Consider the following 141817-nt stretch of genomic DNA (forward strand, 5'->3'; position numbering starts at 1 on the left):
ATCGTTATAACGACGATAGAATTTGCGAAATGCTGACTTTACATCAACTTATTTGTCAGTAGCCTGCCTCAATTTAACAAGAGTACCGTAAACAGTACATAATACGCCCGTGAATGACCATAGCTTTTTTGTTTTTTGTTAAAATCTTTTGAAACGTTGGTTATACATCTGTAAAGTCCAAATTACTTTCTGGCATGTGCCAGGTGTGCTGAATTCTGATTGGACGGTATTTAAATTGCCATAACTTTATTATAAATGATGGAAACAAAACAATTAAATTCATACTGTAAGTATATCTATCAAATGTTTATTGAATGGCATCAACAGTGATATTGAATAATATTCATGTGCGCATTTATGCACGTGCAATGCTTTTCTTTCATTTTGCGAATACCAAAATGGCCATAACTTTTGAAGATTAAAATGAATTGAAATTTTTGCTGTACATTTATGTTATTGTTGCCTACTGAATGCTGTCAACAAAAATTCCTTAATCGAATTTGCGTGAGCGTGAATGTGCGTGCTTATTAATTTTTTACGTCTAAATCTAAGCATTTGTCTATAACAGATTCAAATTCGAATGAATAGTTTTGAAATTTACGTTGCAGATATCTTTTGGGACTCTCTACCCATTGTTATTATCATCATCAATTCCCCCCGCACGCGCATGTACGCGGGCTAAATTCCGATTGGACGATTTTGAAATCATAATTTTTTTTATAAATGAAGAAATCGATATGAAATTCATAGAGAAAGTATATCTACAAATGTCTATTGAGTAGCATCACCAAAAAATGCTGTGTCATACTCACGTGTGCGTGTATGCACGTGAATTGATTTTGGCCTTTTTACCTTGGAGTCGCTGTTAATTCCTCATTTTTCACTGAAATGTTTTGAAAGGAATAGACCCACGAAGAGTCAAAATCGGCCCTGTAAAATGGCCAAAATTAAATTGAAGTTTTGACAAATTATTTTCTGCATCAAAGATCGTTTATTTATGATAGTTTATCAGTGTTGTAAATTTTATGGAGTTTTGCATTGGTGTATCTGAGATCTACTGCCCCAAAGATCATGCAATACAAGAATTTGCTTAAAATTACCACAATTTTGTAATAAAATGCTTAAATCTAATATAAAGCACAGTCATGGACCGAGTTCATTATGACATCAATTTTATAATATCACCACCTATAAGCAATACAAAATAGAGAGTTGGACACACCAGAGGTGGGATCAGATACCCCGGATGAGTAAGCATCCCCTGCTGAGCGGTCACACCCACCGTGAGCCCTATATCTTGATCAGGTAAACGGAGTTATCCGTAGTGAAAATATGCGTGCGAAGAACGGCCTAACAATCGGTATCTTCACTGTGACCGGTCGACAGTGGATGCTTACTCCTCCTAGGCACCTGATCCCACCTCTGGTGTGTCCAGGGGCCCGTGTTTGTCCAACTATCTATTTTGTATTACTTATGGGAGTTATGAGATTGATCACTGTTCGTTATCTTCACCTTTCATATGGCTTTGCCAATCATGTGAACTTTTTTATAGCAATTATATTACCTGGGGTTCCAAGAACAATATAGGTGGTTTGAATTCACCTGTTCAATTTTGTCATTGAGATTTGATCAGCTTAAAAACACACGCATTGCCCTTTGAAAGAAAGAGACAGAAAAGAGAGAGAGAGAGAGAGAGAGAGAGAGAGAGAGAGAGAGAGAGAGAGAGAGAGAGAGAGAGAGAGAGAGAGAGAGAGAGTTTGAGAGAGAGAGAGTTTGCAAACCACAGTCTATACTGGTCTGAGATTTGTACAGATTAAGCTTGAATTTCACCTACTAAAATACAGCGAGTTTGATCAGCTTATATAAAGACAAACTGCCGAGAGAGAGAGAGAGAGAGAGAGAGAGAGAGAGAGAGAGAGAGAGAGAGAGTATATACATAATAAAAAATTGGCTCAGGTATCAAATAAACTTAAGCAATATTGTAATAATATCATGCTAAAACAAATCTCATGGTCCTGGATCGTAATTGAAAGTAATTGTAATTGAAAGTAATTGAATTACAGGGTGTTTTCCTCAGGTAATGAATTAAAATACAATTACTTGTAATTAAAAATCTTCAATTACAAATTCATTCCAATTACTTCAAAAAATGTAATTACTTGCAATTAATTACAATTACTTTTTCAATTACCCCAACCGTGGTTGGGAGGATGTCAAAATGATTTATATGTTTCAAATGAATAGGAGTTATGTGGATACTTTGAAATATCAGAAACATGTACACAAAGGACTCCATATTGAGACTTTCATGATCCTCCTTGTATGGGTTATGATACTCAGGTGACTGTTAAGGCCGAGCCTCTTGATTAGAATCCACATTTGATTTACATCACTTCTGGTATATGTTGTGGTACAATACGTCGGAAGGTTCTCCTTGAAAGCAGTTAATACTTCTGTGATGAGCAAAGATATGAGCTTGGTAGAATATTTAGTGTATCCATGTCTGTAAGGGTTTTTGTGAAGTTTAGGAATTAGGAATCCTGTATAGGAACGGTAACTCATATCTAATCTTCCCATTGACTGGGATTGTCTTTATAGGAACGGTAACTCATATCTAATCTTCCCATTGACTGGGGTTTTAAATGTGTTTGAAACTGAAGCATGGTTTTGAAGCATTTCGTCGTTTGAAAGGGAACTTGCATTATAAGTTGGATTACCAAATGTGGAATTTAAGCCAAGCTCATTTAGAATACAGTTCTAACAATGAGCCTTACAAACAAACAGATTGATGTTATAAGCTTTGTCAGGTCTCTACAGCCCAGTAGCTAAGTACTTCGTTACTAGCTTGAAAATACGGATGTATATTTAATTGCTGGGATAAAATTTAGAAATTCATTTCAAAATTAAGGATGATATCTCCCTCATGCATAGCTCTGATCCTTGGACGAATTTGGCTCCAGTTTTTTGGCACTCTAGTTTTCCTTTTAGCTGTTACAAGTTTTATGTCATTTCGAAATTCCAAAATTTCGGCTTGAGCATCACTGAAGAGACATTATTGTCGAAATGCGCATCTGGTGCATCAAAATTGGTACCGTATAAGTTTGACATATTCCTCATAAATCATATCTAATTTCTTCATCACTTCCAGGTTTACCAAACATAGAAGGAAGTATGGTGCGCACTTTTGTTTTACGTGTTTTATACAAGATTTTAACTTTCTTCTTTTACTTTTTATCCAGACTTAGACGTTCTTCTTTTTCATATTTGCCCATCGTCTGGCATAATCTTCAACAAAATTCATTATAGAGATGAAGTTTTGTCGCCAATTGAAAGATTGGGAATCTCGAGCTCTAGATTTCGGAAGTAAGTGACTTTACGGCATCATTTTCAATTATATCGACATCACCAGTAATGACATGTCCAGTTTGACTATAGTTGAAAGAAGAACATGTACAATGCAGAAGGATTCTGTATAAGATGGTCTACATGTGTGTCTGGGAACTGAAAAGTTTGTTAGTAATGTAAAGGTTTGGATGAAATAGTAGAAGTATATTTGTAAAAAAAAAAAATATTATTTAACATTTGGTTGCAGCAGCAATATTTCTCTTCTTTATAAAATTCATAATTAATTTCTTCATTCGTTTCTTAGAATTAAATAATAGGAAATGAAAGCAAAAAAGTCACGTGACGTACATATGAGAGGACGTGAATCTTGCCTGCTCCGTATTTTGACAAATATGTCTTTTCTGAGACGACTTTGTAAATATTTTTGTGTGTGTTGGATTTATAATTTATTATTCGTTCAATCTGTGAATTAACAGCCAAACTTGTTGTAAATATGTGCTTATTGCGATGACTTCTTTATTTCTTTGTTTATATGGATTTTAAACCCACATTGTTACAAGTTATTGGGATCCACCGTGATTTGTGTTCATCTAACAACGATTATACTACGGTGATACAACAGCACTTCTGAAATGGCAAGTGAAAATGAAACTGGTAAGGAACTTCCACTAACAATGAACAAACCTGTTTATATCAAGAATACGGAAATCCAATTGGATAAAACAAATCAAATGGGTGATTTTGAAAAAAAACCCAACAGCAGCAAGTGCTTAGAAACAACTACAGCCAACACACAAAACAAATCTTCATTCTTTGTGGACACCATAATCAAATGGAACCAGCTTGAAGACAATATATTGTCGAGGCATTCAAAACCGCCCTCGACAGCCTGTGTCAATAAGATCGACACAAGCTCTCTTACCGTCGTAGAAAAGCCAGAATTGGTAGCTTCAACGTACACATACAGATGAATCTATACAAAAAGAAGTTGGTGACGATATACTTTGTATACAACTGGAGCGCGATCTTTGGAGAGTGCATCTAAAGTCCAACGATAATAGATCGGCGTTATTAGTACACGGTTTTGAGATCAGAAATATTACCGCCCAAGTTTACGATTCGAATCCTTATTCAACTGGTGCCACAAATCCTCGTGATAAAGTACTTAAAGTCACAATTCCAAATCCCGATGACAGCTATTGTAAAGAATTAGATAAACTATTCTTTTCTTTCTTGTGGAGCCATTCTCAACATAGAATTAAAAAAGAGGTAATCGTAAAGGAATATGAGGATGGTGGGTTAAAAATATCAGTGAAAAGGCTTTTATAGCCTCTTTAAAATTGTTTTGGATGAGACAACTCCTTTTTTCAGATAGGGGTTTGCATAATTTCATACCAAATTTAGATCTTAATAAAGTTACTACATGTGGAATAGAATACATAAAAAAAATAAAGACATCGCTGAAACACAGATTTTGGGTTGATGTATTTGATTTTTGGATTGAGCTACAGCATAAACAAAATCCATTTACAGTAACAGTAAATACTCCAATATTTTACAATTCTAACTTTCTTGTGAGTAGGAAAGCATTTCTTAATAAATCCATGTTTCACAATAATATTAAATACCTTAATGACCTTATTGATGAAGAGGGTTTGTTCCTGACTTATGAATCTTTCTGTAACATTTATCCAAAAGTGAAAATTAATTTTTTTAGAATATATGAGTGTCATAAATACTATTAAAGCATGGATGAAAAAAGTCAAGTTTGATAAAAAGTTAATTAAATGAACAAACCCTCTGATTATGTCGAGTATATATACTCTTCTACGATGCAAAAAATCAAGACAATTTTATACTCTTCTCAATCAAAACTGCACAGAACCTACTGGTAAAAGAAAGTGGAATGAAATATTTGAATTAAATGACACAGAATGGAAAATGATTTTCAGATTGTCCTTTAAAGTTACAAGTAATTGTAAACTGCAATGGTTTCAATAAAGAATTCTGAACAAAATTTTAGCTTCAAACTCATACTTGTTCAAAATAAAAATTAGAGATGATAAGAATTGTACATTCTGTCAGATAGAAGAAGAAACAATTGAACATTTTTGGGGGGAATGTGATAGTGTTCAGCATTTCTTAAGAGAATTTGAAGTTTGTTTTGAACACAAGACCAACCTTCAAATATCAATAGCAAAAAATAATTTTATTTTTGGATGAAAAAAAAACAAACAAAATAATGACTACATTTTATGAAACTCAAAGACATATTGCATATAAAAATGGTGAAAAAGATTTCTTTGACACCTGCTGGAATCAATTGTTTCATTGAGTGTTTGTGGGTTTTTTTCTTTAAAAAAATAGATTTCAATATATATGTACCTTTAATATTTTAGTAATGACTGTATGCATCTCTCTCTCTCTCTCTCTCTCTCTCTCTCTCTCTCTCTCTCAGAAAAGAATATATACATATACCTTTGGTAGCTTCTCATAAACATTTTGTACAAGTTTCTTTGCAGAATGTATGTATAAATATATATACTGTATGTATGTTTAAAAAATATATATATATATATATAAAAAAGTCACAATCTGTTGGTTTCCTTTGTCTGTTGATGACAGTGCAGTTTTTGAAATGTTACATTTGTTCGATGTAACGATAAAGTGTCTTAAATACGAAAACATAAGACAACCTGTTACCCACCGCATGACAAATGTGCTAAATGAAAGTAGGTTCATATACATAGCCCCTCCCCCTTCCAAACAATAAATATCTTCCCAGGTTACAATATGTGCAAAATTAAAATGCCAGATATATCACCATTATCAAGTGGCAGCGAATCCGAAAGCGAAGTGCTTCAACTGCTGGGGAAAACGGACATCATAAATTATAACAACAATGTAAAAACGTGAGAGTATGCAGACTGTGTGAGGAGCCCGGTCATTCTCCTGGTTCCCAAGAGTGTCAACACTATGAGGAATCCTCCGAAGATGTGGTAGTATTTCACGGCAAAGGAAATCCGCTTTCAAAATTTTTCCCCTGCGACATTTACGTTTTTGGAGAGCATCATAAATCAGCGGAACATGCCTACCAACTTGAAAAAAGCCATTCACTCCAGCGATCTCAGTGCTGCACAGAAGGTGAGGGAGGCGGAAATAGCCCTTGATGCTAAGAGAATCGGCCATACTGTTACTGATCCTTCTGGATGGAGTGGGGACAAAGAGATTGTAAAGGAGGAGATTGTTACAGAGAAAGTTGATCAAAATAGCTGAAGTCAGGGCCATGTTGGAGAATAGGAAATGAAAGCAATTTCTACCCATTTAATATGGTGTACAGTAAGTATTACGGACAGAACAATAGGTAGAAGTTACTTTCAAGCCTTTTACCCTTGTAAAATACACCTTGGACGATTTTTTTTAAAGGATCAAGTAGTTAAATTATTGTTTGATAATACATTGAAAAAGAATGGATGTTGAAATACAATTATGTTTTGGACGACATTTCTGCCTTCGGCTCATCTGTGAATATCTTTGAAAACCTTCGATGTCCTTTCTACAATGTATAAAAGGTGAAGATAAAGTACAATGATCAATCTCATAACTCCTATAAGCAATACAAAATAGATAGTTGGGCAAACACGGACCCCTGGACACATCAGAGGTGGGATCAGGTGCCTAGGAGGAATAAGCATCCCCAGTCGATCGGTTATAAAACACCTACAGACACCTCAGCTCAGTATTTATGGTAATTATAAGCACTTATCGCGATGATTTGAAGGACAATTTGTCAATTATGCGGTACATTTTTTCCTATAGCTAAAATAACATTCAGAATTGATTAACAAACATATTTTTAAAAATGAGTAATAATAATGATAAACACAACCAGATAGCTTCTATCACATCCTCTAAGTATGCACACTAAAATGTATTGTTTCTCATGAATGTCACACAATGAGTTCATACTGCAATTTTAGGCAGAACACCTGTTTGTTTTGCTTCTGAATTCAATGGACTTGGGTATCTTAGAAATTATCTGGGGAAGCAAGTCCAAATCGCTTTCGAAGTTTACAATGTTTTGGCTGACACATAAGGTTTACAAGATGAACCTTCTCTCTGTTCAAAAAAACATGCGCTTTTCAGTTCATTCTCTCCTCTTAGTGGTATTGTTTTAGCTCACCTGAGGAGCTTTTCTGATCACCTTTTGTATGTAGTTCGACTGTCCATCAACTTTCACATTTTCATCTTCTCCAAAACCACTGGGCCAATTTCAATCATACTTGGCACAAATTATCCTTGGGTGACGGAAATTCAAGTTTATTCAAATGAACGGTATTGCCCCTTTTAAAGCGGAGATAATCACAAACAGTAAAACTAGGGTGTTAAAAAATCTCAAGAACCATCAGGCCAGAAAAGCTGGAATTTATATGAAAGCTTCACAACATACGGATGTAGTGCAGCTTCAAGTTTGTTAATGCTGGCCTCGGGGATATGATGGGGCCACGATAGGGGATCAAAGTTTTTAAGGTAAAGCTTTGAAATTATAATAGCAAGACCTTTTATTTCATACAATGACCTTGGAGCCTGACCTACTTTTTAACAATCTGACTTAATCGATATCTTCTGTTTAAGGTAGAACTTTCATAATTTGTATATAGATTTCTTAAGACAAGATATTTCGTTTCATATCATGAACGATTACATTGTGATCTTTGTCTTATCCAAAGCAGCAAAGTCACATAGGTATTTAGGCATATCCATGTTATATGAATTCATTTACAATCATATCGTGACCCACTGGGGCCATGATATGGAATCCAAAATATTCATTGGAATAAAGATTGAAAAAAAAAAAATCTTTTACGAATCACAAAAGCTAAATAACGGAAGGGTGAAGGTGGCTCGGATGAGCGATGTAGCCATGGGCCTCTTGCAAAAGAAATAGTGAAAATAATGATCAATCTCATAAACACCTAAACACAGGGGCTAAGCCCGTTTTGGGCCCGAACTCTGTGATACCATAAATATAGAAAGGGGTCTAACTCTGACACAGATAAAAAACTAACCACTCGCTTCAAATGTCTAAAAAAAAGTCTTAAACTAGGTAAGCTATGCGTAATTTGTCGTTTTCCTTGCATAGATTAATGTTTTAACTACTTGCATGCTAAATTTCAAGTCACTGGTTCTTAAAATAACAAAAATATACGTCATCGTTCTCTCGGCAGCTGGTTGTCAAGGGGGTGTGTCCCCATACCAAACCAGGTTATACAAAAATAACCTGCGTTTCTCAATTGGAATTTGACCAATCAGATACAAGGATACAATAAGAACAAGAGGTACTGTGAGCAATGCTCACTAAGAATACCCCCCGCTTACCCCAATCTCCCAAAGGGTGTTGGTAATAGGTATAAACTACCTCTTTTTTGAGTGTAAAAAACAAATGGCATGACAAACCGAACCATATTGCTACTTCGATGTCCAGTGCACTTGACCTTTGACCTTTTGACCCCAAAATCGATAGGGAACATTTTCATCGCATGGGTAGTCCATATGTATGATATGGTGACTATAGGTGGAAAGGATAACGCTTTAGAGCCCGGAAACCATATTGCTACTTCGATGTCCAGTGTGCTTGACCTTTGACCTTTTGACCCCAAAATCAATAGGGATCATCTTCATCCCATGGGTAGTCCATATGTATGATATGGTGACTGTAAGTGGAAAGTATAACGCTTTAGAGCCCGGAAACCATATTGCTACTTCGATGTCCAGTGCGCTTGACCTTTGACCTTTTGACCCCAAAATCGATAGGGAACATTTTCATCCCATGGGTAGTCCATATGTATGATATGGTGACTGTAGGTGGAAAGGATAACGCTTTAGAGCCCGGAAACCATATTGCTACTTCGATGTCCAGTGCGCTTCACCTTTGACCTTTTGACCCCAAAATCGATAGGGAACATCTTCATCCCATGGGTAATCCATATATATGATATGGTGACGGTAGGTGGAAAGGATAATGCTTTAGAGTCCGGAAACCATTGCGTCTACAGACGGACGGACGGACGGACAGACGGACGGACAGACAGACGGACAACCCGATTCCAGTATACCCCCCCACAACTTGTTGCGGGGGGTATAATTAAATCATTTGGATTTGAATTTGAATTTAGTTCTACACCTGGTATAATACGCATCTATGTATCTTATGAAATTCTAAAGTGAACGAGTCCATTGTGTATAAAAGGTTAGCCTCATCTGGAGTGAAGTTATGTGAAAGTTCGTACATTTACCGATATCCTGCGGATTAGTGTCGAACCAGAAGAGATACAGCGGGAAAGAAATAATGAAACAGAACCAATGAAAACTAAGGTGAAGTTTACGATCCATAGTAGGAGGAATTAACAGATTTATTTCTTAAAATATGAAATAGCTTTTTCGGTTAACAGAGAATTTGTGCTTGAATGGAATTATGAGGTCATCTTATTAATCTGTTTAGTTTAGAAATAAACTGCCAGAAGCCCTCCCTATTTAGGTACGGAGTGCTGTGGTCACTAAGTCTCTGTTAGTTAAGAAATAATAATCAAACACCAGATGTTTGATTTGCTGAATTAATAAGATCATGAATTGTCGTTGTTATATGCACACCACATTAACTGTGGTAAGTATACACATACACGGTATTATTCAGGGGCGGATCCAGGAATTGCAGTTACGGGGGACGCCACTTTATGAGGCAGGGGGCTGGGGGCCGCCTTGAGGTGAAGCCCTGGTGGGGGCCCAGGGGGTGAAGCCCCCGGAAGCTCCTGGATTTTACAGATTTTATAGGGCTTGAAATATGTCTCCTATTAGTCATTTGTACCATTTTCTATCATTTTTATAAGGTGAAATTAATAAAATAAAGCAAATTTTAAGGGTTTTTCGAAAACATTAAGTTTTCCCAATAAAGTAATGCAAGAAATCAGAAGATTTTGTCATTTATTTCTCCGGGGGTGGAAGAAATTATTGCTTCTTTCATCGTTTAGTACATTTTTCTAAACAAGATACCACAATTTACCTTAAATTTGAAAAAAAAAATTTGGGGGGGGGGGGACGCCGGCTGCGCCCCCCTTTAAATCCGCCACTGTTATTTGTAAATCTACATACAGTATGTAAATGTGCGTTAAAGACGTGTTGCCACTGGAAGGGGTGTATATAAACCACGTGTGTTCTTTCCATTATCTACCAATAGGTGTCAGTGCTCGCCAACACCTTCGCTTAATCATTTTATGATGCAGAATTTTAAGATAAGATTCATTTGTTTTAACGCTTGTAAACAAATTCCTATAATTTTAATTTTAATCATAATAAAGTATTTTTTCCAGATGTTTGGTATTATCTTAGCTACATTAATCATTCTAATTCTTAAATTCCGTTCCGTCCCTCGTTTTAGCAACACCCCTGTTGACCGTCACACCCGCCCTGTGCTCTAGAGCTTAATCAGGTATACGAGGTAGTCCGTAGTTATAATCAGTAGGTAAAAAAGGGCCTTACAATTGGTATGATAGACGACAAACAACATTCAGACTAATGTCAAGTTGTATTTTCTAATTTTACGTCGTCGATGTATACAAAGGTCGAATTGAAGGTCACAGTAAGATCAGGCTTATATAGGCTCAGCTTGCTGCCTAATCACATCAAAATAATGTTTAACCTATACAGCAAGATATTGTTTTCTTCTCACTCTTTTGAACAAATTCCCCCTCATAAGGATACAAAAACAAGTCAGCTAATAAAGGGGCACAATTCATGCCTATAAAGGGATGAACAGTTATCAACGATGAGTTCAGATTGTATATCTGTAAAATTAGGTGGATAGGTAGGTGAAAGAAAGGTGAAGATAACGAACAGTGATTAATCTCATAACTTCTACAAGCAATACAAAGTAGAGAGTTGGGCAAACACGGACCTCTGGGTGACCAGGTGCCCAAGTAAGGAGTGAGCTTCCCCTGTCAACCGGTCACACCCGCCGTGAGCCCTATTTCTTGATCAGGTAAACGGAGTTATCCGTAGTCAAAAATCAGTGTGCCATTACTGATCAGGTGAATTACCATGTCTAAACAGTTTAGTGGCGATTAGTTTACATGCCTTTTTCTCTCGATTGATTGATTATTATGCCGTTTTCAGTCACATACAACAATTTTTCAGTTATCTGGTGGTGCCCAGTTTTTATTGGTTGAAGAGAGAACCATATACAATGTACATGGGACGAGACCACCAACCTTTCGAAAGTAAACTGGGAAACTTTCTCACTTACCAGCGCGATCGGGATTCGATTCCACGCCGACCAGAGGTGAGAGGCCGTGTGATTTTGAGCGCGATGCACTAACCACTAGGCCACAGAGGGCCCTTTTGGAGTATCCATAATAATCATTGTTTATGTGTCAAGGTAGTCACATACCACTTGGAATATATCAAAATGAAATTGACCAACGTCATTCTTTCACCCAATATCAAATGTAAAGATAGACAAGAAAATGTCTACTGAACAGTTGTTATTTTAATGCCTTTGTCTCGATTCTCATTGTACATTTTAACCGCAAAGTATAATTTGTCTCCATTAACTTTATACGGTATAAAATGAATAGAAATTACTTTTATTCTTTATACTTGATAAGTAAAAGAAAAGTGATGGAATCTGGTGAATAATTCTAAAGAAGATAGGAATTTTACATGACGCAAAGCAATATTGCAGTAGAAATAAATTGGAAACAGAGGAGTCAAAATATATTGTGACATTATTCTTAGGACATCATATGGCGCGATTTAATAGCATAAAAATAATGAGAAAGTCATACTCCTCCTAGGCACCTGATCCCACCTCTGGTGTGTCCAGGGGTCCGTGTTTGCCCAACTATCTATTTTGTATTGCTTATAGGAGTTATGAGATTGATCACTGTTCGTTATCTTCACCTAGCATGAATAAATGAGATGTCTTTTGAAACGGGAGATTTTGACACTGAGGAGAGTTTCAATTTACTTCATTTCATGATCTGTAGTGCGCATTTTAAGAAAACAGGCGGCATGAAGAGAAAGATTTTATTAGAAATATAGCAATTACAGATATAATTTACTATCTATAACAATTACAATCATATTCCACAAAGTTAAAATGTCCTGTTGTAATGCACGGTGGATCATGAATTACATCTATTGATATGGAAGGCTTTGAAGAACAGTAGCAAATTTAGTGGATCTTCAACTCATGCTGCTTATTACCATGATGCAACACCTGCAATAAAAGGATCTATGTCATTTTTGTTGTAAGCTTTAAACATGTACATAGTGATGTTTTTAAAATGTTTCTTTTTGCAGCAACATTTTCTACCGTTATACTTGTATACATGTATTATACAAATATAAATGTACAAATGTATATGTTGATTCCAACACACACACACATATATATATATATATATATATATATATATATATATATAATATAGCAGAAGTCTTGATGAAAGTCAGGTTCATTCTCAGCAGTGTGCTGTGATGACGTCATACAAGTACGACCAGTATACAAAGTCTACTTCACTGGGCATTCTCGCCATGTTTTGAAACGCATGGTACATGTAAGTTTTGTTTATTTCAGTCATCCAACTACTTTTAATTATATCCGAAGAATTCTAGTGAAGCTTGCTGTACAATCACATCTTTACCTAGTGACCGCGTCTGCCACGTAAACAAAATTGGGACCCACATGGATCATCAATAAAAAAGAATTATACAATAAACCCCTTTGGATTTGAAAGATATGAATGGATTGTTTCTGTTTCACTGACAAAATTCAATTCATCTTATTTCCGCGCCGTAACTTGAAATTTGAGTTCCATACTATTCACTGTATGCTGTTGGGTTTCAAATTTATTTCACTTTCTTCTTGTGAAAATAACCCTTGCCATTTAGAGCTCGGTTTTTAATTTCCAAAACTGCACGTTTCTGAATCAATGAAGAAGTGAAAATAACTTTGGTATGTTAATTGAACAGGAAATTATAGTGTTTTCATATGGAAAAGACAAATATACAGTTCTAGAAATGTGATTACTTACCACAATCCCCAGTGACGACCTTGATATCATCAATAGCAATATCTCCCTTTGATCCATCTCCACACATACCCACAAACTGAATCTAAAGCCAACAAAATATCACTGGTAGAGTCACATAGGGTGAACCTATGCTATTACTATACATAGTATCTACAAATTGCATTTATCGCTGACCTACGTTCATGACCAAATGTCAATATTGCTGACTGTGAAATAAGCATATAAAATAATTTATAGATATGATAAAAGTGAACAGTGATCAATCTGAGCTCATAACTCCTATAAACAATACACAATAGAGAGTTGGGCAAACACGGACCCCTAGATATAGGTGGGATCAGGTGCCTGGGGTAGTAAGCATCCCCTAGCTTGGGGAGTAATCATCCCCTGTCGACCAGTCACACCCGCCGTCAGCCCTGTATATTGACGACCTAACAATTGGTATGAAACATGTTAGACAGCATTTGACTCAATGATAGGTTGTATTGATAAACTAGATCGTTATAAGACCATAAAATTTACGAAATGCTGACTTTAAACGAGACTGTTGAATCCTTTCATCATCAACTTGTTTGTCAGTGGCCCGCCTCGATTTAAAAACTGATCATACGCAGAACAAGCTCTGGTGTATCTAATCAGTTGAGATATATACACACCATATGCATGTGATAATGGAATATTGCTACATTTTCTTTTTAAGTAAATTATGAGTTTTAAGGTATTTAAATGCTCAGAGTGATATATGTATAGAGAATTTAGTATTTTAGTAAATAGTTGAAAATGACTTTACCTTTATTTCGGAAGCTCTAGCTCAGTTACATACATGTAAACTGGTATGTGCCTGGTGTGTGTGTGTATATATATGTGTAAAACTTATACGGTACCAATTTTGATGCACCAGATGTGCATTTCGACAAATAATGTCTCTTCAGTAATGCTCAACCGAAATGTTGGAAATCCGAAATAACAATGAAGTTTTAGAGCTTTATATAGCCAAAAACAGCGTGCCCAAAAAAAAAGGTGGAGTCAAATTCGTGTAAGGATAAGAGGTATGATGAGGGAGATAATCCTTAATTTTGAAATGAGGTGAGAGGCCGTGTGATTTTGAGCGCGATGCTCTAACCACTTGGCCACGGAGGCCCCTATTCATTATGACGTCATACATGTAGCTCATGAATAATAATCTTATGGTTATCTATGGATCTGATTGCTATTGGCAGACTTTTGAGCTTGATGCATACATACAATTTGGTAGAAACAACAGTCAACGTTATGATACACATTTACTAACAAGGAAGATAGTTTTTTCTGAAATCAAATGTAAAAATGTGCTAGTACTACTGCTATGCAATAAGAGGACAAAACCAGGAGACAGTATTTGTATCAATCATTCAATGTAAAATTGTCTGTGCAAGATACATTGTAGAATCATTAATCTTTAATGTAATCGAGAATTGAAAATAAAAAAGCACATTCATGGATACAATACACATTTTATTCGTTGTCATAACAACTGTTTTGAGCAAACGAAAGTTAAATTAAATTATGACAAAGTTTATAAGGTATGTTTAACAAGATGTACTGTGAGCAATGCTCACTAAGAATACCCCCGCTTACCCCAATCTCCCAAATGGTGTTGTTAATAGGTATAAATTACCTCTTTCCTGAGTGTCAAAATATGGGGTGCCTTTGTAGAAGAAAATGGAAGATATAGTCTGAACACAAATCCATGGCATAAACCTATGATTTTGACCTTGAGATCAAAGGTCAAGGTCATAAAGAGGTCATGAATGTACATGACACATAGTCTCATGGTGATACACCCATGTCTTATGGTATGACTATGTCAAAACCCTATAATCAATTTTGACCTTGAGGTCAAAGTTCAAGGTCATATAGCGGTCATGAAGGTACTTGACACATCGTCTCATGGTGATACACTCATGTGTCAAATATGATATGCCTATGTTAAAGAACAAAGAAGTCATGGCCCTGACACAAATCCATTGTAAAAACCTTTAATTTTGACCTTGAGGTCAAGGTCATATGGATGTCATGAAAGTATATGACACATCATCTCATGGTGATACACTCATGTGTCAAATATGGTATGCCTATGTCAAAGAACAAAGAAGTTATGGCCCGGACACGAATCCATTGTAAAAAAAAAAAAAAAAAAAAAACAACTTTAATTTTGATCTTGAGATCAAGGGTCAATGTCATGAAGGTACTCGACACATCGAACAAAGAAGTTATGGTCCGGACACGAATCTGCACAGACAGACAGACGGACAGGGTTATTCCTATATACCCCCCACTTCGTTCGGGGGTATAATAAGAAGCTAATCAAAGTTAAAAGCTAGTTTTAGATCTATGTGTAGCACATTTTTATGTGTATCAATGTTGGGGGTTTTGCCAAAATTGTATTCTGACTTACAGCCATTTGACATATTGTAAACACACAAGTTCAAAAATATTTCGTTGTTTATACTTGAATACATCGGGAAATCGTTAAATACTATTTTGTGTATTCCCTCGAAATTACAGGAAACCAGACGATGTCATGCATATCTCGATCTTCCTTTTTATAATTGGAAATAAACGTGTTTATATTGAGAATGTGGCACATCTTGTATAATAACCAATGTTTCTGTGTTTATCTTGTATTATTGATATACTTTCTTGTATATGTATTGCTCTATATAACATGTAAATATTGTAATAGTGACCTAGTTACCTAGTTGTTTACATCCGGGTCTTGGAAAAACATGTTATGTATAAATATAAGTCCGTTGGCATTTGAAGGAGTTGTAAGTTAAATAGTTGTAAACTGAGCAGTTGTAAATTAGGAAGCTAGTTGAGAAGAAGTGGCCAATTGATGTCGATAGAAATCGAGGTCAAAACAAGAGGTAACTGAGTCACGGATGCTAATAATTTGTTATTATTGATTTATTACAATTATAATATTTAAAATTATAGATTTGTTAATTTCTAAAACTTATTCTTTATTAATTTAATTCATAACATACTTCTTTATGGCAATAAAGGACTTTCCCAAATTTTCGTAAGTAAGTGGATGAAGCGATTAAGTGGGGAAAGGGAGACGGGTAAATGATGTTCGTTCTGGGAATCCAGTGAACGTTAGTACGGAAAGTGTCTCAGGTTCAACAGTGTAACGAACGATCAGCGAGTCACTATCAGAGACAGCTGATCTTGTCTTATGGAACTGTTCAGGCTATTTTGACCAGAAAACTTGGAATGCGGCAAGTTTGTGCAGGGTGGCTCCCTTACTGTCTTCTACTGGAGCAAATGAACATGCGGGTATGTCTGCCAGTTTTACATGTACGTCAATAGATACACAGAAGAAGAAAATTTGTTCATGAATAGATTATGACATTTGACGAAACATGGGTACATTCCTATCAACCTGAAAGTAGACAACAAAGTTCAATTTGGAAGCATTCATCCTCTCCGACGCCATTGAAACCACGTGTAACGAAGTATGTGGGAAAGGTTATGCTAAATGTTTTCTGCGACATTATTCTTTATATTGTACCTCCTTAGACTACTATGCACGTGTTATCAAGAGAGCCGTAAAGAGAAAGCGCCTAGATTAGATTCAAACCGGGTTCATTCTGCACCCGAACAACGCACCTGGTTATATGTATAAGAGTCGGGTTGTGGTGAACACCATAAAAACATTGGGTATAGAAATCCTAATCCACTCATCCAACCCCCACACACCATTTACAGGTTTGGAAAGTTGTGGCTTCGGGCTACTTTAAAAAAATATGAATGTTGTGAACAGTGAGCTTAGAAGCATGTCACGTGACTGCTTGGATCACGTGTTTCGGGCATGGGTAGATCGATGGCAGAAGTGCATCAAAAAGGAGGGGCTACTTTAAATAGGAATAAACTCGGAAACTCATTTTGATGTGTTCAACGTGTTCGCAAACATTTTGATCACACCTCGTACGTATAGAGGCAAGTTTACATGTATTTCTATTGCTATATGCTGGTAGTTTATTTCCGTTGTTATAATGGTAAGTTTTTTAGTGGAGCGAGCAGTTTATCTATGGTGCTTATACATATCTTAACAATTTTCATTGCTATTTCGTTGAATTTTTCATCCTTGCTGTATTAATCAGTTTATTTCTGTTCATACACTGTTTAGTTTATTTTGGTTGCTAGATACCATTAACTGTAATATACACCTTAAACTAGAGCAAAGCTCGTTGCAAAGCAACGAGAGGTCTTCCATCGGAGCTGTGTGACATAAAAACCTTGAACTTGACCATATGTCATAAGACAATGATTACCGTACATGAGTATGTGTGTGTGGGATCTAACTTTCGCCTTCTTTCCCTCTTGATATATTATACGTAACATCACCCCGGGAAAAATTATTTGAAATACTTATCCAGTGATTTTACAAAAGACGAATACAAGTTTTAAGTTAATAAAGGTTTTTGAAAAGAAAATGATCAACTGTGACAGGAAGATAAGTACTGTAACGATATAAGTAGTTTGGCTACGCTGGCGATTCTGACTTCTCGTATGTAATTATGAAATAGTTTGAGAATTTAATATATATCATTGAAATGAAGCTATAAAGGTGTACTATAAATTTTTATCGTAAGGTGTTTAATAAATTTATACTACTCAAGTACATGCGTGTATGATCTCATTCCACGAATCAGTCTTTTGAGGCGCGCGTGTATGTGGGATTAAATTCTTTGAGCATTTAACTTTTCAGTCCCAATAATGAAGAAAAAATTACTATTTAAATTTATGAAATTTATGGCTCAGGACATACAATAAAGGTTTATAGCTGTTACCAATATTTTATCATACAACAAAATTATGATAGCATAATATTCAGACTGAAGAGAATAATTCATCGAGTTTGAATTATTTATATATACAAATCAAATAAATTGCTCTCAAATCTTGAATACTAGTATTTTATTATAAGTGCGCACATAAGTCGCGTATGAATTTCACGCCAGGGGCACGTGCCGAAGTTACATAATTTGGACCAGGAGCTCTGAATCAATGTTTAATCAAAGTCATTGTTTTTAAACAATAAAACAACAAATCATTTGAAATGAGACTGGTCGGCCATGGGTTTCGGATATTGTATACCCATGTTAGATTTGGTTTAATCATGATTATAAACTATTGATTTCAAAACATGTTCAGAAATAATTCGTTATGTTTGTAAAATGTATCCAATTTCTTTTTTACAACGAAGAATTTGAGTAAAGCTTGTATGTTCAGTTAAAGTAGTGTGAAATCACAGATCGCTAGTCCAGCAGCGATGAATCTCCGATATTAAACACATATTCAATTAGACATGATTGAGAAACGAACTGTATATTAAATTGCAGATTTTAAAATTGATGCCTGACTCAATGCTCTAGAGTTTTGAATTTAAAACAAATCAAACGTAAGACCAGGGACGTATAAACAAGTATATACATCCCCCGGAAAGACTGAATTATTCGAAAAATCCAATATGATCAAAAACATAACATTCTGTGTTATATTTAGGGTGACAATGTTTACTTTGTGTACATGCCCTGGTTCACACGCAATGGTTCCTCGAGGCGGTTACGTAATTGTAAACAAAAACATACCCCGCGGTGTATGTAAGATGCGTGTAGTTACTGACTGAGTTATTCTATGCTTGAAGGTTTGTTTCTGCAATTAAATATATCGTTGTTTTAATAACAAACGTAGAAGAGATAACCTCATGAAGTCAGATTTATCAATTAAAGCAAGTTTATTTAAGTTATACGCATATACCCCCTCCCCCCTTTCACCTACCTAATGATACGGTTACCTGTTTGCGGGTCAAGCTTTTCACTCATATATAACACAATACTCGAGCAAAATATTATGTTTATGAGATCAATATAAGATGTTAAAGAACAACTTTTCCAGCAAAAGCCATATCGAAATATTTACCGTTTTTCAGTTATAAAGCGAAAACTTTGAAGATCCCCAGATCCCTAATTTAAGGGACCAGCCCCTTTTTAGGGATATCAAAAGAAAGCTCTTAACATTTTGCACAACTTTTGTTCTACACGTCTTAACAAAATATTTTTAGTTTAAAAAAAACAAAGGAAAATATGTGTAATTTTTTGCTCCTTTAGGCGTCCTAATTGTTGAACCCTGTCGACCACCATTTCGAACGCTGTAATCAAAAAACAAAAACCGATGTGCAAAACTACAATGCTCCTACTTTTCATTTTCAATGCATTTTTTGCTCAAGCTTATACAGTTTCGGAGCCTTTGTCTGGAAACCAAAGCCCCTAAAATTTCATTCAAAGGGGAATAACTCGTGAAGAGAAGGGGGTTTCTGAAATGTAGTACATGATTTCAAAATTGTACTGTAAGGTTAATAAACCCTGAAAATTTGAGCAAAATCCATGCAGAAATGAGCGAGATATGAAGCTTCAAAGTTAGCGTCTAGGAAAAAAAAAAGAATAATAAGAATAATCTTAACCAGCACAATCAGTAGAAGGTCTTCCGTTGTTACGGAAGACCTTAATTAAGTGTGTTTCTTTTAATTTTTCGGTTTGGTCATTTTACGGCAAATATTTTCACCATATCAATTGCTCGCTAAAATTTATCTCGTGTATACATTGAGAATCTGAAATACAAGTCCACAATCAGATCAAATACCATTTCTTATTGATACTGATAATACCCATACCGATGAGGCTGAAGATTCAGGTGCTGCAAGATCAATTTTTGCCTGTTTCCACTGGTTTCCTTTGTTGTCATACTCGTAAAAGTAGGTCGCATTATCGAAGATCACGTCAAGAGAGCCGATGTTGCTGCCGTACATGTGATATGCGAAAGAGAGACACATAACTGGATCGCCTGAAAACAAAAGAATACATATTGTACAAGAATTGTATTGCAAGAACATCCCCCACCCGATTTGTAACTCCCCAAAATTCAATAGTAGATTCATTGATTAAATTCACATGAATTCAATTATACGAAATAAACTAAACTCGGTGTGTATGAAAAGCCAATGGACATTGAGACCTACTATTGGACAGATGCAAACAAAGAAGCGTGGTGCAATACCTGTTTGGATTGGTTGGATTGGTGAACTTTCTAACACAGCAGTATCACCAGATCCTCTTCCAGATGCTTCAATGTAAGCGTAATTGGTTCCTTCAAATGCTTTACTGGGTCCTGTCTCGTTTGAGGGTGTCTCACCCTGTATTAAAGAACATAACAAACAAATCAAGACGCACAGCCATTTGCCGAGAGAGAACCCTTATTTTGAATAATTCCGAGATTCCTTATTGGTTGAGGTTCAACAGACTAGAAAAACGGAACGTAATTTTCGCATCCATTATATCTTCAAGGTGAATATAACATTTGAGTTTTTCAACATCAGGTCAAAAATAAATTTGGAATTTCTAAATTGATAACGCTCGTTTATTGATAACTTGCGTATCTCATCAATTTAAATGGGTCTTACAATTTGGATGGAAAGAATGCCGTTGGGATCCGTGTGGTTAGAATAGCTCATCAGTACCCCTTGGTTGTCGTAAGAGGCGACTAAATGGGGCGGTCCTTCGGATGAGACCGTAAAAACCGAGGTCCCGTGTCACAGCAGGTGTGGCACGATAAAGATCCCTCCCTGCTCAATGGCCATAAGCGCCGAGCATAGGCCTAAATTTTGCAGCCCTTCAACGGCAGTGGTGACGCCTCCATATGAGTGAAATATTCTCGAGAGGGACATTAAACAATATTTAATCAATCAATCAATCTGGATGGAAAGAAAGATAACCCAATAGGTATTGTTTGGCAGCCGATTTCGATGTTTTAAATTATTCAGCCATGATAAAAAAAAATGATCCGTGTCTCTAATCACTTTGAATTAAGTCTCGCATTCTAACGGTAAACAAATATCCCGACGAGGAGGACTCAATAAATATTGTATTTTCAAGATAGCTAAAGTTAAGATAAGGTAACGGTCTCAAATATGTCACTAACTGCAAAAATACCAGTTTACATATGTTCAGACTTTTGAAGCTAATGTTTCCTTATTGAATGCAACATTTTCATAAGTTACTCAGAAATTTCAAACTTACACTTCCTATAGACCAGTTAAATTCGTCTTTCGAGGTGATGTCTTGCAGAAAACATGTGGTACCACTCTCAAAAGTACAACTAAATAGGACAGTTGGTTTAGGTGTTGTTGGTTGTGGAGTAGTTTTTGGTTGTTGTGTTGATTTTCCACTTACTGGTGCCCGTGTCGTTGCTGCTTTTGTTGAATAATAATAATAATATCCTTTATTTATACAGGATTGCACAATTAGTTATATAAACTAGTTTACATTGTGGTCCTGTCTATAACATACATACATGTACATATCGAGAACATATATCACAAAGCATGGAAAATATCACAATTTATATACATATAGATAAGAACTAAATGAAAAGAGACAATAAACAATACTTAGTAGTTTCATGATATACCGAATATATGAATGGTCAACATAAGGGAAATCTTCAGAGAAAGCCATATACTTAATTGTTTTTCAAGGTTTCTTGGTTTAAAAAAAAAACCTGCATTAAATTTATCATTTACTTTCCTGAAATATAATATCAGTGAACACATTGAGTGGAGTATAACTAGTGTTAAGCTCTATTATATATTTAATGCATTTTCTTAAATCTACCTGCGTCTGCAGGTGTCACTTTTAGAGAAAAGCCTTTTCCAGCGGTTGCTTTCTTGGCAAACGCGCTATCAAATTTCAGTAGCATCATGGATGGGTCCCCATTATCTGATGTCACGTATGTCTCTTGGGATAATTTTCCACAGCGTCTGAAACATTTTATTTTCAATGACCAGCTACTGTTGTATACATATTTGGTAGATAAAAAAGACAAAGTATATACAAATACATGATTGCTTTTATCTACATGTATATATTCTAAATAACGCATAGGTTTGGACAGATTTAAAGGTTTGTATAAATCAGCCTGAAATTTCATATTTAATTCCCAAAGAATATAATTAATGTTATCTTAAAGTAAAATTATTGCTGTATGTATATGTGGAGTTTTCAAGTAGGCAGGTTTGGAAAACTGTTGGCAATTCAACCTTTAACATATCTTTCTCACAATGGAGGTAAAAAAAACCCACAGCTCACCTTGGACCTGTTTGGCCAATCAAATTGTACTGTATTTCCAGCCAGTGATCACATGCTCCATAATTTGTTGTTAAATCCATTTCATTTATCGTCATTGAAACCTTCTTTCCTTTGGGAGCCTGAGCGTTTAACAATGCAGGTTTTCCGTTAAAAAGGGCGTTTAACATTTTTGAAATAGATGAGAGAAATACAAGATGTATAAGTACAATTTCTGCGATATAATTCATATTGTGGTATAAATGTTACATTGTAATTAATATTCCTTATGTTGCGACATAACGGAATATTGCTGGACAATGACCCCCACTTACCTTTACTAACCAAACACATTTCTTCCCGGTAGGATATGGTCCTCCGTTATTGAAATTAGGTGAAGTTATTGTTTTTGTTTCCCCTTCGGCTAAAGTAATGATGCCCGGGCCACACTCTGCAACACAAATCAACGCTGTTACGTACTGATTTTCAAGAATATCATATGTTTCCACTGGTTGTCAATATTTCAAAAATGGGGATACTGAATCACATTACTCCGAATGACCAGAAGACTTGACAAGCACATTATTGTATGGGTATCATATTTATCATATAAAAGAAATGCCTTTATTTTTCGAGAAATAAAGAAATTGTATAGTTAGATTAGATCGGGTTTGGTGTATCGAATTCCCTTTGACCCCGGAATCAGCCTCGTTTCTGTTGCTGACCTCTTCTAATGCAGTCAAAGAAATAACTGGGAAAAGTATCATTGCTTTAATTAACTCTATTATTTCATCTGTCCGAAACTTCAAACCATATTATAAATATTTAATGCTACGTGATATTGTATTTCAGGTACTTGTTCCTTATGTTGGGATCCAGGATAGTACAATGGTTGCTGTTAATTTTGCTGTGGCGTTTCTTTTGTGAAGTAGGTATTTGTGCACACCAAATCAAATGACTATATTGTTGTATTGACTGTGAACTTGAACCTACATGTATTCTATGCAATTAAACTGTGACTGTCAATTTTATGAACTGCCACTGTTAGTAAATTGATTACACTTATCATAATTCATTGTGTAAGTGAGCAAACTATTGAGTTAATTTAACATACTCTAATATAATAACCATTAATTGGCAGTTACCCGAGGTGGTCAATTTTGAGCATCTTGATTTGTGTGGGTTTGCAGAGCTATATTGTTATTTGCATCTTCCATTTTTATTTTTGTATGCAACGGCCACTACTCGCCAAATAAAGTTTAAAAATATGTTTTGCTGGTTTTTTCTTCTTCTTTGTATGAATGTAAAACTTATACGGTACCAATTCCGAACAGTGATTAGGAAACATTTCTGGTTCATATTTAAACACTCTCTGACAATTTGTGTACATAATCGTTTAGTTTGTCCCTAATTATGCGCCATAACCTGTATGCGAGAGTAACTACACTGTAAATCTAGGCGAGAGCGAGATCACATGTTTTGTTAAACCAGTTTCTACAGTAGTCGTCAGTTCAAAGGTATATCCTTCAGTGAGCGCTGAAGTCATGTGTGTGGATCTGCGTGATCATATCAGTGATATATGTGGCCATAGAACTGTCCTGTGTGGTGGTACCGTTCTGGGTGTTGGTGGTGCCATTTTTATTTCTGTGTGAAATCCTGTGTGGAGTGACAGTAAGTGTCAGTAGCCTGTCTCGGTTTTAAAAACTGATCATACACAGAACAAACTCATTTGAGAGACATAAACACCATATGCAGGTGATAATGGAATATTGCTACATAGATATGGGGAATTGACGATGGGGAAGCTGAAATCATCTCGTTTGTCATAAAGATGAGTTGTTAGTTTGCTGTTGATATTCATTTTCAATAAAATATTTAAGTACGAAGCAGATTTGGAGGACTCTGTGGTATCTTTTATCTTGAGTACACAGGGATATATCGAATCGACATACGAATGAAAATGATTATTGTTAATAGATAAAACGTCGTCGAGTTGAGGATTTGATTTTAGTTTTCTCATGTAGAAGATTTTGAATAAACTCTGTTTCATAAGAACTTCAAATATGGCTTAATGGTGGTCATCCCGACTATTCACAATATTGGACCATTTTTGCAAAGGAGTATGGATGTCTCTAAGAGTTTAACCAAACTAGTATACAATTACAATTTATATATATATGTAAACTCTTTCAATAACGGTTTTTAAATTTTAAAAAATCCTGAGGATTCATAGTAGACCTTACATACTTTTGACCTACTGATTGATTGATTGAATATTGTTTAACGTCCCTCTCAAAAATATTTCACTCATATGGAGACGTCACCACTGCTTAAGAATCGATTCGAAAAAGTTAAGAGAACAAAAATATGGATTACAGAGATGATTGATTGATTGATTGTATGTGTTTATCATCCCTCTCGAGAATATTTATGACCTTTGAACAGGGAGGGATCTTTATCGTGCCACACCTGCTGTATCACGGGACCTCGATTTTAGCGGATCTCACCCGAAGGACCGTCCCATTTAGTCGCCTCTTACGACAAGCAAGGGGTACTGAGGGCCTATTCTAACCCGGATCCCCACGGGAAGAAAACAATGAATAGAGAATTAATAATCAAAGTAGTTTGTACCTGCATCAGTTATAGCGGTCTCACACAGGGTGCCAGTAAGACCACCTGGACAGTGACAGTTACAGGTATGGATGACGAAGCCTCCGTTTTGACACTGCTTCAGGGGAGTATCACCTTTGGGACCCTTGCAGGGTTCTGAAAATATGAAAAGATTACATGTATCATTGACAAGTGAAATTTTGTCATTACTGGTTACTACAGTGCATTACATTTTCTTATCCATATATATCATCATGAGCTCGTTCTCTCGCTTTAGATTGACTTCAGAGAGCATATGGTACATGCACAAATGTATCAAATACGACTCACACCCTAAGTTCAACGTATCGGGTAATTATTCGATATCCAACACTAGAATGTATCGAATTAAGAAATTTTCCCTCATTTCCCTATACAACTTGAAGACAACGGGCTTGCTACTTCGAAAATATTCCAAATTTTCTTACTGGTACAATCGTATGCATCATTGACATCCTGAATGTCATAGAACATAAGTCCAGTGGCAGAATCGGCAAGGAATTCCAGTCGGCGGTCACGAAACTTCATCGTTGGTTCGCCATTTGAAGAAAACGACTGTTGATGAATGGGGGAAAATGTTACCAACAGAAAGTTGTAAATCATATTCATAATTTGCACTGTAATTGTATTCTAAAATTCAGTATTCTGATATCCTAATTCAGAGAGTCTGACTAAGATATTTGTTCATAGAATAACATATGATTGGAGTTGTTTCTAACGCTCAAGATATAATGTCCTTCAAGCAAATGTCATTAGTCTAATGTCTACATTTTATGGGAATATCGTATAAAATGAGTAGAAATGAGTAAACTTTCATTCTTTAAACAAAAGCAAGAAACGTGTAATTGGTATTTTATATTTATCGAAATCCAGTAGCGGTAGCATGTATCTAGAAATTAAGGAACTGACCGTTAAACTGTACTGGAGAACTGACTCATAATCATAAGGATTGTAATCGTGTGTGATGCTCTTTGCCATGTTTGGGTTACGTTCTGCACCATTGGTGTTGGCCCACAACATAGTAACGTAATTATCACGATCACTGCGAGATTGTTCATGCTCTTGTCCAATTGCATGGGCCATTTCATGTATAGTGGTGGAGACCTGGAAAATGCATCATGATAAATAAATGATCAAGATAAATCTCAATGCTCTATGCATTTTTCATAATAAACGTTATGTAGAAATATTAACATTTCTTGTCTCAAATTTTAAAAAGTTGGATGATCCAAATTTCGACATTTTTTTTTACCTTTTGAAAACGCTGTTAAATCATCCCACATACGTATTTGCTTTGTGTATGAGGCTGTACATGTACCACGTGTCATACATTATTTCATATGTTTTAACTTAATTATTCGACTTTAAATCGGTATTTACAAACAACTGTAACGCGGCCATTTCTATTGCACGAATCAAGTGAAAGTCACGTGACCGGTTCAGACTTTCGGAGATCATCGGTGGTTTTATCTGTTTAAATCTTTGTATTATGTTACTATAGTACAGTGTCTTACATTAAAAAATAATGAAAATATCAGACGTAAATTTAGACAGTTGTGTCCAAGTCATGTACATCATGTTGGGATCCCCGTGATGCACGTGGGGCTATTATAGACGCCTAATAAACTTTACGAGCGGCAAATGTAATTTACACGTACCCCCTATATTTACTTTTTGTACGCCCGTCTTTAGACGGAACGTATAATGGTACAGCGATGTCCGTTCGTTGGGAAGGGGGGATTCTGTTTCTAATTTCATTTCTATGTCACTTATCAAGCTGAAACTTGCTCTTTTGCTTCTTTGTGGATCACTCTAGATCATGTTGCAATTTTGATCCAATTCGACCTCTCTTGTTGGTTTTTTGCCCCTTTTTTGAAAGTTATTGTTATATGGAGGGTACATAATTTGTCCGGCAAACGATTGCCCAATTTTCAAGTGGAAACCATCTTGTTAAACAGTGTTTGTATGGATATTGAAGATGTGCATGTAGGTAGGATTGAAGTTATCAGTTTTGAGGAATTATTACATAGAGAGTACATGATTTGTCTGTTTTTCCTTCCACAGTTTTCAAGTGAGGAACTTCTTATTTTACTGAGTATTTACATGGGTATGGAAGATGTGCATGTGGCAAGGATTTTGATTTTCTTCAATTTTTAAGAAAATTACAATTTGTTGAACTTAGTCCACTTTGAGGAAATATTATATCAAAATAAATTATGGACATGGTTTGTTCCTATACTTCCTCTCACAGTTTAGAAACTAGTGTATTTGTGAATAACTGCATAATGCAAGGGTTCTCAACAAATTTTCATTTTCATTGACATATTGAATATTTACAGGTTGTTGGAAATTGGTCGAATATGGGGAAATATTTTGCACACAGAGCTCTTGGTTTGTCTATCTACCTCTTATCACAGCTTTAAGCTACAGTGGAAGAACATTTATTCATATGATGCAAGGAAAGTATGTCACAGCTTGGTGATGGCGGATACTACCTGAAGCAAAGTTCTACAAAGTATGGCTTAAGATAAACACCCTATGTAAGCATTATCAGGGGCATATTACAAGTATGTACCCTTAACTAGCTTTGTGGTGCTTTTGTTTAATAATCTTTTCACCGTTTTCTTTTACCTGCAAATGGTTTCAAGTATGTACAATGTAAGTAGGGGGAAATTTATAACTTTGATAACCAATTAATCCGCTTTAAAGTAATTTTGTAAAAAAAAAAAAAAAAAAAAAAAAAAAAAAAAAAGAAGAAGAAAAATAAGAAAGAAAGAAAGTAGATGTACATTGACTATACAGATTTACTTTATGAAATATATTACCGGTATTATACATTGCAACCATATCATTTACAGCCTGTGGTTATTTGGTTGTTGTCACGTGATTTTGTCATCAAACGCTTATAAATCTTATACTAAAAATAGAATATATTTAAATCAAGACAGTAAATAAATCTATTTTAGTAAGATGGAGTTTATAAATACTCTCTTTGCAGTAAATTATGTTACATAAACATCTAAGTTAGACGGTGTCTACATATGTACATGTAGTTTATAAACATATGAGAATAGATTTATTGCCTTGTACTTTTGAAGTGTTGGCTGGATTAAATATGAAAAAAAAAGGTATCGGTGAAAACATATTTTATCGACCTTTCGAGACGATATTGAGCAAAGACGTCTACTATCATCATACAAAAAATAAATAAGAATAACATACAATAAAAAAAACCATGCAATAAAAAAGATGCAAAATGTTGGTGGTGGAAATCCAATTGTCATTGGATTTTATGGCAAAATGTTAAGGTGCCACCTTATTTTTCTAATTTATTATGTTTGTATTTAACAGGATTTATAAAAATTAGGGATATCCCAATGTCATTCTGTCATTCTTTAGGTTGTCTGAGTTGTAGTTTTGATGCTCGGGGATCTCCCTATTATAGGCCAGGGGTTGTAAATAAGTTTTCAACTTCTTCAATTGTCATTAATAAATGACAATTTTCAACCAACAATATGTATTCTATTGTTAATTGCCAAGAAAAATAACAAAGCTGCGGGACATGAGAAAACCTGTTTCTTCGAATAGTATTTTATATTCTTATAAAAATGGAGAGCATAATTATATATAATTACTGTAACACAACCGGGATCCTGCAGACTTATTTGTTGTTTACCGTCATTAACTCGTCCGACATACGACCAGCATCCACTACAAAATATAAATAAACTCGCGTGCAGAACAAATAAGTGAACATCACAGACTATGATCACTCTATTGAAAAAAGTATTAACATGATTTATTCCATATTCATTTTTTGGCAGATCTTGCAAAGCAAGTTAAAAAAAGATAACCATGTTATCATATACCTTTCTGAAAAGAACTCGATGTATGAAGAATACGAGGCCTTTTTGGCTTCTTCGGAACCATACGGGACCCACTTCAAGCACGTGTAGTCCGTAAACTGTTTTATTGATTTATTAATGACATCTACGTTGCTCTGTTTAGCGGCTGTAAAAAGGGAAAAAAAAACTTAAAAAGAATTTAAATACATGCAAAAGAAACTCTTATAATCTGTTACCCGCGTTGAATTTCGATGTTAATATCACCGCTCGTCATATATACATGTACATGTATCTTTGTAATGTAATTCACGCTCGATTCTACCATTGATTACGATATACATGTATTTCAATTTAGTCGTAATTTCGCGACATGTATATCTGTATATCGCGAATTTTAACTTGTTATCAGTGTAGTTAAATTAATTATCTACAGTGTTTAATACAAGAGAGTGGTTAAATATTCCTGTACGTAAGATCGCGTTTTCAAAAACACTTAATAAAACATAGGACTTACATAAACTGCTCGCAATTGTATAGGGAATGATTTTATCTGTCCAAAGCGTAGCTGATTTCATAAAATTCCTTCTTCCTTTTCCAGTGCCCTGTGAATATTAGTCAAATGATTAAACTTAATAATATCACACGAAGGTTTAAAAATTCAACCATGAACTAAAAGATATTTCAATATGAATTTGATCTAATAACGTTTTGGTAGTAATAGATTTTAATGATCAGCGTGATTGTACAATTAGCTTAATGTCTAAGTATTTTAATGATCAGCGTGATTGTACAATTAGCTTAATGTCTAAGTGAAGAAGTAGTAATAGATTTTAATGATCAGCGTGATTGTACAATTAGCTTAATGTCTAAGTGAAGAAGTAGTAATAGATTTTAATGATCAGCGTGATTGTACAATTAGCTTAATGTCTAAGTGAAGAAGTAGTAATAGATTTTAATGATCAGCGTGATTGTACAATTAGCTTAATGTCTAAGTGAAGAAGTAGTAATAGATTTTAATGATCAGCGTGATTGTACAATTAGCTTAATGTCTAAGTGAAGAAGTAGTAATAGATTTTAATGATCAGCGTGATTGTACAATTAGCTTAATGTCTAAGTGAAGAAGTAGTAATAGATTTTAATGATCAGCGTGATTGTACAATTAGCTTAATGTCTAAGTGAAGAAGTAGTAATATATTTTAATGATCAGCGTGATTGTACAATTAGCTTAATGTCTAAGTGAAGAAGTAGTAATAGATTTTAATGATCAGCGTGATTGTACAATTAGCTTAATGTCTAAGTATTTTAATGATCAGCGTGATTGTACAATTAGCTTAATGTCTAAGTATTTTAATGATCAGCGTGATTGTACAATTAGCTTAATGTCTAAGTATTTTAATGATCAGCGTGATTGTACAATTAGCTTAATGTCTAAGTATTTTAATGATCAGCGTGATTGTACAATTAGCTTAATGTCTAAGTATTTTAATGATCAGCGTGATTGTACAATTAGCTTAATGTCTAAGTATTTTAATGATCAGCGTGATTGTACAATTAGCTTAATGTCTAAGTATTTTAATGATCAGCGTGATTGTACAATTAGCTTAATGTCTAAGTATTTTAATGATCAGCGTGATTGTACAATTAGCTTAATGTCTAAGTATTTTAATGATCAGCGTGATTGTACAATTAGCTTAATGTCTAAGTATTTTAATGATCAGCGTGATTGTACAATTAGCTTAATGTCTAAGTATTTTAATGATCAGCGTGATTGTACAATTAGCTTAATGTCTAAGTATTTTAATGATCAGCGTGATTGTACAATTAGCTTAATGTCTAAGTATTTTAATGATCAGCGTGATTGTACAATTAGCTTAATGTCTAAGTATTTTAATGATCAGCGTGATTGTACAATTAGCTTAATGTCTAAGTATTTTAATGATCAGCGTGATTGTACAATTAGCTTAATGTCTAAGTATTTTAATGATCAGCGTGATTGTACAATTAGCTTAATGTCTAAGTATTTTAATGATCAGCGTGATTGTACAATTAGCTTAATGTCTGAGTATTTTAATGATCAGCGTGATTGTACAATTAGCTTAATGTCTAAGTATTTTAATGATCAGCGTGATTGTACAATTAGCTTAATGTCTAAGTGAAGAAAAGGATTCCCTGTAATGAAACGAAAGTGTAAAAGCGGATTAAGTACAGAGGCCTCGATAAATAGCAATAAAGCGGATTAAGTACAGAGGCCTCGATAAATAGCAATAAAGCGGATTAAGTACAGAGGCCTCGATAAATAGCAATAAAGCGGATTAAGTACAGAGGCCTCGATAAATAGCAATAAAGCGGATTAAGTACAGAGGCCTCGATAAATAGCAATAAAGCGGATTAAGTACAGAGGCCTCGATAAATAGCAATAAAGCGGATTAAGTACAGAGGCCTCGATAAATAGCAATAAAGCGGATTAAGTACAGAGGCCTCGATAAATAGCAATAAAGCGGATTAAGTACAGAGGCCTCGATAAATAGCAATAAAGCGGATTAAGTACAGAGGCCTCGATAAATAGCAATAAAGCGGATTAAGTACAGAGGCCTCGATAAATAGCAGTAAAGCTAGAAATGTCTTAACAGGCTCAATACTCCCCGCAGGTTACATTGGATGGTGGAGAATAGTGAAGATGTGCTCATTGAAGATAAAACATCGTTTTGACAAAAAGAACTATGTTGTAGGGGTATAAATTTTCAGGGAAACACCAACCATTCTATTAGAACCTTTGCCCCTTATAGACTCCACAGAGTGACACCTTTTTCTTATTCGGGGCGACGTGTCAGCCAGTATTGTATCGTTATTGTCTATATTCATGGAAGAGTATCTATCAAGTGACAAGCATCCTCAAGGACAGAGTGTCCACCAGCAGAGATACGTGCTTGTCCACGAAGGATAATCCGAAGGACAATAACCATTCTGTTAGACCCTTTCTAATGACAAAGTCTATAAAGTTAAGAAAGGAAATAAACACTTGTGAAATGAAAATAAACATATTACATAACTTCCTTGATTGTTGAGAATCTCAATAAACAAGAGATGTTTGTAAAACACATATGCCCCCCATGGTGCAAAATTCTTCTGAAGATGTATCAGTGCACCAAGTTTGATGTCTGTCAAGAAAAGGGTTCTCAAGATACTGAGCAGACAGTATATTCCCATGTCTAGTTTGACCTTTGACCATGTGACCTCAAAATCAATAGGAGTCATCTTCTTCTGAAGATATACCAGTGTACTAAGTCTGATGTTTGCCAAGCAAAGGGTTCTCAAGATATTGAGCGGACAGTATAATCTTATGTCCAGAGTAGATTGACCCTTGACCTTTAACTTTTTGACCTGAAAAACAATAGGGGTCCTTTTCTTTTCATAATCAACCCACATATGAAATATCATTACGATCAAGAGAATGGTTCTCAAGATATTGAGCGGACAACATGTGGTCTACCGACCGACCGACAGATGCAAACAAATATGCCCCTCTTCTTTGAAGGGGGGCATAAAAATACGGGTACACAACTTCGTTATATACATAATATATTCACAAAGTTTGCAATAAACATGCTAACTGGTTTTCAAGATATACTCTGGACAATGACAACACCCCTATAATATACCCTTAATTTCCTTAAATGTTAAAAACCTCAAATCAAAATAGCAGATGCACAACTTCATCGTTCATATAAGATATACATAAAGTTGTAATCAAATCTTTTCATTAATATTAAAAATATACTTTGGACAAATTATGTGGACGGACGGAGAGTCTGATTCCTGTATACCCCTGTATAATAAAACCTGTCAATGAATTACCGACCTTCGTTCCATTTCATGACTTACACTGATTTGAAGATCCTTCATTTGTTCTGGTGTTAGTTTAAGCTTGTCGTGAGTATCGCCAAACACTTTCCCTTTCCCCGAAGCAATCTTGGCAATTCCAGCAGGCTAAAAGTAACCAGTTCAAAATTATTTTAGTTTTATCATTTGTCGATTTTTCATTTAAAATTCAGGCTGTTTACAGCAGTCTATGGAATACAATTATCATCAATATATCACCATCAATTTACTGTGAATGGATGAAGAATTCAAACAGTTGTGAGGTGTTTGTACTTACATGCTCATTATGCTCATTTCCGTCATCCACAACCATACTCTCCAGCAGATTGACGACATCAGAGTTGGGATCAACTTTGCCCTGTAATATATAACGATGTACAACCCGTACATAATCGAGTTAATTGAAATCATGGAATAGTTTTCTCTCTCCTTATTTCGAGTCCATATTGCAATCTTGGGTAAACCAGCAGGCAACACTAGGCTTGGAGTCAAACCACGGTCCGGGTGAGCCATGTGTCAACAACCGAAGCACTTGAAAACAACAGATGTCAATAATTCTTGGCCTAAAGTATTTTTCGTATTAACGAAAAATATCAACAACTGACTGTAAATCTAATATAAATCTTGGTGAATCATTGCATGATCTCAGAAATTCCAAACTTTGAATTTTATCATAAATAAGAAATTCATGAGGCCATCTGTCCGATTAATTTGCTGTTCCACTTTACGAAACATGTTGTAAATGTGTATTTTATAGACCTAAAATGCGTTCAACTATCATTTATTCAACAATAAAATTATTTAGTGTTGGTGTAAATATAAATAATGAAATTGTAATTTGTCATTCTTTTCTAGGATGGGGGTGGGGGTGAGGTTCGCCAACCACGTAGGAAAATTGGCATCAATGCGTCTTTCCATTTTCCTACAATGCTCATGATCTTCAAACTCAAATTATGAAAAAACGAAATTTCTCCAGGATGAACATTGATTTATTATTATTATACAGTTATTATTATTATACAGTTATTTCAACACTTTAAACCGGTAGCGGTAGCGTTCGCTTCGTAACCGGGAGGTCATGAGTTTGAGTCCGGGAGGTCGTGAGTTTGAGTCCGGGAGGTTGTGAGTTTGAGTCCGGGAGGTCGTGAGTTTGAGTCCGGGAGGTCGTGAGTTTGAGCCCCGCTCGTATCATCGCTGCATCAAGTCTAAGACGTAAATATATGTAGAGACTACGTTCGGCGCTTTAAGGTATAGCTCACTACACTAAAGCTTATACTCTGTGTGACACCACGATTGGCGATTTGAATGTTTTGTGAAATTATTTGTATCGATTTTATTTGTCTATCATCGTAACTCAGTGGTTAAAGCATTGGGCTGGTGATCTGTAGATCTCGAGTTCAAATCCCCCAGAGTCTTTTGTTCAAATGTGTTGAAATGATTTTTTTGAAAATCATGTTTTTATCGAAATTTGTATATTTTTTGCCTTTCTGGCATAAGTATTTATTGTATATCATCATATCTTTCATCGTCGACTGACCTATTTCGGTGACTGACCAGAATCGGTGACCTTTTGTTTACGTGTGCGCGTTGTCGTTTCCGGGTGTAGATTGCATCATCAATTTCGCCGTAGTGTTTGCCAACATTATAGAGTACGTCTTCAATTTTCCCCCGAAAATGAACCACTTGAAGGAGAGTATGGAAAAAATCAACACAAGCATCCCCAAAATAAGCCCATTTACTTATTACTTTTTCAAGCAAACATTCAAATTAATATAAAGTATACCAAAAGTCTAGAATTCTACACTACGTTATTTTATTCATTGACGTCTAGAATTCTACACTACGTGATTTTATTCATTGACGTCTAGTTGCACATTCCTCCTGTTTTAACGGTTACATACTTTTGGCAAACCCGAACTAGGTGACGTCACCGTTTTAGGACCACAAAGTGACAGGTTTTTTGTTATGGAAATACATTCAATTAACGTACCAATGAATTTGGAAGTTTTGGTTGAAAGTAAAGGAATTTAATTATTTTGAAGGTAGGTGTGTTATTTATTTATTTAATCCAAGTGATTAATGAGAAAATCGCGGTTTATCACTAAGGTCACCGAAACTGGTCAGTCGACGATATAATTAAATCAATTCGTACTGATTTGAGAAACTATTTTTGGGTGTAGTGAGCCACCTTAAAGTGAGAATCACGGGTCTTTCGGATATGACGTAGAAACAAAGGTCGCGGTAAGTGTTGGCATGTTAAAGCAAGAGGCCCACAGGCCTTAACGGTCACCTGAGTACTAATGTAAAGTATCGCTACTCCCACAGGCCTTAACGGTCACCTGAATACTAGTGAAAAGCATCACCACTCCCACAGGCCTTAACGGTCACCTGAGTACTAGTGAAAAGTATCACTACTCCCATGGACTATGAAATCTAGAAAATATTTCCTGTTTTGAATATCTAAGCTAAATTCTAATGTTCAGCAACAGTATAAAAATGACGTGTTCTTAAAACTCCAATGCCTTCAAAAGTGCATACATTGACGAAAGGTTTTACAAAATATAATAGGTGAATTAACATTAAAAGATATTACTAATTTGGACTCATCCTAGAGTCAAAACCCTGGGTTGTGATATTCACCAATTTTTGTACATCCTTTTCTACTATTTCTAAGTTTGCATTTAGATTTTATACAGTATCAGCAAACTTAAATAAGTCCTTCAAATCATTATAATTTTGACACCACCCTGAAACCAAACCCTTACCCCTAGGATCATGGAATTTACTATTTTGGTAAAGGACTATCTAATCCTTCTAAATGTACATTTAGTTTAAATTTAGTAACAATAGAACTAAAGAAGATCATTAGTTATTTAAATGTTTTACACATAAACACTATATACCAAGTTTGGTCCCACCCTGGGGTAAGAACCCTTAGCCCGGGGATCATAAACTTTATCATTTTGTTGGAGGCCTTCCTGCTCTACATCGCTATGCGTTTAATTTTTCGTATACATGTGCGGTTCTAGACAAGACGATTTTTGAAAATTGGTTAATTTTGGGCAGTTTTTGCCCCGCCCTTAGGGCCCCAGGGGTGCAGGAATCCTGAAATTTACAATTTATGCCCCCCTTGTTCCAAAGATGCTTTACATCAAATTTGAAAAGAATTGGAATGGTAGTTATTAAGAAGTTAAAAATGTTTATTGTTCACACATTTAATAACTGAAGAATTTGGTCCCATCCTGATACCAAACCCCTACCACTGGGATCATCATATTTACAATTTTGGCGGAGGACAACCTGCTCTTTCTAAATATCCATTTAGTGTCAATTTAGTATAAATAGCACTTAAGATGTTATTCAAAACCACTATATTCTAAGTTTGGTCCCGTCCTGGGGTCAGAACCCCTACCCCGGGGATCATGAAATTTGCAATTTTGGTGGAGGTCGTCCTGCTCTATATCACTATGCATTTAGTTTTTCTTACACGTGCGGTTGTAGAGATTTTTTGGAAATTGGTCAATTTTGGGCAGTTTTTGCCTCGTGCTTAGGACCCCAGGAGTTCTGAAATTTACAATTTATGTCCCACTTGTTCTTCATACCAAATTTGAAAAGAATTGGAATGATAGTTATGAAAAAGGAGTTAAAAATGTTGAATTGTTACTGCACGACGACGGACAACACCAATTGCAATAGGTAAACTCAGGTGACCTTAAAAAATCACTGCTATGGCCTTGAGCGTTAAGTATAGGTCTAAATTTGTTATGCTTCACCTACAGCTGGTGACGTCTCAATATGTGTGGTAAATTCTTGACGGGACGTAAAACAAACATCTAGGCCTAATTACACAACACTTAAAAAGGTTATATTACAAGGGCTGATCCCGAGAGTCCGCCCACCCCTTTGCGGACCAAAATATTATTTATGAGAGTTTATAAACAAATTACTGAATGGAAAGTCTAAAGGCTGAAAGTTGACTAAGATTTATTGTACTCAGTGCGAGGTAACGAATCAATAACCCGTGACTTGTGAAGATGACTAAGAGTTTGATTAGTGAAGGGGTTCACCGGGGAAAATCAGCATCATACGTGAAAAGGTGAAGATAACGGTGATCAATCCCATAGCTCCTACAAGGAATATATGACAGAGAGTTGGGAAAACACGGACCCCTGTATATACCAGAGGTGGGATCAGTTATCTAGGAGGAGTAAACATCCCATGTCGACCGGTCACACCTGCTCTGAGCCGTATCTCTTGATCAGGTAAACGGAGTATTCCGTAGTCAGAATCAGAGAGCTAAGAAGGCTAGTTGTATTTGGCGCGCCCGCGCGTCACAATTTTTCTGAAGAAAATTTATCGCTTGTTTTTAATCGTACGTTTCGGGCTCAGTATTTCACCAGAAGTCGCCCATGGTGGGGTCACATAAAATCACTTACATTAGGGGTAGTTTAATATATACACAGGCACTTTGGGGCATGGATCATGCAGCACGCATTAGTAAACAAGTTTTCTGATAAGGTGATCCTTACTTATAGGTAACAGAGACGAAAATAACATATTTGATAATTTACAAAACATAGGTAAAACGAAAATAAATGTGTTGATCTCAGATCAGAGATCCATATTCCAAGGCCTGTGGTTTAGCATGGATCATTTATTCCAAAGAACTGCACGTCGATATATGATTTAAATCCATTCTCTAATAGTAAAAACTGACCAGTTTATCTCAAATTTTATTGCAACCTTCCGAATATATCAAGTACCAGCTTAAGTGGGTCCACGCAATCGAAAAAAGACAAGCATATTATATTAGACATTAAATGAATCAAACTGAAGAGTTAACCAACAAATACGAGTCAAGCGATAGACACGTGCATGTTTCGGCCTTGGGTTTTGACCTTGAGATTTCAAATTGTACCATTATTGTATTTTGTTCAAAATTCTTTCACGTAAATTTGTCTTCCAAAACAGTGTTTAGAACAGGTACCTGTAAAATGCGAAACGAAATGAAATCTGCCGAAACGAAACGAAACCCAAAGAAACAGATTGTACATATGTATAACCGGCCTATGTGATCAAGATAATAAAATTGGTATCTCCGGTCCTTGTGAAAGTTACCACATATAAATTAAACTGGCTTCCATGTTGATGTGGTTTATCGGGTTGACTGATACATTAATGAGCGGTCTATCGGTTAGCATCAAACATTGTTTAAAGAAGCTGGTGTCTGAGACAGTTGAAAGCAGGAAGACGTTTAACCTCTTATTTGATCTCTAACTGCTTTTGCATGTAGGTGCGAGTACTTTCAATAATGGAAAAAATATATAGTACCATATTATACGAATAAAATTCGGTAAGATATATATTATTAGAATTATTATTGATATGCAGTAAGTCTAAAGATAACTCTGTTGCTAAAATGGGGGATTGAAAACGGCATTCTGAGCAAAGGAAGCAGAAATTACAAAGAGAACGGGAAGACATACTCAGAATCCATCGTTTGATATACTTCATACAAATACACAATATCCATATGTATACATAGATTTGTCTTTAGAGCAAAAAATACTGAAACAACGCCGGCGACCCCCTCCCCTCCCTCCCTCCCCCCTCGTTTAGTGTGTTTCCCGAGACATCCGACCTGCGAGACTGTAACCCTCCAATCTGAAATTTCTTGATCCGAAACTAATTGTACATGGTATGATTTAATTAACTTCGGATATGTACGTTGTGATTGCTCATCCCCCTTTCCAACTTTAAAACTTTGTATCAGTCAACTCGAATACCTACATCAAAGGGGAGTATGTGGTAACTTTCACAGGGCCCTGAGATTACGAATTTTAATTACTATAATCGGGCGTATCCAGGAATTCTGGTTACGGGGGGCGCTACTTTATGAGGCAGTGGGGCTTGAGGCTCCCAGTGGATCGAGGGCAAAGCCCTGGTAGGGGACCGGGGGCGAAGCATGGATTTTACAGATTTCATAGGGCTTGAAATATGTCTCCTATTTAATCATTTGCACTATTTTCTATCATTTTTAAGAAGGTGAAATTAATAAAATGACGCAAATTTTAAGGGTTTTTGGAAAAAATTAAGTTCTCCCAATAAAATAATTCAAGAAATCAAAAGATTTTGTCATTTATTTCTCCGGGAGTGGAAGAAATTCTTGCTTCTTTTATCGTGTTGTACACTTTCCTAAACAAGACACGATTTATATTAAATTTGAAAATTTAAATCCGCCACTGATAATCAAAGGTGTTCGGTTATGCAATCTGTTTCGTTTCGGTAGCTTTCGTTTCGCATTTTACAGGTGCCCGTTTAGAACAACGTGTAACTTGGTCGGCCTTGTGTATGGAGCTGGTGTTCCTAAATCGTACCATTATGATATCTTTTCATACTTCTGATTCTAGGCTTCTCGCACAACTTAACGTAGTTCCATCCTCCTATTACGTCATAAGATTTCACAAAGTCAATGATTTAATAAGATTTATGCATGACAGGAACATTAATTTTGTTGGAATCTTTTTCAATAGTTATTGTAAAAAATCTTGTCAACCATAAAATATTTCGAAAGTCTAAGTTATATATCAATAATCAATTATATGTTTCAAAGCATTTAATCCAAGGGCAATAACTCTAACTAAATTATTTATCAAGTCCAATATGCAATAGATTTCCTTTATTTTTCAAAAAAAAAATTGTATATTTTTAAAAATACATTTCTGTGCAGAATTTGAAAAATGTACGATTGAAACTCTTTGAGTTATTGCGTCACAACAAAACTGTTGACGGGTGGATGGACAGACGGACAATGTAAGCATTATAGGGATTCATGCGGAACCTTAATAAAAAAAAAAAAGCAAAACTTACTTGATTCAGTTGACGTCTTATAAATACAATTTACATGCTTTGGTTTTGGAATTGTTTGTAATTTTCAATTAACAATTATATACATGTATTGTCACAAATACTCAGCTACAATGTATCGCCCTACTCTTACGACATGAAAATGAAAACATTCAGAATAATATGTTTCATATAAGTAAGACAATCGATCGACCAGTGAATTTCAGTTTCATGTAACATAGCAAAATGTATGGACTAGTACTTGCTTTATTTTGTTTTCTTACCTCAAGAGTCTCTTTGATGAGCTCGTCTCCGTCTTCTTTTTGTCCAGCATCCGTTTTCTCATCCTTGTTTAAAGCCCGATGTGCCAACTTGTTAACATTTGCCTCCTCGTGTCGTAAATCGGAAAATGACTTCTGGATAAAAATCATGCTGATGAATATTGTGGATAAATATTCACGTATTCTTAGAATTTCATTGAGACTAGATAGATATGTAAGAAATGCGACGCTTCGCGCCGGCATACTTCTTGAGCGCGTTAGCTCTTCGTGAAAAGTATGCTGGCGTGAAACGCAGCAATTCGTTCCTTCATCTATTTTCAAAACTGAAAATTCATTTCTTATATTTACATTCTACATGTACTTTTATTTCTGTCGGAATTCCAAACCGTTAAAATCGACAGATTTCTCATATTTACCAACATTTATACGTGCATCATTCACAAATTAAATGCAGTGCATTTATGAGGAAATGGCTATTATTACAATTTGTAAAGATATCAAAGACAATACATTGGAAATGAAGATATGCATAAATGTACAATGCGTAACCGGTCGCGGTAGCTCATTGGTTACACCGTATTGACGAACTAGATCGTTATAACGACCATGTCATTTACGAAATGCTTACTTTAATCAAGACTTTTGAAACCCATGTACCATCAACTTGTTTGTCATTAGCTTACCTCGATTTAAAAACTGACCATACGCAAAACAAGCCCTTGCGTATCGAATCATTTGAGAGATATAAACACCATATGCAGGTGATAATGGGATATTCCTACATAAATATGGGAAGTTGACGATGAAGAAGCTGAAATAATCCCGTTTGTCATACAGCTGGTGAGTTGTTAGTTTGCCGTTAATGTCTAAAATCAGAGTGCCAAGAACGGTCTAAAAATTGGTATGAAACACATCAGACAGTGCAATTGCACTGCATTGAAATTGAGAAATTGCAGCATTGGGAAGTGCAGCATGCAATTGAAAATTGATGAAATTCAATTTTCTTTACAAGATGAATGAAGAATTGTGAGAAATGAACGACAAATAATTGTGATCTGGGGTTATTACAGATGTTTTGTATAAATATATAATGAAATGGTAGAGGAAAAATTACCAGGTGTATCACTCCCACATTTTGAACCCACTCAGCTACAGCGCTTAGCGTATAAGTCTTCTGTGACCGAATTAAATTCAAATTACAAAAGTGAACAGATAAGAGTCAATAGTTAAATAATGATTAACAAGGGTTGAAGAGGTGGGTGGGGGGGGGGGGTGGGGGGGGGGGAGGCGATGGATGGGAGGAAAAAGGAGCAGGCTTACCTTGTATACGTGTGCAGTATGTCTTCTCCGCAGTTCATTCAGAATACGTCTCGACTCCAATTTCCCAATTGCTTTGAATAAAAAAGACGAGTACGGATATCAGCGTAATACATTTGATATATGTTCATTATGTAACGTTTATAACTGTACACAACGGGTAGAGGGGGTATATGTATATCAGCCATACCATATTACCACACCTACGTCAGTTGGAAACGCGAAATAACGTGACAGGTAGAGAAAGTCTAGAGTTTAACGAGGTGTTTAATACTCCCCAGCTTTCTTTTTTCTTCGACACGGACAGTCAGCTACATATATACAAGACTGGCCTTTCCGTATTTTAAAGAATCCAGTTAATTGGGCATCAAATAAAAATTTAGGTAAATGTACCCTGACCTTTTTGCTTAATGTATAACTCGGTTTGGCTGGGCAGTGGGGTACACACTAACCTATATACAAATCGAAAAATGAATTTTAATTCTAAAATTACAAAAGTACATCAGTACATCTATAGATATCTGATCATCTAATTTCAAAGAAAAAAGGTCTGACGATTGAAGCTTTAAAATAAGAATAAACTGAGCAAAAATGATTGTTAATTTAGAATTGACGCGTACAGTTACTGAGAATCCAGCTGTATTCGAACACACATAAATACATTGTACATGTACAATATATGTACAGTATATTACCATAACTGAGTCATTTCATTTTTTTTTTCACTATACATTTCTTTTTTTAAAAAAAACAACTAACTGCAACTAACGTAATTTGTAGCTCATGTTTTATATGTATTACAACACACAATGTAAAATGCAAAGTTGTTTGTAGTTTTCTCGTGAAATGCATTTCAAAATAGTTCTATATGATATCACACGTCAAATGCAAAATTGTTTTACAGCACAAATTTGGTGAGAAGTTGTAGTATTTTTGTTGTTGTTAGAATTTTACCTTGATGATGTCATAGATTTTTTTTCCACAAAGATCAATGCATCACAATTTGTTCAACATCTTCGGAAAAGAATTCATTTGCATGTTAAGTAAAGTAATATATGCACGGAAATTGGATTGAAGTGACCTCACAATAAACTTTTATAAGAATTGGTTTTCCAAAATCGTATGTTGTTATTAATTTAGATTTACGCGTGAAATGAATGAATATACTCCATTTGTATACAAGGATCTATGGGGCTTCGTTATCAATCAATCGTTTATTATCTTTCTTACGGACATTTTGATTGGCTTATAGGGCTTCATTATCAATCGATCTTTGTCGCCCTTCTCACAGACATTTTAATTGACTCATAATGTTACACAATAATTGACGGGAGTGTGTTGTGTTAAGCAAAGGATAAAATAGTTAAAATCTTTTCAATAATTTATCATTCGATGGTTTCTACATGTATCAATAAATACAAAGTGGATGAAATTTATCCACTGAGTATACAAAAATGTAGCTATCGAGCTATCAATTTTCAACACGCAAGGTTTTTTTCTTCATAAAAAGACAAGGTACTATATAAAACACACTTTTAAGCGTATCAGGGCCCCTGTCATGCAATCTGCACTATAAATCCACTCAACATCAAGTTACATTCAACCTATCAGTTGGGTCTTCGCGATACAATGCCGATTTCTCTACACGTAAGATACCAAGCATTAAAATTTCATGTACGTGCATTTGAATTTACATATAACAAATTTTCTTGGAAAACATTAAAAGGGTTTAAAAGCGAAACCATATTGATGAGTAATTTTTTTATGTTCTCGTACAGGAATACAGAAAGTAGAATAATTCCCTATGAAGAGGCAATGTGTAGTAGTTTCATTCCCTATACCTATCTACTAACTCGAGCTAATGATGAGAAAACGACAGCACTAATTAGTAACTACAGTCCACTTACATTATGTCATGTGTTTACGTCTATAGCTAATCTATGACAGGCTAAAACATTGTTAGAGCTGTTTTATGTCGACAGGCCAGAAATACACCTGATATCTGTAGACCGGTCTGTGGTTTGAATTTCGTTAAGTTACTTACTAGTGCGACATATCGAAATTTTGGCTACACATGGGTGTTTGTAGATAACTTTGGAAATAAATTACTCTTGATTTATTACATGTGTATACCTTCAGGGGCGGATCCAGGAATTGCGGTTACGGGGGCGCCATTTTATGAGGCAGGGGATCTGGGGGCCGCCTTGAGGCTCCTGGATTTTACAGATTTTATAGGGCTTGAAATATTTAGTCATTTGTACTATTTTCTATCATTTTCATTAAAGTGAAATTAATAACATGACGCAAATTTTAAGGGTTTTTGAAAGAAAGAAAAAAGTTCTCCCAATAAAGTAATTCAAGAAATCAAAAGATTTTGCCATTTATTTCTCCGGGAGTGGAAGAAATCATTCCTTCTTTTATCGTTTAGAACATTTTTCTTAACAAAATACCACGATTTAACTTTAATTTGAAAATTTTAGTGGGGGAGGGGGGGGGGGGGGGCTCAAATTACTACGCCGTTAATTTTCAATTTTTCATCTTTTACTCAGTTAAACCAATAAAGAAATTGTTAAAAATAAAATCATTGTTAGTTTCTGAAAGTAAATAGTAAAAAGATTATAGACTTTGTATGGGAAAATATGAAGTCCTCGTTTTTTGTCGCGGACGGACCTCGCAAGCTCGCCAAGGTCGTCATATTTTCCCATACAAAGTCTATAACCTATAGGTATTCTATGTCCAATGCTTTTAATAGGTTGTGACCACCATGTAGACGGAGTTATCCTACGTTCAATGTAATCTCTTGATCTACAAGTTTTTCTTTGAATTTTGCAGAGGTTTTTTTTTCATTTATTATTTTCTTTACTAACCAACAGTTTGAATTCTAATGATTAATTTTGTTGATATTTTTTAAATAGTTACCTTTCCTGTTGAACTCCCCGTGTGCATACACAACTATGCATTGTAGGATGAGAACCGCCAACAAACCAAGTCCTTTTCTCTCGATTTCCATTTTCCCAAGTACATGTACAATGAAATGTAATAGGGAGCTTTCTTTTATACTATTTTCGTGAAAATTGTGAACATGCGCATAAACGTTCATATGCTTTTCTGTCTTTCTCTTCGTCATTGTAATCAATGAATCGTAAGCTGTTCGGTGTTTTCAATTGGATAGCAAGACTTAACTTATGATGGGTTGGTTTAACATTGCTAAAGTCGCCTGTCAAGGCAACACTCCTGTTTTCTCTGTCAATACATTAAGGACTGGATCACGTCTTTCAGTATCTTCAATTTCATATCAGTATGTTTGCTACAACCAGTCTTTGTAAATCTCCAATGAAAATTCAAAACTATAATGTAATATAGAAAAAACATGTACATGAAAATATACATGTCATTTATAGGATTCAGTAACATTGTGATGTATTAAAAAAAAAGACAGCTAACACTTATACGAAGTTTGCTATCTTATAGATAATTTATTCTATAAAAAATGTATTGCAACCAATACATTTATTAAATGGGGATGGGTGATTTTAGATTTGAGGACGAGACAGCCTCTTGACAACAGACCGAAACAGGGAGTAATGAATAGTTTCACTTCGGAACAGTTGTCAGAATATTTTCTATTAGTGTTGTTTGATTTCTTACTTGTACATAATGTAATTGCATTTGCATAAACAAACTGTTTCTGAAATAACCAAGTAGATGAATCTCTAAATTGGTATTTTCTGGGAAAAGGCAACCAAGATTGGTCAAATGACAGAAATTTTATGGTCGTTATAACAATCTAGTTTGCCAATACAACCTATCATTGGGTCAAATGCTGCCGGACTTGTTTCAAACCGATTGTTAGGCCGTTCCTGGCACACTAATTTTGACTACGGATATCTCCGTTTACCTGACCAAGATATAGGGCTCATGGCGGATGTGACCGGTCGACAAGAGATGCTTACTCCCCCTAGGCACCTGATCCCACCTCTGGTATATCCAGGGGTCCGTGTTTGCCCAACTCTCTATTTTGTATTGCTTATAGGAGTTATGAGATTGATCACTGTGTGTCATCTTCACATTTCTCCTAATAACAAAGAGCCTCCGTGGCCGAGTGGTTAGAGCATCGCGCTCAAAATCACACGGTCTCTCACGTCTGTCGATGCGGGTTCGAATCTCGCTCGCGCCGGTAAGTGAGAAAGTTTCCCAGTTTGGTGGTCTCTTCCCAGATACATGGTATATGGGTTCTCTCTTCTGCCAATAAAACCTGGGCGCCACCAGATAACTGAAAAATTGTTGAGTGTGGCGGAAAACATCAATCAATCAATCTTAATAACAAGAAAAATGGTTTTGATTTATACAGTATTAAAGGTCTATGTGCATGCTACATAAATATTCGAACCCGTGCCGCGCAGAGGTGAGATGCCGTGTGATTTTGAGCGCGATGCTCTAACCACTCGGCCACGGAGAGTGAGAGAAATGGGTGCACTGGCTTGGTTACTAATTTCGCCTACTACGGTGAACAATTCGCCAAAACCTATATACACAATACCTAGTAATCAGCTGTGAGGTACTGGTATACACGTATGCAAGGTATGTTATTTGTTTTAAACTGTCGGGAGGACTGTCAATGAACGAAAGTGATAGAATAGAGCATTCGGTAGCTCTCAATTTGACGTACATACATGTAATGCGAAAGAAGCGGTATTTCACAATTCTTTTTAAACAAATGCAGGTTCGGGGTGCACGGTCTATAGTAGTAAGAGAATTCTACTTCGATCATAAGCATCAATAGAGATCGAGTTAAAGTGTTATTTCTACAATAGTTCTCAGACTTAAACAGGACTAAAATGAAGTAAAAATTGTTTTACATAAACAATCGCATTAGCAATTTTACCAATGACATCTTCCAATTTGAGGATTAAGGAAAGACAGTTGTTTGAAACATGTTCTCGGATCCCCTTTGGATTTGTTATGCTGTTAGTGAATTGCAGACCCAGTGGATTCGGCACAACGTAGACAGTTTTGTTACTTGGAAATGTTGATACCTAACCATTTCGGTACCTATTATTTTTCATTCGGTTATTTTTATGATAGTTATCGTGAGTGGACATGAAAATTGACTCGGGTTCCGATTCACATTACTTTAAAAGGTTTAATCAATCAAATTACTAGATTTTATCAAAACCCACCTGTGAAAAGGTTATAGAGATGAACCATGTTTTCCAGCATACATTTAAAATGTGAGCTGGACACTTCGCTGCCGATGCCTGCTATCAGACCTCACTTACCACCTATAGTAAGCATGTCTGCATGTAAAGAGATGGGGTCGGGGACTGGAGATAATTTCCGTGCCTGACCCCAAACAAATTCATCCATAAAAGTTCTTTCTCTGTCGCTACATTTATGATGGTAATTTTAGTGCAGCTTTAGATTACTAACCGAGTTTTCAAACTATTTGAAATATATGCCATAAATCTTAATTATATAGATCTGTAATGGACTTAATGTACTGTTAAAGGAAATGTATATACATGTTTTTAAAGTCCCGTCTGACCTTCATATTTCAAATAGATCAATACATGAATGTCTCCAAAATATGGTTTATATAGACAATTTAATGTCTGCATGCTCTGTTATATGCTTATCAGAGAATATTGCAAATACAGAACTTTAAGTGTTCGAACTGACGTGGGTATGATTGCATGCTGGTCAGAATTGCACAACTACGTTATCAATTTCAGAGACATGCATTTTTCTGTCAATAATGTTATTTTCTTCGGTTTGAAAAATTTCTATTACATGTTAGTTAATATCAAAGGGAAAGGCAACCCTAACCACATTGTTGCTTTTATGAATAAGTATTACATACTGATATCGTAAATGACAGTCTTTATCAACAAAAACCTTTGCTTAACGATTAAATCAATATCACTCTATCATATATTTTAAATTACGCGCCGCTAAGAGAGCGGTCATTGAAGCTTAATTCATGACGTCACACCGTCGGTTCCGGTTTATTTCATCAGCAGTACTGTAAACAGGACAAGTCACGAACAGTTAAGTTTGGCGCCGTATAGATTTGAGGCCGTTCTTTCGCAAGAAGAAATATAAGAAAAGAAGACGTTCAGTCAAGTCGCAGACCAGGCAGAGGGTACACGTTTCTTCTACAAATCTTGGATGTAATACGATGGATGCCATGAGTGAATTTGATGTATTGCCAATTGGCAATGCATCAAATTCACTCATGGATGCCACCGTATTACATCCGAGATCTATGTCGAGTGCGCGAGACATTAGAGGAGTTCCGATTGAGTCATCGCAATCTGAATTTCCCAAAGCAGATAGGCTGTCTAAGTCTTTGGTCTTGTTTGCAGATTCTGAATGAAACATTTCCACATAATGGATAGAATCAAGACACTCTGCTAAAATGTATTAATATATAACTGAAGTATAATAGAATTGCGCATGTGGTATACTTTAAACTTTGGAAATCTTCTTATAGTGTTACAAGTCCATCAACTAGCCACAATGAAGCCATCTCAACAGAATGAGACACTTTTTCACTATAGGTCTTACATTTGATTTATTTCATGGGTCATCCAAATTCAAAACTTTCATGATTTTCTAATTTTCAAAGACCAGGTTGTACTAAGAGTCAAGTGTTGCACTGGGGTAAATTCTCCTAAATGACCCATTTATCTGAACCAGCCTATAAATGCTTCATTCCTTTTGTCTGAATGTAAACCCTGAAAAGAAATAGCACATTTTAGGTTTTGCTAGGGTATGAGTAAATTACTTTTTCCTAGGGTAATGAATATGACTTTTAGAGGCCATATACATTATACAGAAGTTTATAACAATTCAAATAGCACATGATACTCTCATAGTAATTGAAAAATGTGGCATGTACTACATGTAGTAAGTGATTTATTTCAAATGTAGGTAGTATAAAATTACAACATAAGACCAAAAAAATATATATGTTGGTTTCCACTTTCCTAACCAACCCTTACAATTTCTGCTGACCCTAACACATTTCCCCCCCATTCTCACAGATTTTGCGAATGTCTTCACTACAAGAGTATATTTATTGACTTCTTAAGTTATTTATTATGCACATACTTCCAAAACACAGAAACAGTTTTTGTTTACAGTACAGTGGAAGATTTGTTTTGATTCATCATATAACTTTTATTTAATTACTAGATAATTTCTATATTTTATGCATAGTAGAATGCTAAATCATTAAAAAAAAATAATTCATCCCATAAAATAAAATGGTTTTTTTTTTTAAAACTACTATCTACCGACCCTTTAAAATTTTGAGATGAAAGTGGAAACCAACACACGCACGCACAATTTACCTAAATGTGTTTATACTAGTCCGAATACATTGCTATAAAAAATATGCCACTCTTTATACAATCTTAATACTATATGTAGTATTAAAGGGGCATGGATATGATTTGAGCTGAAACTTTTCAAATTTGACTTTGCCCGTCCTATTAATGAACTAAGGTATACCGGTATCTAATGCCTAAATTGTCAGCAAAAATGTTGTCGAGTTACAAGAGAGATACAAAGCCCACAATTCTTAAAGCTCTGTTATGTTGATTGATTGATTAGTGTTTTCCGCCACCTGGGAAATACATGTACATAGACAATTTTTTTTTTACGAAAGATTAAATGTTCTCAAGTTTTCTAATCTATTGTCAACTCAAGATATGAAAATATTAAGAAACCTCTGTGTTTTTATTTCTCATATTTTTGAGATTGTTTGTTGTTCTTCGTAATTGTTCTTCTGCTACCCCTTAAACATATTACTATTATGTTTATTTATACATACATTGTATTTCATGTTTCCCTCTGGTAACTAAGAAAGCTGTATTATTCCATATATGAACCTCTGACGATTTTTATTGCATGTACATTGCATTATATTTATTGTACCTTATGTACCGTTTAACATGGTTTGAGCGAAATAAATTGAATTGAATTGAATTGGAAGAGACCACCGACCTTCTGCAACTAAACCCGGAAACTTTCTCACTTACCGGCACGAGCAGGATTCGAACCCGCACCGACCAGAGGTGAAAGGCGGTGTGATTTTGAGCGCGATGCTCTAATCACTCAGCCATGGAGGCCCGTATCTGTTTATGTAGGTTAAATATAAGTAAAAAAAAAAATGTTCCAAGTTAATAGATTTTTCAATTACAAGTTACATTGTGAAAATAACTAAACAGTTTCCAGTGTTTGTCACATTTCATTTTGTTTTAAACATATTTTCTATTAAGGAGGTATGCTACACCAGAGAAATTTGATGTAGATGAAAAATGGAGGATATGTACAACAGTATTTTGAAGTTGAAAATTTTCAAATTTACTTTATTTTGTCAAAAATGACAGTTTTAGTAGAAGTTAATCTGAAAAAAATTTAAAACCCCTGCTGGACTCGAACCTGTGACCTACAGTTCAGCAGCTGGTATTCTAACCTACTGAGCTACTCGGCTATGTATTTAAATGGAAAAGGAAAAGTTAAATATTGCTGATGTCGATTTTTTCATCCATGTTTTTAAAGGAAGTCAGCCATTATGACGATGTAGAGTACTACCTTAAGGAATCTGTATGTAAAGAAAACCATGGTATGAGCCTTATTTGCGTAACAAAGACTTGTGATTGCTTGCTGTATCTCACTTGTAACTCAACAACTGGCATTCATAAGATAAGATATACCAATTAGTTGAGCGATGCAAATATTTAAAATGTGGAGTGAGGGGCCTCCGTGGCCGAGTGGTTAGAGCATCGCGCTCAAAATCACACGGCCTCTCACCTCTGTCGGCGCGGGTTCGCCATGGCCCATTTGAAGCCAGAGCCCCCCCCCCCCCCCCCCCCTTCATCATACGATTTCTCCAAATGCCATATTAAACTGAAACCGCACATATAAGACATGACCATTCCTCACGATAAATTAAAAACTAGACTTTTTGACATCATAGACAGTTGCTTCTTCAACAAAAACGGAAAACGGAAATATTCATATCTAGTGATCAGTCATTCAAAAACTTACTTTGTTAAACACCACTCTGATTCCACGCACAAGTACTCTGAAGTTGAAATAAAAAATATTCTAGAGTTCCTCATTGACAATATCTTCGTGGTCTTTGGTGATCAGGTCTTCCAACAGTCTGCTGGAATTCCCATGGGCACGAATTGTGCTCCTTTGTTAGCTGACCTGTTTTTATATTCATATGAAGCAGAATTTATTCAAAACCTTCTACGTGAGAAGAAAAAAATCTCTCGCAGTGACCTTCAAATCGACTTTTAGATATATCGATGACGTTTTGTCTATTAACAATGATAGCTTTCATTCATATGTCGATTTGATATATCCGTGTGAGCTCGAAATAAAGGACACCACAGAGTCGTCCACTTCTGCTTCATACTTAGATATTTTATTGAAAGTAGACATTAACGGCAAACTAACAACTCAACTGTATGACAAACGGGATTTCAGCTTCTCCATCGTCAACTTCCCACATTTATGTAGCAATATTCCATTATCACCTGCATATGGTGTTTATATATCTCAACTGATTCGATATGCAAGAGCTTGTTCTGGGTATAGTCAGTTTTTAAATCGAGGTAAGCTACTGACAAACAAGTTGATGGTACAGGGATTTCAACAGTCTCGATTGAAGTCAGCATTTCGCAAATTCTATGGTCGTTATAACGATCTAGTTCGTCAATACAACCTCGCATTGGATCAAATGCTGTCTGACATGTTTCATACCGATTGTTAAGCCGTTCTTGGCACACTGATTTTGACTGCGGATAACTCCGTTTACCTGATCAGGATATGGGGCTCACGGCGGGTTTGACCGGTCAACAGGGGATGCTTACTCCTCCTAGGCACCTGATCCCACCTCTGGTGTGTCCAGGGGTCCGTGTTTGCCCAACTATCTATTTTGTATTTCTTGTAGGAGTTATGAGATTGATCACTGTTCGTTATCTTCACCTTGCATATAGCAAGTTTGGTCCTGTCCTGGAGTCAGAACCTCTAACCCAGGCATCATAAAAATTAAAATTTGGTAAAGGCCTTCCTGCTCTACATCACGATGCATTTAGTTCTTATGTCACCTGAGTAAATTGGGGTGACATATTGCAATTGGTTGTCGTCAGTCGTCGTGGGTTAACAATTGAACATTTTTTACTTCTTGATAACTACCATTCCAATTCTTTTCAAATTTGGTATGAAGCATCTTCGGGAAAAGGGGGCATAAATCGTAAATTTCAGGACTCCTGCACCCCTGAAAAATTGCAGTATATTTGAATTTGATTATCAAAGTTTTCAATCAATCAACAAAACCGGTTGCGTTAGTTCAGCGGTAGAGCGTTTGCTTTGTAACTGGAACGTCGTGAGTTCGAGCCTCGCTCGTGACAAACCTGGGGCGAAAACATTCGTATTTATTGCGCCTTTGCCAAACGTTTAACATTTAGAAGTGAGAATCACGGGTCTTTCGGATATGACTATAACAAAAGGCTCATGGGCCACATCACTACATATTCGCATGTAAAACTTTGATCCCTCTTGTGGCCCCAGCCTACTCCCGGGGGCCATGATTTTAATAAACTTGAATCTGGACTATATCGGGAAGCTTTCATGTGAATGTAAACTTTTCTGGCCCAGTGAGTTTTCAGAAGAAGATTTTAAACGATTTTCCCTATATATTTCTATGTAAAACTTTTATCCTCCTTGTGGCCCTATCCTGCCCCCAGGGGCCATGATTTTGACAAACTTAAATATGCAGTATGTCAGGAAACTTTCATGTTAATTTCAGCTTTTCTGGCCCAGTGGTTCTTGAGAAGATTTTTAAATGACCCCACCCTATTTTTGTGATTATCTCCCCTTTGAAAGGGACATGACCCTTCATTTGAAGAAACGTGAAAGCCCTTCACCCAAGGATGCTTTTTGCCAAGTTTAATTGCAATTGGCCCAGTGGTTCTGGAGAAGAAGTCGAAAATGTAAAAAGTTTACAGACAGACGGACAACAGGCTATCAGAAAAGCTCACTTGAGCTTTCAGCTCAGGTGAACTAAAAACGGAGGTTTCGTGTTGCGACTGGCGTTGGCGCGATGAAGGGATGTGTTACGTTCATTTGTAAGCGTCGTTAATATGGGCAGATTAAAATTAGTCCACTTCCGTCCGGTTTCAACACTGAGTGCACTGAAATCTTTGAAATTGCAATTATGGAGAACAGTATTTTGTTTTTGCCTCATAAACAAGTCATTGTAGAGGAGTTTGTGTTGTGGATACACAACCTTGCTGAAAGCATGTTTGGATCTGCTTATTTATTTCCTAATAATGTACAGACATATTCTTCTTCATCAATAAAAGATATGAGACTCAACAATAAACTGTATCTGATATAAATACGCATCACTGATCATTCCAATACAACTTGTGACGTCTCAATACGAGTAAAATATTCTCAGAGGGATATCAAACAAACAAAACAAAGTTTTCAAACTATGAAAAGGGCATTGTACACAACATTGTCAAAATTGTATTATAGTAAAAAGACCCGTATGTCATGTACTAATTACTACAATCAACAGAATGTACATGTATACAGAGGTGCAATTCCATCTGATTTGTACCTGACTACAGGCACCAGAGAGAACTATTAAATATAAATGAAATGTAGAGGTTATGTACACTATTAGTTTGAAATCTCTAACTTTAAAATTTACGTTATGTAGTAAAGAAAATAGAATTTTAGTGTAGAGGGAACTCGGACAAAAAATTTAAAACACTCCGACATTCCAACTGACGATCGCCAGTCACTTGTTAAACCAATAAGTTAATCGGTCAGGCAAAGAAGTTCGAAAGGACAGGAAATCTGTTTCTGATCTCTGTTTGTCCATTTAGCGTTCAAAAGAATGCATTTATTTTATTCATGCTTTTAAATTTTAACCCCAAAAGCATTTGTTGCCAATTATCGGCTAATGGAATATGTACATGCATGTACAATAGCATCGCACTGGACCTGACCCACTCCCTTTTTGTACTTAGGCGAACTCTTATAAGGTCAAGGCATCTAATTAATGCGTCTAAGAAATATACTTTAAGTTGACAGCTACTCTAAAAGAGTATTGAACTAATTAAAGAACAATTATTTACGGAAGCCTGTAATTGCAAACCAAATATCTGAGAGGTGGGAAAACCAAATCAATAAAAAAAAAAAAGAAGAGAAATTACTACATGTAGATAAAAACCGCCATTCTCAGTTAGAAAAGAAATCATTGAATAAAAAGCGTATAAAATTTATGAAGTAAAATACTAAATTCCAAGGAAAAAGAAATTCTGAAAAGATAAATTCCAAAACATAGGATCTTTTATCAAAGATTTGACAGTTCGTTATTTATATCCTTCAGATATTTTCCCCCCGTATTTTCACGAGAGATTATAAGACTAAAAGATAAAAGAGATTGATTGATTTAGTTAGTAATCATTGATTGATTTAGTTAGTAATCATCCCTATATTTCTAATACCACGTCACGTTCAATCTACAACTCAGCCTACAGCGCCCAGATGAATCTACCACACAAGTCCTTCCATCTCTATTTACTACTAGTATACTAGACGTAGTAACTGCTGAAGATAAACGATTGATTGTATATGGCTCGAGAATTGTTCACTGGTATGGAGACGTCACCATTGCCGGTGAAGGACTGCAAAATTAGGCCTATGCTCGGCGCTAACGGCCTTCGAGCAGGGAGGAATCTTTATCGTGACACACCTGCTATGACACGGGGCCTCGGTGTTTGCAGTCTCATCCGAGGGACCGCCCCATTTAGATGCCTCTTACGACAAGCAAGGGGTACTGTAATCCGATATTCCTTCGACTCTTACCCCCGTTTTTATATTGTGACATGTGCGGGGTTGCCTACAATATAAATGAATCAAATACCCATATGTGCAAATTCATTTTTTTCCGGTACACGACAAAGAACATATTTGCAAAATTTTCAAATGTCAAATTGCTCAATTGCTATATATACAAATTCAATAATTGCAATTAATATATATGCAAGAAACCAAGTTGGTTAACTCGTATTCCGGTGAACGGCAATCCGAGACAAAATTGTGCAACTTCAAATTGAATATCGAATAATGTCAAATTGACAGATTTAGTGTACAAATTCAACCGGAACAACACGCGCATTCTTCAAATCCATTTCCATAATTTGCCAAGACTACAAGCTTGGGTAAGAGTCGGGGAAATCTCGGATGAGGGGTACTAAGGACCTATTCTAACCCGGGTCCCCACGGGAGGCTAATGCTACGCCGCTTAATGAAAGAAATGTCATTAGGCGTTGCAAATAATGTAAAGTATTGCATTAATAGTTGGCATACTCAACCCCGGACGCTTAGAATGACATTTGTATCATTTAGTGTCATAAATGCACAGCAGCCCAAACCCTAATTCAAATACACGTAAATATCTACCAAGAGCAACCGCTAATGATTCATTGGGTGTTACAGACACGGCTCCCCATGTCCTAAATCATAATGTATCGGTTATGCAGGAAAATTCGTTTTGGAGTGTTTCCGGTTATGAGTTAAAAGACTGAGAACAACACGCCGCTTCGACAGGTAGGCATATCTGAGTTTTTCATGTTTATAATAATTTAACCACTGTTGACGAAAATCGGGGAATGTATTCTGCTGTAGAAATGATTAAAGTACACGAAATAACCACAATTACCCATATCGAAAGCGGCAAGACGACACGAGCTGATTTTCCGAGAGAAAAGGGAAGTTGAATTTTGAATATTTCTCACGACTGTCAAGGTCAATATCGGCTCAGTCAGCTAACCAGTAGAAATACGTTGACCACTCCAGGGACGATGTGTGCATGTTGAAATTAAAATATTCTACTTTTTTTATGTTGGTGTTTGTATTTTTCCTATCCAAACGAGTCAGGTAATGCTTTAGGGGATAAGTTATGATTTAATGGATTGGTTATGATTTAGAAGAAAAGTTCTTTAATACACACCCGCTGCATCATCTAAAACATTTTAAAGCAAACTTTACAGTAGGGAAGATATTTCACTTTGTATACACGGATGTTCCGAGTGATGCTGGTGTCAACATAATGTTTTAAGGACTGTTATTTCTTTGCAATACAAAACACTTATTCTAATGGGGGGAAAAACCGGTATCAAATTACGGATACCTTTATTAATAGTAGTTCAGAGAGAAAACGTTTGTTTTGCTTTATAGCTAAGTTTAATAATTTTCCAGAAAGAAGTGTTTTGTAGGATATATACTCTCACAATTATCTTAACGAATCTGCATTAGAGAAACAGCAATACTGGAAGAACTCTCCCACGTTTGGTTAAATTTTATTCAGTGGTTCTCATGTGGAATTTAGTTAGTGGACAACAGACGCTAAATGGTGACAACAACTAATTTGATCTTATAAGTCAAATGACGAGTATTCTGAATGTCCATTTTTGTTGGTTTAGTCATTATTCTGCTACCCTCAAAATTAACTAGTTATTTTAATACACATTAGTTTCTGATTGATTGTATCTTGCTTAACGTCTCGTATGAGAATCTTTCACTCATATGGAAATGTCACCAAGACCGGTGAAGGGCTTCAAATTTAGGCCTACATGTATGCTCGGCGCTTACGGCCATTGAGCAGTGAGGATTCTTTAGCGTCCCACACCTACTGTAACACGGGTCATCCGGTTTTTTTAGGTAATCTCCGAGGACCTGTGACATTCCCACCTGATGCCGAGCGTTTGGCGATGGAACTGTCATTACCTGTTTTAACGACTTAGGTCTGTCGCGGCCGGCGAACGCCCTTACCTCTCGGCCACCGCGACTAGTTTCTGACATGTAATTAAAGTTTAGTTCAAGTTTCTGCGGCGGCAACAGCTTAGAGTCGTTCATTCTGTAACCACCATGTTGCCTGATGGGTTGTTCTCTGGCATGTCGATAAATTAATTTTAGGAGGCGAGATCTATCTAAATGGTCCCAGTTAAGTAGAGAATAACCACAAGACCATGTAATGATAGCTTCCATGCTTATAAATCCATCATAAAGAGCACATTGACACAAGATCGACACCTACATGTATAGTGCAACATCCCCCCCCAGGGGTGTTGCTAAAACGCGGAACGGAAGACGGAAAATATTTTATTCAATAATGTTATGAGGAGATCCGCACTTTGTAAAATCAAAAGGCTTATAATGAACAAGGGAAGCAGAAATTACAGCGAGAATAGGAAGTCATCCTCGGAATCCACCGTTTCATATTAATTAATACCCCATACTAGTATTAATAAATGGCGACTTCAATGCACGCAAAGGAGATCTACCTGATTTTATTCCATGATTTTGTTACAGAAACATTTTCTGATTGCCACCTACCTCCAGATTATTCACCTGATTCTACCCGATCCCGCAATAACAGATTATCAAACTAATTTACATGGTGACCTCTTAACTACTCTTTGTAAAACCTTAAACCTTAGAATTCTTAATGGAAGATTCTTGGGTGATTCTCTTGGTTATTGTACATTTCATAATTTTAATGGTTCTAGTTGTATAGACTATATGTTGGCTATTTTACATAGTGTGATGTGTTTTAATGTTTTACCACCTACAAAGTTGTCGGATCATAGTATTATTTGCACTAGACTCAGATGTGCTTTTGATAACTCATTCATTTGTAAACCAAAGATTGAATGCAGATCTAGTCCCTTGAAAGGACAATATACGTGGTCTGATCAATAAACTTGCCTACCAAACAGCTTTAGTTGATGTAGAGAGCATTAATTCCTTAGTGGAACTTGAAAACTGCCTTAATGGTGAAAATATCAGTATTAATGAAATTAACAATAACTTAAATCCATTTATATATTACAGCTGCATCTAAAACCCTTCTTTTTAAACCACCAATAAATAAGCATAAGAAAAATAAACCTAAACCAAAACCATGGATGACTAGTGATATTACTCGATTAAGAAGGGAAGTCCAAAGACTTGGGAGAAGAGTGCAGAGCAAACCAAAAGACTGTAATCTTCTACATGCTTTCAAAAATGCCAAACGACAATTTAAAATTATGAGAAAGAAAAAAAAAAAAGAATTTTATAAAACAATCACTGAAAAAAATGAATCAGAATAACTCAAAAGATTTTTGGAAAGTTTTAAAGAAAAATAAAATGCACTCAAGCTCAAATTCTTCTTCACCAAATCTTCACATGTTTGTGGATCACTATAAAAACTTATTATGCTCTAAGGGAAACAATGCCTATGAAGATGTAGTTGATTCTGAAATACAAAACCTTAATCCCCTTGATTATCCTTTTGCATACAGTGAAGTCAAACTGGGTAGTAAAAATCTAAAATGTGGCAAATCACCAGGACAAGACTTAATTCTTAATGAATTTATTAAAAGTAGCTCAAACATACTTGTAGGCTCATTATTACTACTGTATTTTAAACGAACTTGGCATTAATTCCACTTTTGGTAATCATACGTATACTGCCCTTTCAAAAGACGAAATTCTTCAAAACCTTGCTTCAGTTTTAGACACATTTAATATTCCAGTCAATGGGTCGAATGAATATGAGTTACCGTACCTATACTGGATTCCTAAACTACATAAAAACCCTTACAAACAAAGATACATTGCTGGATCCAGTAAGTGTTCTACCAAGCCCCTATCTTTGCTCCTCACGAAAATGTTAACAGCTGTGAAGGAGAAACTTCAAACTTACTGTGCGACTACATATGCCAGAAGTGGTGTTAATCAAATGTGCATTCTAAAAAATTCTTAAGAACTTTTAGTAACCTTGAAATCACAGAATTTTTCCCAAATCAATAGCATTAAAACCTATGACTTGTCAACACTATACACGACCATTCCTCACGATAAATTAAAGACTAGACTTTTTGACATCATAGACAGTTGCTTCTTCAACAAAAACGGAAAACGGAAATATTCATATCTAGTGATCAGTCATTCAAAAACTTACTTTGTTAAACACCACTCTGATTCCACGCACAAGTACTCTGAAGTTGAAATAAAAAATATGCTAGAGTTCCTCATTGACAATATCTTCGTGGTCTTTGGTGATCAGGTCTTCCAACAGTCTGTTGGAATTCCCATGGGCACGAATTGTGCTCCTTTGTTAGCTGACCTGTTTTTATATTCATATGAAGCAGAATTTATTCAAAAACTTCTACGTGAGAAGAAAAAATCTCTCGCTGTGACCTTCAATTCGACTTTTAGATATATCGATGACGTTTTGTCTATTAACAATGATAGCTTTCATTCATATGTCGATTTGATATATCCGTGTGAGCTCGAAATAAAGGACACCACAGAGTCGTCCACATCTGCTTCATACTTAGATATTTTATTGAAAGTAGACATTAACGGCAAACTGACAACTCAACTGTATGACAAACGGGATGATTTCAGCTTCTCCATCGTCAACTTCCCACATTTATGTAGCAATATTCCATTATAACCTGCATATGGTGTTTATATATCTCAACTGATTCGATATGCAAGAGCTTGTTCTGGGTATAGTCAGTTTTTAAATCGAGGTAAGATACTGACAAACAAGTTGATGGTACAGGGATTTCAACAGTCTCGATTGAAGTCAGCATTTCGCAAATTCTATGGTCGTTATAACGATCTAGTTCGTCAATACAACCTCGCATTGGGTCAAATGCTGTCTGACGTGTTTCATACCGATTGTTAAGCCGTTCTTGGCACACTGATTTGACTGCGGATAACTCCGTTTACCTGATCAGGATATGGGGCTCACGGCGGGTGTGACCGGTCAACAGGGGATGCTTACTCCTCCTAGGCACCTGATCCCACCTCTGGTGTGTCCAGGGGTCCGTGTTTGCCCAGCTATCTATTTTGTATTTCTTGTAGGAGTTATGAGATTGATCACTGTTCGTTATCTTCACCTTGCATCAGTAATAACAAAACTTTTTAATAAAATTCTTCTCTCTGGGAAAATACCTGAAGACTGGAATCTAGTACAAATATCTTCCATTTATAGATCTGAGGACCCATGTAACCCAACCAACTATAGAGGATTAAGTGTTACAAGCTGTATGGGTAAACTTTTTAATGGTCTTCTACAGCACCGACTAAATTCATATTTAGAAACAAATAACCTTCTTAGCAACTACCAATTTAGATTAAGGAGAAATCATGGCACTACAGATAACATATTTATTCTAAAAACGCTTATTAACAAATATTTAAAACATAAGAAACAATATAGATACATGTATATGCATATTTTGTTGATTTTACCAAAGCTTTTGATACAATTGATAGAACTTCTATGTTATCCAAACTGTACAAAAATGGCATAGGGGGAAATGTTACAATCTCATAAAACATATGCATTAAAACACTAAATATTGCTGCAAAGATGAATCTAAATATAGTGAACCATTTGTGGCTACGCGAGGGGTTAAGCAAGGTGATAACCTTTCCCTTACTCTCTTTAATATATTTATTGATGATTTGTACTCGCCAATTTATGAATTTTAACGCACAGACAACTGAACTTCAAAATGTTGAAGTTGGTCATTTATTCTTTGCAGATGACTTAATTCTCCTCTCAACCACAAAAGAATGTCTTCAAACCTCGATATACTGTCTTTCAGAATATTTCATGGAGGAAAAATTATAGTTTCAGGGTTCCGTTCACTCCCAGTAATTCTTCTTTAATAATTAAAATCCTCTAATAACAGCTGTCTATCCGTTGTATATTTTTAATAATTTTTTTCTGTCCAGAGTCATCTCATTCAAATCTCTAATCACGAAAGTGCGTAAACAGTACAAAACTCGAAACGGAATAAGGGATATCCGAATTAATCTCGAGTTCTGAAAGGCTATGTAAACCCCAAAGGATATCGAGAGTATTGGTGTTCTATCTAACAACAGCCTAAACTATCAAGGTTTTATGAATTCCAAAACAATGCGACATAAAAAAAAAAAAAGAGAACAAAATAAAATAGGTACCCAGAAGTGAACGAGGGGGCGAAGGGCCGGTTCCTACCACTCCCCCCCCCCCCACTAGGATCTTTTTCTTTCAGCTTAGATCGTTCTGTGTCCAAGTGACATGATCTTCAGCCCAGTCCAATCGCTCCCGCCGGTGTCGAACAGTCAGAGGGACTCGAACACATGCCCTTCTCGAGTTGAGACCTGCATTGTGAAGGCGATTCCGTATCGTCTGAGTGGACACATTCACCTCCGAGACGCTCAGGAGGTCGTTACGTAGGCTGGTTGCTGTCCAGAAGGGGTGGCGTTGTGCCTGAAGAGCCACAAAATGGTCATGGCGTTGGGTTGTCGACCTCTGACGACCACCCCCATGTCGGTGTGCTGCTGTACCAAAAGTTTGCTGTCGGTTCCAGGCCCTGCAACGCCACGTTGTGAATAGCCAGCGTCAAGCATTCCAATACATCTGCCCAGTTGTTCTGTCGTCATGCGACGCCTTACACGTTGAGGGGGCATTGTGTTGATAAACGTAGTGTAAACAATCAAGTGAGTTTGAAATTTTAGAAAGAATCAGACACCGATGCCTGAGTGAAAATCGTGCAATGGTAGCAAAAGCATAAACTGTGATGAGAAACACATTTCCCATGGTATGAAATGCACGTGCAAGTTTGTTGAAGACGTTTTTGATTTCACTTGGACACAATATTGCCAGTTATTAATTTTTTAAACAGAAAAATATCTATGATCCTTAACAAATTTTGAGTACTATATTGTGAATCAGTGGGATAAGACATTTTTTTTTAAAACGTGGATAAATTAGTGTTCTGTGATAATGACACGTGTATTTAAGCTTCCTGGAACATGAAAAAATGTATAAAGAGACACCATAGATCAGAGAGAAATATTTATTCGTGGTTCGAATTTCCTCCATTATTTACATACAATGTATACGTTATAGTGCAATATCCTTGACCCAGGCGCCTATGCTTCTACAGTAAAATTAGGAAGAACTATGAATTACAAAACTATTTGAAATTTCCAATTGCAAAAGTAGTACGCTCTAAATTAACAAAGCTAAAGGATATCTGCTCACCCTTTAGAAATCGAAACTGGTAGATATTCAAAACCAAGTATCCCAAAAGAATGTCGTTTTTGTCAGTTTTGTAAAACTACTGTTGAAGATGAGTTACACTTTATATTTGACTGCTTTATGTATAAAGATATAAGAAAGAAATATTACCCTTTAAACACCTATAATTCAGACGGTGATATACATGCATCAAAGGAAACCAAATGTAAAGTACTATGGAATCCTGTCAATGCTGTTTATGCTAGAAGGTTATTTGAATTTTTATTTGAATGTTTTGAATTGTGCAAGAAAAGTAGAGTGCTATAATTATATTACTAATATCATATATACAATACAAATTGCATACATACAGTTTAATATGTCACATGTACATGTGGGGTATGTATGTGTATATATATATAATATATTATATAAGCACTGAAAAGGCCACGACAGTTGGTTATTTAAAACTCGAATTTTCGACGCAACCCGCGTCTTTATCAAGAGACATATATTACATAAACAAATAACACGCAAAAACGACAAGTATCGATAAACTACATGTACATTGATGACAAGAGTGATCCACTGTTGTACTGAGTGATAAAAATGGTGTTGGTTTCGTTGTAAAGCGTGTTTACTGACTATGGTTAAGAGAGTTTGTACCATGGTCGGGTCGGGATGAAAATAGAATTATTCTTGAAAATTACAGAAATCAGATAAATTTAGAGGGAAAACTTACAAAACAATGTGATTATGGAATAAAATGGTGGGAAGATAATGATATGGACTGATTAGGTAGCAGGGAACAGTTTCGCACTATAGGCCCGGTCAACTTTTTCAAAAAATGGAATTACCCCGTATTTGAAGTGATATTACATGTGTAAAAATGTATACAATAATTTTAGGATGCATGTCAAATGTAGCTGAGTACTTAGTAAAAATGTTGATATACAACATGTAGGTGTCACCATGATTCCTAGCATATAGATGGGTGCAAATACGAAACTAAGACACGTGGTCAGTTGCTGAAGAAATTCCGGTGAAAACATGCAGGGTCTAGCAAAAGGTCTGTAGCTGTGAGGGAAGGTGGATGGCCCCATATGAGAGGTAGATTTTTGAGAAGGGCAGATATGATTCTTGATTGTGCACAGTGTCTAAATCCCCATGTTTGGTACTGTGATGGTGTGGGGGTGGTTCGGATTAGCCCAAATGAGGGAAAATCAAAGCAAAAAAGGGGAACCTGCTCAGAGCATGTTTTGTGCACCAGCACCAGTATTTATAGATTACATGTAATTTAGGGTCATAATTTATTAACTACACTAATATGAAATACAAGTATTGACATAAAAAGGAAAATAAAATTAATATGATTTTTCATTAGTCTGTCATAATCTGACTTTGGTGTATACCCCCTATCCACATGTTTCAAAACCAAAGAAACTGTCCCCTGCCACCTTAAGTTCAAAACAATATTAGGTAGGCCGTACCATTGATGATTCGGATATGGTGAACAGCGAAAAATAATGATTGCCAGAAGAACACGATCGAACAACAAAGTCAATCAAAAGACACAGATCTAGCATTAAAATCAAAATTAACAATCAAATAGGTGAATGGGAGAGAAGTATAAGGAAAAAGATACAGTATTATTTTTCAAGGTAATACACCTTTCAAGGTCAGACAAATTAAAGCCGCATTCTAGAAACCCCGACATCGCAACACAAAGAGCCATGCGAATCCGAACCTATGTGGATTTAGAATAATGTTTTACCATAGTTTAGAGGTCTTAAGATGATATACTAATAAAATACTTGTCTTCAGGGTCAATTCATTTTTTCCTTTATTTTAAAACAGAAAGTACAAATCATGCAATATATTAAATTTCTGGATTTGCACGACATATTAGTATGTATAGTGAACGTTTTGCCACATTTAAAAGTAAATGAGTCTGGTGTTTTTAAATATGGACAGGTGCCACAACGGGGATTCATACATGTACATTTGGAAACTGGAGGTTTTTCTTCATCAGATATGATAATCTGGTTTTCGTTAGTAATTTTTTTTTAGGTTTGGAGGTTGACGTCGACTCAAGAAAATGTTCTTTAGTTCAAAGAGGCCCTTTAGATTTCCGGATTGTTGTAAGATCTTGCTTCCCGAAACTCATTCATTCAAAACTCATAAACTTTCAGAAAGAGGTTCAATTATGATGATCCACTTTTAAAAGCATGTAGATATAGCTGAAATATAGCCAAGAACAATCACATTTCCCACATCTAGGAAAATCTGGGACTTAAAGTTTAACATATTGATGTATTTAATGTCTTCTGTAACATCAACTTATCTGTCACAGGCGCCTGGGCCAAGGATATTGCAATTATTGATATTATATATTTACCTAGATGTAGGAAATTCGAACTATGAATAAATATTTCTCTCCGATCTATAGTGTCTCTTTTTACATTTTTTATGTTTCAACAAGCTTAACTACATGCGCCATTACCACAGAATACTAATTTTTTTCTATCATGCTTTATTTTTAGACATTTACAATTACATCTACATAGATGATCTCACACACAAAATCACACACATGCATACAATATCTTCCATACAAAAACTTTCTATATGAACTAGTATTTGACAGCTAGGTATTGAAAATATTCATATCAACAAAATGATACTAAAAGTAATGATAACAAATATAACCTATAAAGCTTAGTTTTTCATCACTTGTTATAAACAATATCATATATTGACCATTTACTAAATATTTTGGATTTGCATCCAAACATATTTTCACAGTATTTTTCCATTTTCTGTAGTACTTAAATAAATTCACTGCCTCAGAAAATTTTGGCCTGATTCCTTGTGATCTGGAATAATACATAAACTTTTCTGATACTAATAAAAGAAAATTTTCAGTATTACCAAGTAAGACTATTCTTCTTGAAATTTTTAACCATTTTCAATTGCATCGAACCATTGCTCAAAATCATTCCAAAATAAGTTGACATATACACAATCATAGAATATGTGAATTGTTGTTTCTGCTTCAAAGTTACAAAATGTACACAAATGATTGTCTGAAATTTTAATTTTGTAAAGAAAGGAGTTGGTAGCAATGTAATTCATTAGTATTCGGTATTGAAAGTAAATTATTTTTGTCTCTTTTGTACATAAAGATGCATTTACAAAATCAAATTTCCAGTCTTTTCCTGAAATGGGTTCATCTAGTAAAGTTTCCCACTTATCCTTTTTAGAGATTGGGGCTATAAACTCATTTCCTTTCAAGATTTGATATAAAAATTTAACATTGCATGTTGCATGTTGACAACAATTTTAGTACAATGCATATTTCAATATGATCATTATCTTTATGAATTCTACCTTCTTTCAATGCAATGATATCTCTTTTGACTTTTGATGGTATTTTTTATATTACATGAAAATAGTCAAAAATGTTATTAGTACCAAGCACTCCTTTTATTTCATTAAAACATCTAATGTTTCCATGTTCAGACACCATGTCCTCTAAGTTTTTAATACCATTATCAAACCATTCCCCAGATAGATTTGAAAAAATATTCTATTTATTTCATCCAAAATATTCTTTGGAGGGTCTGGCAAGGCAGAAAATAAGTGTATCAGCTTAGGCAGTGCTAATGTTTTAATGATTGTTATTCTCCCAATAGGTGTTAAGTCTCTTATTGCCCATGATCCTAATAACCTTTTAATTGAAGTAATTTTGGATTGATAATTACATGTTATCATATCTTCAAGGTTTATGGTAAAATTTATTCCAAGAAGTTTAAAACTGTCTTTACCCCCAGCACATTTGCAAATCAGGACACAAAGTCTCAGCTGAACCAGTTCTACTGCCAATCCATACTGCTTGTGATTTTGTAATATTAAGTTTCAGGCCTGAGATACTATCAAACTTGTCAATAACACTCATTGATTCTCTTAGAGAATATTCACTTTCATCTAACAGTAAAAATGAATCATCTGCATATTGCCCTAATTTATTTTCTTCCCCACTAATAGTTATATCCTTAATATTTACATTTTCGTTGAGTGAAATTGCTAGTAACTCTACTGTTATGATTAAAAGATATGGAGCCAAAGGATCACCCTGTCTGCAACCCCTCTCGAGGCTAAACAAATCTTATAAATGGCCATTATTTATTACACAGCTAGTGCTGGATGAATAAAATGTAAGAAACCATTTGATAAGATAATCACCAAAATTGAATGACTTAAGAGCCTTGACAATAAAATCCCATTCCAACGAGTCAAAAGCCTTTTTAAAATCTAATAGGAGTAGTCCAAACTATTTCCCTTTTCTTAGATAGTTAATAAGGTTATATAGAAAACGAGTATTTTCACCAATGAATCTGCTCTTTATAAATCCCTTTTGAGTGTCACTTATTATGTCATTCAGTACCTTTTTAATGCGGTTGGCTATAACACCACATTAAGTAAAGTGATAGGTCGCCAGTTTTTCCATATAACGCCTATCTTTTTCCTATTTTGGAATGGAAGTTATTATTCCTTGGGATTGAAATGAAGGCATCTGTTCTGTAAGATATGCTTCATTCAAAGAACGACAAACAAATACCCCTAAATCCCTCCAAATGTTTTTTTTATAGAACCCTACTGTAAAACCATCCAAGCCAGGCGATTTATTGTTTTTCATAATTTTCAATACTTCTGAACACTCTGATAGCTTCAGAACTCCTTTATAGTTTTCCTTCTGCTTATCTGATAAATTAACATTGTGGTTTAAAAACACATTTTCACTAAGTAATGTTTCATTGTTATACTGGTTTTTGCTTTTGTATAAATATGAAAAGAATGACTTTTGTTCTTCTAATGCATGCTCCTGGTTCATAATATGGTTTCCATTGACATCAATGAGTTCTGATATTGTTTTATTTACAAAATTCTTTCTTTCTAATTTACAGAAATTGTCTGTGTTTCTTTCTCCGTTTTCATACCATGTTGCTTTTGACCTTCAATGTATTTTTCTCTTGAATTTTGAAAGGATTTTTTTTTTCCTCCAGGAGTTCAATGTCCTCTTTTTTTCTTGAAGCATTTACCTTATTTTCTAAATCCAAAATTTCGTTTTCCAGCAACTTCCTTTCAGACTTTATTTTTTTTGGCTCTGGTTGATGAATACTCTATAGACACTGATCTTATTTTCATTTTTAAGTTTTCCCAAAATAATTGATTGCTAATATTAAATGTAATGCTGTCCTTATGTTCTATTTCACCTGTCACCATGTATTCATTTATTGTTTTACTAATGCACTGTCTTACTTTGTAAATTCATTTTCATACAATAGCTGAGAATTAAACTTCCAATATCCTCTACCTCTATTACTTTCATTGGTTTTGAATTGAAGTATAATTGCTGCATAGTCAGTTCTATACCCAGGAATTATTTTAGTGTCAAATACTTTACTAAATATACATCCTGAAACAAGGAAGTAATCAATTCCATTTTGAATTAAAGGATTTTACCTTCTCCATGTATATTGTCTTCCTTCTTCATTCCAAATTCTCCAGGGATCAACACCCTCCAACTGTACCTTAATGTTTGATATTTTTCTATGTGCATGTGTAAAACTTATACGGTACCAATTTTGATGCACCAGATGCGCATTTCGACAAATAATGTCTCTTCAGTGATGCTCAACCGAAATGTTTGAAATCCGAAATAACTATGAAGTTTTAGAGCTAAATATAGCCCAAAAAAACAAACAGCGTGCCAAAGGGAGATAATCCTTAATTTTGAAATGAATTTCTAAATTTTATAACAGCAATTCAATATATTTTCAAGCTAGTAACGAAGTACTAAGCTACTGGGCTGTAGAGACCCTCGGGGACTAACAGTCCACCAGCAGAGGCCTCGACGGATTGTTGAGATTTTTAACATTAAACGTGTCCTTTTCCTTATCCTGAACGACATTCCAGCCACTACACATGACAATCGACATATTTTCTAACTTAACAATTTCAATGTATATGTTCTGAAAAAAATTCTGGACTATCGGTATTTGGACCATACAGGTTGAGTAAATCTTACATTATTTGCAGTAATATCTAGCATGATATATCTACTCATAGGATCCTTTTTTATAGAGTGAATTTGAAATTCAAAGTTATTTTTAAACAGTATTGCAAGTTTTCTGTCAATGTCATCTAACACATCCATCGTGTGTCTTTTTCCGGTCTTATCTAACACAAAGACATGTCCGTTGAAAAACCACGCACTGTCCACCATGTGTTCTCTCTCTTCCGATCTCAACTTTTGCAATAGTTTTGCATTCATGTTGGTAATGTGATCTACCATAATGAAGTTGTCCTTTAACTTTTCTCTTTTTGTAATGACCACTCTTCTCACATCACTATACTTACGACTTCCACAATTACTTGCCTTGGTTGATTCTTGTTGTTGGAGGGGATGTTGTGAATTGCAGAAATGTCTCGTTCGTCTTAGTTGACCCCTGTTTTCCCTGCCACCAATGTACAGAGTTCCTCTTTCAGATTCTGACCCTGATGTTCAGGCCATCTTAGAATCTTGATATTGTTTTTTTTTAAAGAATACTTTTGGTTAAAGTTTGACATACTAACTGCTGCATTTGCAAGTCCATTGGTATCCTTTAGTTGCTTTTCTAGACTCGTAATCCTTTTTTTTTTTAGCTGCGTCACATTTTCCTTGTTAGTGTCATTGTCCATCATTAAGCTGTCCATTTTGTCTGATAACTGCTGTTTTATCTTGGACAGTTCCTCACCATGCTGAGCTTTGTGGACCTCCAAGTCTGTCATAAGTTCTTCTACAATCTCCTCCCTCATCTTCCTCTTTTACCTCCACAATTACGCTCTTCACAATGTTTTTTATATCCTCTTTGGTCACAAGTTTCTTAAGCGTCTCTTGGATGGAGCTAAGAGTAACTTTAACATTATCCGTCTCTGAATTTTTGGTTTTACATTTTCCTTGTTTCAAGAAGCTTAAAGAGACACTACAGCTCATTTTCCACATTTTAATAAAGTGTTTTTTAAAACATGAATTGATAAAATGATAAAATCCATATCGATACTGACAATTTTGAACAATTGGGATGCATCAATTTACTCTCAACTGCGCTTTGAAGATCGTTCGGAATTCAAGGGTTTCTTCATTCTGACTCGGACTTTTGAATGCTTATTTACATCACGTGGTTTTGAATGACAGCAAAGACGTTGTGTAGGAAATTATTTAAATTCTCCTTCAAGGGAGTCCACACTCACCTTTCAAGTATAAGAGTAGTCCCTACTCCTTAAAATAAGTAATTATATAAATCATTATTTCAACAGAAACCCTTCCATGTTCCCATTGACCGATGTTTTTTACAACTAACACGTGTCGTGTTCAGATAAAAATAGCACTTACTTTTAAAAGTAGTGTCTTCGTAGCTAGTCTCAATGGCAGATTTAGGGGGGGGGGCAGGATCCCCCCTCCCTTTTTACGTCACAGATTGTGAATGAAAATCCAAATTTTGCACCAGAATGGCCGATTACTGTGGTTAATCTTTGACTTTCACACCCCTTCGGAAATCCTAGATCCGCCACTGACGGTCAAACTGATACCAAAGTAAATTTTATTTCACGTATGAGTTTTATCTCATTCTATTTTTACCTCTTTTCTCACAGAATCTGTCAAAATTCTAGATCTATCAACTACACTTTCTCTCACTGGACGACATGCTGCACTGTTTACTGTCTATGCGCATGCGTCTGAAGACTGAAAGGAGGAGACTCGATATTTTTTGTATAGGCCATCAAAAAGTATTAATTTTTACGTTAAAACTATAATTTTCAACTTTAGATAAGTGTTATTTTCCCAAAGTTCACACTTTCAACAATGCAACAAAAATTGAGAAAGCGCTAGGAAAATTGTCATTTCATGATTTTTGCGCAAAATGAGCTGTAGTGTCTCTTTAACTACATGTGCCATTACCACAGAATACTAATTTATCCACGTTTTGAAAAATGTCTTATCCCACTGATTCGTAATACATTAATCAATCTCTAACAAGAGTTTTCGTTCCTAACACTCACACACATCTCTGTCTACGTCCTGGTTTTTTTTTTTCAAGATTATCGTAAAACGGTAAAAATGCTCAAGTAAAATATGGTCCCGACTTCAGTTACAAACCTATACGTAAATAAATCAAAATTAAGCAGATGTCAAGTCTTTCTGCGACACAAGAAATATTGAATTGTGTTGAAACGCGGTTATTGTTGGATTGCACTATATAATGCATTATGAATGCAAATACGTAACAATTGATGAAGCAATACAGTATATATGTCCATGCCGTTCTGGTCAATTTTTCAAAGTATGGAACGCCGTTTATGTTAAAATGTTAGCATTTTAAAGGAATGTGGGTTTTTTGGTGGTTTTTTTTTTAATTTTATCAATACCTAACGATATTTTTCAGCTATGGCATCAACTGGAGAATTGTGCATCATTTGCTGTGAAGCTGTGCCTTGTTCAGAACGACACATTTTGACGGAAAAGGGAAGTCTGGGCTTGAATAATGCCAGTCAAGAGCGTCAAGGAACAGTATTTTCCAAACCTGGTGATGTAGTTCATCAACAATGTAGTAGGAATTTTACAGATAAAAGAAGAATTTTACAAGCTAAAAGAAAACAAACATATCATGATATGAGACAGACAATATGGATGCAGACCCTTACAGATACATTATACACATCTAGTGAGCAGCATAAAGACACGTCTCATTCGCGCATGAATAGAGATGAAATCGATACGACCAGAATTTTAGCTTATCTGGAAGAGAGTGCATCTTTCCAAGAAGACCTCAAGGATCTTCGTGGTTTACACGATGGTGTAACAGCTGAATCAAATGTCAATGTTGACAAAAGTCTTGAGATTGGTAGGCAGGTTATTCAATCAATGGTCGGAAAAGATGCAATGAAACATGTTTTCAAAAGGAAGGATCATGCAATCACCCTAACATCAAAACACTCAGTTAAAGTCGATGATGGAGATAGTGTCAATGTGGATCCAAAATTGATGTTTCAACGTCTCAGTGCTATTGCTAAAGATAGTTATCCGGACTTGAGTGAAGTTTTCAGATACGAACTGACAAGTATTCCACCAGCACTTTTTGATAGTTCAGGTCTTCTGAGAGAAGCTAGCAAAAGCCAACTTGCAGATGCTATTTGGTCAACAGGTGATTGCAGTAGCGATGGCGCATCTCTAAATAAATGTTCTACATTCGTACTTGATGGAGGATCTCTGCTACACAGGTTTATCTGGCCACAGAAATCAACTTTCGAACAAATACTGACGATCTACGTGCAATATGTCACCCACAAATTTACAAATGCCTGTGTTGTATTTGATGGCTACAACAACGCACAATCAACCAAGGATCTCACCCATCAGAGAAGATCAAAGGGTTTACAGTCTAGGAAGACTATATTCAACGAATCTACTGTATGCACCGCGAAAAGAGAGCATTTTCTGTCAAACAAAGAAAACAAGAAAAAATTTATTCAAATGCTGTCTACAAGACTCCGAGAAGCCGGTTGTGAAGTAATACAATCTGAAGCAGATGCAGACCGTACTTTGGTTTTCACAACTCTTTAGAAAGTGAGAACTCAGTCCGTTGCTTTAGTTGGCGAGGATACTGATTTGCTCATACTATTACTTTATCATGTAGAGCCTGATATTGAAAAGGAGTTATTCTTTTATTCCGACAAGCAACTGAAAAACCATCGGATTTGGAACATATATAACACAAGACAGATTCTTGGAAAAGACCTATGTCAGTGTCTCTTAGTGATGCACGCTTTGACGGGATGTGATACAACATCTAGGCTGTATGGAATCAGTAAACAGGTCACACTCAAGAAGATGAAGGCAAAGTTATACTTTTATGTAACAGCCAGTAAGCCTTTCCTAGATAAATTTGCCTCTATCACTAAATTGGAGCAAGTTGGAGAGGAGATGTTGGCGTCATTGTATGGGGCATTACGAGGAGAAGGTTTGGATATTTTGCGATTCAGAAAATTTGTTACCAAAATGTCAAAGGTAGAGAAACATATTGATGTACAAAGTCTTCCACCTACTTATGAATCTGCAAAGCAACATATATATAGAGCGTATCATCAAGTACAACAATGGATAGCACACTTCTTGGACGCGACAAAATGGGGATGGAAATTGAATGACACTGGTTATCTTCTACCGATTAAGACTAAATTGGCACCAGCACCGTCCGATCTTCTGAAAATAATTCGTTGCAATTGCCAAAGCAACTGTGACTCAAAGCGGTGCAGTTGCAGACGACACAGAATTAAATGTTCAATTTGTTGTGGAGAATGCCGTGGTACAAGTTGTACGAATGCTGAACCTTGCCATGATGACGATGACTAATTTATCATTCAATTGAATATTTTTTGTATACATGAATGATGAACTGAACACGTGAGATGGTGGTGATCATCATTCATTAGCATTATAAATGCTGCACAAATGTTTAAACAAGCCATAAGTTATTACTGAAATAACTCAATATATTGATATTTGTATTGTGAATTAAACAAGAAATCTATTAGTGAAAATATACATGTACTTTGTATGGATTATGATGATAACGATGATGCGTCAGATGATGCTTAAACATAATGATTTGTGTGCTGAATTACGCTTTCAAATGAATATTTTTCTTTTATCTTTATTGATGTCAACTTCGCTTTCAAAACAAAGTTGGTATTACACCATGCAAGATTTACTTGAAAAGTACTCGGAGAATTTTGGAATATAGATTATTAGTTATTGATATTTAAACAGGGTAGATCATATATATATATATATATATATATATATATATATATATATATATATATATATATAAAGCACAAACAATTATAAGGGAAGTCGTTGTGGCCGAGTGGACTTACGCACTGGTTTGACAATCTTGCTAGGCGGTGGGTGCCGTACGTCGCTGGTTCGACCCCGGGCTGGGGCGAAAATTTTCAGTACCCAGTTGTGATTATTTAGTGCTTTATATATATATATAGAGAGAGAGAGAGAGATATGATGAGGGTGATATATATATATATATATATATATATATATATATATATATATATGATCTACCTGTTTAAATATCAATAAATGTATGTCACTCTAGTACTTTATACGATATTTCATCTGCCTTTCATGTTTCGCGTCTTCCAAAATGTATGGAAATCGACAAACCTGAGAACGTATATATCCATGAATGGCGATAAAATACCATTTAAGGTACCCATTTTCAAACTAGAATTACCCGAAAAGTGCTCAGTGGATTTCAGTGGATTTTGGAATATATATTGTCTAGGGTCTATCTGTTGATGCTCTGTAATCAGAATTTCTGTTGCAATTAGTTCAAGGTTGACCCCCAATATCCACTATTTTGACTGGACTATATAGCCATGCGTTGCAATGGGAAATAAAAACAATTAGTTGCTTGCCCTACATTTTCCTTATATTTCATAAACTAGTTGTGAGTTTTATTTTCATTAAACGTGAAGAAATGGGTTTACAAGTGGAGTAACACTTCTAATTTTGAGACGTTGGCAGAGGTATATGTGAGCGTTAGGAACGATAACTCTGGGTAGAGATTGAACATATAACAAGACTTTCAACTCAATCTACCTTTACCAAAAGTAAATGTTTGCCGCAAATTTGCCGAAAGTTTGCGGCAAATATATTTGTTTGCCATAACTATTCACCAAAACATTGCAGAAGTTTGCCAGTAGTGGCAAACAACTGTAGCAAAGTTCTGGTAAGCATTCCGGACTTTTAAAAAAAATATTAAGTACTCGCGTAATGCAACCAGATCGCTATATTTCTTTGATATATGAGAGACATTTATTTGCTATTTTTCATTATCAAGAGAGATATAATACTGTAAACACAATCAAATATTCCAATAAAGACAATCAGATATTCCAATAAACACCATCAGATATTCCGATACCAGTTTTAATTGATTTATTGTACTAGTGATACAAATTCCTACTCATGGGATTTTGATTCCCTTTTACCGAATCCCCATTTATTTTGTTGCACACAGACAGTACATTTTCATCCACGATTTCATTACGAGGGAAATGAAGAAAAAATGCTAAATTCACTCCGAGACATTTATGACCCCTTTTGTCTGCGGTGAGTGTAGCCATTTCCGATAATAACGAATTCCATAATTGATGAAAATAATTCAATAGAAATATTAACATTTCAAAACTCATCAACTTTCAGAAAAAGGTTCAATTATGTTGATCCAGTTTCAAAAGCATGTAGATATAGCTGGAATACAGCCATGGACAATCACATTTCCCACATCTAGAAAAACCTGGGACTTATAGTTTAACATATCGACGTATTTGATGAGGCAATGGAAAATCTATGATTTTTTATGTACTGATGTTTTCATTCTCTCTTCTAGTCTTCTTAGGAAATAATCTCCATTTCGGGTATGGTTGTTAAACAGAATGTTATGCCAACAGCGCGGTGTTCAGTTGTATTTTAAGGAGGTTTACACAAATGTGATTTTGAAAGGTTCTTAGATATAATTTACTTTCGTTTCTACCAGGATAATAGTGATTTTTCATGATTACTTGAAATACTGAGTGTATTTTCCGAAATCTAAAACAAATACAGTCCTTTTATACATGTACGTTCATGTTGAGTACACTTCATCTTAGGTCGGACTTTTATTTATTGACGTTTCATTTTTAACTACAGAAGTATTTATGACCATTTTTAATGAACGTTTCATTAACCATACAGCCTCGGTCAAAACTATCTAGAGAGCTAACATGTTTAATGCTATCTTGCGAAGTTGTTGTGAAACAACAATTTGGTGTTGTGTTTTTTAAAACTCCGATTTAACGATATTTAAGGTATTTCAAACTGTTAAAGCTACTTGGATTAGACGTTTGGAATTTTCGAAAAAACATTGCGAAAAGCTTAATTTAGACGAAACCGTTGAAACGGCCCCGCCGTCATAAAACATACTTAAGTCTGAGAATATTCTCAAGTCTGAGAATGTTCTCAACTCCCTCATTCTCAGACTCAGCGGCCGTCATAAAAAAGTTGAGCACAAAAAAAATTCTCAAAGTCAGTTTTATTCTCAAATATTTGAGTCTACAAAAATGCAGACTTAAGAATATTCTCAAGGATTGAAAATGGCTGCCATGGTAAGGCGTCGACGTCGTCGTAGGCAGAATCTGCCGGTTTTAAGGCGCTCCCGTGTATTTCGGGACCTCAGTAATCCCTTAGAGAGTTTAGAAGAGGAAGAGATCTTCCAGAGATACCGTTTCACGCCAGCAAATATATATTTCATTATTGATGGAATCGGCGAGAGACTTCAATCAGACACTGCCAGAAATCGGGCTATTCCCCCACTTATCAAAGTCTTGTTGTTTTTACGTTACGTGGCTACAGGAGCTCACCTGCGTCTTATTGGAGACAGTTTAAATGTTTCTGAGTGCAGCGCTGGAAGGGCAGTTAAATCTGTTGCCAAGGCCATCATTGATGTTTTTATCAATTTGATACAATTCCCCGTCGATGAAATGGCTACCAAAGTCAAGGAGGGTTTCAGGAGAATTGCAGGTAAATCGCCTAGAAATTTGAAAATGAAAATGAAACTAGGCCTTTACAGATCGTTTCAAATTGTGGATGGTATAATGACCAATTCATACAAAATATACCCGAGATAAATGCATAATGTAGACCTTATAAAACCTACACGGTCCATAGAGTAATGGTAATTATTAACGCTAAATACACACCGGATGTTTTCTTACTTACTTCACTGTTCGTCTGTTGTCTTCGCTACAAACAGATATGAAGAGTTCCGCTAAGGGCCACAACTGCACACTGTCATTGCAGAGGTGGATCCAAAATAATGTAATGTTATAATTTTTACCCGTATATGGGATTTGTATGAACAAGTAACCATACTGAAAATGAAATATCATATTTGAAAGTATTTCACCCCAGTATGATGTATAATTATGGAAAATTAAATGCATATGTTTCACTAGAAATATTAATGATCAATATATGTTTTAAAACTTTAAATATTAAAAATTGTTTTAAAAATAAAATATCACAAATTACGCAGTCATATGATTTTGTTGACCACAACCTGTCCCACATCTTTTCAATTTCACTTAATTTCCTCAAACCATAATAGAATGGTACATGATCAGTGTTGAAATGGTTTACCTTAAAAGTTCATGACAATAAAATGCTTGGATTCATGCAGAAGTTTTATTTATAGGGTACTATACTCTTATGTTGGATAAAGCGTGTTTTTAAAGTTAATTGTACCGATTATTGCATGAAAGGTGAGGATAACAAATAATGATCGATCTCATAACTCCTATCATGAACAGGATTTCCCAAAGTTATTGGATGCATTGATGGGACCCAGATAAGAATTTTGGCACCATCAGTTAATGAACCTGATTATGTCAACAGGAAGGGATTTCATAGCCTCAATGTCCAGGTAATAAAAGTTATTTATCTGCTCTTTTAATGTAATTTGAATTTTTTTTTGGTAAAACCTAAATGTCACATTATTGAGAACAGTTAAATAAATAAAATTACAAATTAACATGTATATCTATTAGATGGTGTGTGATCCAGCTTTTCGAGTGACCTCACTTTGTGCCAGATGGCCTGGATCATGTCAAGATTCAAGAATTTTTAGAAATTCCCATCTTTGCCAACAGTTTGAAAATGGTATTTTCATTTCCTGGATTATCAAATTATTACCATCATGAGTATGCTAGCTGACAAATATTTCCAAACCTCTAATACTTACTACACTGTATATGAATTTTTAGCTTACTGCATTTAATACATGCATGTATATTTTTGCCTTTCTAGGGTTGCATGATGGTATTTTGGTTGGAGATTCTGGGTACCCCCTCACAAGATACTTGATGACACCCTATCTGACACCTTCAACCCAATCTGAGGAGAGGTTCAATACCAGTCTTTGCAGAACTCGAGTTCTGATTGAGCAGACTTTTGGCATCATAAAAAGAAGGTTTCAAGCACTCCATGTGGGTTTCAGAGTTTCCCCAGAACAGGCGGTAGAGTACATTACGGCCTGTGTTATTCTCCACAATCTGGGAATTGAAAGAGGTGATATCTGTGTGCAGCAGAATTGTGCAGACATTGATGTGACTGCATGTATTCAACAGTATGTGCAGGAACCAGGACGTGACCGTAATGATGGCATTATAAAGAGAGCAACAATCACACAAGGGTTCTTTTAAAGGATATATACTGTGAATAACCTTGAACTGTCGTTTTTGTTATTTAATAAAAACACGTACTGTAAAGTTGTAAGTGAAAATATCCATTTAATATTCACCTCATTTAATTATGACTACAACTACTTATATAACTTTAACAATCGGCCCATGGGCCACATCACTGAATTAATGAACAATATAAACAACTCAAAAACAACTGTAATCAACACAGTATGATTTTTCAAACGGTAATTTGTAAATTTATGGTACAAGATATAATTCTAAAATCATTTTATCTTAAGATAATCCACTATATCCACCTGTTAGACAATCCGGTATAAATTATATAAACCTGTGTTTGTCAGAAAATCCACTATATCTACCTGTCTGATACCTAATACTGCTTGAGGTAGCTCCATCTTATGTGAATTTCTAATATTAATGGTTCAAAATGGAAAATCTCTATCAATATTCACTTAATATAGTTTAATGTAATCAATTACCAAAGAAAATGTGTAATGTTGCAACTTTTTTAAAGATATTAGATATACATAAACAAATATCTCAACATCAGAAAAATACACAATTTCAGAATTATAAAAAATACATAAAAATATGTTAAAATGACCAGTTGTTAATGTCAACAATTTAGAAGAAAAACTGCTACTTTATAAATATATGCATGAATTAATGGTGGATATCAAAGAAATCATTTTTTATTTCAAAAAATTTATCTCATTTATAGAAAAGATAAACTTGTTTGGTATCAATAGTTAAACAAATTTATCATTTTATCCAGTGATTAAAATTTCTTCAATTTAAGCTATATTTCTATCAGGTGCAAAATTCAAATAAAGAAAGATTTTGCAAAAAATCTATGACATCACAGGAGGATGGAGCTATCTTAAATGTAATTCAAATTCATAATTATTCCTAGTTAAAGGGACTGATTCACGATTTCCCCCAAAATTTTGTTTCTCACTTTTAATTATCAAAATCTAATATCTAATGTGTTTAAAAGGTTTCCCACAAATACTTAGGTTATACATCATGACAGAAGCTTAATATTATAAATAGTTTATCAATTACCAGTAGTTGTGTAATTAAAGATTGAAGTATGTTATAATTGTTAACAAAATTTTGAACATGTATTGGTTAATCAATATGTTTATGTTAAATATCACATTTCAAATATTTTTGAGGTAAGGCTTAAAGAGTACCACTTAAAAAATTCAATTCCTGTCTGTGTAAAATTAGGATATTTTGAATTACAAAATCCACTAAAGTTTGTAAACATAAACAAGACTCAAGTATTGTTCACATAACACAGAGTTAAGACTAAAAAAGTCTCTTATCCTTGCATTTAGAAGGTCCAAATTGGCTATTATGTATAAATGAGTTCTGTTTTTACTTTTTCAAATGAAAAATATTTTGTTTTCATTAAAAAAGAGTGAACCAGTCCCTTTAATGTAAAAATTATAATTCAGAACTGAGCTGAACTAAGAAATCTGGGTAATTCGATTGAATTTCTAAGAGCAGTCGTTGTTTTTTTAACACCTGGACCTCTTTCTGTACACTGAGTAGCTCTTTTTGTACTTGGAGTACTTCCCTCTTTTCCTTTACTCTCAGAACTTCTTGCTCTAATCTTTGAATGTCTAATGTTAAATTTCTCTCCTCTAGCTCCTCCAGCCTCCTTCTTCTTGGTTCACCTGTTCAATACACATTCTGAATTACATTATATAAAAGCAAAATCAATTATGTAAATTTTGTATCAATGGGCTCATCTACTGGAATGAGAGAGAGAGAGAGAGAGAGAGAGAGAGAGAGAGAGTACTTAAAATGTTCTACATTTTACATGCCTTTCTTTTCCTTCCTTGTGGCAGGCAGTTCATGTTGAATTAATGCAGGGATTTCATCTGCACAAAAATATCAAGGTTCTAAATTATTTATTTTTATACTTATAGGACATACATGTATTATTTTTGCTTACAATTGTATATTATAAATGGAACATCCACTGTGCTGTTGATTATTTTTGTGAATATTTTACACCTCATAGTGTTCAATCTATCAGTAAATTAATTTTGATTTTCTATGTTTATGTATATATTATGAATAAAGTCACAAACCTGTCTTGTCCTGCTCTTTGTCTATTGTGGACTCTAATTCAATAAAAAGCGATCATCATTTATATCACTAATTATCATTGGTTATACTAATAGCAATATAACACATTTGTTGATATGTTATGGGTGTGAATTGTTAAAGATTTAAGTACAGTGTACTAAGAGAATATAAATACAAGAACAACTACTGTACATGACAGTTGTAATTCATTAGAATAAGAATCTTGCAAATTAATTTTAAAAACACAACTAAATGTACTGTGCATATAGAATATGATAGTTGTAATTGGTTAATATGAGAATCTTTCCTGTTCTACAACATTTTATTTAATTAAAATGAAGAATATTTACTCTTTGTATGATTATGAAGAAAGATGTCTCTGTTGCACACACATATATATTTGTAAAAAGACACATATTGCTAAAATGTTTTGTGAAACACTGATATGTCCTCAAATAACACATTATTTTTAAAGGATGAAAAAAAAAAAAAAAAAAAAAAAAAACACTGGAAAAATCTCTCCACAAGTATGAGATATGACAGCCCAGGTCAATAATTTACCCATTCAGAAATTATGTCCAGTGTTAAAGTTTTTTGTCATAGACAAATGGACAGACTGACAAACAAAAAACTATATTATATATGCCCAAATCTAGATTCATAACTATATAATTATGCATTTATACCTAGCACAGCAGTTGATGATGCTTCTAGTTCTGTACATGTACCAGTTGACGGAACTGATCTGATTGTTGGAGCTGAAAAAGTTAACAAAAAACATGCAGTTACCATTATAAATAAATTCATGTAAATAATGTATCCTTTTTGTTTTAATTACCAAATAGGCACTGTTAGATTTTGAGATATAAAATTGACTTCATATATATGGCAGTTCCAAAACTTTTCCTTCAAAATAAGGGAAAAAAATATACCATCTGTGTCAACCCCTCCCTCTAGGCCATGGATGTTTGGCTCTGCCTCAGAAAGGCGGAGGAAAGTCTCCTCCCCTTGTGTCAATGGGGGAAGTGGAGGTCCCCCTCCCGTCTTTGGCCTTTTAATGCTGTCCAACTTTTCCTTGCCTATTATTTTGAAATAAATGTGAATGTGAATATCAAATATATATTTAAAATAATTTAATTAATTTCTAAATGAAAAAAAAAAAAAACAATTCAAAATCGATTACCATTTGTTAATTAAAAATTAATTTCATCAAATGTAAATTTTACATGTCTGTGCCATGTGATAAAGTATTTTTTTAAATTACTTCTTGATTTAACATTGTAATACTTCTTCTTTGCTTCCTCCCAGGTCCGTTTTTTAGTGTCAAATCTTCTGTAATAAATGTAAATACACATATTCAAATTCTATTTGTTTGGATCCACTCCTCCATTCTAAATACCATATTAGTTCTATAAATAGAATTTAGCAGCGATTAGATTACGGGAGAAAATTGAAATGGCTAGATCTATTCTAGACAAACACCGGTACTATAATTGACAGAGAAATAACATTGCTTTTTATGCCACCTAATTTTTTTTTTACAAGGCAAGTAGTAAACTTGAACATCTGGGGGTTTCCCCTAATTTATTTTTAGGTCTGGATACCGAACTCATTTCTCCAATTTTCAATCTTGTTCGATCCCAATTAGGCCTATGTGCCCTTAAATTTTCATTCTACGGGAGTCAGATATAAATGATATAATTTTGTTTTACTGCAATGATATAATTATTCATATTTGTTTACACATAGGGGCCTACCGGAAAGAGAAATAAAACATAATCGGGGCCTACACTGTACACACACACACACACACACACACACATATATATATAACTTATACATGATCGGGGCTTTGTCTGAATGATTAACTGTGCATGTGTTCTGCTAATCATACTGAAATGTATCAGAACATTTCTTCATTCAGTTAGAATTATTAGTTTATATTTTACCATATAGATCTAGCCTAGTTGAACGTTTTAATCTATCCACGAGTCGAAGTGGTTGGGAAATCAGTGAACAGGAACAGCGGACAAAAAAATAATAATAATAATAATACAAAAATAGATGCATGGATCTTATTCTGATAATCCCTTATAAACTTCACATAATATGTTACTTACGAACTGAGTTTATCGGCAATTGTCTGCCACTCCTTTTCTTTTATTAATTTCCCCTTCACTGCACCGCTCCCTTTGAACGATCCGAACAACGTATTGGCTCTTAATTTCACCTCTTCGATGAGAGCGACCTCTTCATCAACCCCCCAATTCTGTCCCCGTTTCTTCTCCGTGCTCATTTTGCCAAGTTGACGAACAATAACAAAGCAGACGATAATAATATGCTAATTATGTTTTTATTTACGTGTTACTAAGTATATGTTTCTTACCCTTTGGCACAAAAGAGCTCCATTAGGCCGCTTCAAACATTGAAAAAAATCCGCGAAAACGTTCTCGCGATAACATAAATTTGATAATATTCTCAACTCAACTCTTGAGAATTACTCAGCTAAGAATATTCTCAAATCGATTTATGACGGCCGATTTGAGAATATTCTTAGCTGAGTAATTCTCAAGAGTTGAGTTGAGAATTTATTTGAGAATTCTCAAAGTTTTATGACGGCGGGGCCTGTAACATCAACTTATCTGTCATGAGCGCCTGGGTCAAGGATATTGCATTATAAACTAGATGTAAAAAATGTAGGAAATTCGAACTATGAATAAATATTTCTCTCCGATCTATGGTGTCTCTTTTTACATTTTTTATGTTTCAAGAAGCTTAACTACATGTGCCATTACCACAGAATACTAATTTATCCACGTTTTGAAAAATGTCTTATCCCACTGATTCATTGATATAATCTCTAACCAGAGTTATCGTTCCTAACACTCACACATATCTCTGTCAACGTCCTGACAGTTTTTCAAGATTATCGTAAAACGGTAAAAATGCTCAAATAAAATATGGTTTCGACTTCAGTTGCAAAACTATACGTAAATAAATCAAAATTAAGCAGATGTCAAGTCTTTCTGCGACACAAGAAATATTGAATTGTGTTGAAACGCGGTTATTGTTGGATTGCACTATATCCATGCGTTGTCGTGGGAAATGAAAACAACAATACGTTGCTTGCCCTACATTTTCCTAATTAAGCGTGAAGAAATGGATTTACAAGTGGAATAACACTTCTAATTTTGAGACGTTGACAGAGGTATATGTGAGCGTTAGGAACGATAACTCTGGGTAGAGATTGAATATATAACAAGGCTTACAACTCAATCTACCACTTCCCGTGCCCCATGAGAGATATTTATCGATTAAAAGTTATTTATACTGCTAGCCAGCTGGTTTCAGACCCCCCTCACTGCAGGTGGTAATAATTTATTAATGATTAAAATCCACTAATGGCATCCGTATGATCAATTTGCAAGTTACTGACAAATACGTTGACGCTACAGCGCATTCAAAAGTCTCTTGAAAAGATAAATAATTCCTATAAAGAATACAAAAGAGTAGGACAAATACGAACTCCTGGACATACCAGAAGTGGGATCAGGTGCTTAGGAGATTGGTTGATTGTATATTATTTAATGTCCTGCTCCAGAATATTTCACTAATATGAAGATGTCACAATGCCGGTGAAGGACTGCAAAATGTAGGACTATGTTCGGATGCTCGGAGCTTACAGTCTTTGAACAGGGAGGGATCTTTATCGTGCCACACTTGCTGTGAAACGGGGCCCCGGTTTTTGCAGTCTCATCCAAAGGACCACCCCATTTAGTTGCCTCGTATGACAAGCAAGGGGTACTGAGGACCTTTTCTAACCTGGATATACACACGGAGGTACTTAGGCGGAGTAAGCATCCCCTTACGACCGGTCACACCCGCCGTGAGTCCCACATCTCAATCAGGGAAACGGAGCAATCCATAGTCAAAAATCAGTATGTAAACAACGGTCTCAATTGGTATAAAACATGTCAGACAGCATTTTACCCAATGTCAGGTGGTGTTGGTAAATCAAATCGTTATAACGACGATAGAATTTGCGAAATGCTGACTTCACATCAACTTATTTGTCAGTAGCCTGCCTCAATTTAACAAGAGTACCGTAAACAGTACATAATACGCCCGTGAATGACCATAGCTTTTTGGGGTTTTTTTTTTTTTTTTGGTTAAAATCTTTTGAAACGTTGGTTATACATCTGTAAAGTCCAAATTACTTTCTGGCATGTGCCAGGTGTGCTGAATTCTGATTGGACGATATTTAAATTGCCATAACTTTATTATAAATGATGGAAATGTTTATTGAATGGCATCAACAGTGATACTGAATAATATTCATGTGCGCATTTATGCACGTGCAATGCTTTTCTTTCACATTGCAAATACCAAAATGGCCAAAACTTTTGAAGATTAAAATGAATTGAAATTTTTGCTGTACATTTATGTTATTGTTGCCTATTGAATGGTGTCAACAAAAATTCCTTAATCCAATTTGTGTGCGCGTGAATGTGCGTGCTTCTTAATTTTTTACGTCTAAATTTAAGCATTTGTCTACAACAGATTCAAATTCGAATGAATAGTTTTGAAATTTACGTTGCAGATATCTTTTGAGACTCTCTACCCATTGTTATTATCATCATCAATTCCCCGCACGCGCATGCACGCGGGCTAAATTCCGATTGGACGATTTCGAAATCATAATTTATTTTATAAATGAAGAAATCGATATGAAATTCATAGAGTAAGTATATCTACAAATGTCTATTGAATAGCATCACCAAAAATGCTGTGTCATACTCATGTGTGCGTGTATGCACGTGAATTGTTTTTGGCCTTTTTACTTTGGAGTCGCTGTTAATTCCTCGTTTTTCACTGAAATGTTTTGAAAGGAATAGGCCCACGAAGAGTCAAAATCGGCCCTGTAAAATGACCAAAATTAAATTGAAGTTTTGACAAATTATTTTCTGCATCAAAGATAGTTTATTTATGATAGTTTATCAGTGTTGTAAATTCTTTAGAGTTTTGCACTGGTGTATCTGAGATCTACTGCCCCAAACATCATGCAATACAAGAATTTGCTTAAAATTACCACAATTGTGTAATAAAATACTTAAATCTGATATAAAGCACAGTCATGGACCGAGTGCATTATGACATCAATTTTACAATATCACCATGAAGATTAAATTTTGAACATTTTTCTCTGGTCCTGACCTGTGCTAATATCTATTTAGATATCAGACTACCAATTTTCAACATACTTTTACATGAAAGGTGAAGATAACGAACAGTGATCAACCTCACAACTCCTATAAGGAATACAAAATAGAGAGTTGGACACACCAAAGGTGGGATCAGATACCCCGGATGAGTAAGCATCCCCTGCTGAGCGGTCACACCCACCGTGAGCCCTACATCTTGATCAGGTAAACAGAGTTATCCATAGTGAAAATATGCGTGCCAAGAACGGCCTAACAATCGGTATCTTCACTGTGACCGGCCGACAGGGGATGCTTACTCCTCCTAGGCACCCGATCCCACCTCTGGTGTGCCCAGGGGCCCGTGTTTGTCCAACTATTTATTTTGTATTGCTTTATATGGAAGTTATGAAATTGAACACTGTTCGTTATCTTCACCTTTCATATGGCTTTGCCAATCATGTGAATTTTTTTGATAGCAATTATATTACCTGGGGTTCCAAGAACAATACAGGTGGTTTAAATTCACCTGTTCAATTCTGTCATTGAGATTTGATCAGCTTAAAAACACACGCATTGCCCTTTGAAAGAAAGAGACAGAAGAGAGAGAGAGAGAGAGAGAGAGAGAGAGAGAGAGAGAGAGTGTGTGTGTGTGTGTGTGTGTGTGTGTGTGTGTGTGTGTGTGTGTGTGTGTGTGTTTACAAACCACAATGTATACTGGTATGTGAGATTTGGACAGATTCAGCTTGAATTTCACCTACTAAAATACAGCGAGTTTGATCAGCTTATATAAAGACAAACTGCCGAGAGAGAGAGAGAGAGAGAGAGAGAGAGAGAGAGAGAGAGAGAGAGAGAGTATTTTGGTTTTAAATATACATAATAAAACATTGGCTCGGGTATCAAATAAACTTAAGCAATATTGTAATAATACCATGCTAACACAAATCTCATGGTCCTGGATTGTAATTGAAAGTAATTGTAATTGAAAGTAATTGAATTACAGGGTGTTTTCCTCAAGTAATGAATTAAATTACAATTACTTGTAATTAAAAATATTCAATTACAAATTCAATCCAATTACTTCAAAAAATGTAATTACTTGCAATTAATTACAATTACTTTTTCAATTACCCCAACCGTGGTTGGGAGGATGTCAAAATGATTTATATGTTTCAAATGAATAGGAATTATGTGCATACTTTGAATTATCAGAAACATGTACACAAAGGACTCCATATTGAGACTTCCATGATCCTCCTTGTATGGGTTATGATACTCAGGTGACTGTTAAGGCCGAACCTCTTGATTAGAATCCACATTTGATTTACATCACTTCTGGTATATGTTGTGGTACAATACGTCGGAGGGTTCTCCTTCAAAGCATTTAATATTTCTGTGATGAGCAAAGATATGAGCTTGGTAGAATATTTAGTGTATCCATGTCTGTAAGGGTTTTTGTGAAGTTTAGGAATTAGGAATCCTGTATAGGAACGGTAACTCATATCTAATCTTCCCATTGACTGGGATTTTCTTTATAGGAACGGTAACTCATATCTAATCTTCCCATTGACTGGGATTTTCTGTATAGGAACGGTAACTCATATCTAATCTTCCCATTGACTGGGGTTTTAAATGTGTTTGAAGCTGAAGCATGGTTTTGAAGCATTTCGTCGTTTGAAAGGGAACTTGGATTATAAGTTGGATTAACAAATGTGAAATTTAAGCCAAGCTCTTTTAGAATACAGTTCTAACAATGAGCCTTACAAACAAACAGATTGATGTTATAAGCTTTGTCAGGTCTCTACAGCCCAGTAGCTAAGTACTTCGTTACTAGCTTGAAAATACGGTGTATATTTAATTGCTGGGATAAAATTTAGAAATTCATTTCAAAATTAAGGATGATATCTCCCTCATGCATAGCTCTGATCCTTGGACGAATTTGGCTCCAGTTTTGTTGGCACTCTAGTTTTCCTTTTAGCTGTTACAAGTTTTTTGTCATTTCGAAATTCCAAAAGTTCGGCTTGAGCATCACTGAAGAGACATTATTGTCGAAATGCGCATCTGGTGCATCAAAATTGGTACCGTATAAGTTTCACATATTCCTCATAAATCATATCTAATTCCTTCATCACTTCCAGGTTTACCAAACATAGAAGGAAGTATGGTGCGCACTTTTCTTTTACGTGTTTTATACAAGATTTTAACTTTCTTCTTTTACTTTTTATCCAGACTTAGACGTTCTTCTTTTTCATAGTTTGCCCGTCGTCTGGCATAATCTTCAACAAAATTCATTATAGAGATGAAGTTTTGTCGCCAATTGAAAGATTGGGAATCTCGAGCTCTAGATTTCGGAAGTAAGTGACTTTACGGCATCATTTTCAATTATATCGACATCACCAGTAATGACATGTCCAGTTTGACTATAGTTGAAAGAAGAACATGTACAATGCAGAAGGATTCTGTATAAGATGGTCTACATGTGTGTCTGGGAACTGAAAAGTTTGTTAGTGATGTAAAGGTTTGGATGAAATAGTAGAAGTATATTTGTAAAAAAAAAAAAAAAAATATTATTTAACATTTGGTTGCAGCAGCAATATTTCTCTTCTTTATAAAATTCATAATTAATTTCTTCATTCGTTTCTTAGAATTAAATAATAGGAAATGAAAGCAAAAAAGTCACGTGACGTACATATGAGAGGACGTGAATCTTGCCTGCTCCGTATTTTGACAAATATGTCTTTTCTGAGACGACTTTGTAAATATTTTTGTGTGTGTTGGATTTATAATTTATTATTCATTCAATCTGTGAATTAACAGTCAAACTTGTTGTAAATATGTGCTTATTGCGATGACTTCTTTATTTCTTTGTTTATATGGATTTTAAACCCACATTGTTACAAGTTATTGGGATCCACCGTGATTTGTGTTCATCTAACAACGATTATACTACGGTGATACAACAGCACTTCTGAAATGGCAAGTGAAAATGAAACTGGTAAGGAACTTCCACTAACAATGAACAAACCTGTTTATATCAAGAATACGGAAATCCAATTGGATAAAACAAATCAAATGGGTGATTTTGAAAAACAACAACAACAGCAAGTGCTTAGAAACAACTACAGCCAACACACAAAACAAATCTTCATTCATTGTGGACACCATAATCAAATGGAACCAGCTTGAAGACAATATACTGTCGAGGCATTCAAAACCGCCCTCGACAGCCTGTGTCAATAAGATCGACACGAGCTCTCTTACCGTCGTAGAAAAGCCAGAATTGGTAGCTTCAACGTACACATACAGATGAATCTATACAAAAAGAAGTTGGTGACGATATACTTTGTATACAACTGGAGCGCGATCTTTGGAGAGTGCATCTTAAGTCCAACGATAATAGATCAGCGTTATTAGTACACGGTTTGGAGATCAGAAATATTACCGCCCAAGTTTACGATTCGAATCCTTATTCAACTGGTGCCACAAATCCTCGTGATAAAGTACTTAAAGTCACAATTCCAAATCCCGATGACAGCTATTGTAAAGAATTAGATAAACTATTCTTTTCTTTCTTGTGGAGCCATTCTCAACATAGAATTAAAAAAGAGGCAATCGTAAAGCAATATGAGGATGGTGGGTTAAAATGATCAATGAAAAGGCTTTCATAGCCTCTTTAAAATTGTTTTGGATGAGACAACTCCTTTTTTCAGATAGGGGTTTGCATAATTTCATACCAAATTTAGATCTTAATAAAGTTACTACATGTGGAATAGAATACATAAAAAAATAAAGACATCGCTGAAAAACAGATTTTGGGTTGATGTATTTGATTTTTGGATTGAGCTACAGCATAAACAAAATCCATTTACAGTAACAGCAGATACTCCAATATTTTACAATTCTAACTTTCTTGTGGGTAGGAAAGCATTTCTTAATAAATCCATGTGTCACAATAATATTAAATACCTTAATGACCTTATTGATGAAGAGGTTTTGTTCCTGACTTATGAATCATAAGTCAGGAAGCGAAGCGAAGCGGATTATAAAAAAGCGTAAACAGACCCATCCAGGTTATACTCGTATAACTTGCCCCAGAATTAAAATCATTCCTTATAAATTCAATGCAGGAGACAAAGATACCAACCTTCGTTTATCAAAATGTACATAAACTCGGAAAAATACAAGTCAACTGAGCCGCGCAATGATTCACTTAGCAATAACCACGAAGCATACAGACTCTGTTAAGGTCGTCATCTTAACTCGTTGTCTTAGTTCAACAGAGCCTAGCCTATTTATTAAATTATTGTATCTAAGGTGAAGTTTGTCATGACAGAAAAATGATTTTGTGTAGACTATGCATGCAATGCGTATTTCGTTGCCCTTTAGAGATCGACTTTGAAGTCGTTCATCTTCGACAGATTGAGAAAATACGGGAAATTGCATTTCTACCCAAAGTAAGTCTTCAAATATCAGAAAATGCAATAAGTTGTAGATCTAGCTTTTAACTTTGTGAAAATTTCTACTACATGAAAACTTACCCTTGCGTGCAACGTTGTTACTAGGCCTAATAGTAAATCCAACATAAGAAAATATGTAAGCAAGTGACAATGTCAATGTGACTGACGTCATGTGGTAAAATGTGACGTATGATATTTTTTGTTTTCTTTGTTGAAAGGCGGATCAAAATTGAAACACACCCCCCCCCCCTTTCCCCAGTGAGAAATGTATTTGAAAATGAACAGGACAATGCTTACTTGGTAAATCATTAATTCGAATATGTATAATATCTTTGTTTTCATCTATTTTAAAATTATTCGATTATCATACAGAGAAAGATGATTTACAACAGTGATTAGAGTACAAGTAGATGTGTATCAAACCGAAATATCTTATTGTACACGTTGACTTTCTATTCCATAGAAGGCTGAAAACAGTGATGCGATGTAAATTTAGAAAAAGAGAAAAAAATAGTTCCGGCTTCTGGTTGTCAAGGGGGTGTGTCCCCATACCAAACCAGGTTATACAAAAATAACCTGCGTTTCTCAATTGGAATTTGACCAATCAGATACAAGGATACAATAAGAATTAAATCATTTGGATTTGAATTTGAATTTAGTTCTACACCTGGTATAATACGCATCTATGTATCTTATGAAATTCTAAAGTGAACGAGTCCATTGTGTATAAAAGGTTAGCCTCATCTGGAGTGAAGTTATGTGAAAGTTCGTACATTTACCGATATCCTGCGGATTAGTGTCGAACCCGAAGAGATACAGCGGGAAAGAAAGAATGAAACAGAACAAATGAAAACTAAGGTGAAGTTTACGATCCATAGTGGGAGGAATTAACAGATTTATTTCTTAAAATATGAAATAGCTTTTTAGGCTAACAGAGAATTTGTGCTTGAATTGAATTATGAGGTCATCTTATTAATCTAACTGTTTAGTTTAGAAATAAACTGCCAGAAGCCCTCCCTATTTAGGTACGGAGTGCTGTGGTCACTAAGTCTCTGTTAGTTAAGAAATAATAATCAAACAGCAGATGTTTAATTTGCTGAATTAATAAGATCATGAATTGTCGTTGTTATATGCATACCACATTAACTGTGGTAAGTATACACATACACGGTATTATTCAGGGGTGGATCCAGGAATCGCAGTTACGGAGGGTGCCACTTTATGAGGCAGGGGGCTGGGGGCCGCCTTGTGGCGAAGCCCTGGTGGGGGCCCAGGGGGTGAAGCCCCCCGAAAGCTCCTGGATTTTACAGATTTTATAGGGCTTGAAATATTAGTCATTTGTACCATTTTCTATCATTTTTTATAAGGTGAAATTAATAAAATAAAGCAAATTTTAAGGATTTTTCGAAAAAATTAAGTTTTCCCAATAAAGTAATGCAAGAAATCAAAAGATTTTGTCATTATTTCTCCGGAGGTGGAAGAAATTATTGCTTCTTTTATCGTTTAGTACATTTTTCTAAACAAGATACAACAATTTACTTTAAATTTGAAAAAAATTTTGGGGGGGACGTCGGCTGCGCCCCCCTTTAAATCCGCCACTGTTATTTGTAAATCTACATACAGTATGTAAATGTGCGTTAAAGACGTGTTGCCACTGGAGGGAGTGTATATAAACCACGTGTGTTCTTTCCATTATTTACCAATAGGTGTCGCTGCTCGCCAACACCTTCGCTTAATCATTTTATGATGCAGAATTTTAAGATAAGATTGTTTTAACGCTTGTAAACAAATTCCTATAATTTTAATTTTAATCATAATAAAGTATTTTTTCCTGATGTTTGGTATTATCTTAGCTACATTAATCATTCTAATTCTTAAATTCCGTTCCGTCCCTCGTTTTACATGTAGCAACACCCCTGTTCACCGTCACACCCGCCCTGTGCTCTAAAGCTTAATCAGGTATACGAGGTAGTCCGTAGTTATAATCAGTAGGTAAAAAAGGGCATTACAATTGGTATGATAGACCACAAACAACATTCAACCTAACGTCAAGTTGTATTTTCTAATTTTACGTCGTCGATGTATACAAAGGTCGAATTGAAGGTCACAGTAAGATCAGGCTTATATAGGCTCAGCTTGCTGCCTAATCACATCAAAATAATGTTTAACCTATACAGCAAGATATTGTTTTCTTCTCACTCTTTTGAACAAACTCCGCCTCATAAGGATACAAATACAAGTCAGCTAATAAAGGGGCACAATTCATGCCTATAAAGGGATGAACAGTTATCAACGATGAGTTCAGATTGTATATCTGTAAAATTAGGTGGATAGGTAGGTGAAAGAAAGGTGAAGATAACGAACAGTGATTAATCTCATAACTTCTACAAGCAATGCAAAGTAGAGAGTTGGGCAAACACGGACCTCTGGGTGATCAGGTGCCCAAGTAAGGAGTGAGCTTCCCCTGTCGACCGGTCACACCCGCCGTGAGCCCTATTTCTTGATCAGGTAAACGGAGTTATCCGTAGTCAAAAATCAGTGTGCCATTACTGATCAGGTGAATTACCATCTCTAAACAGTTTAGTGGCGATTAGTTTACATGCCTTCTTCTCTCGATTGATTGATTATTATGCCGTTTTCAGTCACATACAACAATTTTTCAGTTATCTGGTGGTGCCCAGTTTTTATTGGTGGAAGAGAGAACCAGATACAATGTACCTGGGAAGATACCACCAACCTTTCGAAAGTAAACTGGGAAACTTTCTCACTTACCAGCGCGATCGGGATTCGATTCCACGCCGACCAGAGGTGAGAGGCCGTGTGATTTTGAGCGCGATGCACTAACCACTAGGCCACGGAGGGCCCTTTTGGAGTATCCATAATAATCATTGTTTATGTGTCAAGGTAGTCACATACCACTTGGAATATATCAAAATGAAATTGACCAACGTCATTCTTTCACCCAATATCAAATGTAAAGATAGACAAGAAAATGTCTACTGAACAGTTGTTATTTTAATGCCTTTGTCTCGATTCTCATTGTACATTTTAACCGCAAAGTATAATTTGTCTCCATTAACTTTATACGGTATAAAATGAATAGAAATTACTTTTATTCTTTATACTTGATAAGTAAAAGAAAAGTGATGGAATCTGGTGAATAATTCTAAAGAAGATAGGAATTTTACATGACGCAAAGCAATATTGCAGTAGAAATAAATTGGAAACAGAGGAGTCAAAATATATTGTGACATTATTCTTAGGACATCATATGGCGCGATTTAATGGCATAAAAATAATGAGAAAGTCATACTCCTCCTAGGCACCTGATCCCACCTCTGGTGTGTCCAGGGGTCCGTGTTTGCCCAACTATCTATTTTGTATTGCTTATAGGAGTTATGAGATTGATCACTGTTCGTTATCTTCACCTAGCATGAATAAATGAGATGTCTTTTGAAACGGGAGATTTTGACACTGAGGAGAGTTTCAATTTACTTCATTTCATGATCTGTAGTGCGCATTTTAAGAAAACAGGCGGCATGAAGAGAAAGATTTTATTAGAAATATAGCAATTACAGATATAATCTACTATCTATAACAATTACAATCATATTCCACAAAGTTAAAATGTCCTGTTGTAATGCACGGTGGATCATGAATTACATCTATTGATATGGAAGGCTTTGAAGAACAGTAGCAAATTTAGTGGATCTTCAACTCATGCTGCTTATTACCATGATGAAACACCTGCAATAAAAGGATCTATGTCATTTTTGTTGTAAGCTTTAAACATGTACATAGTGATGCTTTTAAAATGTTTCTTTTTGCAACAACATTTTCTACCGTTATACATGTATACATGTATTATACAAATATAAATGTACAAATGTATATGTTGATTCCAACACACAGATATATATATATATATATATATATATATATATATATATATATAGCAGAAGTCTTGATGAAAGTCAGGTTCATTCTCAGCAGTGTGCTGTGATGACGTCATACAAGTACGACCAGTATACAAAGTCTACTTCACTGGGCATTCTCGCCATGTTTTGAAACGCATGGTACATGTAAGTTTTGTTTATTTCAGTCATCCAACTACTTTTAATTATATCCGAAGAATTCTAGTGAAGCTTGCTGTACAATCACATCTTTACCTAGTGACCGCGTCTGCCACGTAAACAAAATTGGGACCCACATGGATCATCAATAAAAAAGAATTATACAATAAACCCCTTTGGATTTGAAAGATATGAATGGATTGTTTCTGTTTCACTGACAAAATTCAATTCATCTTATTTCCGCGCCGTAACTTGAAATTTGAGTTCCATACTATTCACTGTATGCTGTTGGGTTTCAAATTTATTTCACTTTCTTCTTGTGAAAATAACCCTTGCCATTTAGAGCTCGGTTTTTAATTTCCAAAACTGCACGTTTCTGAATCAATGAAGAAGTGAAAATAACTTTGGTATGTTAATTGAACAGGAAATTATAGTGTTTTCATATGGAAAAGACAAATATACAGTTCTAGAAATGTGATTACTTACCACAATCCCCAGTGACGACCTTGATATCATCAATAGCAATATCTCCCTTTGATCCATCTCCACACATACCCACAAACTGAATCTAAAGCCAACAAAATATCACTGGTAGAGTCACATAGGGTGAACCTATGCTATTACTATACATAGTATCTACAAATTGCATTTATCGCTGACCTACGTTCATGACCAAATGTCAATATTGCTGACTGTGAAATAAGCATATAAAATAATTTATAGATATGATAAAAGTGAACAGTGATCAATCTCATAACTCCTATAAACAATACACAATAGAGAGTTGGGCAAACACGGACCCCTAGATATAGGTGGGATCAGGTGCCTGGGGTAGTAAGCATCCCCTAGCTTGGGGAGTAATCATCCCCTGTCGACCAGTCACACCCGCCGTCAGCCCTGTATATTGACGACCTAACAATTGGTATGAAACATGTTAGACAGCATTTGACTCAATGATAGGTTGTATTGACAAACTAGATCGTTATAAGACCATAGAATTTACGAAATGCTGACTTTAAACGAGACTGTTGAATCCTTTCATCATCAACTTGTTTGTCAGTGGCCCGCCTCGATTTAAAAACTGATCATACGCAGAACAAGCTCTGGTGTATCTAATCAGTTGAGATATATACACACCATATGCATGTGATAATGGAATATTGCTACATTTTCTTTTTAAGTAAATTATGAGTTTTAAGGTATTTAAATGCTCAGAGTGATATATGTATAGAGAATTTAGTATTTTAGTAAATAGTTGAAAATGACTTTACCTTTATTTCGGAAGCTCTAGCTCAGTTACATACATGTAAACTGGTATGTGCCTGGTGTGTGTGTGTGTATATATATGTGTAAAACTTATACGGTACCAATTTTGATGCACCAGATGTGCATTTCGACAAATAATGTCTCTTCAGTAATGCTCAACCGAAATGTTGGAAATCCGAAATAACAATGAAGTTTTAGAGCTTTATATAGCCAAAAACAGCGTGCCCCAAAAAAAGGTGGAGTCAAATTCGTATAAGGATAAGAGGTATGATGAGGGAGATAATCCTTAATTTTGAAATGAGGTGAGAGGCCGTGTGATTTTGAGCGCGATGCTCTAACCACTTGGCCACGGAGGCCCCTATTCATTATGACGTCATACATGTAGCTCATGAATAATAATCTTATGGTTATCTATGGATCTGATTGCTATTGGCAGACTTTTGAGCTTGATGCATACATACAATTTGGTAGAAACAACAGTCAACGTTATGATACACATTTACTAACAAGGAAGATAGTTTTTTCTGAAATCAAATGTAAAAATGTGCTAGTACTACTGCTATGCAATAAGAGGACAAAACCAGGAGACAGTATTTGTATCAATCATTCAATGTAAAATTGTCTGTGCAAGATACATTGTAGAATCATTAATCTTTAATGTAATCGAGAATTGAAAATAAAAAAGCACATTCATGGATACAATACACATTTTAATCGTTGTCATAACAACTGTTTTGAGCAAACGAAAGTTAAATTAAATTATGACAAAGTTTATAAGATATGTTTAACAAGATGTACTGTGAGCAATGCTCACTAAGAATACCCCCGCTTACCCCAATCTCCCAAATGGTGTTGTTAATAGGTATAAATTACCTCTTTCCTGAGTGTCAAAATATGAGGTGCCTTTGTAGAAGAAAATGGAAGATATAGTCTGAACACAAATCCATGGCATAAACCTATGATTTTGACCTTGAGATCAAAGGTCAAGGTCATAAAGAGGTCATGAATGTACATGACACATAGTCTCATGGTGATACACCCATGTCTTATGGTATGACTATGTCAAAACCCTATAATCAATTTTGACCTTGAGGTCAAAGTTCAAGGTCATATAGAGGTCATGAAGGTACTTGACACATCGTCTCATGGTGATACACTCATGTGTCAAATATGATATGCCTATGTTAAAGAACAAAGAAGTCATGGCCCTGACACAAATCCATTGTAAAAACCTTTAATTTTGACCTTGAGGTCAAGGTCATATGGATGTCATGAAAGTATATGACACATCATCTCATGGTGATACACTCATGTGTCAAATATGGTATGCCTATGTCAAAGAACAAAGAAGTTATGGCCCGGACACGAATCCATTGTAAAAAAAAAAAAAAACAAAAAAAAAAAAAAACTTTAATTTTGATCTTGAGGTCAAGGGTCAATGTCATGAAGGTACTCGACACATCGAACAAAGAAGTTATGGTCCGGACACGAATCTGCACAGACAGACAGGGTTATTCCTATATACCCCCCACTTCGTTCGGGGGTATAATAAGAAGCTAATCAAAGTTAAAAGCTAGTTTTAGATCTATGTGTAGCACATTTTTATGTGTATCAATGTTGGGGGTTTTGCCAAAATTGTATTCTGACTTACAGCCATTTGACATATTGTAAACACACATGTTCAAAAATATTTCGTTGTTTATACTTGAATACATCGGGAAATCGTTAAATACTATTTTGTGTATTCCCTCGAAATTACAGGAAACCAGACGATGTCATGCATATCTCGATCTTGCTTTTTATAATTGGAAATAAACGTGTTTATATTGAGAATGTGGCACATCTTGTATAATAACCAATGTTTCTGTGTTTATCTTGTATTATTGATATACTTTCTTGTATATGTATTGCTCTATATAACATGTAAATATTGTAATAGTGACCTAGTTACCTAGTTGTTTACATCCGGGTCTTGGAAAAACATCTGTTATGTATAAATATAAGTCCGTTGGCATTTGAAGGAGTTGTAAGTTAAATAGTTGTAAACTGAGCAGTTGTAAATTAGGAAGCTAGTTAAGAAGAAGTGACCAATTGATGTCGATAGAAATCGAGGTCTAAACAAGAGGTAACTGAGTCACGGATGCTAATAACTTGTTATTATTGATTTATTACAATTATAATATTTAAAATTATAGATTTGTTAATTTCTAAAACTTATTCTTTATTAATTTAATTCATAACATACTTCTTTATGGCAATAAAGGACTTTCCCAAATTTTCGTAAGTAAGTGGATGAAGCGATTAAGTGAGGAAAGGGAGACGGGTAAATGATGTTCGTTCTGGGAATCCAGTGAACGTTAGTACGGAAAGTGTCTCAGGTTCAACAGTGTAACGAACGATCAGCGAGTCACTATCAGAGACAGCTGATCTTGTCTTATGGAACTGTTCAGGCTATTTTGACCAGAAAGCTTGGAATGCGGCAAGTTTGTGCAAGGTGGCTCCCTTACTGCCTTCTACAGGAGCAAATGAACATGCGGGTATGTCTGCCAGTTTTACATGTACGTCAATAGATACACAGAAGAAGAAAATTTGTTCATGAATAGATTATGACATTTGACGAAACATGGGTACATTCCTATCAACCTGAAAGTAGACAACAAAGTTCAATTTGGAAGCATTCATCCTCTCCGACGCCATTGAAACCACGTGTAACGAAGTATGTGGGAAAGGTTATGCTAAATGTTTTCTGCGACATTATTCTTTATATTGTACCTCCTTAGACTACTATGCACGTGTTATCAAGAGAGCCGTAAAGAGAAAGCGCCTAGATTAGATTCAAACCGGGTTCATTCTGCACCCGAACAACGCACCTGGTTATATGTATAAGAGTCGGGTTGTGGTGAACACCATAAAAACATTGGGTATAGAAATCCTAATCCACTCATCCAACCCCCACACACCATTTACAGGTTTGGAAAGTTGTGGCTTCGGGCTACTTTCAAAAAATATGAATGTTGTGAACAGTGAGCTTAGAAGCATGTCACGTGACTGCTTGGATCACGTGTTTCGGGCATGGGTAGATCGATGGCAGAAGTGCATCAAAAAGGAGGGGCTACTTTAAATAGGAATAAACTCGGAAACTCATTTTGATGTGTTCAACGTGTTCGCAAACATTTTGATCACACCTCGTACGTATAGAGGCAAGTTTACATGTATTTCTATTGCTATATGCTGGTACTTTATTTCCGTTGTTGTAATGGTAAGTTTTTTAGTGGAGCGAGCAGTTTATCTATGGTGCTTATACATATCTTAACAATTTTCATTGCTATTTCGTTGAATTTTTCATCCTTGCTGTATTAATCAGTTTATTTCTGTTCATACACTGTTTAGTTTATTTTGGTTGCTAGATACCATTAACTGTAATATACACCTTAAACTAGAGCAAAGCTCGTTGCAAAGCAACGAGAGGTCTTCCATCGGAGCTGTGTGACATAAAAACCTTGAACTTGACCATATGTCATAAGACAATGATTACCGTACATGAGTATGTGTGTGTGGGATCTAACTTTCGCCTTCTTTCCCTCTTGATATATTATACGTAACATCACCCCGGGAAAAATTATTTGAAATACTTATCCAGTGATTTTACAAAAGACGAATACAAGTTTTAAGTTAATAAAGGTTTTTAAAAAGAAAATGATCAACTGTGACAGGAAGATAAGTACTACTGTAACGATATAAGTAGTTTGGCTACGCTGGCGATTCTGACTTCTCGTATGTAATTATGAAATAGTTTGAGAATTTAATATATATCATTGAAATGAAGCTATAAAGGTGTACTATAAATTTTTATCGTAAGGTGTTTAATAAATTTATACTACTCAAGTACATGCGTGTATGATCTCATTCCACGAATCAGTCTTTTGAGGCGCGCGTGTATGTGGGATTAAATTCTTTCAGCATTTAACTTTTCAGTCCCAATAATGAAGAAAAAATTACTATTTAAATTTATGAAATTTATGGCTCAGGACATACAATAAAGGTTTATAGCTGTTACCAATATTTTATCATACAACAAAATTATGATAGCATAATATTCAGACTGAAGAGAATAATTCATCGAGTTTGAATTATTTATATATACAAATCAAATAAATTGCTCTCAAATCTTGAATACTAGTATTTTATTATAAGTGCGCACAGAAGTCGGGTATGAATTTCACGCCAGGGGCACATGCCGAAGTTACATAATTTGGACCAGGAGCTCTGAATCAATGTTTAATCAAAGTCATTGTTTTTAAACAATAAAACAACAAATCATTTGAAATGAGACTGGTCGGCCATGGGTTTCGGATATTGTATACCCATGTTAGATTTGGTTTAATCATGATTATAAACTATTGATTTCAAAACATGTTCAGAAATAATTCGTTATGTTTGTAAAATGTATCCAATTTCTTTTTTACAACGAAGAATTTGAGTAAAGCTTGTATGTTCAGTTAAAGTAGTGTGAAATCACAGATCGCTAGTCCAGCAGCGATGAATCTCCGATATTAAACACACATTCAATTAGACATGATTGAGAAACGAACTGTATATTAAATTGCAGATTTTAAAATTGATGCCTGACTCAATGCTCTAGAGTTTTGAATTTAAAACAAATCAAACGTTAGACCAGGGACGTATAAACAAGTATATACATCCCCCGGAAAGACTGAATTATTCGAAAAATCCAATATGATCAAAAACATAACATTCTGTGTTATATTTAGGATGACAATGTTTACTTTGTGTACATGCCCTGGTTCACACGCAATGGTTCCTCGAGGCGGTTACGTAATTGTAAACAAAAACATACCCCGCGGTGTATGTAAGATGCGTGTAGTTACTGACTGAGTTATTCTATGCTTGAAGGTTTGTTTCTGCAATTAAATATATCGTTGTTTTAATAACAAACGTAGAAGAGATAACCTCATGAAGTCAGATTTATCAATTAAAGCAAGTTTATTTAAGTTATACGCATATACCCCCCCCCCCTTTCACCTACCTAATGATACGGTTACCTGTTTGCGGGTCAAGCTTTTCACTCATATATAACACAATACTCGAGCAAAATATTATGTTTATGAGATCAATATAAGATGTTAAAGAACAACTTTTCCAGCAAAAGCCATATCGAAATATTTACCGTTTTTCAGTTATAAAGCGAAAACTTTGAAGATCCCCAGATCCCTAATTTAAGGGACCAGCCCCTTTTTAGGGATATCAAAAGAAAGCTCTTAACATTTTGCACAACTTTTGTTCTACACGTCTTAACAAAATATTTTTAGTTTAAAAAAAACAAAGGAAAATATGTGTAATTTTTTGCTCCTTTAGGCGTCCTAATTGTTGAACCCTGTCGACCACCATTTCGAACGCTGTAATCAAAAAACAAAAACCGATGTGCAAAACTACAATGCTCCTACTTTTCATTTTCAATGCATTTTTTGCTCAAGCTTATACAGTTTCGGAGCCTTTGTCTGGAAACCAAAGCCCCTAAAATTTCATTCAAAGGGGAATAACTCGTGAAGAGAAGGGGATTTCTGAAATGTAGTACATGATTTCAAAATTGTTCTGTAAGGTTAATAAACCCTGAAAATTTGAGCAAAATCCATGTAGAAATGAGCGAGATATGAAGCTTCAAAGTTAGCGTCTAGGAAAAAAAAAAGAATAATAAGAATAATCTTAACCAGCACAATCAGTAGGTCTTCCGTTGTTACGGAAGACCTTAATTAAGTGTGTTTCTTTTACTTTTTCGGTTTGGTCATTTTACGGCAAATATTTTCACCATATCAATTGCTCGCTAAAATTTATCTCGTGTATACATTGAGAATCTGAAATACAAGTCCACAATCAGATCAAATACCATTTCTTATTGATACTGATAATACCCATACCGATGAGGCTGAAGATTCAGGTGCTGCAAGATCAATTTTTGCCTGTTTCCACTGGTTTCCTTTGTTGTCATACTCGTAAAAGTAGGTCGCATTATCGAAGATCACGTCAAGAGAGCCGATGTTGCTGCCGTACATGTGATATGCGAAAGAGAGACACATAACTGGATCGCCTGAAAACAAAAGAATACATATTGTACAAGAATTGTATTGCAAGAACATCCCCCACCCGATTTGTAACTCCCCAAAATTCAATAGTAGATTCATTGATTAAATTCACATGAATTCAATTATACGAAATAAACTAAACTCGGTGTGTATGAAAAGCCAATGGACATTGAGACCTACTATTGGACAGATGCAAACAAAGAAGCGTGGTGCAATACCTGTTTGGATTGGTTGGATTGGTGAACTTTCTAACACAGCAGTATCACCAGATCCTCTTCCAGATGCTTCAATGTAAGCGTAATTGGTTCCTTCAAATGCTTTACTGGGTCCTGTCTCGTTTGAGGGTGTCTCACCCTGTATTAAAGAACATAACAAACAAATCAAGACGCACAGCCATTTGCCGAGAGAGAACCCTTATTTTGAATAATTCCGAGATTCCTTATTGGTTGAGGTTCAACAGACTAGAAAAACGGAACGTAATTTTCGCATCCATTATATCTTCAAGGTGAATATAACATTTGAGTTTTTCAACATCAGGTCAAAAATAAATTTGGAATTTCTAAATTGATAACGCTCGTTTATTGATAACTTGCGTATCTCATCAATTTAAATGGGTCTTACAATTTGGATGGAAAGAATGCCGTGGGGATCCGTGTGGTTAGAATAGCTCATCAGTACCCCTTGGTTGTCGTAAGAGGCGACTAAATGGGGCGGTCCTTCGGATGAGACCGTAAAAACCGAGGTCCCGTGTCACAGCAGGTGTGGCACGATAAAGATCCCTCCCTGCTCAATGGCCATAAGCGCCGAGCATAGGCCTAAATTTTGCAGCCCTTCAACGGCAGTGGTGACGCCTCCATATGAGTGAAATATTCTCGAGAGGGACATTAAACAATATTTAATCAATCAATCAATCTGGATGGAAAGAAAGATAACCCAATAGGTATTGTTTGGCAGCCGATTTCGATGTTTTAAATTATTCAGCCATGATAAAAAAAATGATCCGTGTCTCTAATCACTTTGAATTAAGTCTCGCATTCTAACGGTAAACAAATATCCCGACGAGGAGGACTCAATAAATATTGTATTTTCAAGATAGCTAAAGTTAAGATAAGGTAACGGTCTCAAATATGTCACTAACTGCAAAAATACCAGTTTACATATGTTCAGACTTTTGAAGCTAATGTTTCCTTATTGAATGCAACATTTTCATAAGTTACTCAGAAATTTCAAACTTACACTTCCTATAGACCAGTTAAATTCGTCTTTCGAGGTGATGTCTTGCAGAAAACATGTGGTACCACTCTCAAAAGTACAACTAAATAGGACAGTTGGTTTAGGTGTTGTTGGTTGTGGAGTAGTTTTTGGTTGTTGTGTTGATTTTCCACTTACTGGTGCCCGTGTCGTTGCTGCTTTTGTTGAATAATAATAATAATATCCTTTATTTATACAGGATTGCACAATTAGTTATATAAACTAGTTTACATTGTGGTCCTGTCTATAACATACATACATGTACATATCGAGAACATATATCACAAAGCATGGAAAATATCACAATTTATATACATATAGATAAGAACTAAATGAAAAGAGACAATAAACAATACTTAGTAGTTTCATGATATACCGAAAATATGAATGGTCAACATAAGGGAAATCTTCAGAGAAAGCCATATACTTAATTGTTTTTCAAGGTTTCTTGGTTTAAAAAAAACCTGCATTAAATTTATCATTTACTTTCCTGAAATATAATATCAGTGAACACATTGAGTGGAGTATAACTAGTGTTAAGCTCTATTATATATTTAATGCATTTTCTTAAATCTACCTGCGTCTGCAGGTGTCACTTTTAGAGAAAAGCCTTTTCCAGCGGTTGCTTTCTTGGCAAACGCGCTATCAAATTTCAGTAGCATCATGGATGGGTCCCCATTATCTGATGTCACGTATGTCTCTTTGGATAATTTTCCACAGCGTCTGAAACATTTTATTTTCAATGACCAGCTACTGTTGTATACATATTTGGTAGATAAAAAAGACAAAGTATATACAAATACATGATTGCTTTTATCTACATGTATATATTCTAAATAACGCATAGGTTTGGACAGATTTAAAGGTTTGTATAAATCAGCCTGAAATTTCATATTTAATTCCCAAAGAATATAATTAATGTTATCTTAAAGTAAAATTATTGCTGTATGTATATGTGGAGTTTTCAAGTAGGCAGGTTTGGAAAACTGTTGGCAATTCAACCTTTAACATATCTTTCTCACAATGGAGGTAAAAAAAAAACCACAGCTCACCTTGGACCTGTTTGGCCAATCAAATTGTACTGTATTTCCAGCCAGTGATCACATGCTCCATAATTTGTTGTTAAATCCATTTCATTTATCGTCATTGAAACCTTCTTTCCTTTGGGAGCCTGAGCGTTTAACAATGCAGGTTTTCCGTTAAAAAGGGCGTTTAACATTTTTGAAATAGATGAGAGAAATACAAGATGTATAAGTACAATTTCTGCGATATAATTCATACTGTGGTATAAATGTTACATTGTAATTAATATTCCTTATGTTGCGACATAACGGAATATTGCTGGACAATGACCCCCACTTACCTTTACTAACCAAACACATTTCTTCCCGGTAGGATATGGTCCTCCGTTATTGAAATTAGGTGAAGTTATTGTTTTTGTTTCCCCTTCGGCTAAAGTAATGATGCCCGGGCCACACTCTGCAACACAAATCAACGCTGTTACGTACTGATTTTCAAGAATATCATATGTTTCCACTGGTTGTCAATATTTCAAAAATGGGGATACTGAATCACATTACTCCGAATGACCAGAAGACTTGACAAGCACATTATTGTATGGGTATCATATTTATCATATAAAAGAAATGCCTTTATTTTTCGAGAAATAAAGAAATTGTATAGTTAGATTAGATCGGGTTTGGTGTATTGAATTCCCGTTGACCCCGGAATCAGCCTCGTTTCTGTTGCTGACCTCTTCTAATGCAGTCAAAGAAATAACTGGGAAAAGTATCATTGCTTTAATTAACTCTATTATTTCATCTGTCCGAAACTTCAAAACATATTATAAATATTTAATGCTACGTGATATTGTATTTCAGGTACTTGTTCCTTATGTTGGGATCCAGGATAGTACAATGGTTGCTGTTAATTTTTCTGTGGCGTTTCTTTTGTGAAGTAGGTATTTGTGCACACCAAATCAAATGACTGTATTGTTGTATTGACTGTGAACTTGAACCTACATGTATTCTATGCAATTAAACTGTGACTGTCAATTTTATGAACTGCCACTGTTGGTAAATTGATTACACTTATCATAATTCATTGTGTAAGTGAGCAAACTATTGAGTTAATTTAACATACTCTAATATAATAACCATTAATTGGCAGTTACCCGAGGTGGTCAATTTTGAGCATCTTGATTTGTGTGGGTTTGCAGAGCTATATTGTTATTTGCATCTTCCATTTTTATTTTTGTATGCAACGGCCACTACTCGCCAAATAAAGTTTAAAAATATGTTTTGCTGGTTTTTTCTTCTTCTTTGTATGAATGTAAAACTTATACGGTACCAATTCCGAACAGTGATTAGGAAACATTTCTGGTTCATATTTAAACACTCTCTGACAATTTGTGTACATAATCGTTTAGTTTGTCCCTAATTATGCGCCATAACCTGTATGCGAGAGTAACTACACTGTAAATCTAGGCGAGAGCGAGATCACGTGTTTTGTTAAACCAGTTTCTACAGTAGTCGTCAGTTCAAAGGTATATCCTTCAGTGAGCGCTGAAGTCATGTGTGTGGATCTGCGTGATCATATCAGTGATATATGTGGCCATAGAACTGTCCTGTGTGGTGGTACCGTTCTGGGTGTTGGTGGTGCCATTTTTATTTCTGTGTGAAATCCTGTGTGGAGTGACAGTAAGTGTCAGTAGCCTGTCTCGGTTTTAAAAACTGATCATACACAGAACAAACTCATTTGAGAGACATAAACACCATATGCAGGTGATAATGGAATATTGCTACATAGATATGGGGAATTGACGATGGGGAAGCTGAAATCATCTCGTTTGTCATAAAGATGAGTTGTTAGTTTGCTGTTGATATTCATTTTCAATAAAATATTTAAGTACGAAGCAGATTTGGAGGACTCTGTGGTATCTTTTATCTTGAGTACACAGGGATATATCGAATCGACATACGAATGAAAATGATTATTGTTAATAGATAAAACGTCGTCGAGTTGAGGATTTGATTTTAGTTTTCTCATGTAGAAGATTTTGAATAAACTCTGTTTCATAAGAACTTCAAATATGGCTTAATGGTGGTCATCCCGACTATTCACAATATTGGACCATTTTTGCAAAGGAGTATGGATGTCTCTAAGAGTTTAACCAAACTAGTATACAATTACAATTTATATATATATGTAAACTCTTTCAATAACGGTTTTTAAATTTTAAAAAATCCTGAGGATTCATAGTAGACCTTACATACTTTTGACCTACTGATTGATTGATTGAATATTGTTTAACGTCCCTCTCAAAAATATTTCACTCATATGGAGACGTCACCACTGCTTAAGAATCGATTCGAAAAAGTTCAGAGAACAAAAATATGGATTACAGAGATGATTGATTGATTGATTGTATGTGTTTATCATCCCTCTCGAGAATATTTATGACCTTTGAACAGGGAGGGATCTTTATCGTGCCACACCTGCTGTATCACGGGACCTCGATTTTAGCGGATCTCACCCGAAGGACCGTCCCATTTAGTCGCCTCTTACGACAAGCAAGGGGTACTGAGGGCCTATTCTAACCCGGATCCCCACGGGAAGAAAACAATGAATAGAGAATTAATAATCAAAGTAGTTTGTACCTGCATCAGTTATAGCGGTCTCACACAGGGTGCCAGTAAGACCACCTGGACAGTGACAGTTACAGGTATGGATGACGAAGCCTCCGTTTTGACACTGCTTCAGGGGAGTATCACCTTTGGGACCCTTGCAGGGTTCTGAAAATATGAAAAGATTACATGTATCATTGACAAGTGAAATTTTGTCATTACTGGTTACTACAGTGCATTACATTTTCTTATCCATATATATCATCATGAGCTCGTTCTCTCGCTTTAGATTGACTTCAAAGAGCATATGGTACATGCACAAATGTATCAAATACGACTCACACCCTAAGTTCAACGTATCGGGTAATTATTCGATATCCAACACTAGAATGTATCGAATTAAGAAATTTTCCCTCATTTCCCTATACAACTTGAAGACAACGGGCTTGCTACTTCGAAAATATTCCAAATTTTCTTACTGGTACAATCGTATGCATCATTGACATCCTGAATGTCATAGAACATAAGTCCAGTGGCAGAATCGGCAAGGAATTCCAGTCGGCGGTCACGAAACTTCATCGTTGGTTCGCCATTTGAAGAAAACGACTGTTGATGAATGGGGGAAAATGTTACCAACAGAAAGTTGTAAATCATATTCATAATTTGCACTGTAATTGTATTCTAAAATTCAGTATTCTGATATCCTAATTCAGAGAGTCTGACTAAGATATTTGTTCATAGAATAACATATGATTGGGGTTGTTTCTAACGCTCAAGATATAATGTCCTTCAAGCAAATGTCATTAGTCTAATGTCTACATTTTATGGGAATATCGTATAAAATGAGTAGAAATGAGTAAACTTTCATTCTTTAAACAAAAGCAAGAAACGTGTAATTGGTATTTTATATTTATCGAAATCCAGTAGCGGTAGCATGTATCTAGAAATTAAGGAACTGACCGTTAAACTGTACTGGAGAACTGACTCATAATCATAAGGATTGTAATCGTGTGTGATGCTCTTTGCCATGTTTGGGTTACGTTCTGCACCATTGGTGTTGGCCCACAACATAGTAACGTAATTATCACGATCACTGCGAGATTGTTCATGCTCTTGTCCAATTGCATGGGCCATTTCATGTATAGTGGTGGAGACCTGGAAAATGCATCATGATAAATAAATGATCAAGATAAATCTCAATGCTCTATGCATTTTTCATAATAAACGTTATGTAGAAATATTAACATTTCTTGTCTCAAATTTTAAAAAGTTGGATGATCCAAATTTCGACATTTTTTTTTACCTTTTGAAAACGCTGTTAAATCATCCCACATACGTATTTGCTTTGTGTATGAGGCTGTACATGTACCACGTGTCATACATTATTTCATATGTTTTAACTTAATTATTCGACTTTAAATCGGTATTTACAAACAACTGTAACGCGGCCATTTCTATTGCACGAATCAAGTGAAAGTCACGTGACCGGTTCAGACTTTCGGAGATCATCGGTGGTTTTATCTGTTTAAATCTTTGTATTATGTTACTATAGTACAGTGTCTTACATTAAAAAATAATGAAAATATCAGACGTAAATTTAGACAGTTGTGTCCAAGTCATGTACATCATGTTGGGATCCCCGTGATGCACGTGGGGCTATTATAGACGCCTAATAAACTTTACGAGCGGCAAATGTAATTTACACGTACCCCCTATATTTACTTTTTGTACGCCCGTCTTTAGACGGAACGTATAATGGTACAGCGATGTCCGTTCGTTGGGAAGGGGGGATTCTGTTTCTAATTTCATTTCTATGTCACTTATCAAGCTGAAACTTGCTCTTTTGCTTCTTTGTGGATCACTCTAGATCATGTTGCAATTTTGATCCAATTCGACCACTCTTGTTGGTTTTTTGCCCCTTTTTTGAAAGTTATTGTTATATGGAGGGTACATAATTTGTCCGGCAAACGATTGCCCAATTTTCAAGTGGAAACCATCTTGTTAAACAGTGTTTGTATGGATATTGAAGATGTGCATGTAGGTAGGATTGAAGTTATCAGTTTTGAGGAATTATTACATAGAGAGTACATGATTTGTCTGTTTTTCCTTCCACAGTTTTCAAGTGAGGAACTTCTTATTTTACTGAGTATTTACATGGGTATGGAAGATGTGCATGTGGCAAGGATTTTGATTTTCTTCAATTTTTAAGAAAATTACAATTTGTTGAACTTAGTCCACTTTGAGGAAATATTATATCAAAATAAATTATGGACATGGTTTGTTCCTATACTTCCTCTCACAGTTTAGAAACTAGTGTATTTGTGAATAACTGCATAATGCAAGGGTTCTCAACAAATTTTCATTTTCATTGACATATTGAATATTTACAGGTTGTTGGAAATTGGTCGAATATGGGGAAATATTTTGCACACAGAGCTCTTGGTTTGTCTATCTACCTCTTATCACAGCTTTAAGCTACAGTGGAAGAACATTTATTCATATGATGCAAGGAAAGTATGTCACAGCTTGGTGATGGCGGATACTACCTGAAGCAAAGTTCTACAAAGTATGGCTTAAGATAAACACCCTATGTAAGCATTATCAGGGGCATATTACAAGTATGTACCCTTAACTAGCTTTGTGGTGCTTTTGTTTAATAATCTTTTCACCGTTTTCTTTTACCTGCAAATGGTTTCAAGTATGTACAATGTAAGTAGGGGGAAATTTATAACTTTGATAACCAATTAATCCGCTTTAAAGTAATTTTGTATTAAAAAAAAAAAAAAAAAAAAAAAAAAAAAAAAGAAGAAAAATAAGAAAGAAAGAAAGTAGATGTACATTGACTATACAGATTTACTTTATGAAATATATTACCGGTATTATACATTGCAACCATATCATTTACAGCCTGTGGTTATTTGGTTGTTGTCACGTGATTTTGTCATCAAACGCTTATAAATCTTATACTAAAAATAGAATATATTTAAATCAAGACAGTAAATAAATCTATTTTAGTAAGATGGAGTTTATAAATACTCTCTTTGCAGTAAATTATGTTACATAAACATCTAAGTTAGACGGTGTCTACATATGTACATGTAGTTTATAAACATATGAGAATAGATTTATTGCCTTGTACTTTTGAAGTGTTGGCTGGATTAAATATGAAAAAAAAAAAGGTATCGGTGAAAACATATTTTATCGACCTTTCGAGACGATATTGAGCAAAGACGTCTACTATCATCATACAAAAAATAAATAAGAATAACATACAATAAAAAAAACCATGCAATAAAAAAGATGCAAAATGTTGGTGGTGGAAATCCAATTGTCATTGGATTTTATGGCAAAATGTTAAGGTGCCACCTTATTTTTCTAATTTATTATGTTTGTATTTAACAGGATTTATAAAAATTAGGGATATCCCAATGTCATTCTGTCATTCTTTAGGTTGTCTGAGTTGTAGTTTTGATGCTCGGGGATCTCCCTATTATAGGCCAGGGGTTGTAAATAAGTTTTCAACTTCTTCAATTGTCATTAATAAATGACAATTTTCAACCAACAATATGTATTCTATTGTTAATTGCCAAGAAAAATAACAAAGCTGCGGGACATGAGAAAACCTGTTTCTTCGAATAGTATTTTATATTCTTATAAAAATGGAGAGCATAATTATATATAATTACTGTAACACAACCGGGATCCTGCAGACTTATTTGTTGTTTACCGTCATTAACTCGTCCGACATACGACCAGCATCCACTACAAAATATAAATAAACTCGCGTGCAGAACAAATAAGTGAACATCACAGACTATGATCACTCTATTGAAAAAAGTATTAACATGATTTATTCCATATTCATTTTTTGGCAGATCTTGCAAAGCAAGTTAAAAAAAGATAACCATGTTATCATATACCTTTCTGAAAAGAACTCGATGTATGAAGAATACGAGGCCTTTTTGGCTTCTTCGGAACCATACGGGACCCACTTCAAGCACGTGTAGTCCGTAAACTGTTTTATTGATTTATTAATGACATCTACGTTGCTCTGTTTAGCGGCTGTAAAAAGGGAAAAAAAAACTTAAAAAGAATTTAAATACATGCAAAAGAAACTCTTATAATCTGTTACCCGCGTTGAATTTCGATGTTAATATCACCGCTCGTCATATATACATGTACATGTATCTTTGTAATGTAATTCACGCTCGATTCTACCATTGATTACGATATACATGTATTTCAATTTAGTCGTAATTTCGCGACATGTATATCTGTATATCGCGAATTTTAACTTGTTATCAGTGTAGTTAAATTAATTATCTACAGTGTTTAATACAAAAGAGTGGTTAAATATTCCTGTACGTAAGATCGCGTTTTCAAAAACACTTGATAAAACATAGGACTTACACAAACTGCTCGCAATTGTATAGGGAATGATTTTATCTGTCCAAAGCGTAGCTGATTTCATAAAATTCCTTCTTCCTTTTCCAGTGCCCTGTGAATATTAGTCAAATGATTAAACTTAATAATATCACACGAAGGTTTAAAAATTCAACCATGAACTAAAAGATATTTCAATATGAATTTGATCTAATAACGTTTTGGTAGTAATAGATTTTAATGATCAGCGTGATTGTACAATTAGCTTAATGTCTAAGTATTTTAATGATCAGCGTGATTGTACAATTAGCTTAATGTCTAAGTATTTTAATGATCAGCGTGATTGTACAATTAGCTTAATGTCTAAGTATTTTAATGATCAGCGTGATTGTACAATTAGCTTAATGTCTAAGTATTTTAATGATCAGCGTGATTGTACAATTAGCTTAATGTCTAAGTATTTTAATGATCAGCGTGATTGTACAATTAGCTTAATGTCTAAGTATTTTAATGATCAGCGTGATTGTACAATTAGCTTAATGTCTAAGTATTTTAATGATCAGCGTGATTGTACAATTAGCTTAATGTCTAAGTGAAGAAGTAGTAATAGATTTTAATGATCAGCGTGATTGTACAATTAGCTTGATGTCTAAGTGAAGAAGTAGTAATAGATTTTAATGATCAGCGTGATTGTACAATTAGCTTAATGTCTAAGTGAAGAAGTAGTAATAGATTTTAATGATCAGCGTGATTGTACAATTAGCTTAATGTCTAAGTGAAGAAGTAGTAATAGATTTTAATGATCAGCGTGATTGTACAATTAGCTTAATGTCTAAGTGAAGAAGTAGTAATAGATTTTAATGATCAGCGTGATTGTACAATTAGCTTAATGTCTAAGTGAAGAAGTAGTAATAGATTTTAATGATCAGCGTGATTGTACAATTAGCTTAATGTCTAAGTGAAGAAGTAGTAATAGATTTTAATGATCAGCGTGATTGTACAATTAGCTTAATGTCTAAGTATTTTAATGATCAGCGTGATTGTACAATTAGCTTAATGTCTAAGTATTTTAATGATCAGCGTGATTGTACAATTAGCTTAATGTCTAAGTATTTTAATGATCAGCGTGATTGTACAATTAGCTTAATGTCTAAGTATTTTAATGATCAGCGTGATTGTACAATTAGCTTAATGTCTAAGTATTTTAATGATCAGCGTGATTGTACAATTAGCTTAATGTCTAAGTGAAGAAGTAGTAATAGATTTTAATGATCAGCGTGATTGTACAATTAGCTTAATGTCTAAGTGAAGAAGTAGTAATAGATTTTAACGATCAGCGTGATTGTACAATTAGCTTAATGTCTAAGTGAAGAAGTAGTAATAGATTTTAATGATCAGCGTGATTGTACAATTAGCTTAATGTCTAAGTGAAGAAGTAGTAATAGATTTTAATGATCAGCGTGATTGTACAATTAGCTTAATGTCTAAGTATTTTAATGATCAGCGTGATTGTACAATTAGCTTAATGTCTAAGTATTTTAATGATCAGCGTGATTGTACAATTAGCTTAATGTCTAAGTATTTTAATGATCAGCGTGATTGTACAATTAGCTTAATGTCTAAGTATTTTAATGATCAGCGTGATTGTACAATTAGCTTAATGTCTAAGTATTTTAATGATCAGCGTGATTGTACAATTAGCTTAATGTCTAAGTATTTTAATGATCAGCGTGATTGTACAATTAGCTTAATGTCTAAGTATTTTAATGATCAGCGTGATTGTACAATTAGCTTAATGTCTAAGTATTTTAATGATCAGCGTGATTGTACAATTAGCTTAATGTCTAAGTATTTTAATGATCAGCGTGATTGTACAATTAGCTTAATGTCTAAGTATTTTAATGATCAGCGTGATTGTACAATTAGCTTAATGTCTAAGTGAAGAAAAGGATTCCGTGTGATGAAACGAAAGTGTAAAAGCGGATTAAGTACAGAGGCCTCGATAAATAGCAATAAAGCGGATTAAGTACAGAGGCCTCGATAAATAGCAATAAAGCGGATTAAGTACAGAGGCCTCGATAAATAGCAATAAAGCGGATTAAGTACAGAGGCCTCGATAAATAGCAATAAAGCGGATTAAGTACAGAGGCCTCGATAAATAGCAATAAAGCGGATTAAGTACAGAGGCCTCGATAAATAGCAATAAAGCGGATTAAGTACAGAGGCCTCGATAAATAGCAATAAAGCGGATTAAGTACAGAGGCCTCGATAAATAGCAATAAAGCGGATTAAGTACAGAGGCCTCGATAAATAGCAATAAAGCGGATTAAGTACAGAGGCCTCGATAAATAGCAGTAAAGCTAGAAATGTCTTAACAGGCTCAATACTCCCCACAGGGTACATTGGATGGTGGAGAATAGTGAAGATGTGCTCATTGAAGATAAAACATCGTTTTGACAAAAAGAACTATGTTGTAGGGGTATAAATTTTCAGGGAAACACCAACCATTCTATTAGAACCTTTGCCCCTTATAGACTCCACAGAGTGACACCTTTTTCTTATTCTGGGCGACGTGTCAGCCAGTATTGTATCGTTATTGTCTATATTCATGGAAGAGCATCTATCAAGTGACAAGCATCCTCAAGGACAGAGTGTCCACCAGCAGAGATACGTGCTTGTCCACGAAGGATAATCCGAAGGACAATAACCATTCTGTTAGACCCTTTCTAATGACAAAGTCTATAAAGTTAAGAAAGGAAATAAACACTTGTGAAATGAAAATAAACATATTACATAACTTCCTTGATTGTTGAGAATCTCAATAAACAAGAGATGTTTGTAAAACACATATGCCCCCCATGGTGCAAAATTCTTCTGAAGATGTATCAGTGCACCAAGTTTGATGTCTGTCAAGAAAAGGGTTCTCAAGATACTGAGCAGACAGTATATTCCCATGTCTAGTTTGACCCTTGACCTTTGACCATGTGACCTCAAAATCAATAGGAGTCATCTTCTTCTGAAGATATACCAGTGTACTAAGTCTGATGTTTGCCAAGCAAAGGGTTCTCAAGATATTGAGCGGACAGTATAATCTTATGTCCAGAGTAGATTGACCCTTGACCTTTAACTTTTTGACCTGAAAAACAATAGGGGTCCTTTTCTTTTCATAATCAACCCACATATGAAATATCATTACGATCAAGAGAATGGTTCTCAAGATATTGAGCGGACAACATGTGGTCTACCGACCGACCGACAGATGCAAACAAATATGCCCCTCTTCTTTGAAGGGGGGCATAAAAATACGGGTACACAACTTCGTTATATACATAATATATTCACAAAGTTTGCAATAAACATGCTAACTGGTTTTCAAGATATACTCTGGACAATGACAACACCCCTATAAAATACCCTTAATTTCCTTAAATGTTAAAAACCTCAAATCAAAATAGCAGATGCACAACTTCATCGTTCATATAAGATATACATAAAGTTGTAATCAAATCTTTTCATTAATATTAAAAATATACTTTGGACAAATTATGTGGACGGACGGAGAGTCTGACTCCTGTATACCCCTGTATAATAAAACCTGTCAATGAATTACCGACCTTCGTTCCATTTCATGACTTACACTGATTTGAAGATCCTTCATTTGTTCTGGTGTTAGTTTAAGCTTGTCGTGAGTATCGCCAAACACTTTCCCTTTCCCCGAAGCAATCTTGGCAATTCCAGCAGGCTAAAAGTAACCAGTTCAAAATTATTTTAGTTTTATCATTTGTCGATTTTTCATTTAAAATTCAGGCTGTTTACAGCAGTCTATGGAATACAATTATCATCAATATATCACCATCAATTTACTGTGAATGGATGAAGAATTCAAACAGTTGTGAGGTGTTTGTACTTACATGCTCATTGTGCTCGTTTCCGTCATCCACAACCATACTCTCCAGCAGATTGACGACATCAGAGTTGGGATCAACTTTGCCCTGTAATATATAACGATGTACAAGCCGTACATAATCGAGTTAATTGAAATCATGGAATAGTTTTCTCTCTCCTTATTTCGAGTCCATATTGCAATCTTGGGTAAACCAGTAGGCAACACTAGGCTTGGAGTCAAACCACGGTCCGGGTGAGCCATGTGTCAACAACCGAAGCACTTGAAAACAACAGATGTCAATAATTCTTGGCCTAAAGTATTTTTCGTATTAACGAAAAATATCAACAACTGACTGTAAATCTAATATAAATCTTGGTGAATCATTGCATGATCTCAGAAATTCCAAACTTTGAATTTTATCATAAATAAAAAATTCATGAGGCCATCTGTCCGATTAATTTGCTGTTCCACTTTACGAAACATGTTGTAAATGTGTATTTTATAGACCTAAAATGCGTTCAACTATCATTTATTCAACAATAAAATTATTTAGTGTTGGTGTAAATATAAATAATGAAATTGTAATTTGTCATTCTTTTCTAGGATGGGGGTGGAGGTGAGGTTCGCCAACCACGTAGGAAAATTGGCATCAATGCGTCTTTCCATTTTCCTACAATGCTCATGATCTTCAAACTCAAATTATGAAAAAACGAAATTTCTCCAGGATGAACATTGATTTATTATTATTATACAGTTATTATTATTATACAGTTATTTCAACACTTTAAACCGGTAGCGGTAGCGTTCGCTTCGTAACCGGGAGGTCATGAGTTTGAGTCCGGGAGGTCGTGAGTTTGAGTCCGGGAGGTCGTGAGTTTGAGTCCGGGAGGTCGTGAGTTTGAGCCCCGCTCGTATCATCGCTGCATCAAGTCTAAGACGTAAATATAGGTAGAGACTACGTTCGGCGCTTTAAGGTATAGCTCACTACACTAAAGCTTATACTCTGTGTGACACCACGATTGGCGATTTGAATGTTTTGTGAAATTATTTGTATCGATTTTATTTGTCTATCATCGTAACTCAGTGGTTAAAGCATTGGGCTGGTGATCTGTAGATCTCGAGTTCAAATCCCCCAGAGTATTTTGTTCAAATGTGTTGAAATGATTTTTTTGAAAGTCATGTTTTTACCGAAATTTGTATATTTTTTGCCTTTTTGGCATAAGTATTTATTGTATATCATCATATCTTTCATCGTCGACTGACCTATTTCGGTGACTGACCAGAATCGGTAACCTTTTGTTTACGTGTGCGCGTTGTCGTTTCCGGGTGTAGATTGCATCATCAATTTCGCCGTAGTGTTTGCCAACATTATAGAGTACGTCTTCAATTTTCCCCCGAAAATGAACCACTTGAAGGAGAGTATGGAAAAAATCAACACAAGCATCCCCAAAATAAGCCCATTTACTTATTACTTTTTCAAGCAAACATTCAAATTAATATAAAGTATACCAAAAGTCTAGAATTCTACACTACGTTATTTTATTCATTGACGTCTAGAATTCTACACTACGTGATTTTATTCATTGACGTCTAGTTGCACATTCCTCCTGTTTTAACGGTTACATACTTTTGGCAAACCCGAACTAGGTGACGTCATCGTTTTAGGACCACAAAGTGACAGGTTTTTTGTTATGGAAATACATTCAATTAACGTACCAATGAATTTGGAAGTTTTGGTTGAAAGTAAAGGAATTTAATTATTTTGAAGGTAGGTGTGTTATTTATTTATTTAATCCAAGTGATTAATGAGAAAATCGCGGTTTATCACTAAGGTCACCGAAACTGGTCAGTCGACGATATAATTAAATCAATTCGTACTGATTTGAGAAACTATTTTTGGGTGTAGTGAGCCACCTTAAAGTGAGAATCACGGGTCTTTCGGATATGACGTAGAAACAAAGGTCGCGGTAAGTGTTGGCATGTTAAAGCAAGAGGCCCACAGGCCTTAACGGTCACCTGAGTACTAATGTAAAGTATCGCTACTCCCACAGGCCTTAACGGTCACCTGAATACTAGTGAAAAGCATCACCACTCCCACAGGCCTTAACGGTCACCTGAGTACTAGTGAAAAGTATCACTACTCCCATGGACTATGAAATCTAGAAAATATTTCCTGTTTTGAATATCTAAGCTAAATTCTAATGTTCAGCAACAGTATAAAAATGACGTGTTCTTAAAACTCCAATGCCTTCAAAAGTGCATACATTGACGAAAGGTTTTACAAAATATAATAGGTGAATTAACATTAAAAGATATTACTAATTTGGACTCATCCTAGAGTCAAAACCCTGGGTTGTGATATTCACCAATTTTTGTACATCCTTTTCTACTATTTCTAAGTTTGCATTTAGATTTTATACAGTATCAGCAAACTTAAATAAGTCCTTCAAATCATTATAATTTTGACACCACCCTGAAACCAAACCCTTACCCCTAGGATCATGGAATTTACTATTTTGGTAAAGGACTACCTACTCCTTCTAAATGTACATTTAGTTTAAATTTAGTAACAATAGAACTAAAGAAGATCATTAGTTATTTAAATGTTTTACACATAAACACTATGTACCAAGTTTGGTCCCACCCTGGGGTAAGAACCCTTAGCCCGGGGATCATAAACTTTATCATTTTGTTGGAGGCCTTCCTGCTCTACATCGCTATGCGTTTAATTTTTCGTATACATGTGCGGTTCTAGACAAGACGATTTTTGGAAATTTGTCAATTTTGGGCAGTTTTTGCCTCGTGCTTAGGACCCCAGGAGTTCTGAAATTTACAATTTATGTCCCACTTGTTCTTCATACCAAATTTGAAAAGAATTGGAATGATAGTTATGAAAAAGGAGTTAAAAATGTTGAATTGTTACTGCACGACGACGGACAACACCAATTGCAATAGGTAAACTCAGGTGACCTTAAAAAATCACTGCTATGGCCTTGAGCGTTAAGTATAGGTCTAAATTTGTTATGCTTCACCTACAGCTGGTGACGTCTCAATATGTGTGGTAAATTCTTGACGGGACGTAAAACAAACATCTAGGCCTAATTACACAACACTTAAAAAGGTTATATTACAAGGGCTGATCCCGAGAGTCCGCCCACCCCTTTGCGGACCAAAATATTATTTATGAGAGTTTATAAACAAATTACTGAATGGAAAGTCTAAAGGCTGAAAGTTGACTAAGATTTATTGTACTCAGTGCGAGGTAACGAATCAATAACCCGTGACTTGTGAAGATGACTAAGAGTTTGATTAGTGAAGGGGTTCACCGGGGAAAATCAGCATCATACGTGAAAAGGTGAAGATAACGGTGATCAATCCCATAGCTCCTACAAGGAATATATGACAGAGAGTTGGGAAAACACGGACCCCTGTATATACCAGAGGTGGGATCAGTTATCTAGGAGGAGTAAACATCCCATGTCGACCGGTCACACCTGCTCTGAGCCGTATCTCTTGATCAGGTAAACGGAGTATTCCGTAGTCAGAATCAGAGAGCTAAGAAGGCTAGTTGTATTTGGCGCGCCCGCGCGTCACAATTTTTCTGAAGAAAATTTATCGCTTGTTTTTAATCGTACGTTTCGGGCTCAGTATTTCACCAGAAGTCGCCCATGGTGGGGTCACATAAAATCACTTACATTAGGGGTCGTTTAATATATACACAGGCACTTTGGGGCATGGATCATGCAGCACGCATTAGTAAACAAGTTTTCTGATAAGGTGATCCTTACTTATAGGTAACAGAGACGAAAATAACATATTTGATAATTTACAAAACATAGGTAAAACGAAAATAAATGTGTTGATCTCAGATCAGAGATCCATATTCCAAGGCCTGTGGTTTAGCATGGATCATTTATTCCAAAGAACTGCACGTCGATATATGATTTAAATCCATTCTCTAATAGTAAAAACTGACCAGTTTATCTCAAATTTTATTGCAACCTTCCGAATATATCAAGTACCAGCTTAAGTGGGTCCACGCAATCGAAAAAAGACAAGCATATTATATTAGACATTAAATGAATTAAACTGAAGAGTTAACCAACAAATACGAGTCAAGCGATAGACACGTGCATGTTTCGGCCTTGGTTTTGACCTTGAGATTTCAAATTGTACCATTATTGTATTTTGTTCAAAATTCTTTCACGTAAATTTGTCTTCCAAAACAGTGTTTAGAACAGGTACCTGTAAAATGCGAAACGAAATGAAATCTGCCGAAACGAAACGAAACCCAAAGAAACAGATTGTACATATGTATAACCGGCCTATGTGATCAAGATAATAAAATTGGTATCTCCGGTCCTTGTGAAAGTTACCACATTTTAATTAAACTGGCTTCCATGTTGATGTGGTTTATCGGGTTGACTGATACATTAATGAGCGGTCTATCGGTTAGCATCAAACATTGTTTAAAGAAGCTGGTGTCTGAGACAGTTGAAAGCAGGAAGACGTTTAACCTCTTATTTGATCTCTAACTGCTTTTGCATGTAGGTGCGAGTACTTTCAATAATGGAAAAAATATATAGTACCATATTATACGAATAAAATTCGGTAAGATATATATTATTAGAATTATTATTGATATGCAGTAAGTCTAAAGATAACTCTGTTGCTAAAATGGGGGATTGAAAACGGCATTCTGAGCAAAGGAAGCAGAAATTACAAAGAGAACGGGAAGACATACTCAGAATCCATCGTTTGATATACTTCATACAAATACACAATATCCATATGTATACATAGATTTGTCTTTAGAGCAAAAAATACTGAAACAACGCCGGCGACCCCCTCCCCTCCCCTCCCTCCCCCCTCGTTTAGTGTGTTTCCCGAGACATCCGACCTGCGAGACTGTAACCCTCCAATCTGAAATTTCTTGATCCGAAACTAATTGTACATGGTATGATTTAATTAACTTCGGATATGTACGTTGTGATTGCTCATCCCCCTTTCCAACTTTAAAACTTTGTATCAGTCAACTCGAATACCTACATCAAAGGGGAGTATGTGGTAACTTTCACAGGGCCCTGAGATTACGAATTTTAATTACTATAATCGGGCGTATCCAGGAATTCTGGTTACGGGGGGCGCTACTTTATGAGGCAGTGGGGCTTGAGGCTCCCAGTGGATAGAGGGCAAAGCCCTGGTAGGGGACCGGGGGCGAAGCATGGATTTTACAGATTTCATAGGGCTTGAAATATGTCTCCTATTTAATCATTTGCACTATTTTCTATCATTTTTAAGAAGGTGAAATTAATAAAATGACGCAAATTTTAAGGGTTTTTGGAAAAAATTAAGTTCTCCCAATAAAATAATTCAAGAAATCAAAAGATTTTGTCATTTATTTCTCCGGGAGTGGAAGAAATTCTTGCTTCTTTTATCGTGTTGTACACTTTCCTGAACAAGACACGATTTACATTAAATTTGAAAATTTAAATCCGCCACTGATAATCAAAGGTGTTCGGTTATACAATCTGTTTCGTTTCGGTAGTTTTCGTTTCGCATTTTACAGGTGCCCGTTTAGAACAACGTGTAACTTGGTCGGCCTTGTGTATGAAGCTGGTGTTCCTAAATCGTACCATTATGATATCTTTTCATACTTCTGATTCTAGGCTTCTCGCACAACTTAACGTAGTTCCATCCTCCTGTTACGTCATAAGATTTCACAAAGTCAATGATTTAATAAGATTTATGCATGACAGGAACATTAATTTTGTTGGAATCTTTTTCAATAGTTATTGTAAAAAATCTTGTCAACCATAAAATATTTCGAAAGTCTAAGTTATATATCAATAATCAATTATATGTTTCAAAGCATTTAATCCAAGGGCAATAACTCTAACTAAATTATTTATCAAGTCCAATATGCAATAGATTTCCTTTATTTTTCAAAAAAAAAATTGTATATTTTTAAAAATACATTTCTGTGCAGAATTTGAAAAATGTACGATTGAAACTCTTTGAGTTATTGCGTCACAACAAAACTGTTGACGGGTGGATGGACAGACGGACAATGTAAGCATTATAGGGATTCATGCGGAACCTTAATAAAAAAAAAAAGCAAAACTTACTTGATTCAGTTGACGTCTTATAAATACAATTTACATGCTTTGGTTTTGGAATTGTTTGTAATTTTCAATTAACAATTATATACATGTATTGTCACAAATACTCAGCTACAATGTATCGCCCTACTCTTACGACATGAAAATGAAAACATTCAGAATAATATGTTTCATATAAGTAAGACAATCGATCGACCAGTGAATTTCAGTTTCATGTAACATAGCAAAATGTATGGACTAGTACTTGCTTTATTTTGTTTTCTTACCTCAAGAGTCTCTTTGATGAGCTCGTCTCCGTCTTCTTTTTGTCCAGCATCCGTTTTCTCATCCTTGTTTAAAGCCCGATGTGCCAACTTGTTAACATTTGCCTCCTCGTGTCGTAAATCGGAAAATGACTTCTGGATAAAAATCATGCTGATGAATATTGTGGATAAATATTCACGTATTCTTAGAATTTCATTGAGGGTAGATATATATGTAAGAAATGCGACGCTTCGCGCCGGCATACTTCTTGAGCGCGTTAGCTCTTCGTGAAAAGTATGCTGGCGTGAAACGCAGCAATTCGTTCCTTCATTTATTTTCAAAACTGAAAATTCATTTCTTATATTTACATTCTACATGTACTTTTATTTCTGTCGAATTCCAAACCGTTAAAATCGACAGATTTCTCATATTTACCAACATTTATACGTGCATTATTCACAAATTAAATGCAGTGCATTTATGAGGAAATGGTTATTATTACAATTTGTAAAGATATCAAAGACAATACATTGGAAATGAAGATATGCATAAATGTACAATGCGTAACCGGTCGCGGTAGCTCATTGGTTACACCGTATTGACGAACTAGATCGTTATAACGACCATGGCATTTACGAAATGCTTACTTTAATCAAGACTTTTTAAACCCATGTACCATCAACTTGTTTGTCATTAGCTTACCTCGATTTAAAAACTGACCATACGCAAAACAAGCCCTTGCGTATCGAATCATTTGAGAGATATAAACACCATATGCAGGTGATAATGGGATATTCCTACATAAATATGGGAAGTTGACGATGAAGAAGCTGAAATAATCCCGTTTGTCATACAGTTGAGTTGTTAGTTTGCCGTTAATGTCTAAAATCAGAGTGCCAAGAACGGTCTAACAATCGGTATGAAACACATCAGACAGTGCATTGCACTGCAATTGTAATTTGGAAATTGCAGCATTGGGAAGTGCAGCATGCAATTGAAAATTGATGAAATTCAATTTTCTTTACAAGATGAATGAAGAATTGTGAGAAATGAACGACAAATAATTGTGATCTGGGGTTATTACAGATGTTTTGTATAAATATATAATGAAATGGTAGAGGAAAAATTACCAGGTGTATCACTCCCACATTTTGAACCCACTCAGCTACAGCGCTTAGCGTATAAGTCTTCTGTGACCCGAATTAAATTCAAATTACAAAATTGAACAGATAAGAGTCAATAGTTAAATAGTTATTAACAAGGGTTGAAGAGTTGGGGGGGGGGGGACGATGGATGGGAGGAAAAAGGAGCAGGCTTACCTTGTATACGTGTTCAGTATGTCTTCTCCGCAGTTCATTCAGAATACGTCTCGACTCCAATTTCCCAATTGCTATTAATAGAAAAGACGAGTACGGATATCAGCGTAATACATTTGATATATGTTCATTGTGTAACGTTTATAACTGTACACAACGGGTAGAGGGAGTATATGTATATCAGCCATACCATATTACCACACCTACGTCAGTTGGAAACGCGAAATAACGTGACAGGTAGAGAAAGTCTAGAGTTTAACGAGGTGTTTAATACTCCCCAGCTTTTGTTTTCTTCGACACGGACAGTCAGCTACATATATACACGACTGGCCTTTCCGTGTTTTAAAGAATCCAGTTAATTGGGCATCAAATAAAAATTTAGGTAAATGTACCCTGACCTTTTTGCTTAATGTATAACTCGGTTTGGCTGGGCAGTGGGGTACACACTAACCTATATACAAATCGAAAAATGAATTTTAATTCTAAAATAACAAAAGTACATCAGTACATCTATAAATATCTGATCATCTATTTTCAAAGAAAAAAGGTCTGACGATTGAAGCTTTAAAATAAGAATAAACTGAGCAAAAATGATTGTTAATTTAGAATTGACGCGTACAGTTACTGAGAATCCAGCTGTATTCGAGCACACATAAATACATTGTACAATGTATGTACAGTATATGACCATAAATGAGTCATTTCATATTTTTTTTCACTATACATTTCTTTAAAAAAAACAACAACTGCAACTAACGTAATTTGTAGCTCATGTTTTATATGCATTACAACACACAATGTAAAATGCAGAGTTGTTTGTAGTTTTCTCGTGAAATGCATTTCAAAATAGTTCTATATGATATCACACGTCAAATGCAAAATTGTTTTACAGCACAAATTTGGTGAGAAATTGTAGTATTTTTTTGTTGTTAGAATTTTGCCTTGATGATGTCATAGGTTTTTTTTTTCTCACAAAGATCAATGCATCACAATTTGTTCAACATCTTCGGAAAAGAATTGCATGTTAAGTAAAGTAATATATGAACGGAAATTGGATTGAAGTGACCTCACAATAAACTTTTTTTTATAAGAACTGGTTTTCCGAAATCTTGTGTTATTAATTTAGATTTACGCGTGAAATGAATGAATATACTCCATTTGTATACAAGGATCTATGGGACCGTTATCAATCAATCGTTTATTATCTTTCTTACGGACATTTTGATTGGTTTATAGGTCTTCATTATCAATCGATCTTTGTCGCCCTTCTCACAGACATTTTAATTGACTCATAATGTTACACAATAATTGACGGGAGTGTGTTGTGTTAAGCAAAGGGTAAAATAGTTAAAATCTTCTCAATAATTTATCATTCGATGGTTTCTACATGTATCAATAAATACAAAGTAGATAAAATTTATCCACTGAGTATACAAAAATGTAGCTATCAAGCGATAGTGAATTCAATTTTCAACGCGCAAGGTTTTTTTCTTCATAAAAAGACAAGGTACTATATAAAACACACTTTGAAGCGTATCAGGGCCCCTGTCATGCAATCTGCACTATAAATCCACTCAACATCAAGTTACATTCAACCTATCATTTGGGTCTTCACGATACAATGACGAATGCCGATTTCTCTACACGTTAGATACCAAGCATTAAAATTTCATTTACGTGCATTTGAATCTACATATAACAAATTCTCTTGGAAAACATTAAAAGGGTATAAAAGCGAAACCATATTGATGAGTAATTTTTTGATGTTCTCGTACAGGAATACAGAAAGTAGAATAATTCCCTATGAAGAGGCAATGTGTAGTAGTTTCATTCCCTATACCTATCTACTAACTCGAGCTAATGATGAGAAAACGACAGCACTAATTAGTAACTACAGTCCACTTACATTATGTCATGTGTTTACGTCTATAGCTAATCTATGACAGGCTAAAACATTGTTAGAACTGTTTTAAGTCGACAGGCCAGAAATACACCTGATATCTGTAGACCGGTCTGTGGTTTGAATTTCGTTAAGTTACTTACTAGTGCGAAATATCGAAATTTTGGCTACACATGGGTGTTTGTAGATAACTTTGAAAATAAATTACTCTTGATTTATTACATGTATATACCTTCAGGGGCGGATCCAGGAATTGCGGTTACGGGGGCGCCATTTTATGAGGCAGGGGATCTGGGGGCCGTCTTGAGGCTCCTGGATTTTACAGGGCTTGAAATATTTAGTCATTTGTACTATTTTCTATCATTTTCATTAATAACATGACGCAAATTTTAAGGGTTTTTGAAAGAAAGAAAAAAGTTCTCCCAATAAAGTAATTCAAGAAATCAAAAGATTTTGCCATTTATTTCTCCGGGAGTGGAAGAAATCATTCCTTCTTTTATCGTTTAGAACATTTTTCTAAACAAGATACCACGATTTACCTTTAATTTGAAAATTTTAGTGGGGGGGGGGGGGGGGGAGGCTCAAATTACTACGCCGTTACTTTTCAATTTTTCATCTTTTACTCAGTTAAACCAATAAAGAAATTGTTAAAAATAAAATCATTGTTAGTTTCTTAAAGTAAATAGTAAAAAGGTTATAGACTTTGTATGGGAAAATATGAAGTCCTCGTTTTTTGTCGCGGACGGACCTCGCAAGCTCGCCAAGGTCGTCATATTTCCCCATACAAAGTCTATAACCTATAGGTATTCTATGTCCAATGCTTTTAATAGGTTGTGACCACCATGTAGACGGAGTTATCCTACGTTCAATGTAATCTCTTGATCTACAAGTTTTTCTTTGAATTTTGCAGAGTTTTTTTTTTCATTTATTATTTTCTTTACTAACCAACAGTTTGAATTCTAATGATTAATTTTGTTGATATTTTTTAAATAGTTACCTTTCCTGTTGAACTCCCCGTGTGCATACACAACTATGCATTGTAGGATGAGAACCGCCAACAAACCAAGTACTTTTCTCTCGATTTCCATTTTCCCAAGTACATGTATAATGAAATTTAACAGAGAGCTTTCTTTTATACTATTTTCGTGAAAATTGTGAACATGCGCATAAACGTTTATATGCTTTTCTATCTTTCTCTTCATCATTGTAATCAATGAATCGTAAGTTGTTCGGTGTTTTCAATTGGATAGCGAGACTTAACTTATGATGGGTTGGTTTAACATTGCTAAAGTCGCCTGTCAAAGCAACACTCATGTTTTCTCTGTCAATACATTAAGGACTGGATCACGTCTTTCAGTATCTTCAGTTTCATATCAGTATGTTTGCTACAACCAGTCTTTGTAAATCTCCAATGAAAATTCAAAACTAATGTAATGTAGAAAAACATGTACATGAAAATATACATGTCATTTATAGGATTCAGTTAAATTACATTGTGATCAATTAAAAGAGACAGCTAACACTTATACAAAGTTTGCTATCTTATAGATAATTTATTCTATAAGAAATGTATTGCAACCAATACATTTATTAAATGGGGATGGGTGATTTTGGATTTGAGGACGAGACAGCCTCTTGACAACAGACCGAAACAGGCAGTAATGAATAGTTTCACTTCGGAACAGTTGTCAGAATATTTTCTATTAGTGTTGTTTGATTTCTTACTTGTACATAATGTAATTGCATTTGCATAAACAAACTGTTTCTGAAATAACCAAGTAGATGAATCTCTAAATTGGTATTTTCTGGGAAAAGGCAACCAAGATTGGTCAAATGACAGTCTCGTTTAAAGTCAACATTTCGGAAATTTTATGGTCGTTATAACAATATAGTTTGCCAATACAACCTATCATTGGGTCAAATGCTGCCGGACTTGTTTCAAACCGATTGTTAGGCCGTTCGTGGCACACTAATTTTGACTACGGATATCTCCGTTTACCTGACCAAGATATAGGGCTCATGGCGGATGTGACCGGTCGACAAGAGATGCTTACTCCCCCTAGGCACCTGATCCCACCTCTTGTATATCCAGGGGTCCGTGTTTGCCCAACTCTTTATTTTGTATTGCTTATAGGAGTTATGAGATTGATCACTGTGTGTCATCTTCACATTTCTTTTAATAACAAAGGGCCTCCATGGCCGAGTGGTTAGAGCATCGCGCTCAAAATCACACGGTCTCTCACGTCTGTCGATGCGGGTTCGAATCTCGCTCGCGCCGGTAAGTGAGAAAGTTTCCCAGTTTGGTGGTCTCTTCCCAGATACATGGTATCTGGGTTCTCTCTTCTGCCAATAAAAACTGGGCGCCACCAGATAACTGAAAAATTGTTGAGTGTGGCGGAAAATATCAATCAATCAATCTTAATAACAAGAAAAATGGTTTTGATTTATACAGTATTAAAGGTCTATGTGCATGCTACATAAATAAACACAGGTGCACGTGTACTATTAGGCAGAAAATGTTGACTTTTGTTTACATAATTATCTAAGTAACAAAATGAGAAAAAAAAACCCGCTTACCCCAATCTCCAAAGGGTGTTGGTAATAAGTATAAACTACCTCTTTTCTGAGTGTAAAAAACAAATGGCATGACAAACCGAACCATATTGCTACTTCGATATCCAGTGCGCGTGACCTTTGACCTTTTGACCCCAAAATCGATAGGGTACATCTTCATCCCATGGGTAGTCCATATGTATGATATGGTAACTGTAGGTGGAAAGGATAACGCTTTAGAGCCCGGAAACCATATTGCTACTTCGATGTCCAGTGCGCTTGACCTTTGACCTTTTGACCCCAAAATCGATAGGGAACATCTTCATCCCATGGGTAGTCCATATGTATGATATGGTGACGGTAGGTGGAAAGGATAATGCTTTAGAGCCCGAAAACTATTGCGTCTACAGACGGACGGACGGACGGACAGACAGACGGACAACCCGATTCCAGTATACCACCCCCCCTCCCACAACTTGTTGCGGGGGGGGGGGGTATAAAAAAATAAAGAAAATAGATAGATTGATTGATTGATGTTTTAGGCCACACTCAACAATTTTTCAGTTATATGGTGGCGCCCAGTTTTTATTGGTGGAAGAGAGAACCCAGATACATTGTACCTGGGAAGAGACCACTTATCGGCACGAGCGGGATTCGAACCTGCGCCGAGCAGAGGTGAGATGCCGTGTGATTTTGAGCGCGATGCTCTTACCACTCGGCCACGGAGAGTGAGAGAAATGGGTGCACTGGCTTGGTTACTAACTTCGCCTACTACGGTGAACAATTCGCCAAAACCTATATACACAATACCTAGTAATCAGCTGTGAGGTACTGGTATACACGTATGCAAGGTATGTTATTTGTTTTAAACTGTCGGGAGGACTGTCAATGAACGAAAGTGATAGAATAGAGCTCTCAATTTGACGTACATACATGTAATACATGTAATGCGAAAGAAGCGGTATTTCACAATTCTTTTTAAACAAATGCAGGTTCGGGGAGCACGGTCTATAGTAGTAAGAAAATTCTACTTCGATCATAAGCATCAATAGAGATCGAGTTAAAGTGTTATTTCTACAATAGTTCTCAGACTTAAATAGGACTAAAATGAAGTAAACATTGTTTTACATAAACAATCGCATTAGCAATTTTACCAATGACATCTTCCAATTTGAGGATTAAGGAAAGACAGTTGTTTGAAACATGTTCTCGGATCCCCTTTGGATTTGTTATGCTGTTAGTGAATTGCAGACCCGGTGGATTCGGCACAACGTAGACAGTTTTGTTACTTGGAAATGTTGATACCTAACCATTTCGGTACCTATTATTTTTCATTCGGTTATTTTTATGATAGTTATCGTGAGTGGACATGAAAATTGACTCGGGTTCCGATTCACATTACTTTAAAAGGTTTAATCAATCAAATTACTAGATTTTATCGAAACCCACCTGTGAAAAGGTTATAGAGATGAACCATGTTTTCCAGCATACATTTAAAATGTGAGCTGGACACTTCGCTGCCGATGCCTGCTATCAGACCTCACTTACCACCTATAGTAAGCATGTCTGCATGTAAAGAGATGGGGTCGGGGACTGGAGATAATTTCCGTGCCTGACCCCAAACAAATTCATCCATAAAAGTTCTTTCTCTGTCGCTACATTTATGATGGTAATTTTAGTGCAGCTTTAGATTACTAACCGAGTTTTCAAACTATTTGAAATATATGCCATAAATCTTAATTATATAGATCTGTAATGGACTTAATGTACTGTTAAAGGAAATGTATATACATGTTTTTAAAGTCCCGTCTGACCTTCATATTTCAAATAGATCAATACATGAATGTCTCCAAAATATGGTTTATATAGACAATTTAATGTCTGCATGCTCTGTTATATACTTATCTGAGAATATTGCAAATACAGAACTTTAAGTGTTCGAACTGACGTGGGTATGATTGCATACTGGTCAGAATTGCACAACTACGTTATCAATTTCAGAGACATACATTTTTCTGTCAATAATGTTATTCTCTTCGGTTTGAAAAATTTCTATTACATGTTAGTTAATATCAAAGGGAAAGGCAACCCTAACCACATTGTTGCTTTTATGAATAAGTATTACATACTGATATCGTAAATGACAGTCTTTATCAACAAAAACCTTTGCTTAACGATTAAATCAATATCAATCTATCATATATTTTAAATTACGCGCCGCTAAGAGAGCGGTCATTGAAGCTTAATTCATGACGTCACACCGTCGGTTCCGGTTTATTTCATCAGCAGTACTGTAAACAGGACAAGTCACGAACAGTTAAGTTTGGCGCCGTATAGATTTGAGGCCGTTCTTTCGCAAGAAGAAATATAAGAAAAGAAGACGTTCAGTCAAGTCGCAGACCAGGCAGACGGTACACGTTTCTTCTACAAATCTCGGATGTAATACGATGACATCCATGAGTGAATTTGATGTATTGCCAATTGGCAATGCATCAAATTCACTCATGGATGCCACCGTATTACATCCGAGATCTATGTCGAGTGCGCGAGACATTAGAGGAGTTCCGATTGAGTCATCGCAATCTGAATTTCCCAAAGCAGATATGCTGTCTAAGTCTTTGGTCTTGTTTGTAGATTCTCAATGAAACATTTCCACATAATGGATAGAATCAAGACACTCTGCTAAAATGTATTAATATATAACTGAAGTATAATAGAATTGCGCATGTGGTATACCGGTACTTAAAACTTTGGAAATCTTCTTATAGTGTTACAAGTCCATCAACTAGCCACAATGAAGCCATCTCAACAGAATGAGACACTTTTTCACTATAGGTCTTACATTTGATTTATTTCATGGGTCATCCAAATTCAAAACTTTCATGATTTTCTAATTTTCAAAGACCAGGTTGTACTAAGAGTCAAGTGTTGCACTGGGGTAAATTCTCCTAAATGACCCATTTATCTGAACCAGCCTATAAATGCTTCATTCCTTTTGTCTGAATGTAAACCCTGAAAAGAAATAGCACATTTTAGGTTTTGCTAGGGTATGAGTAAATTACTTTTTCCTAGGGTAATGAATATGACTTTTAGAGGCCATATACATTATACAGAAGTTTATAACAATTCAAATAGCACATGATACTTTCATAGTAATTGAAAAATGTGGCATGTACTACATGTAGTAAGTGATTTATTTCAAATGTAGGTAGTATAAAATTACAACATAAGACCAAAAAAATATATATGTTGGTTTCCACTTTCCTAACCAACCCTTACAATTTCTGCTGACCCTAACACATCCCCCCCCCCCCCCCCCCCCCCCCCATTCTCACAGATTTTGCGAATGTCTTCACTACAAGAGTATATTTATTGACTTCTTAAGTTATTTATTATTTACATACTTCCAAAACACAGAAACAGTTTTTGTTTACAGTACAGTGGAAGATTTGTTTTGATTCATCATATAACTTTTATTTAATTACTAGATAATTTCTATATTTTATGCATAGTAGAATGCTAAATCATTAAAAAAAAAAAATTCATCCCATAAAATAAAATGGTTTTTTTTTTTAAAACTACTATCTACCGACCCTTTAAAATTTTGAGATGAAAGTGGAAACCAACACACGCACGCACAATTTACCTAAATGTGTTTATACTAGTCCGAATACATTGCTATAAAAAATATGCCACTCTTTATACAATCTTAATACTATATGTAGTATTAAAGGGGCATGGATATGATTTGAGCTGAAACTGTTCAAATTTGACTTTGCCCGTCCTATTAATGAACTAAGGTATACCGGTATCTAATGCCTAAATTGTCAGCAAAAATGTTGTCGAGTTACAAGAGAGATACAAAGCCCACAATTCTTAAAGCTCTGTTATGTTGATTGATTGATTGATTAGTGTTTTCCGCCACCTGGGAAATACATGTACATAGACAATTTTTTTTTTTTACGAAAGATTAAATGTTCTCAAGTTTTCTTATCTATTGTCAACTCAAGATATGAAAATATTAAGAAACCTCTGTGTTTTTATTTCTCATATTTTTTAGATTGTTTGTTGTTCTTCGTAATTGTTCTTCTGCTACCCCTTAAACGTATTACTATTATGTTTATTTATACATACATTGTATTTCATGTTTCCCTCTGGTAACTAAGAAAGCTGTATTATTCCATATATGAACCTCTGACGATTTTTATTCCATGTACATTGCATTATATTTATTGTACCTTATGTACCGTTTAACATGGTTTGAGCGAAATAAATTGAATTGAATTGAATTGGAAGAGACCACCGACCTTCTGCAACTAAACCCGGAAACTTTCTCACTTACCGGCACGAGCAGGATTCGAACCCGGACCGACCAGAGGTGAAAGGCGGTGTGATTTTGAGCGCGATGCTCTAATCACTCAGCCATGGAGGCCCGTATCTGTTTATGTAGGTTAAATATAAGTAAAAAAAATGTTCCAAGTTAATAGATTTTTCAATTACAAGTTACATTGTGAAAATAACTAAACAGTTTCCAGTGTTTGTCACATTTCATTTTGTTTTAAACATATTTTCTATTAAGGAGGTATGCTACACCAGAGAAATTTGATGTAGATGAAAAGTGGAGGATATGTACAACAGTATTTTGAAGTTGAAAATTTTCAAATTTACTTTATTTTGTCAAAAATTACAGTTTTAGTAGAAGGTAATCTGAAAAAAATTTAAAACCCCTGCTGGACTCGAACCTGTGACCTACAGTTCCTACAGTTCAGCAGCTGGTATTCTAACCTACTGAGCTACTCGGCTATGTATTTAAATGGAATAAGAAAAGTTAAATATTGCTGATGTCGATTTTTTCATCCATGTTTTTAAAGGAAGTCAGCCATTATGACGATGTAGAGTACTACCTTAAGCAATCTGTATGTAAAGAAAACCATGGTATGAGCCTTATTTGCGTAACAAAGACTTGTGATTGCTTGCTGTATCTCACTTGTAACTCAACAACTGGCATTCATAAGATAAGATATACCAATTAGTTGAGCGATGCAAATATTTAAAATGTGGAGTGAGGGGCCTCCGTGGCCGAGTGGTTAGAGCATCGCGCTCAAAATCGCCATGGCCCATTTGAAGCCAGAGCCCCCCCCCCCCCCCCCCTTCATCATACGATTTCTCCAAATGCCATATTAAACTGAAACCACACATATAAGACATGCCCATTCCTCACGATAAATTAAAAACTAGACTTTTTGACATCATAGACAGTTGCTTCTTCAACAAAAACGGAAAACGGAAATATTCATATCTAGTGATCAGTCATTCAAAAACTTACTTTGTTAAACACCACTCTGATTCCACGCACAAGTACTCTGAAGTTGAAATAAAAAATATTCTAGAGTTCCTCATTGACAATATCTTCGTGGTCTTTGGTGATCAGGTCTTCCAACAGTCTGTTGGAATTCCCATGGGCACGAATTGTGCTCCTTTGTTAGCTGACCTGTTTTTATATTCATATGAAGCAGAATTTATTCAAAACCTTCTACGTGAGAAGAAAAAAATCTCTCGCAGTGACCTTCAATTCGACTTTTAGATATATCGATGACGTTTTGTCTATTAACAATGATAGCTTTCATTCATATGTCGATTTGATATATCCGTGTGAGCTCGAAATAAAGGACACCACAGAGTCGTCCACTTCTGCTTCATACTTAGATATTTTATTGAAAGTAGACATTAACGGCAAACTAACAACTCAACTGTATGACAAACGGGATTTCAGCTTCTCCATCGTCAACTTCCCACATTTATGTAGCAATATTCCATTATCACCTGCATATGGTGTTTATATATCTCAACTGATTCGATATGCAAGAGCTTGTTCTGGGTATAGTCAGTTTTTAAATCGAGGTAAGCTACTGACAAACAAGTTGATGGTACAGGGATTTCAACAGTCTCGATTGAAGTCAGCATTTCGCAAATTCTATGGTCGTTATAACGATCTAGTTCGTCAATACAACCTCGCATTGGATCAAATGCTGTCTGACATGTTTCATACCGATTGTTAAGCCGTTCTTGGCACACTGATTTTGACTGCGGATAACTCCGTTTACCTGATCAGGATATGGGGCTCACGGCGGGTGTGACCGGTCAACAGGGGATGCTTACTCCTTCTAGGCACCTGATCCCACCTCTGGTGTGTCCAGGGGTCCGTGTTTGCCGAACTATCTATTTTGTATTTCTTGTAGGAGTTATGAGATTGATCACTGTTCGTTATCTTCACCTTGCATATAGCAAGTTTGGTCCTGTCCTGGAGTCAGAACCTCTAACCCAGGCATCATAAAAATTAAAATTTGGTAAAGGCCTTCCTGCTCTACATCACGATGCATTTAGTTCTTATGTCACCTGAGTAAATTGGGGTGACATATTGCAATTGGTTGTCGTCAGTCGTCGTGGGTTAACAATTGAACATTTTTTACTTCTTGATAACTACCATTCCAATTCTTTTCAAATTTGGTATGAAGCATCTTCGGGAAAAGGGGGCATAAATCGTAAATTTCAGGACTCCTGCACCCCTGAAAAATTGCAGTATATTTGAATTTGATTATCAAAGTTTTCAATCAATCAACAAAACCGGTTGCGTTAGTTCAGCGGTAGAGCGTTTGCTTTGTAACTGGAACGTCGTGAGTTCGAGCCTCGCTCGTGACAAACCTGGGGCGAAAACATTCGTATTTATTGCGCCTTTGCCAAACGTTTAACATTTAGAAGTGAGAATCACGGGTCTTTCGGATATGACTATAACAAGAGGCTCATGGGCCACATCACTACATATTCGCATGTAAAACTTTGATCCCTCTTGTGGCCCCAGCCTACTCCCGGGGGCCATGATTTTAATAAACTTGAATCTGGACTATATCGGGAAGCTTTCATGTGAATGTAAACTTTTCTGGCCTAGTGAGTTTTCAGAAGAAGATTTTAAACGATTTTCCCTATATATTTCTATGTAAAACTTTTATCCTCCTTGTGGCCCTATCCTGCCCCCAGGGGCCATGATTTTGACAAACTTAAATATGCAGTATGTCAGGAAACTTTCATGTTAATTTCAGCTTTTCTGGCCCAGTGGTTCTTGAGAAGATTTTTAAATGACCCCACCCTATTTTTGTGATTATCTCCCCTTTGAAAGGGACATGATCCTTCATTTGAAGAAACGTGAAAGCCCTTCACCCAAGGATGCTTTTTGCCAAGTTTAGTTGCAATTGGACCAATGGTTCTGGAGAAGAAGTCGAAAATGTAAAAAGTTTACAGACAGACGGACAACAGGCTATCAGAAAAGCTCACTTGAGCTTTCAGCTCAGGTGAACTAAAAACGGAGGTTTCGTGTTGCGACTGGCGTTGGCGTGATGAAGGGATGTGTTACGTTCATTTGTAAGCGTCGTTAATATGGGCAGATTAAAATTAGTCCACTTCCGTCCGGTTTCAACACTGAGTGCACTGAAATCTTTGAAATTGCAATTATGGAGAACAGTATTTTGTTTTTGCCTCCGAAACAAGTCATTGTAGAGGAGTTTGTGTTGTGGAGACACAACCTTGCTGAAAGCATGTTTGGATCTGCTTATTTATTTCCTAATAATGTACAGACATATTCTTCTTCATCAATAAAAGATATGAGACTCAACAATAAACTGTATCTGATATAAATACGCATCACTGATCATTCCAATACAACTTGTGACGTCTCAATACGAGTAAAATATTCTCAGAGGGATAACAAACAAAACAAAGTTTTCAAACTATGAAAAGGGCATTGTACACAACATTGTCAAAATTGTATTATAGTAAAAAGACCCGTATGTCATGTACTAATTACTACAATCAACAGAATGTACATGTATACAGAGGTGCAATTCCATCTGATTTGTACCTGACTACAGGCACCAGAGAGAACTATTAAATATAAATGAAATGTAGAGGTTATGTACACTATTAGTTTGAAATCTCTAACTTTAAAATTTACGTTATGTAGTAAAGAAAATAGAATTTTAGTGTAGAGGGAACTCGGACAAAAAATTTAAAACACTCCGACATTCCAACTGACGATCGCCAGTCACTTGTTAAACCAATAAGTTAATCGGTCAGGCAAAGAAGTTCGAAAGGACAGGAAATCTGTTTCTGATCTCTGTTTGTCCATTTAGCGTTCAAAAGAATGCATTTATTTTATTCATGCTTTTAAATTTTAACCCCAAAGGCATTTGTTGCCAATTATCGGCTAATGGAATATGTACATGCATGTACAATAGCATCGCACTGGACCTGACCCAATCCCTTTTTGTACTTAGGCGAACTCTTATAAGGTCAAGGCATCTAATTAATGCGTCTAAGAAATATACTTTAAGTTGACAGCTACTCTAAAAGAGTATTGAACTAATTAAAGAACAATTATTTACGGAAGCCTGTAATTGCAAACCAAATATCTGAGAGGTGGGAAAACCAAATCAATAAAAATAGAAAGAGAAATTACTACATGTAGATAAAAACCGCCATTCTCAGTTAGGAAAGAAATCACTGAATAAAAAGCGTATAAAATTTATGAAGTAAAATACTAAATTCCAAGGAAAAAGAAATTCTTAAAAGATAAATTCCAAAACATAGGATCTTTTATCAAAGATTTGACAGTTCGTTATTTATATCCTTCAGATATTTTTTCCCCGTATTTTCACGAGAGATTATAAGACTAAAAGATAAAAGAGATTGATTGATTGAGTTAGTAATCATTGATTGATTTAGTTAGTAATCATTGATTGATTTAGTTAGTAATCATTGATTGATTGAGTTAGTAATCATCCCTATATTTCTAATACCACGTCACGTTCAATCTACAACTCAGTCTACGAGCGCCCAGATGAATCTACCACACAAGTTCTTCCATATCTATTTACTACTAGTATACTAGATGTAATAACTGCCAAAGATAAACGATTGATTGTATATGGCTCGAGAATTGTTCACTGGTATGGAGACGTAGGCATTGCCGGTGAAGGAGTGCAAAATTAGGCCTATGCTCGGCGCTAACGGCCTTTGAGCAGGGAGGAATCTTTATCGTGACACACCTGCTATGACACGGGGCCTCAGTGTTTGCAGTCTCATCCGAGGGACCGCCCCATTTAGATGCCTCTTACGACAAGCAAGGGGTACTGTAATCCGATATTCCTTCGACTCTTACCCCCGTTTTTATATTGTGACATGTGCGGGGTTGCCTAAAATATAAATGAATCAAATACCCATATGTGCAAATTCATTTTTTCCCGGTACACGACAAAGAACATATTTGCAAAATTTTCAAATGGCAAATTGCTCAATTGCTATATATACAAATTCAATAATTGCAATTAATATATATGCAAGAAACCAAATTGGTTAACTCGGATTCCGGTGAACGGCAATCCGAAACAAAATTGTGCAACTTCAAATTGAATATCGAATAATGTCAAATTGACAGATTTAGTGTACAAATTTAACAGGAACAACACGCGCATTCTTCAAATCCATTTTCATAATTTGCCAAGACTACAAGCTTGGGTAAGAGTCGGGGAAATCTCGGATGAGGGGTACTAAGGACCTATTCTAACCCGGATCCCCACGGGAGGCTAATGCTACGCCGCTTAATGAAAGAAATGTCATTAGGCGTTGCAAATAATGTAAATTATTGCATTAATAGTTGGCATACTCAACCCAGGACGCTTAGAATGACATTTGTATCATTTAGTGTCATAAATGCACAGCAGCCCAAACCCTAATTCAAATACACGTAAATATCTACCAAGAGCAACCGCTAATGATTCATTGGGTGTTACAGACACGGCTACCCATGTCCTAAATCATAATGTATCGGTTATGCAGGAAAATTCGTTTTGGAGTGTTTCCGGTTATGAGTTAAAAGACTGAGAACAACACGCCGCTTCGACAGGTAGGCATATCTGAGTTTTTCATGTTTATAATAATTTAACCACTGTTGACGAAAATCGGGGAATGTATTCTGCTGTAGAAATGATTAAAGTACACGAAATAACCACAATTACCCATATCGAAAGCGGCAAGACGACACGAGCTGATTTTCCGAGAGAAAAGGGAAGTTGAATTTTGAATATTTCTCACGACTGTCAAGGTCAATATCGGCTCAGTCAGCTAACCAGTAGAAATACGTTGACCACTCCAGGGACGATGTGTGCATGTTGAAATTAAAATATTCTACTTTTTTTTATGTTGGTGTTTGTATTTTTCCTATCCAAACGAGTCAGGTAATGCTTTAGGGGATAAGTTATGATTTAATGGATTGGTTATGATTTAGAAGAAAAGTTCTTCAATACACACCCGCTGCATCATCTAAAACATTTTAAAGCAAACTTTACAGTAGGGAAGATATTTCACTTTGTATACACGGATGTTCCGAGTGATGCTGGTGTCAACATAATGTTTTAAGGACTGTTATTTCTTTGCAATACAAAACACTTATTCTAATGGGGGAAAAAACCGGTATCAAATTACGGATACCTTTATTAATAGTAGTTCAGAGAGAAAACGTTTGTTTTGCTTTATAGCTAAGTTTAATAATTTTCCAGAAAGAAGTGTTTTGTAGGATATATACTCTCACAATTATCTTAACGAATCTGCATTAGAGAAACAGCAATACTGGAAGAACTCTCCCACGTTTGGTTAAATTTTATTCAGTGGTTCTCATGTGGAATTTAGTTAGTGGACAACAGACGCTAAATGGTGACAACAACTAATTTGATCTTATAAGTCAAATGACGAGTATTCTGAATGTCCATTTTTGTTGGTTTAGTCATTATTCTGCTACCCTCAAAATTAACTAGTTATTTTAATACACATTAGTTTCTGATTGACTGTATCTTGCTTAACGTCTCGTATGAGAATCTTTCACTCATATGGAAATGTCACCAAGACCGGTGAAGGGCTTCAAATTTAGGCCTACATGTATGCTCGGCGCTTACGGCCATTGAGCAGTGAGGATTCTTTAGCGTGCCACACCTACTGTAACACGGGTCATCCGGTTTTTTTAGGTAATCTCCGAGGACCTGTGACATTCCCACCTGATGCCGAGCGTTTGGCGATGGAACTGTCATTACCTGTTTTAACGACTTAGGTCTGTCGCGGCCGGCGAACGCCCTTACCTCTCGGCCACCGCGACTAGTTTCTGACATGTAATTAAAGTTTAGTTCAAGTTTCTGCGGCGGCAACAGCTTAGAGTCGTTCATTCTGTAACCACCATGTTGCCTGATGGGTTGTTCTCTGGCATGTCGATAAATTAATTTTAGGAGGCGAGATCTATCTAAATGGTCCCAGTTAAGTAGAGAATAACCACAAGACCATGTAATGATAGCTTCCATGCTTATAAATCCATCATAAAGAGCACATTGACACAAGATCGACACCTACATGTATAGTGCAACATTCCCCCCCCCCCCCAAGGGGTGTTGCTAAAACGCGGAACGGAAGACGGAAAATATTTTATTCAATAATCTTATGAGGAGATCCGCATTTTGTAAAATCAAAAGGCTTATAATGAACAAGGGAAGCAGAAATTACAGCGAGAATAGGAAGTCATCCTCGGAATCCACCGTTTCATATTAATTAATACCCCATACTAGTATTAATAAATGGCGACTTCAATGCACGCAAAGGAGATCTACCTGATTTTATTCCATGATTTTGTTACAGAAACATTTTCTGATTGCCACCTACCTCCAGATTATTCACCTGATTCTACCCGATCCCGCAATAACAGATTATCAAACTAATTTACATGGTGACCTCTTAACTACTCTTTGTAAAACCTTAAACCTTAGAATTCTTAATGGAAGATTCTTGGGTGATTCTCTTGGTTATTGTACATTTCATAATTTTAATGGTTCTAGTTGTATAGACTATATGTTGGCTATTTTACATAGTGTGATGTGTTTTAATGTTTTACCACCTACAAAGTTGTCGGATCATAGTATTATTTGCACTAGACTCAGATGTGCTTTTGATAACTCATTCATTTGTAAACCAAAGATTGAATGCAGATCTAGTCCCTTGAAAGGACAATATACGTGGTCTGATCAATAAACTTGCCTACCAAACAGCTTTAGTTGATGTAGAGAGCATTAATTCCTTAGTGGAACTTGAAAACTGCCTTAATGGTGAAAATATCTGTATTAATGAAATTAACAATAACTTAAATCCATTTATATATTACAGCTGCATCTAAAACCCTTCTTTTTAAACCACCAATAAATAAGCATAAGAAAAATAAACCTAAACCAAAACCATGGATGTCTAGTGATATTACTCGATTAAGAAGGGAAGTCCAAAGACTTGGGAGAAGATTGCAGAGCAAACCAATAGACTATAATCTTCTACATGCTTTCAAAAATGCCAAACGACAATTTAAAATTATGAGAAAGAAATTAAAAAAAAAAAAAAAAAGAATTTTATAAAACAATCACTGAAAAAAATGAATCAGAATAACTCAAAAGATTTTTGAAAGTTTTAAAGAAAAAAAAATGCACTCAAGCTCAAATTCTTCTTCACCAAGTCTTCACATGTTTGTGGATCACTATAAAAACTTATTATGCTCTAAGGGAAACAATGCCTATGAAGATGTAGTTGATTCTGAAATACAAAACCTTAATCCCCTTGATTATCCTTTTGCATACAGTGAAGTCAAACTGGGTATTAAAAATCTAAAATGTGGCAAATCACCAGGACAAGACTTAATTCTTAATGAATTTATTAAAAGTAGCTCAAACATACTTGTAGGCTCATTATTACTACTGTATTTTAAACGAACTTGGCATTAATTCCACTTTTGGTAATCATACGTATACTGCCCTTTCAAAAGACGAAATTCTTCAAAACCTTGCTTCAGTTTTAGACACATTTAATATTCCAGTCAATGGGTCGAATGAATATGAGTTACCGTACCTATACTGGATTCCTAAACTACATAAAAACCCTTACAAACAAAGATACATTGCTGGATCCAGTAAGTGCTCTACCAAGCCCCTATCTTTGCTCCTCACGAAAATGTTAACAGCTGTGAAGGAGAAACTTCAAACTTACTGTGCGACTACATATGCCAGAAGTGGTGTTAATCAAATGTGCATTCTAAAAAATTCTGAAGAACTTTTAGTAACCTTGAAATCACAGAATTTTTCCCAAATCAATAGCATTAAAACCTATGACTTTTCAACACTATACACGACCATTCCTCACGATAAATTAAAGACTAGACTTTTTGACATCATAGACAGTTGCTTCTTCAACAAAAACGGAAATATTCATATCTAGTAATCAGTCATTCAAAAACTTACTTTGTTAAACACCACTCTGATTCCACGCACAAGTACTCTGAAGTTGAAATAAAAAATATGCTAGAGTTCCTCATTGACAATATCTTCGTGGTCTTTGGTGATCAGGTCTTCCAACAGTCTGTTGGAATTCCCATGGGCACGAATTGTGCTCCTTTGTTAGCTGACCTGTTTTTATATTCATATGAAGCAGAATTTATTCAAAAACTTCTACGTGAGAAGAAAAAATCTCTCGCTGTGACCTTCAATTCGACTTTTAGATATATCGATGACGTTTTGTCTATTAACAATGATAACAATGATAGCTTTCATTCATATGTCGATTTGATATATCCGTGTGAGCTCGAAATAAAGGACACCACAGAGTCGTCCACATCTGCTTCATACTTTTATTGAAAGTAGACATTAACGGCAAACTGACAACTCAACTGTATGACAAACGGGATGATTTCAGCTTCTCCATCGTCAACTTCCCACATTTATGTAGCAATATTCCATTATCACCTGCATATGGTGTTTATATATCTCAACTGATTCGATATGCAAGAGCTTGTTCTGGGTATAGTCAGTTTTTAAATCGAGGTAAGCTACTGACAAACAAGTTGATGGTACAGGGATTTCAACAGTCTCGATTGAAGTCAGCATTTCGCAAATTCTATGGTCGTTATAACGATCTAGTTCGTCAATACAACCTCGCATTGGGTCAAATGCTGTCTGACGTGTTTCATACCGATTGTTAAGCCGTTCTTGGCACACTGATTTGACTGCGGATAACTCCGTTTACCTGATCAGGATATGGGGCTCACAGCGGGTGTGACCGGTCAACAGGGGATGCTTACTCCTCCTAGGCACCTGATCCCACCTCTGGTGTGTCCAGGGGTCCGTGTTTGCCCAACTATCTATTTTGTATTTCTTGTAGGAGTTATGAGATTGATCACTGTTCGTTATCTTCACCTTGCATCAGTAATAACAAAACTTTTTAATAAAATTCTTCTCTCTGGGAAAATACCTGAAGACTGGAATCTAGTACAAATATCTTCCATTTATAGATCTGAGGACCCATGTAACCCAACCAACTATAGAGGATTAAGTGTTACAAGCTGTATGGGTAAATTTTTTAATGGTCTTCTACAGCACCGACTAAATTCATATTTAGAAACAAATAACCTACTTAGCAACTACCAATTTAGATTAAGGAGAAATCATGGCACTACAGATAACATATTTATTCTAAAAACGCTTATTAACAAATATTTAAAACATAAGAAACAATATAGATACATGTATATGCATATTTTGTTGATTTTACCAAAGCTTTTGATACAATTGATAGAACTTCTATGTTATCCAAACTGTACAAAAATGGCATAGGGGGAAATGTTACAATCTCATAAAACATATGCATTAAAACACTAAATATTGCTGCAAAGATGAATCTAAATATAGTGAACCATTTGTGGCTACGCGAGGGGTTAAGCAAGGTGATAACCTTTCCCTTACTCTCTTTAATATATTAATTGATGATTTGTACTCGCCAATTTATGAATTTTAACGCACAGACAACTGAACTTCAAAATGTTGAAGTTGGTCATTTATTCTTTGCAGATGACTTAATTCTCCTCTCAACCACAAAAGAAGGTCTTCAAACCTCGATATACTGTCTTTCAGAATATTTCATGGAGGAAAAATTATAGTTTCAGGGTTCCGTTCACTCCCAGTAATTCTTCTTTAATAATTAAAATCCTCTAATAACAGCTGTCTATCCGTTGTATATTTTTAATAATTTTTTTCTGTCCAGAGTCATCTCATTCAAATCTCTAATCACGAAAGTGCGTAAACAGTACAAAACTCGAAACGGAATAAGGGATATCCGAATTAATCTCGAGTTCTGAAAGGCTATGTAAACCCCAAAGGATATCGAGAGTATTGGTGTTCTATCTAACAACAGCCTAAACTATCAAGGTTTTATGAATTCCAAAACAATGCGACATAAAAAAAAGAGAACAAAATAAAATAGGTACCCAGAAGTGAACGAGGGGGCGAAGGGCCGGTTCCTACCACTTTCCCCCCCCCCCCCCCCCCCCCCCCCCCCCCCCCCCCCCCCCACTAGGATCTTTCTCTTTCAGCTTAGATCGTTCTGTGTCCAAGTGACATGATCTTCAGCCCAGTCCAATCGCTCCCGCCGGTGTCGAACAGTCAGAGGGACTCGAACACATGCCCTTCTCGAGTTGAGACCTGCATTGTGAAGGCGATTCCGTATCGTCTGAGTGGACACATTCACCTCCGAGACGCTCAGGAGGTCGTTACGTAGGCTGGTTGCTGTCCAGAAGGGGTGGCGTTGTGCCTGAAGAGCCACAAAATGGTCATGGCGTTGGGTTGTCGACCTCTGACGACCACCCCCATGTCGGTGTGCTGCTGTACCAAAAGTTTGCTGTCGGTTCCAGGCCCTGCAACGCCACGTTGTGAATAGCCAGCGTCAAGCATTCCAATACATCTGCCCAGTTGTTCTGTCGTCATGCGACGCCTTACACGTTGAGGGGGCATTGTGTTGATAAACGTAGTGTAAACAATCAAGTGAGTTTGCAATTTTAGAAAGAATCAGACACCGATGCCTGAGTGAAAATCGTGCAATGGTAGCAAAGGCATAAACTGTGATGAGAAACACATTTCCCATGGTATGAAATGCACGTGCAAGTTTGTTGAAGACGTTTTTGATTTCACTTGGACACAATATTGCCAGTTATTAATTTTTTAAACAGAAAAATATCTATGATCCTTAACAAATTTTGAGTACTATATTGTGAATCAGTGGGATAAGACATTTTTTTTTAAAACGTGGATAAATTAGTGTTCTGTGATAATGACACGTGTATTTAAGCTTCCTGGAACATGAAAAAATGTATAAAGAGACACCATAGATCAGAGAGAAATATTTATTCGTGGTTCGAATTTCCTCCATTATTTACATACAATGTATACGTTATAGTGCAATATCCTTGACCCAGGCGCCTATGCTTCTACAGTAAAATTAGGAAGAACTATGAATTACAAAACTATTTGAAATTTCCAATTGCAAAAG

The 141817-nt window shown here is 35.5% G+C and overlaps 5 protein-coding genes across 6 annotated transcripts; 2 read left to right on the forward strand and 3 right to left on the reverse strand.

The window, feature by feature from the left end:
- Nucleotides 1-16824: 16824 nt before the first annotated feature.
- On the reverse strand, nucleotides 16825-68394 carry LOC130047327 (blastula protease 10-like). Its single transcript, XM_056142007.1, has 18 exons — nucleotides 68173-68394; nucleotides 40107-40238; nucleotides 33254-33334; nucleotides 32980-33084; nucleotides 29612-29699; nucleotides 29122-29263; nucleotides 28888-28963; nucleotides 26162-26356; nucleotides 25681-25807; nucleotides 25235-25369; nucleotides 23460-23465; nucleotides 22929-23054; nucleotides 22628-22736; nucleotides 22154-22299; nucleotides 21560-21759; nucleotides 20541-20676; nucleotides 20158-20327; nucleotides 16825-16863 (listed from the first exon to the last, which is right to left on the reverse strand). The coding sequence occupies exons 1-18, from the start codon at nucleotides 68392-68394 to the stop codon at nucleotides 16825-16827; spliced, it is 2235 nt and encodes a 744-aa protein (XP_055997982.1).
- A 6209-nt stretch (nucleotides 68395-74603) lies between these two features.
- Nucleotides 74604-75324, forward strand: LOC130047328 (uncharacterized). The gene has a single exon (XM_056142008.1). The coding sequence runs from the start codon at nucleotides 74791-74793 to the stop codon at nucleotides 75322-75324; it is 534 nt and encodes a 177-aa protein (XP_055997983.1). The 5' UTR covers nucleotides 74604-74790.
- A 684-nt stretch (nucleotides 75325-76008) lies between these two features.
- On the forward strand, nucleotides 76009-76980 carry LOC125666319 (putative nuclease HARBI1). Its single transcript, XM_056140933.1, has 3 exons — nucleotides 76009-76118; nucleotides 76243-76354; nucleotides 76502-76980. Exons 2-3 carry the CDS (start codon nucleotides 76243-76245, stop codon nucleotides 76894-76896), a joined length of 507 nt encoding a protein of 168 aa, XP_055996908.1. The 5' UTR covers nucleotides 76009-76118; the 3' UTR covers nucleotides 76897-76980.
- A 1754-nt stretch (nucleotides 76981-78734) lies between these two features.
- On the reverse strand, nucleotides 78735-81454 carry LOC125666318 (uncharacterized). Of its 2 annotated transcripts, XM_056140932.1 has the most exons (5): nucleotides 81123-81454; nucleotides 80267-80334; nucleotides 79935-80081; nucleotides 79005-79760; nucleotides 78735-78791 (listed from the first exon to the last, which is right to left on the reverse strand). In XM_056140932.1, the coding sequence occupies exons 1-4, from the start codon at nucleotides 81296-81298 to the stop codon at nucleotides 79675-79677; spliced, it is 477 nt and encodes a 158-aa protein (XP_055996907.1). In that variant the 5' UTR covers nucleotides 81299-81454; the 3' UTR covers nucleotides 78735-78791; nucleotides 79005-79674. The 2 variants fall into 2 exon arrangements, with proteins under 2 accessions (XP_055996907.1, XP_055996906.1); XM_056140931.1 differs by lacking the exon at nucleotides 78735-78791 and having other exon boundaries at nucleotides 79682-80081.
- A 15146-nt stretch (nucleotides 81455-96600) lies between these two features.
- LOC125647381 (blastula protease 10-like) lies at nucleotides 96601-119778 on the reverse strand. The gene is made up of 17 exons (XM_048874061.2): nucleotides 119632-119778; nucleotides 113269-113349; nucleotides 112995-113099; nucleotides 109385-109472; nucleotides 108895-109036; nucleotides 108661-108736; nucleotides 105935-106129; nucleotides 105454-105580; nucleotides 105008-105142; nucleotides 103233-103238; nucleotides 102702-102827; nucleotides 102401-102509; nucleotides 101926-102071; nucleotides 101334-101503; nucleotides 100316-100451; nucleotides 99933-100102; nucleotides 96601-96639 (listed from the first exon to the last, which is right to left on the reverse strand). The coding sequence occupies exons 1-17, from the start codon at nucleotides 119776-119778 to the stop codon at nucleotides 96601-96603; spliced, it is 1998 nt and encodes a 665-aa protein (XP_048730018.1).
- Nucleotides 119779-141817: the final 22039 nt, after the last annotated feature.

This window comes from Ostrea edulis, chromosome 6 (genome assembly GCF_947568905.1).
Source record: "Ostrea edulis chromosome 6, xbOstEdul1.1, whole genome shotgun sequence".
Taxonomy (NCBI): domain Eukaryota; kingdom Metazoa; phylum Mollusca; class Bivalvia; order Ostreida; family Ostreidae; genus Ostrea; species Ostrea edulis.

What these genes read in the sequence shown, in the direction of transcription:
- LOC130047327 (XM_056142007.1), bottom strand. Translation starts at nt 68,394, where the DNA reads ATGAGGGAGGAGATTGTAGAAGAACTTATGACAGACTTGGAGGTCCAC. An exon ending in TGAAGGATCTTCAAATCAGT is followed by an intron (nt 29,700 to 32,979) that starts GTAAGTCATGAA and finishes TAATATTCACAG; the next exon opens with GGCACTGGAAAAGGAAGAAG. An exon ending in AATCCAACCAATCCAAACAG is followed by an intron (nt 20,328 to 20,540) that starts GTATTGCACCAC and finishes TTTTGTTTTCAG; the next exon opens with GCGATCCAGTTATGTGTCTC.
- LOC130047328 (XM_056142008.1), top strand. Translation starts at nt 74,791, where the DNA reads ATGGCTGCCATGGTAAGGCGTCGACGTCGTCGTAGGCAGAATCTGCCG.
- LOC125666319 (XM_056140933.1), top strand. Translation starts at nt 76,243, where the DNA reads ATGGTGTGTGATCCAGCTTTTCGAGTGACCTCACTTTGTGCCAGATGG. An exon ending in TTGCCAACAGTTTGAAAATG is followed by an intron (nt 76,355 to 76,501) that starts GTATTTTCATTT and finishes TTGCCTTTCTAG; the next exon opens with GGTTGCATGATGGTATTTTG.
- LOC125666318 (XM_056140931.1), bottom strand. Translation starts at nt 81,298, where the DNA reads ATGAGCACGGAGAAGAAACGGGGACAGAATTGGGGGGTTGATGAAGAG. An exon ending in ATTGCCGATAAACTCAGTTC is followed by an intron (nt 80,335 to 81,122) that starts GTAAGTAACATA and finishes CATTTATTACAG; the next exon opens with AAGATTTGACACTAAAAAAC. An exon ending in TTACAATGTTAAATCAAGAA is followed by an intron (nt 80,082 to 80,266) that starts GTAATTTAAAAA and finishes TCAAAATAATAG; the next exon opens with GCAAGGAAAAGTTGGACAGC.
- LOC125647381 (XM_048874061.2), bottom strand. Translation starts at nt 119,778, where the DNA reads ATGATTTTTATCCAGAAGTCATTTTCCGATTTACGACACGAGGAGGCA. An exon ending in AGGATCCCGGTTGTGTTACA is followed by an intron (nt 106,130 to 108,660) that starts GTAATTATATAT and finishes TGCATTTTCCAG; the next exon opens with GTCTCCACCACTATACATGA. An exon ending in GTTAGTAAAGGTAAGTGGGG is followed by an intron (nt 102,510 to 102,701) that starts GTCATTGTCCAG and finishes AGGCTCCCAAAG; the next exon opens with GAAAGAAGGTTTCAATGACG.